At 43.3% G+C, this 132,434-nt stretch overlaps 6 protein-coding genes, 1 long non-coding RNA gene and 2 pseudogenes across 14 annotated transcripts; 4 read left to right on the top strand and 5 right to left on the bottom strand.

Moving 5' to 3' along the window:
* Positions 1-6,323: 6,323 nt before the first annotated feature.
* LOC139556303 (uncharacterized) lies at positions 6,324-14,840 on the bottom strand. Its single transcript, XR_011671100.1, has 2 exons — positions 7,346-14,840; positions 6,324-7,145 (listed from the first exon to the last, which is right to left on the bottom strand). It is a non-coding gene; the product is annotated as an uncharacterized lncRNA (long non-coding RNA).
* Positions 14,841-14,889: 49 nt separating this feature from the next.
* On the bottom strand, positions 14,890-38,479 carry ttc13 (tetratricopeptide repeat domain 13). 4 transcript variants are annotated; one of them, XM_071370114.1, is made up of 23 exons: positions 38,299-38,479; positions 37,510-37,604; positions 37,281-37,356; positions 37,112-37,182; positions 36,800-36,865; positions 36,438-36,530; positions 35,971-36,087; positions 35,766-35,876; positions 35,571-35,653; positions 35,283-35,424; positions 29,187-29,361; positions 28,901-29,057; positions 28,582-28,712; positions 28,154-28,286; positions 27,890-27,982; positions 27,671-27,754; positions 27,512-27,596; positions 27,144-27,253; positions 20,135-20,270; positions 17,307-17,386; positions 17,052-17,130; positions 16,852-16,931; positions 14,890-16,761 (listed from the first exon to the last, which is right to left on the bottom strand). In XM_071370114.1, exons 1-23 carry the CDS (start codon positions 38,477-38,479, stop codon positions 16,647-16,649), a joined length of 2,493 nt encoding a protein of 830 aa, XP_071226215.1. In that variant the 3' UTR covers positions 14,890-16,646. The 4 variants fall into 4 exon arrangements, with proteins under 4 accessions (XP_071226215.1, XP_071226218.1, XP_071226217.1 ...); XM_071370117.1 differs by having other exon boundaries at positions 27,144-27,250; positions 27,512-27,581; positions 38,299-38,478; XM_071370116.1 differs by having other exon boundaries at positions 27,512-27,581; positions 38,299-38,478.
* On the top strand, positions 38,478-44,117 carry LOC139556302 (protein ARV1-like; annotated as a pseudogene).
* A 7,393-nt stretch (positions 44,118-51,510) lies between these two features.
* Positions 51,511-54,766, bottom strand: fam89a (family with sequence similarity 89 member A). The gene is made up of 2 exons (XM_071370119.1): positions 54,318-54,766; positions 51,511-53,682 (listed from the first exon to the last, which is right to left on the bottom strand). Exons 1-2 carry the CDS (start codon positions 54,567-54,569, stop codon positions 53,422-53,424), a joined length of 513 nt encoding a protein of 170 aa, XP_071226220.1. The 5' UTR covers positions 54,570-54,766; the 3' UTR covers positions 51,511-53,421.
* Positions 54,767-54,924: 158 nt separating this feature from the next.
* Positions 54,925-61,993, bottom strand: LOC139556304 (DNA-dependent metalloprotease SPRTN-like; annotated as a pseudogene).
* A 709-nt stretch (positions 61,994-62,702) lies between these two features.
* On the top strand, positions 62,703-65,326 carry exoc8 (exocyst complex component 8). Its single transcript, XM_071370125.1, has one exon. It carries the CDS (start codon positions 62,875-62,877, stop codon positions 64,942-64,944), a length of 2,070 nt encoding a protein of 689 aa, XP_071226226.1. The 5' UTR covers positions 62,703-62,874; the 3' UTR covers positions 64,945-65,326.
* Positions 65,327-66,615: 1,289 nt separating this feature from the next.
* LOC139556306 (E3 ubiquitin-protein ligase TRIM9-like) lies at positions 66,616-93,749 on the top strand. Of its 4 annotated transcripts, none has more exons than XM_071370123.1 (11): positions 66,616-67,490; positions 79,115-79,210; positions 80,269-80,391; positions 82,410-82,520; positions 83,559-83,712; positions 86,074-86,142; positions 86,406-86,566; positions 86,937-87,075; positions 88,860-89,163; positions 89,602-89,661; positions 90,350-90,481. In XM_071370123.1, the coding sequence occupies exons 1-10, from the start codon at positions 66,732-66,734 to the stop codon at positions 89,651-89,653; spliced, it is 1,968 nt and encodes a 655-aa protein (XP_071226224.1). In that variant the 5' UTR covers positions 66,616-66,731; the 3' UTR covers positions 89,654-89,661; positions 90,350-90,481. The 4 variants fall into 4 exon arrangements, with proteins under 4 accessions (XP_071226224.1, XP_071226223.1, XP_071226221.1 ...); XM_071370122.1 differs by having other exon boundaries at positions 66,617-67,490; positions 89,602-89,678; positions 90,350-90,480; XM_071370120.1 differs by lacking the exon at positions 89,602-89,661 and adding an exon at positions 90,819-93,749 and having other exon boundaries at positions 66,622-67,490; positions 90,350-90,512.
* Positions 93,272-95,961, bottom strand: fsaf1 (40S small subunit processome assembly factor 1). Its single transcript, XM_071370128.1, has 7 exons — positions 95,824-95,961; positions 95,049-95,335; positions 94,894-94,950; positions 94,680-94,775; positions 94,381-94,467; positions 94,262-94,293; positions 93,272-94,042 (listed from the first exon to the last, which is right to left on the bottom strand). The coding sequence occupies exons 1-7, from the start codon at positions 95,903-95,905 to the stop codon at positions 93,916-93,918; spliced, it is 768 nt and encodes a 255-aa protein (XP_071226229.1). The 5' UTR covers positions 95,906-95,961; the 3' UTR covers positions 93,272-93,915.
* Positions 95,962-96,089: 128 nt separating this feature from the next.
* On the top strand, positions 96,090-106,331 carry gnpat (glyceronephosphate O-acyltransferase). 2 transcript variants are annotated; one of them, XM_071370126.1, is made up of 16 exons: positions 96,090-96,229; positions 96,345-96,533; positions 96,913-97,089; positions 97,276-97,405; positions 97,549-97,676; positions 97,796-97,871; positions 98,242-98,393; positions 98,667-98,797; positions 99,430-99,653; positions 102,606-102,854; positions 103,116-103,195; positions 103,291-103,431; positions 103,889-103,988; positions 104,426-104,519; positions 104,619-104,680; positions 105,031-106,331. In XM_071370126.1, exons 1-16 carry the CDS (start codon positions 96,206-96,208, stop codon positions 105,072-105,074), a joined length of 2,001 nt encoding a protein of 666 aa, XP_071226227.1. In that variant the 5' UTR covers positions 96,090-96,205; the 3' UTR covers positions 105,075-106,331. The 2 variants fall into 2 exon arrangements, with proteins under 2 accessions (XP_071226227.1, XP_071226228.1); XM_071370127.1 differs by lacking the exons at positions 103,889-103,988; positions 104,426-104,519; positions 104,619-104,680; positions 105,031-106,331 and adding an exon at positions 103,686-103,881.
* Positions 106,332-132,434: the final 26,103 nt, after the last annotated feature.

Genomic DNA, 132,434 nt, shown 5'->3' on the forward strand with positions numbered 1-132,434 from the left:
AGCCTTTTATCTACTTCCCCAGAGTCGGATGAAGAGGAACAGCTAGCATGCTAACGTTCCAGTAGACTTCCAGTCATTGCGCTAACGCTAGAGACATACAAATTATATTCTGTTGCAGGTGGCGATATAGAGTTGAAGTCGGAAGTTTACATACACTTAGGTTGGAGTCATTAAAACTTGTTTTTCAACCACTCCACAAATTTCTTGTTAACAAACTATAGTTTTTGCAAGTCAGTTAGGACATCTACTTTGTGCATGACACAAGTAATTTTTCCAACAATTGTTTACAGACAGATTATTTCACTTATAATTCACTGTATCACAATTCCAGTGGGTCAGAAGTTTACATACACTAAGTTGACTGTGCCGTTAAACAGCTTGGAAAATCCCAGAAAATGATGTCATTGCTTAAGAAGCTTCTGATAGGCTAATTGACATCATTTGAGTCAATTGGAGGTGTACCTGTGGATGTATTTTAAGGCCTACCTTCAAACACAGTGCCTCTTTGCTTGACATCATGGGAAAATCTAAAGAAATCAGCCAAGACCGAAGAAAGAAAATTGTAGACCTCCACAAGTCTGGTTCATCCTTGGGAGCAATTTCCAAATGCTTGAAGGTACCACGTTCATCTGTAGAAACAATAGTACGCAAGTATAAACACCATGGGACCACGCAGCCGTCATACCGCTCAGGAAGGAGACGCGTTCTGTCTCTTAGAGATTAACTTACTTTGGTGCGAAAAGTGCAAATCAATCCCAGAACAACAGCAAAGGACCTTGTGAAGATGCTGGAGAAAACAGGTAAAAAAATATCGACATCCACAGTAAAGCGAGTCCTATATCAACATAACCTGAAAGGCCGCTCAGCAAGGAAGAAGCCACTGCTCCAAAACCTCCATAAAAAAGCCAGACTACGGTTTGCAACTGCATGGGGACAAAGATCGTACTTTTTGGAGAAATGTCCTCTGGTCTGATGAAACAAAAATATAACTGCTTGGCCATAATGACCATCGTTATGTTTGGAGGAAAAAGTGGTAGTGTCAATGGTGGGTGTAGCTGGTGCATGGAAGTCAGGCGCAGGAGAGCAGAGATGAATGGACAAAGTACTTTACTTAGGCAATCATAATACAGAACGCAACCGCGTCACAAAAACAAATGCCCACAGAACAATTGAGGCAGCAAAAGTACAAAGTACAAAGTACCGGCTGCCACAAAGCACGGGTAAAACAAAACCCGGCGCAAACCAGTCGAAAGCGTGCCAACCTTGACAATAAACAAAACCCCACACAGACATGGAGGGAACAGAGGGTTAAATACACATGTTAATTAGTAGGAGATGTAAACCAGGTGTGCAGGAAGACAAGACAAAACAAATGGAAAATGAAAGGTGGATCGGCGATGGCTAGAAGACCGGCGACGTCGACCGAACAAGGAGAGGAACCGACGTCGTGACAGTACCCCCCCCCCCTGTACGCGCAACTCCAGCAGCGTGCCGACACCGGCCTCGGGGACGAACCGGAGGGCGAGGTGCAGGGCGATCCGGACGGAGACGGTGGATCTCCCGCAGCATTGAAGTGTCCAACACATCCTCCACCGGAACCCAGCATCTCTCCTCCGGACCGTACATCTCCCAGTCCACGAGGTACTGAAGGCCCCTCGCCCGATGCCTCGAATCCAGTATGGAGCGAACGGAGTACGCCGGGGCCCCCTCGATGTCCAGAACCTCCCGCACCTCAGACTCCTGGAGCGGGCCAGCCACCACCGGCCTGAGGAGAGACACATGGAACGAGGGGTTAATAAGGTAATCGGGGGGAGGCTGTAACCTGTAACTCACCTCGTTCAGTCTCCTCAGGACTTTAAATGGCCACACAAACCGCGGACCCAGCTTCCGGCAGGGCAGGCGGAGGGGCAGGTTTCGGCTGGCTTTCTGGCGCAGCACGGCGCGCTGATGGTGAACATGGGCGGCGTCCCATGTCTCCTCCGCGCGCCGGAACCAGTTGTCCACCGCAGGAGCCTCGGTCTGACTCTGATTACAAGGAGTCAGAACCGGCTGATACCCCAGTACGCACTGGAAGGGGGAGAGGTTAGTGGAGGAGTGGCGGAGCGAGTTCTGGGCCATCTCTGCCCAGGGCACGAACGCCGCCCACTCCCCCGGCCGGTCCTGGCAATAAGACCTCAGAAACCTACCCACATCCTGGTTCACTCTCTCCACCTGCCCGTTACTCTCGGGGGCAAAACCTGAGGTAAGGCTAATCGAGACCCCCAGACGCTCCATGAACGCCCTCCAGACCCTTGAGGTGAACTGGGGACCCCGATCAGACACTATGTCCTCAGGCACCCCGTAGTGCCGGAAGACGTGTGTAAACAAGGCCTCCACAGTCTGTAGGGCCGTAGGGAGACCGGGCAGAGGGAGGAGACGGCAGGACTTAGAAAAACGGTCCACAACGACCACGATCGTGGTGTTATCCTGTGAGGGAGGCAGATCGGTAAGGAAATCCACCGACAGGTGCAACCAAGGCCGTTGTGGAACGGGTAAGGGGTGTAGCTTACCTCTGGGCAGGTGCCTAGGAGCCTTACACTGGGCACACACTGAGCAGGAGGAAACAAAAACCCTCACGTCCTTAGCCAAAGTGGGCCACCAGTACTTCCCACTCAGACAGCGCACCGTCCGACCGATGCCTGGATGACCAGAGGAGGGTGACGTGTGGGCCCAATAGATCAGCCGGTCACGGACAGCAGACGGAACGTACAGACGCCCAGCGGGACACTGGAGGGGAGTGGGCTCTGCTCGTAGCGCCTGCTCAATGTCCACGTCCAGCTCCCACACTACCGGCGCCACCAGGCAGGAGGCCGGGAGTATGGGGGTGGGATCCATGGGCCGCTCCTCTGTGTCATACAGCCGGGACAGTGCGTCTGCCTTCACGTTCTGAGAACCTGGTCTGTAAGAAAGGGTGAAAACGAAACGGGTGAGAAAGATGGCCCACATTGCCTGGCGAGGGTTCAGTCTCCTTGCTGCCCGGATGTACTCCAGATTGCGGTGGTCAGTCCAGATGAGAAAAGCGTTTTTAGCCCCCTCAAGCCAATGTCTCCACGCCTTCAAAGCCACGACGACAGCCAACAGCTCCCGCTCCCCCACTTCATAGTTTCGCTCCAGCCTTGGACGCGTCCACCTCCACTATGAACGCCAAAGAGGGATCCGGATGGGCCAGCACGGGAGCCGAGGTAAACAGAGCCCTCAGGTGACCAAAAGCCCTGTCCGCCTCAGCCGACCACTGCAAACGTACCGGTCCCCCCTTCAGCAGTGAGGTAATGGGAGCCGCTACCTGACCAAAACCCCAGAAAACCTCCTTAGCAATTGGCAAACCCTAGAAACCGCTGCACCTCCTTTACCGTGGTGGGAGTTGGCCAATTACGCACGGCTGAAATGCGGTCACTCTCCATCTCCACCCCTGAGGTGGAAATGCGGTACCCTAGGAAGGAGATGGACTGTTGGAAGAACAGGCATTTCTCAGCCTTGACGTACAGGTCATGCTCCAACAGACGACCAAGCACCCTGCGCACCAGGGACACATGCTCGGCGCGTGTAGCGGAGTATATCAGAATGTCATCAATATACACCCGTGCAGGTCTCTGAAAATCTTGTCTACAAAGGCTTGGAAGACTAATGGAGCATTCATCAACCCGTACGGCATGACGAGGTACTCATAATGCCCGAGGTAGTACTGAAAGCCGTCTTCCACTCGTCTCCCTCCCGGATACGCACCAGGTTGTAAGCGCTCCTGAGATCTAGTTTGGTGAAAAAGCGTGCCCCGTGCATTGACTCAATCGCTGTGGCTATGAGAGGCAGCTGGTAACTGTACCTCACAGTGATCTGGTTTAGACCTCGATAGTCAATACACGGGCGCAGACCTCCCTCCTTCTTCTTCACAAAAAAGAAACTTGAGGAGGCAGGTGAAGTGGAGGACCGAATGTACCCCTGACGCAGGTATTCGGAGACATGTTTCCATAGCCGCCGTCTCCGCCTGCGGCGTCTACCAGGAGATTTATCGCACAATCCCCCCGTCGATGGGGCGGTAATTGAGTCGCCTTCTTTTTGGAGAAGGCGAGAGCCAAATCGGCATATTCAGGGGAAATGCGCACGGTGGAGACCTGGTCTGGACTTTCCACCGTAGTAGCACCAACGGAAACCCCTAAACACCTCCCCGAGCACTCTCGTGACCACCACATGAGAGCACTCCGTTGCCATGAAACAGTGGGGTCATGACAGGCTAACCAGGGTAGGCCTAGCGCCACGGGAAACGCAGGAGAGTCAATGAGAAAGAGACTGAGTCTCTCCTTGTGACCCCCTGCGTCACCATGCCCAGGGAAGCGGTGGCCTCCCTAATCAACCCTGACTCCAATGGTCGACTGTCTAAGGCGTGAACTGGGAAGGGCACAACCACTGGAACAATGGGGATCCCTAAACTATGAGCGAATGCTCTGTCTATAAAATTCCCAGCCGTGCCTGAATCGACGAGCGCCTTATGCTGGGAATGCGGGGAAAACTCAGGAAACATGACATGCAAAAACAGGTGTGCAACCGAGGGCTCTGGGTGAGAATGGTGCCGACTCACCTGGAGTGACGCTACAGTGCCCTGCCTGCTGCCTCGACCCCCAGAGGAACCAACTCGACACCAACCGGCAGTGTGCCCTCTACGGCCACAGATGGTGCACGCGAAGGCCCCTCCTCCGGCCTCCCTAAGCGCAGCACCTCCCAGCTTCATAGGTATTGGAGCGGTGGTGCTGGGGGATGGAACCAACAGAGCCCGATCTGGATGTCCGCGGGTGGCCAGCAGGTTATCCAGCCGGATGGATAGGTCCACCAGTTGGTCAAACGTGAGGGTGGTGTCCCTGCAGGCCAACTCCCGACGGACATCCTCGCTCAAGCTGCAGCGATAGTGGTCGATCAGGGCCCTGTCGTTCCATCCTGCTGCGGCGGCCAGGGTCCGAAAGTCCAAAGCGAACACCTGTGCGCTCCTCGTCCCCTGCCGCAGGTGGAAAAGATGTTCACCCGCCGCTCTACCCTCGGGCGGGTGGTCGAAGACTGCCCGGAAACGACAGGTGAACTCCTCAAAGTGGTCCAGCACCGCATCTCCTTCCTTCCACATGGCGTTGGCCCACTCCAGGGTTTTCCCCGAGAGGCATGAGACGAGGGCGGACACCCTCTCACGGCCCGAAGGAGCCGGGTGGACGGTCGCCAGGTATAACTCCAACTGCAACAGGAGTCAACAGCCGTCCCATCGTACAGTTCCCACTGGAACTGGGTGCAGGGGGAGCGAGTAGTGGAGGTCCCTGTTGTGCTGGTGGAGGTGCTGGAGGAACTCCCTGTCTCTCCCAGCGGTCCATTGTTTGGACGACGCGGTCAATGGCGGCGCCGAGATGGTGGAGCATCGCTGCGTGTTCCTGGACACGCTCCTCTACCCCAATAACAGGGGCACCTGCTCCTGCTGACTTCATCAAAAGGTAAGGTATTCTGTCAATGGTGGGTGTAGCTGGTGTATGGAAGCCAGGCGCAGGAGAGCAGAGATGAATGGACAAAGCACTTTACTTAGGCAATCATAATACAGAACGCAACCGCGTCACAAAAACAAATGCCCACAGAACAAGTGAGGCAGCAAAAGTACAAAACCCAAGTACAAAGTACCGGCTGCCACAAAGCACGGGTAAACCAAAACCCGGCGCAAACCAGCCGGAAGCGTGCCAACCTTGACAACAAACAATACCCCACACAGACATGGAGGGAACAGAGCGTTAAATACACATGTTAATTAGTAGGAGATGTAAACCAGGTGTGCAGGAAGACAAGACAAAACAAATGGAAAATGAAAGGTGGATCGGCGATGGCTAGAAGACCGGCGACGTCGACCGCCGAACGAACAAGGAGAGGAACCGACTTCGGCAGAAGTCGTGACAGGTAGGCTACCTCCGTCCCAGTTTGAAAAGCCTACTGTAGGCTACAGCACATGCAATTCACTCTAGGGTTTACAGATCACAGTCAATATTATTTTAATATTCATTGGTATTCCCTGTCTATTGCTATTTTTGTGAGCCGGCTCGTTTGGCTCAGCTCATCAAAAAGAGCCGGCTCTTTTGGCTCCAAAACGGCCCTTCAAAAAATATATGTTTTGTATTTTTTCAAGTCAAACAGTCTGCGATAGTTTGACCTGAATTGGTGTTAAAACAATTCTAATTAATTTATTAAATGAAATCATACTCTACCTTAACCACAATGTGTTTAAAAATGCATTGGTTGGTTATGGAAAAGAATGCTATTACACATGTTCATTTAAAGGCTAACATTTTAATGTATATAAACAAAGTGCATATAAATGTAACCATTCAAAACGAATACAATCTGAACAACATAATAATAGAATATTGCACCATATCAAAGAAAAATAAATAACAATGTGCAAAACTGCAGCATCCCACTTAAAACATTAAATTGGTCCCTTTTTTCGCTCTCTTCTTTATTGCCATGTTATAACCAGCAGCACACAGCAATGCTGACCATATTTTGCTTTTATGAGAGATTTGCATTAAGAAATGCAAGCTGCCTCACTTTCGAGGGGCTGATGCGGTTTCTTCTCTCAGTAATTATTTGTCCCGTTTTCGAGAAAACCCTCTCAGAGGGAACGGATGTGGCCACTATGTAGAGTCTATGGAGAGAGGGGCTCCTCCAAATAGGATTGGACCTCCATTATGGCATCTGCTGAGGGATTCCTTCGTGCTACAACCCCAGTTGCTCTCTCGTCAAACAGCAGACATTTGTGGCACTACTGCTGGTGCTTCTGCTCCATCTGATCACTCTTCTTCCTGTTGCCCTGGTGCCTGAGCCAGCTCCCTGCTGCTGAGATTATTATTTGAAAAGCATCAATCGCTCTGGCATCACTGAAGGCTAACTTCTTAAACCGGTGGTCAAGTGCAGCGGTTTCTGACAGCACGTGATTATATTCCATTCTGTGGAACTTTCTGTCCATTGATGAACATAGGGTGTCCATCAACTCTGTCACATGTCCTGTTGTTACATTTGCTTCTCTCTGGTGGCTGGCTGTGATTCGCTGCAGACCCTTACACAAGAGTATAATTTTTGAGGGTGACTCATAGCTGAAAAGAGAGAACAGTAACTTATTAGTTCAGGTTCATGTTTTGTCTACTGATGTCTGAGGCCTTTTGCTCAGGATTCACAAACCTGCCACCTATTTTTGTTCTTAAAAACATGTATTTTAAAAACCCTACATTCTTATCTTCTGCTCATATTCATATATAATACTGGATGAAATAATGATGTAGTAATAACTGCTTACTGCTCTCTCCACTGATCTCCACAGTGACCTGCTCAAAGGGTTCCAGGACTCTGCACACCTCCTCCACCACCTCCCATTGCTCTTGGGTCAGAGCATCAACAGGTGCATTGACAATGGTCAGGGTAGAGATGATGGCATCCTTTGACTCAAGAAACCGCTTCAACATATAAAATGTTGAATTCCATCTTGTAGTGCAGTCTTGTTTAGGCCTCAGCTCAGGCATCCCCATCTGGCGTTGTGTAGACTTTAGTTTTTCAGCACCTAGTGTGCTCCTGTGGAAGTATTCCACAGCTGCTTTCACTTTGTTCACAGTGGGCTTCATCACCTTCAGAGCATCTCTTACAATCAGGTTGATTGTGTGGGCAAGACATGGATGATGGATCCATTTTAACATTTTAATGGCTTTGGTTATGTTAGCTGCATTGTCGCTAACACAACATACCACTTTTCCATCTACTTGCCATTCTCTGGCCACTCTCAACAGTTCCTCTGCCAAGTTCTCTGAGGTGTGTCTGTCGCTGAACTCAAAGCAGTCCAGAAGACAGCTAGACATAGAAAAATCTTCAATGAAGTGACATGTAATCGACATGTAAGAAGTGGTTACCCTTGATGTCCAGCAGGCAAACTGCAGTAGCTTTTTGGACTCTTTTTTGGACTCTCATTTTGGACTCTCTTTTTGGACTCTCATTGAAGCCTGTGTGCTCTCGTACAGTTGTGGAATAAGTGATTTTGAAAGTGTTTTCCTGCTTGGAATTGTGTACATTCAAATCAAATCAAATGTATTTATATAGCCCTTCTTACATCAGCTGATATCTCAAAGTGCTGTACAGAAACCCAGCCTAAAACCCCAAACAGCAAGCAATGCAGGTGTAGAAGCACGGTGGCTAGGAAAAACTCCCTAGAAAGGCCAAAACCTAGGAAGAAACCTAGAGAGGAACCAGGCTTTGAGGGGTGGCCAGTCCTCTTCTGGCTGTGCCGGGTGGAGATTATAACAGAACATGGCCAAGATGTTCAAATGTTCATAAATGACCAGCATGGTCAAATAATAATAATCACAGTAGTTGTCGAGGGTGCAACAAGTCAGCACCTCAGGAGTAAATGTCAGTTGGCTTTTCATAGCCGATCATTAAGAGTATCTCTACCGCTCCTGCTGTCTCTAGAGAGTTGAAAACAGCAGGTCTGGGACAGGTAGCACGTCCGGTGAACAGGTCAAGGTTCCATAGCCGCAGGTAGAACAGTTGAAACTGGAGCAGCAGCACGGCCAGGTGGACTGGGGACAGCAAGGAGTCATCATGCCAGGTAGTCCTGAGGCATGGTCCTAGGGCTCAGGTCCTCCGAGAGAGAGAAAGAAAAAGAGAAAGAGAGAATTAGAGAGAGCATACTTAAATTCACACAGGACACCGGATAAGACAGGAGAAGTAATCCAGATATAACAGACTGACCCTAGCCCCCCGACACATAAACTACTGCAGCATAAATACTGGAGGCTGAGACAGGAGGGGTCAGGAGACACTGTGGCCCCATCCGATGATACCCCCGGACAGGGCCAAACAGGCAGGATATAACCCCACCCACTTTGCCAAAGCACAGCCCCCACGCCACTAGAGGGATATCTTCAACCACCAACTTACCATCCTGAGACAAGGCCGAGTATAGCCCACAAAGATCTCCGCCACGGCACAACCCAAGGTGGGGCGCCAACCCAGACAGGAAGATCACGTCAGTGACTCAACCCACTCAAGTGACGCACCCCTCCTAGGGACGGCATGGAAGAGCACCAATAAGCCAGTGACTCAGCCCCTGTAAAAGGGTTAGAGGCAGAGAATCCCAGTGGAGAGAGGGGAACCGGCCAGGCAGAGACAGAAAGGGCGGTTCGTTGCTCCAGAGCCTTTCAGTTCACCTTCACACTCCTGGGCCAGACTACACTCAATCATATGACGCACTGAAAAGATGAGTCTTCAGTAAAGACTTAAAGGTTGAGACCGAGTCTGCGTCTCTCACATGGGTAGGTAGACCATTCCATAAAAATGGAGCTCTATAGGAGAAAGCCCTGCCTCCAGCTGTTTGCTTAGAAATTCTAGGGACAATTAGAAGGCCTGCGTCTTGTGACCGCAGCGTACGTGTAGGTATGTACGGCAGGACCAAATCGGAAAGATAGGTAGGAGCAAGCCCATGTAATGCTTTGTAGGTTAGCAGTAAAACCTTGAAATCAGCCCTTGCCTTAACAGGAAGCCAGTGTAGGGAGGCTAGCACTGGAGTAATATGATCAATTGTTTTGGTTCTAGTCAGGATTCTAGCAGCCGTATTTAGCACTAACTGAAGTTTATTTAGTGCCTTATCCGGGTAGCCGGAAAGTAGAGCATTGCAGTAGTCTAACCTAGAAATAACAAAAGCATGGATACATTTTTCTGCATAATTTTTGGACAGAAAGTTTTAGATTTTTGCAATGTTACGTAGATGGAAAACAGCTGTCCTTGAAACAGTCTTGATATGTTCGTCAAAAGAGAGATCAGGGTCCAGAGTGACGCCGAGGTCCTTCACAGTTTTATTTGAGATGACTGTACAACCATCAAGATTATTTGTCAGATTCAACAGAAGATCTCTTTGTTTCTTGGGACCTAGAACAAGCATCTCTGTTTTGTCCGAGTTTTAAAGTAGAAAGTTTGCAGCCATCCACTTCCTTATGTCTGAAACACAGGCTTCTAGCGAGGGCAATTTTGGGGCTTCACCATGTTTCATTGAAATGTACAGCTGTGTGTCATCTGCATAGCAGTGAAAGTTAACATTATGTTTTCGATTGACATCCCCAAGAGGTAAAATATATAGTGAAAACAATAGCGGTCCTAAAACGGAACCTTGAGGAACTCCAAAATGTACAGTTGATTTGTCAGAGGACAAAACATTTACAGAGACAAATTGATATCTTTCCGACAGATAAGATCTAAACCAGGCCAGAACTTGTCCGTGTAGACCAATTTGGGTTTCCAATCTCTCCAAAAGAATGTGGTGATCGATGGTATCAAAAGCAGCACTAAGGTCTAGGAGCACGAGGACAGATGCAGATCCTCGGTCTGACGCCATTAAAAGGTCATTTACCACCTTCACAAGTGCAGTCTCAGTGCTATGATGGGTTCTAAAACCAGACCGAAGCATTTCGTATACATTGTTTGTCTTCAGGAAGGCAGTGAGTTGCTGCGCAACAGTTTTTATGTTTTTTTTTGAGAGGAATGGAAGATTCGATATAGGCCAATAGTTTTTTATATTTCCTGGTCAAGGTTTGGCTTTTTCAAGAGAGGCTTTATTACTGCCACTTTTAGTGAGTTTGGTACACATCCGGTGGATAGAGAGCCGTTTATTATGTTCAACATAGGAGGGCCAAGCACAGGAAGCAGCTCTTTCAGTAGTTTAGTTGGAATAGGGTCCAGTATGCAGCTTGAAGGTTTAGAGGCCATGATTATTTTCATCATTGTGTCAAGAGATATAGTACTAAAACACTTGAGTGTCTCCCTTGATCCTAGGTCCTGGCAGAGTTGTGTAGACTCAGGACAACTGAGCTTTGGAGGAATACGCAGATTTAAAGAGGAGTCCGTAATTTTCTGTATACCAAGAAGCTAGTTTCTTATGACAAATGTTTTTAGTTTTTAGGGGTGCAACTGCATCTAGGGTATTGCGCAAGGTTAAATTGAGTTCCTCAGTTAGGTGGTTAACTGATTTTTGTCCTCTGACGTCCTTGGGTAGGCAGAGGGAGTCTGGAAGGGCATCAAGGAATCTTTGGGTTGTCTGAGAATTTATAGCATGACTTTTGATGCTCCTTGGTTGGAGTCTGAGCAGATTATTTGTTGCGATTGCAAACGTAATAAATGGTGGTCCGATAGTCCAGGATTATGAGGAAAAACATTAAGATCCACAACATTTATTCCATGGGACAAAACTAGGTCCAGAGTATGACTGTGACAGTGAGTAGGTCCAGAGACATGTTGGACAAAACCCACTGAGTCGATGATGGCTCTGAAAGCCTTTTGGAGTGGGTCTGTGGACTTTTCCATGTGAATATTAAAATCACCAAAAATGTGAATATTATCTGCTATGACTACAAGGTTCGATAGGAATTCAGGGAACTCAGTGAGGAACGTTGTATATGGCCCAGGAGGCCTGTACACAGTAGCTATAAAAAGTGATTGAGTAGGCTGCATAGATTTCATGACTAGAAGCTCAAAAGACAAAAACAGCGTTTATTTTTTTTATTTGCTATCGTAAATGTTAGCAACACCTCCGCCTTTACGGGATGCACGGGGGATATAGTCACTAGTGTAACCAGGAGGTGAGGCCTCATTTAACACAGTAAATTCATCAGGTTTAAGCCATGTTTCAGTCAGGCCAATCACATCAAGATTATGATCAGTGATTAGTTCATTGACTATAACTGCCTTTGAAGTGAGGGATCTAACATTAAGTAGCCCTATTTTGAGATGTGAGGTATCACAATCTCTTTCAATAATGGCAGGAATGGAGAAGGTCTTTATTCTAGTGAGATTGCTAAAGCGAACACCGCCATGTTTAGTTTTGCCCAACCTAGGTCGAGGCATTGGATTTAGACTATTGTTATAATTTCTAAAACCTCTGTCCTCCATGATCGAAAATGGCTGGAAATCGGTGGCAATTATTTTAGCCAAAGCAATATCAATTTGGCCTTGTTTTGCTACAGACATAGACCTTGGCATAAATTGGTCCATAGAAGACTGCGTTGCTGTGGGTCGCGGAGTAGGCCTACTTGACTGAGTGGATACGCTGGCTCCACCACTATCACTAGCAGGCCCGCTAGTTTCTCGATGCTCCACTACAGCTAGCTTCACAGTTCTCATATGCCGCTGTAGGTTGTGCTTAGAACCGACTTTATATATATACACTTTGCTCTACCATTGTCTACGTTATTAAAATGCATCCAAATGCTACTGTGCTTCCGACTCATTTTCCAGCTGTTTTCACAGCTGTCCTTCCTCTCTCTCCTAGGCTGCTAAGTGTGTGACTGTGAGTGAGTGAGTTTGCTCGGCCCTCCCTCAGGCATCTTTGGTTCATTGGTTGACACTGCGTGTCTGATTGACAGGAACATCGGGAGATGCTCTTTTTAATTTTTTTGGGGGGGGGATCATGCCAATGTGCTATGTTTTTAAAAGCTTTTTTTTTATTTTTTATTAACAACAAATCAATACAGAAAGTACATGAGGGAACACAAGTATATATATACACTGCTCAAAAAAATAAAGGGAACACTAAAATAACACATCCTAGATCTGAATGAATGAAATATTCTTATTAAATACTTTTTTCTTTACATAGTTGAATGTGCTAACAACAAAATCACACAAAAATGATCAATGGAAATCAAATTTATCAACCCATGGAGGTCTGGATTTGGAGTCACACTCAAAATTAAAGTGGAAAACCACACTACAGGCTGATCCAACTTTGATGTAATGTCCTTAAAACAAGTCAAAATGAGGCTCAGTAATGTGTGTGGCCTCCACGTGCCTGTATGACCTCCCTACAACGCCTGGGCATGCTCCTGATGAGGTGGCGGATGGTCTCCTGAGGGATCTCCTCCCAGACCTGGACTAAAGCATCCGCCAACTCCTGGACAGTCTGTGGTGCAACGTGGCGTTGGTGGATGGAGCGAGACATGATGTCCCAGATGTGCTCAATTGGATTCAGGTCTGGGGAACGGGCGGGCCAGTCCATAGCATCAATGCCTTCCTCTTGCAGGAACTGCTGACACACTCCAGCCACATGAGGTCTAGCATTGTCTTGCATTAGGAGGAACCCAGGGCCAACCGCACCAGCATATGGTCTCACAAGGGGTCTGAGGATCTCATCTCGGTACCTAATGGCAGTCAGGCTACCTCTGGCGAGCACATGGAGGGCTGTGCGGCCCCCCAAAGAAATGCCACCCCACACCATGACTGACCCACCGTCAAACCGGTCATGCTGGAGGATGTTGCAGGCAGCAGAACGTTCTCCACGGCGTCTCCAGACTCTGTCACGTCTGTCACATGTGCTCATGTGCTCAGTGTGAACCTGCTTTCATCTGTGAAGAGCACAGGGCGCCAGTGGCGAATTTGCCAATCTTGGTGTTCTCTGGCAAATGCCAAACGTCCTGCACGGTGTTGGGCTGTAAGCACAACCCCCACCTGTGGACGTCGGGCACTCATACCACCCTCATGGAGTCTGTTTCTGACCGTTTGAGCAGACACATGCACATTTGTGGCCTGCTGGAGGTCATTTTGCAGGGCTCTGGCAGTGCTCCTCCTAGCACAAAGGCGGAGGTAGCGGTCCTGCTGCTGGGTTGTTGCCCTCCTACGGCCTCCTCCACGTCTCCTGATGTACTGGCCTGTCTCCTGGTAGCGCCTCCATGCTCTGGACACTACGCTGACAGACACAGCAAACCTTCTTGCCACAGCTCGCATTGATGTGCCATCCTGGATGAGCTGCACTACCTGAGCCACTTGTGTGGGTTGTAGACTCCGTCTCATGCTACCACTAGAGTGAAAGCACCGCCAGCATTCAAAAGTGACCAAAACATCAGCCAGGAAGCATAGGAACTGAGAAGTGGTCTGTGGTCACCACCTGCAGAACCACTCCTTTATTGGGGGTGTCTTGCTAATTGCCTCTAATTTCCACCTGTTGTCTATTCCATTTGCACAACAGCATGTGAAATTTATTGTCAATCAGTGTTGCTTCCTAAGTGGACAGTTTGATTTCACAGAAGTGTGATTGACTTGGAGTTACATTGTGTTGTTTAAGTGTTCCCTTTATTTTTTTGAGCAGTGTATTATATACAATGGACTAGAGAGGCTGTTAGTCTGAGCAGACAGTCAGAACGAATGTGCGTGCGCTTGAGCATATAGGCCTATATTATTTTATTTCTTTTTTCGTTATTTGAATTAGTTAATTCTATTAATTTAAATCTTTTGATTATTCATAAATTATTTTTTGTATATTTTTATAAATAGTTCGGCACTTCTGATATGCGAGCCTCGTTCGAGAACGACCCATCACTACTGCATAGGTTAAATGTGACAGTAGCTAGCGCCACAAGATAGCTACAGAAATATCGGTAGTATACTGTACCCGCTGCTTCTTTCTTGCCATTTTCGAGTAGATTTCTTCCCATAGTATACAAGCCTGGTAAACCATAAATAAGAGTATCCCCTGCCTCACTGATATCTTCAGCCATCTCTGGGAACTGTCAGCCCCCTCCAGCAAAGCAGAAACAGTAGTGTTAGCTGCAACTGTATTGCAAGCAAACAAACCATATCCTATTCGGCTTATCAGAAACATCACATGATTTGGCTAAAGTCATGGTGGTTTACAGTATTTAGGAGCACTTGTGCGACATCTGCTGACCTAAATGAAAGTACAAGCAAGGTGTGTTTGAAAGGGGTAGCAAGAAAGCTCATGAATGAATGTCTTAGTGGGTGATCTGGTATAACTTTAGATAACTATCAGTATCACTCCTGGTTGAATTGAAATAACAAGAAACAAACAACTCATTTGTCAACCAATTGTATTGACCATTGAACATACCAATTCCCTAAAATCTCCACAGATTTCTTTCCTTCAAGTTTAAACTTCAAGCTGGGACATATGCTTAAAAATCCACCTTAGCGCTTTAATAAACATAGCCAATTCACCCAGTGCAAAAAAAAAAGATTAAAACAAAACTCCCAGCCATTCAGCACTAACATTGATTTGGAAACATTATGATAAAACAGTTCTGACAAAAAATAAAATAGAGGTAAGCAGAGTACTTAAAATTGTTGTTGGTTATTTATTTTGATCCTCTGGAGCTCATTACGTAAGGACTCAGGCAGGCAATGCATAATTTATTCTGTCATTCACAAACTTCTTCAGGATCGGTGGGTCCCCTGCGGGACGTTGAGCTAACGTAGGCTAATGCGATTAGCATGAGGTTGTAAGTAACAAGAACATTTCCCAGGACATAGACATATCTGATATTGTCAGAAAGCTTAAATTCTTGTTAATCTAACTGCACTGTCCAATTTACAGTAGCTATTACAGTGAAAGAATACCATGCTATTGTTTGAGGAGTGTGTACAGTTTTGATCATGAAAAGTTATTAATAAACCAATTAGGCACATTTTGGCAGTCTTGATACAACATTTTTAACAGAAATGCAATGGTTCATTGGATCAATCTAAAACTTTGCACATACACTGCTGCCATCTAGTGGCCAAAACCTACATTGCAGCTGGGCTGGAATAATACATGATGGCCTTTCTCTTGCATTTCATATACAAAGAACGGTTGTTTTTTTATTTGTATTATCTTTTACCAGATCTATTGTGTTATATTCTCCTACATTCATTTCACATTTCCACAAACGTCAAAGTGTTTCCTTTCAAATGGTACCAAGAAAATGCATATCCTTGCTTCAGGGCCTGAGTTACAGGCAGTTAGATTTGGGTATGTCATTTCAGGCGAAAATTTAAGGGAAAAAAGGGTCAGATCCTGAAGAGGTTTTTAATTTTAAGGGTAAGTGGGGAACATACAAACTGAACACCAAAGCTTGTCCTCACATGAAGAGGTTCTTCAGAGCAGTTGAACAAACTCCCCTTAATGTATCCCTGAACATTTGTTCAAATGTTGTGTGTCAGTAAGACCATTATTTTTTCCTTCAAATGTTTTCAAATAATTTGATAAAGAGAGAACAGCAACAAGACAGAAACTGATGTCTCAAAATAAGACCAGAGGACTACTGTTGTGTGCTTTCCCCAAAACAAGTTTGACCTAATCTAAAACCAACCCTGCCTCATGCCCTTTATTGGTCAAGTTAAAAACAATTACTGAAAAAGGCAATGCCACAGAGTGACATTCTCCACAATTGCACCATCGACAAGACTAAATAAAAAGATTGCTTGACTTTTCTAAAATGTTCAAGTATCCCAAGTGGAATAGAATAGCCCTGAAGGAAAGTTTATATCTTAGAATCTCCTCCCCCACTTTCTCTGCTTACAGACAGTTTTAAAAAAGAAAATAGTTCGAATTTTAGAGCCAATCACAATCGAGATTACCTCCCATTCAAATCAATTATGCTTCTTCGCTTTTACATACTAGACCCTACTAGGGTTTTGCTGGTATTGCATACATATCTGAACAACATGTAGTTCCCATAAATCATGTTTAGACAGACGTTGTGCTTTGGGGGTTGAGCTTGGCCAGAGAGACTATGAGCAGAGAGAGTGGACAGGGAGAGTGGCCCTTGTTCTCATCAGGAGACGTGGTGTTAGGACTTCTTTGGACAGTGTGATGTCGAGTCCGTGTTGAGGACCTCTATCATGGTTCTAGTCGTCTGGAACGTTTCTGCTACCGATGGAAGACTCTGGTACCACAATGGTAAGCTGAGGTAAAAAAAAAGGTTATCAATACAATAATTGGCCAACTTATGATGCGATTAAAGTTGATAACAGTGGGCATGCCGAGCTACTCACCTCTTTAAATTCATCCAGTTTTTAGCTGTTTTACTAAAGCTGTCAGGACTGTGTGTTGTCATGGCTTCAAAATCAACCAACTGAAAAATAACAAGAAAAATACTTAAACCAGGCACATTGTTACAACATTGATACCACCACTGGGAAATGTAATGTATTAGAATGAAGTAGTGTAAAGTAGAGCAACACGCCACTATTACCTTCCCTTTTGGGATTCTGCCTATCACCTCCTTTCCACTGGCCATTAGTGCTCCCATGACAACAGAGTAAGCCACAACACTGAAAAGGGAAATGGAGACAACAAAACAAAAACAAAAATTGGGGAAATGGGACTGATTTCATAACTAAAAAACATTTCACAAAATGAAATCACAATTCAGAGAAGACCAACTGAAACACATGCCTTAACATGTATTGATGGTTATAGCAGAAAATATGATTTGGACAAAACTTACCTAGACCCTCTGGAGAGGGGCATAAGGTTACAGAAGTAGTAAACCAGGGAGAGGATTAAATTACACACTGCATCTGCATCCTAAAAGATAGAAACAAAAACAACACAATTCATACTACAGGGTCCACTTACAGAGGTAATATCATTACACAATGATGATGTGGCCATTGACACTTTGCTTCTTGAAAGTCCAATATCTTGAAAACTTGACCGCTGACTTGCAAAACATTTTGGGACTTTATCAACAGTGGAAATAGGGAGAAAAAAATAAAACTCAGAAAAAAAAAAGAAACTGTCAACTGCATATATTTTCAGCAAACTTAACATGTGTAAATATTTGTATGAACATAACAAGATTCAACTGAGACAAACTGAACAAGTTCCACAGACATGTGACTAACAAAAATTGAAAAATGTGTCCCTGAACAAAGGGGGGTAGGGGGTCAAAATCAAAAGTAAGTCAGTATCTGGTGTGGCAACCAGCTGCATTAAGTACTGTAGTGCATCTCCTCCTCATGAACCAGATTTGCCTAATCTTGCTGTGAGATGTTACCCCACTCTTCCACCAAGACATCTGCAAGTTCCCGGACATTTCTGGGGGGAATGGCCCTAGCCCTCACCCTCCGATCCAACAGGTCCCAGACGTGCTCAATGGGATTGAGTTCCAGGCTCTTCGCTGGCTATGGCAGAACACTGACGTTCCTGTCTTGCAGGAAATCGCGCACAGAACGGCTGGTGGCATTGTCATGCTGGAGGGTCATGTCAGGATGAGTCCGCAGGAAGGGTACCACATGAGGGAGGAGGATGTCTTCCCTGTAACGCACAGCGTTGAGATTGCCTGCAATGACAACAAGCTCAGTCCGATGATGCTGTGACACACCGCCCCAGACCATGACGGACCCTCCACCTCCAAATTGATCCCGCTCCAGAGTACAGGCCTCGGTGTAACGCTCATTCCTTCGACGGTGAACGCGAATTCGACCATCCCCCCGGGTGAGACAAAACCGCGACTCGTCAGTGAAGAGCACTTTTTGCCAGTCCTGTCTGGTCCAGCAACGGTGGGTTTGTGCCCATAGGCAACGTTATTGCCGGTGATGTCTGGTGAGGACCTGCCTTACAACAGACCTACAACCCTCAGTCCAGCCTCTCTCAGCCTATTGCGGACCGCCTGAGCACTGATGAAGGGATTATGCGTTCCTGGTGTAACTCAGGCAGTTGTTGTTGCCATCCTGTACCTGTCCTGCAGGTGTGATGTTCGGATGTACCGATCCTGTGCAGGTGTTGTTACACTTGGTCTGCCACTGCGAGGACGATCAGCTGTCCGTCCTGTCTCCCTGTAGCGCTGTCTTAGGACAGTGCAATTTATTGGGCTGGCCACATCTGCAGTCCTCATGCCTCCTTGCAAACATACCCTCGTAAAAAACTGACTATCCTACCGATCCTTGACTTCGGCGATGTCATTTACAAAATAGCCTCCAACACTCTACTCAGCAAATAGGAAGCAGTCTATCACAGTGCCATCCATTTTGTCACCAAAGCCCCATAAATTACTCACCATTGCGACCTGTATGCTCTCGTTGGCTGGCCCTCGCTTCATATTCATCGCCAAACCCACTGGCTCCAGGTCATCTATAAGTCTTTGCTAGGTAAAGCCCCACCATACTGGTCACCATAGCAGCACGCATAGTAGCACGCGCTCCAGCAGATATATTTCACTGGTCACCCCCAAAGTCAATTCCTATCGGCCACCTTTCCTTCCAGTTCTCTGCTGCCAATAACTGGAAGGAACTGCACAAATCACTGAAGTTGGAGACTCATATCTCCCTCACTAGCTTTAAGCACCAGCTGTCAAAGCAGCTCACAGATCACTGCACATAGCCTATCTTTAAATAGCCCATCCAACTACCTCATCCCCATACTGTTATCTATTTTATTTATTTTTCCTCCTTTGCACCCCAGTATCTCTACTTGTACACTCATCTTCTGCACATCTATCACTCCAGTGTTTAATTGCTATATTGTAATTATTTTGCCACTATGGTCTATTTATTGCCTTACATCCGTTATCCTACCTCATTTGCACACACTGTATATAGACTTTTTCTACTGTATGTTTGTTTATTCCATGTGTAACTCTGCTTTGCTTTATCTTTGCCAGGTCGCAGTTGTAAATGAGAACTTGTTCTCAACTAGCCTACCTGGTTAAATAAAGGTGAAAAACAATTATGCCTAAGGCACGTTCACGCAGATGAGCAGGGACCCTGGGCATCTTTCTTTTGGTGTTTTTCAGAGTCACTAGAAAGGCCTCTTTAGTGTCCTAAGTTTTCATAACTGTTACCTTAATTGCCTACCATCTGTAAGCTGTTAGTGTCTTAACGACCGTTCCACAGGTGCATGTTCATTAATTGTTTATGGTTCATTGAACAAGGATGGGAAAACAGTGTTTAAACCCTTTACAATGAAGATCTGTGAAGTTATTTGTATTTTTACGAATTATCTTTGAAAGACAGGGTCCTGAAAAAGGGACGTTTTTTTGTTGTTGCTGAGTTTATATATATGTTTTTGAGTGGATTTTCCCTTTAACAGGTTAGGTAGCCTCATATGAAACAAACTGCTCCACATTTTCAGTGGTAGAGAATACATCTATCAACACGACAATAGAAAATAGAAAAACATGTGCGTTATATCAGATAGGAAAGCAACAGTATGGATCAGATTGTTGAGATGGCATTTAAAAATCGCACAACTGGAAGCCAACACTGACAGTCAGAGAAAAGAAAACAGAGGGAATAGGGAAGAAGAAGAGAGGGGAAGAGAGAGAGAGTATACCCCAAGTTCAGTGGACAGCATGAGAGCCTTGCCTTTGGCAGTCAGGTCTTTGTAGATGGACTCAATCTCAGACTGGTACTGCTGAGTGCGCTCCTCTGTGGTCTGGGTCTCCACTGAGAACAGCATGTTCCCCACTCTAAGGTAACACAAATACACACCGTCTGAACAAACACCTTGGTCTCTATGGACATCAACTGTACATACATCAACATTCATCATGGGACAGATAACAAGGCACACTTTGGTGAAAGCTGTAGGGTTAGAGGTAGAATAACAAGCTGAATCATATTTCAAGCTTTGTATTTCAAGTTTTTTTCAGAAAGTCCGAACTGAATGACAAAGAATGCAATAGGTTCAAATGGGGGGTTGGCTGTTTCAATAGTGAACAAAAATATAAAAACGCAACACGAAAAGTGTCGGTCCCATGTTATGAGCTGAATTGAAAAAAAAAAGAAGACATTTTTCATCCAACAAAAAGCTTATTTCTCTCAAATTTTGTGCACAATTGTCACATCCCTGTTAGTGAGCATTTATCCTTTGCTAAAATAATCCATCCACATAACAGGTGTGGCAAATCAAGAAGTGGATTAAAACGGCATGATCATTACACAGGTGCACCTTGCACTGGGGACAATAAAAAGCCACTCTAAAATGTGAAGTTGTCACACAACACAATGCCACAGATGACTCAAGTTGAGGGAGCGTGCAATTGGCATGCTGACTGCATGAATGTCTACCAGAGCTGTTGCCAGGTAATTTAATGTTAATTTCTCTACCATAAGCCGCCTCCAATGTCATTTTAGATAATTCGGCAGTACGTCCAACCGGCCTCACAACCGCATAGCACGTGTAACCACGCCAGCCCAGGTCCTCCACATTCGGCTTCTTCACCTTCGAGATCGTCTGAGGCCAGCCACCCAGACAGCTGATGAAACTGTGGGTTTGCTGATGTCAACGATGTGAACAGAGTGCCCCACGGGGGCGGTGGGGTTATGGTATGGGCAGGCATAAGCTACAGCCAATGAGCACAATTGCATTTTAGCGATGGCAATTAGGATCTCATCACAGTTTTTCTGTGCATTCAGAGGCCCATTGTCGTGCCATTCATCAGCTGCCATCACCTCATGTTTCAGCTTGATAATGCACAGCTCCATGTCGCAAGGATCTGTACACAATTCCTGGAAGCTGAAAATATCCCAGTTCTTCCATGGTCCGCATACTTACCAGACATGTCAGGCATTGAGCATGTTTGGGATGCTCTGGATCGACGTGTACGATAGCGTGTTCTGGTTCCCGACAATATCCAGCAACTTCACACAGCCATTGAAGAGTAGTGAGAAAACATTCCACAGGCCACAATCAACTTCATGCAAATGAAATGTCACTCTGCATAAGGCAAATGGTGGTCACACCAGATACTGACTGGTTTTCTGATCTATGCCCCTACCTTTTCTTTAAGGTATCTGTGACCAACAGATGCATATCTGTATTCCCAGTCATGTGAAATCCATAGACTAGGGCCTAATGAATTTACTTCAATTGACTGATTTCCTTATATGAACTAAGTCAATAAAATCTTTAAAATTGTTGCATGTGTTTATACAGTATTTTTGTTCAGTGCATTTCATTTCTCAGATGCAACCATTCATTTTAACTAATATTTCACACTTGAGGATATCCATACAGTATGTCACACTGCAGTTCTTGCTTCTGAGTAAATCCACTTTTTGACAACATCCCTTTTGATTTAAACAAAACTTCCCATACATATTTGCCCATGGAAGAAGTGGTCAGAAAATCACTTTTTGGACCTGAATGACAAAACATTCAGGAGATACAAGGTGCTCAAAATTGACCCATTTTGTATTCCCCACCATACCATGAGACATCCATGTCTTCATCACTGAAAAGGATAAACGATTGAGTTTGATATACAGTGCCTTCGGAAAGTATTCAGACCCCTTGACTTTTTTTTGTTAAGTTAGACACTTATTCTAAAACATTTTAAATATTTTTTCTCAGCAATCTACACACAATACCCCATAACAACAACCGGTTTAGACATTTTTGCTAATTTATTCTAAATAAAAAACTGAAATACCTTATTTACATAAGTATTCAGACCCTTTGCTATGAGACTCGAAATTGAGCTCAGGTGCATCCTGTTTCCATTGATCATCCTTGAGATGTTTCTACAAATTGATTGGAGTCCACTTGTGGTAAATTCAACTGATTGGACATGATTTGGAAAGGCACACACCTGTCTATATAAGGTCCCACAGTTGACAGTGCATGTCAGAGCAATAACTAAGCCATGAAGTCGAAGGAATTGCCCACACCTAGATTCCTCCTAGAGCTGGCCGCATGGCCAAACTGAGCAAATCGGTGGAGAAGGGCCTTGGTCAGGGAGGTGACCAAGAACTCGATGGTCACTCTGACAGAGCTCTATAGTTCCTCTGTGTTGATGGGAGAACCTTCCAGAAGGTCAACCATCTCTGCAGCACTCGACCAAAAGCAGGCCTTTATGGTAGAGTGGCCAGACGGAAGCCACTCCTCAGTAAAAGGCACATGACAGCCCGCTTCGAGTTTGCTAAGAGGCACCTAAAGACTCACAGACCATGAGAAACAAGATTCTCTGGTCTGATGAAACCAAGCTTGAACCTTTTGGCCTGAAAGCAAAGCGTCACGTCTGGAGTAAACCTGGCACCATCCCTACGGTGAAGCATGGTGATGGCAGCATCATGCTGTGGGCATGTTTTTCAGCGGCAGGGACTGGGAGACTAGTTAGGACTGAGGCAAAGATGAGTGAAGCAAAGTAAAGAGAGATCCTTGATGAAAACCTGCTCCAGAGCGCTCAGAACTTGAAAGGATCTGCATAGAAAAATGGGAGAATCTCCCCAAATATAGGTGTGCAAAGCTTCATACCCAAGACTCAATGCTGTAATCACTGCCATAGGTGCTTCAACATAGTACTGAGTAAAGGGTCTGAATACTTATGTAAATGTAATATTGTTTTTTGATACATTTGCAAAAATGTCTAAAAAACAATTTTTATTATGTCATTATGGGGCATTGTGTGTAGAGGGGAAAAAAACAATATAATACATTTTTGAATAAGGCTGTAACGTAACAAAATGTGGAAAAAGTCAAGGGGTCTGAATAATTTCCAAAGGCACTGTAATTTAAAAGCTTACAGTGTTGTCAATCTAATGTATATTATATACACACACACATATACATACATTTTTAAACCTTTAACGTAAATTATCTAAAAATGTGTAAACTCCAATTTGTTTCATAGTAGAATATGTTGTAGCTTAGACCCCATTTCATCAGTTTTTTTGTGTTGTGCCTGCCATCAATTGAGACACCACGTCAGTGGCGACCCATCATTCAGGGCAGGTCAGGTAGAGCCCAACCTGTTTTGAGCCCTACCTGTTTAGCATGTTATTTTGGCATTAGTTTGTCACACATATCAGTTTGCAAACAATGTATAAACAAATGTATTGAGTGAATAATGTCGCATACACACATGGTCTCTTTCGGTAGATGAGGCAGCGTAGGTGTTGGTAATCAACTCTAGTTGAGCTGTGATTGGCTCAGTGTTCTGTCACTCATAATCTACATGGAGAGCTAGGCAGTTCAAGCCCCCTTGGGTACTGCCATAGATTTACATTAGAAGAGGTCAAGGTCATTGGTCACAGATAAATGACATCAAATAACGTTACATCTAGCGTAGCTTTGATTGGACTGATGATGTCAACATCATACTAAAAATCTTAGCTAGCAAACTAGACAAGCAATCATCATCAGGAATCACAGACAAACTACTGGCAAATCCTTTTCAATCCTTGTCATATGAAGAGAAATTATAGATCAAATATACTGATGATCATCGGCCATTGGACATAAACATTACACAACCAGTCGGAAATCACAAATTCAACAATGAGTGGTTTGGAAGGCATCAGTGGCTAACTGCAAGCGTTGCGATCACTATTTTGCTTCCCCTGCCTGCTATTCGGTGGAGAGGGTGTGTGGTCCAAGTAAGTGGAAAAAGTCAAGGGGTCGGAATACTTTCCGAAAGCACTGTATACTATAGCTAAGAAAGTAACACTAAGTGTATGTTGCATAGTAAGTTGTTAGTAGCCCATGTGCCTCACCCTAATAATTTGGTCCCTTTCCCCTTAAGAACTTAGCCTACTGTTCTGACTTGGTGGTGCACATGTACCTATAGCCTGTTTCTTTTTGTCGTCATCATCGAATATCGTGAGAGCTTTCATTGTCTGCTTATATGCCACCTTTATTTATCATACGGTTATGACTTGGTGAGCAGGGAGAATACTGTAAGAACGCCCCATGTTCTAAATTCTGTAACTGTACATTTCAAAAGTGCTGAACAAATAGTTATATTGACTACCTCCATCTTAGCTTGCTCATTAATGTCTTAATCGAAATTACAGCTTGCCTCTTATCCACTCATCGTTCCCTTGTGCCATAGTTTGTGCATCTCAATTGTTATAGGCCTATTGCTTATATAGGTCTATCTTTTAGGCAATGTTGGATTGATATAATTGTTTTGCATACTTTGTGTATTATAATTAGCTCATGTGTTTTTCTTGACGAGGAGGAGATACTATATAAATGTTGTTGGGTCTGTAACCATGTTTTCCAGTGACAGTCTCTTCCCATTCAAATATTTGTTTTCAACAAAAAGTTTAGTAATAGACCCATGTAATTTCAGTTGATATTGTGAGGGTTGTTTTGTTTAGCATTGCACTGTCTGTGCATCTGTATAATGTCTATAAAAGTGGAACCTCATGACCACATAGGCCTAATAAAATACTTCAAATGGTAGGCTAATTGAGTCTCTCTCGCTCTCTGTGTGGTGACTTAAAGAAGAGTAAAGTTAAGGTCTCAACATGCAACTTGCTGAATTTATCCGAACTAACATCTGAATTTCAGTGTCCATTTTGAAAGTGCTGAACGAATAGGCCTACCTCGTCGCAGCTTGTTTGCTTGCACTTGTTTATACTTAGATCTAAGCGTTAATGATAAAAATAAACATTATGAATTTACTTTACATAAATGTAATGTTTGTCTATGGTTCAAAAAGTCCAAACTCATTCGTTATTATTCGTTATTATTGAAGGACAATGCGTTATTATTGAAGGACAATGCGGTTCTTATCAAATTACACAAATCCACAAGGAGTCAGTAGTAACCACATTTGTTTAACCTCTACTGGCTTAATATGCGATATTTGACTAGAATGGCGTTGTAAACAGCCAACTTTCCGGGACATAGACATGTCTTATATCGTCAGAAAGCTTAAATGATTGTTAATCTATTTGCAGTGTCCAATTTACAGTAGCTATTACAGCGGAAAAAAATACCATGCTATTGTTTGAGGGTAGTGCACAACAACAAAGCAACTTATCAAGGCAACTGGTTTGATACATTCACCTCTGACAGTAAATAATGCACTTACATTCAGTAATCTTCCTCAGATTGACATCCTGGGGTCCCACGGATAAGATGTAGCCTAGTTTTTTAAATATCCTAACACGATCCATGTTCTATACAGCGTTTCGCATGAATTCCGACTCTTTCAACAAACCAATTTATGAAATCTAAAAAAAAAAAAATTGGCTAAACCTTGTCTAACCCAGTCAAGTTCAGTTTCTGTGCAATCCTCAGACACTCTAGAAGTCAACCAAACCTTGTTTCATCATTCTACATTACATATTGGCTACACAACACATCAATTAGCCCATCAAGGTCAGCCATCATTATGCACCAATGAGACGGATGGTGTTCACTTAATTGACACTGTCTTGGTCCGATGACCACCTATCGTTTTAAAACATAGCTAGCTAGATAGCCAATGAGCTGGGCTTTCCATGAGTATGTGATCGCCCTTTGTAGGACAAACGGCCATTACGCTAGAGATGTGCGTAAAACGATTTATTCTCAATTGAAAAATCAGCACGATGCAGGGAAGTTTACTTTACGCAGCGCTTCGCTTTCTTCTACAAAATGTACTCAAAACTGAAAAAGTACAACATGGCTACTAAGAGTGGAAAAGCTACACCTTAGAGGCTGCTGCCCTATATACAGACATGGAATCACTGGCCACTTTAATAATGGAACACTAGTCACTTTAATAATGTTTACATACTGCTTTACTCATTTCATATGTATATACTGTATTCTATTCTACTGTATTTAGTCAATGCCACTTCGACATTGCTCGTCCTAATATTTATATATTTCTTAATTCCATTATTTTACTTTTAGATTTGTGTATTGTTGTGAACTGTTAGATACTACTGCACTGTTGGAGCTAGGAACACAAGCATTTCACTACACCCGCAATAACATCTCCAATAAAATTTGATTCAATTTTTATGGTGGGGTATGCAAAATGGGTCAACTGAGCTTTATCTCTTGAATGTTTTGGCATTCAGACCCCAAAAAGTAACTTTCTGAGCAAATATGTATGGAAGGTTTTGTTCAAATCAAAACGGGTGCTGTCAAAAAGTGATTTTTTTACTCCTCTGGCAGTTTCTCAGTGTTTTTGTTCTGTACCACCAAACGGACTGGTTGTCTGGTTCTTTCCCTTCAAGGGGCACTTGGAAAAGTTACATTTTATTTCCCTGTTCAACATAGTGTTATACAAGGAAAGGATGAGGTGTTCTAGTATGTACATAAATTGAATGCAACTTCAACAAACAGATCTAGAACATTTGCTAGAAGTTCCCTAACAGAAACCCCTGAGCGCTGAATTCGAATGAACAAGAATATACAATGCATTGAAGTATTTAACTGCTTTCAACTGAGCTGACATAATAAACCGTGATGTTTTTCCACATTAAATGATTTTCAGTTATGAGAAAATGTGTCTCAAATTTCTGTATGATTGGAAAAGCTTAGGCAAACCACTGATGGAAATTATAATGTCAAGAGAGGAGTTTGTTATTAATTTATTAGAACGAAATAAACTGACCTGTCTCCTGTTATGGTGATCGTGAAACCATCATATTCTTTCCCGGGATCTTTTAGACTGGGCACCTTGGAGTTCACTGTGAAGCCATCCCTTGTTTTACTGTTAAACTGCTTCAGGATAAAAATGAAAAGACAGTTGTGAAACTCATGTCAAGTTGATATCTCAATTTGGATGTTTTTGCAATAGACCTTTTAGCACATTATATCGTATCTAGCACACACCACTTAGTAGTTCCTAGGACCTATATGCTATGTCCATGAATATATCAGGCCTCAGAGCTATGCCCCCTGGGTCCAGAATCTGAAAACACTATATCATACTATTTCGAGGAGTCAATATTTTCTTATCTGGTGGTTGTTCCTTATTACCTTCATTATGGGGAGAAGGTCTTCCACCTTGTCCACATTTTCCAGTGCTTGTCTGACTTCCAGTAGGCCTCTTGGGTTGTATGCCCTGAGGACAATGCATAAGTAAGCCAAGATATTTCTCCAATAGAACGCTATCTGTATTTTCTTTAAAAGACCCACCCGTGGTAAACCAATATTCGATCTTTGATGAAGTTGAGTATTTTCTCAAAATACGCCAAGTATCTTATGTTGATGATCTGTCCTCTGTAAGGCAAAAAACAGGAAAACCACATTATCAAAAAGGATTTCTAAAAATACAACTTGACTCTACAGTTTGTTATGTGTTAGATTTACACAGTGACTATCTTTGAGATGATATGTCGTTTTCCTTTAGGTTACCTGATGAGGTTGATATGGTTATTGAACCCTCGGCTGAGACTTCTGGCAGGCATCTGGTCCAGCCAAAGAACAGGCTGGTCTGGATCAGCGATCCTTCACAGGGACAGACCAACAGAATGACTTGACATGAAACATGTATCAACCCTCACAGACTGACAATAAAGAAACTGCAGACAGGGTATTGATCGATACTACAGATGTGCATTGTTGTAATAACGTTATTGTATAGTAACTTTCTCAAACAGTCTCACACCCAAACCTCACCTCCTCCATTTGACAGCTATATCGAACATGTCTCTCCACTGCATCTGCCTGGTTTTGCCATTGACTCGCACCTTTGAGTTGCTCCAGGTGCGCTGCATAGCCTGCATGACCTCTAGTGTCGCCAGACCCATAGCTTTCGAAATGAAACACAGAACATGTTAAATTTCAGAACTTTGAAATATACTGTTATGGAGCTACCGGATTTAAGACATAGGATGGGATCAGAGAATACGTATTCCAGAAAGAAAAGAATAATAATAAAAAAAGAAACTTTCATACCAGCATGCATAGTTTTTTTTCAACAGGTTCAGGGCTGATACTAGTACATTAAAGTTATAGAGTTACTTAATCTGATTTCAGCCGAGAAGGTACACAAGAGGACAACAGATTTTAGTATGAATTCTAATGTGTCTAGGTGACTCACCCACCTCTGTGTATTCTGCGATTTGGAAGAAATCCTGGAGTATTGTATTGCATAAGGGCACCAAGGTGATCAGCTGTGCAAATGAGCTTCTGAACTTCAGTGTTGTAGCTTTCAAAGTTCTGAGGTAGAACATCCCTACAATGACAAGGCATGAAACAAGATCAGTTACAAATGGGTTGAATAGCACAAACACTCAGTAGGTCCATGTCAACTACAGTAAATGAGCCTACTCCATAACCTATCAGTTAGCCTATACTGCAATGCTGGCAGAAGATATTGAACTGTGTTCAGTCAGTAGCAGGTGTATATCCCTTAGAACTCACTTAATATGAGGCTGCAGTCCTGGCTGCTCCTCATAGTCTTCTATAAGAAAAGGGAGGTTTTTTGCCCAGTGGTTTTTGAAGTTTCCTGGAAGATCCTGATCAACATTGTATTCTGCCACAGGTATGTCAAGATGTGAGTGCAAGTAGCGAGAGTATTCTGTGGGGGGGGGGGGGGTTGACATGAGAGATTCAAACCATCAATCTCCAGAGACAAGAAACAATCAAAGATAAAACATTCAGCTTCAGGTTGAAATGTTAGTTGAGAGGTCACGAATGCTGCACTCACCTCTGAGGTATTTCACTTTGAGATACTCCGAGCTTGCTTTCTGGCCCAGCAGAGGGTCGTTCAACATGACTTTCGTCTGAGCCTTGATGCCTTCATAGAACTGCCCCATAGCCACGTGGCTCAGACCCTTCATGTACTGACATACCTCGTTGTAGGGCTCCAGCTGTAGACATCTCTGCAAAACACAATTCAACATGAAGGTGTTGCACATCAAGTCCAATGACGCCAATAGGTGTAATAACTAAAAAAGGGAGGGAACCTCAAATTCACACATACATAATTCTGACTCAAAGTGGATATTACTGCAGATCGCTGATGACTGCGTGAACGGCCTGCGGGTGACGGCTCTAGACTGATTAATCATGACTCCACCAAACCACATTCTCCACAGGTAGTGTGGGAAGCACATGACACGGTCCTGTAAGCTGATGTGTTTTATTTAACTAGGCAAGTCAGTTAAGAACAAATTCTTATTTACAACGACGGTCTATCCCGGCCAAACCCGGACCAATTGTGCGCCGCCATATGGGACTCCCAATCACGGCCGGATGTAATGCAGCCTGTATTCGAACCAGGTACTGCAGTGACGCCTCATTACACACACACACACACACACACAGTTGAAGTCGGAAGTTTACGTACGCTTAGGTTGGAGTCATTAAAAGGCCTACCTTCAAACTCAGTGCCTCTTTGCTTGACATCATGGGAAAATCAAAAGAAATCAGCCAAGACAGAAAAAGAATTGTAGACCTCCACAAGTCTGGTTCATCCTTGGGTGCAATTTCCAAACGCCTGAAGGTACCACGTTCATCTGTACAAACAATAGTACGCAAGTATAAACACCATGGGACCACGCAGCCATCATACCGCTCAGGAAGGAGACGTGTTCTGTCTCCTAGAGGTGAACGTACTTTGGTTCGAAAAGTGCAAATCAATCCCAGAACAGCAAAGGACCTTGTGAAGATGCTGGAGGAAACAGGTACAAAAGTATCTACATCCACTGTAAAAGGAGTCCTATATCGACATAACCTGAAAGACCGCTCAGCAAAGAAGAAGCCACTGCTCCAAAACCGCCATAAAAAAGTCAGACTACGTTTTGCAACTGCACATGGGGACAAAGATTGTACTTTTTGGAGAAATGTCCTCTGGTTTGATGAGACAAAAATAGAACTGTTTGGCCATAATGACCATCGTTATGTTTGGAGGAAAAAGGGAGAGGCTTGCAAGCCGAAGAACACCATCCCAACCGTGAAGCACGGGGGTGGCAGCATCATGTTGTGGGGGTGCTTTGCTGCAGGAGGGACTGGTGCACTTCACAAAATAGATGGCATCATGAGGATGGAAAATTACGTAGATATATTGAAGCAGCATCTCTAGACATCAGTCAGGAAGTTAAAGCTTGGTCGCAAATGGGTCTTCCAAATGGACAATGAACCCAAGCAGACTTCCAAAGTTGTGGCAAAATGGTTTAAGGACAACAAAGTCAAGGTATTGGAGTAGCCATCACAAAGCCCTGACCTCAATCGTATAGACATTTTGTGGGCAGAACTCAAAAAGCGTGTGCGAGCAAGGAGGCCTACAAACCTGACTCAGTTACACCAGCTCTGTGGAGGAATGGGCCAAAATTCACCCAACTTATTGTGGGAAGCTTGTGGAAGGCTACCCGAAACGTTTGACCCAAGTTAAACAATTTAAAGACAATGCTACCAAGTACTAATTGAGTGTATGTAATCTTCTGATCCACTGGGAATGTAATGAAAGAAATAAAAGCTGAAATAAATAATTCTCTCTACTATTATTCTGACATTTCACATTCTTAAAATAAAGTGGTGATCCTAACTGACCTAAGACAGGGAATTTTTACTTCGATTAAATGTCAGGAATTGTGAAAAACTGAGTTTAAATATATTTGGCTAAGGTGTATGTAAACTTCCGACTTCAACTGTATACACACACACACACACACATATATATTTTTACTATTTTCTACATTGTAGAATAATAGTGAAGACATCAAAACTATGAAATGACACATACGGAATCATGTATGTAATCACATCACCAAAAAAAGTATTAAACAAATAAAAGTATTCTTCAAAATAGCCACTTTGCCTTGATGACAGCTTTGCACACTCTTGGCATTCTCTCAACCAGCTTCACCTGGAATGCTTTTCCAAATGTCTTGAAGTGTTCCCACATATACTGAGCACTTGTTGGTTGCTTTTCCATCACTCTGCTGTCCAACACACCCCAAACCATCTCAATTGGGTTGAGGTCGGGTGATTGTGGAGGCCAGATACTCTGATGCAGCACTCCATCACTCTCCTTGGTAAAATAGCTCTTACACAGCCTGGAGGTGTGTTGGGTCATTGTCCTGTTGAAAAACAAATTATAGTTCCACTAAGCGCAAACCAGATGGGATGGCGTATTGCTGCAGAATGCTGTGGTAGCCATGCTGATTAAGTGTGCCTTGAATTCTAAATAAATCACAGGCACCAGCAAAGCACCCCCACACCATAACACCTCCTCCTCTATGCTTCACGGTAGGAACTACACATGCGGAGATCATCCGTTCACGCGTCTCACAAAGACACGGCAGTTGGAACCAAAAATCAAAAATTTGGACTCCAGACCAAAGGACAGATTTCCACCGGTCTAATGTCCATTGCTCGTGTTTCTTTGCCCAAGCAAGTCTCTTCTTCTTAATGGTGTCCTTTAGCAGTTGTTTCTTTGCAGTAATTCGACCATGAAGGCCTGATTCACACAGTCTCCTCTGAACAGTTGATGTTGAGATGTGTGCTACTTGAACTCTGTGAGGCATTTATTTGGGCTGCAATTTCTGAGGCTGGTAACTATAATTAACTTATCCTCTGCAGCAGAGGTAACTCTGGGTCTTCCATTCCTGTGGCGGTCCTCATGAGAGCCAGTTTCATCATAGCGCTTGATGGTTTTTGCGACTACACTTGAAGAAACATTCAAAGTTCTTGAAATGTTCTGTATTGGCTGACCTTCATGTCTAAAAGTAATGATGGACTGTCGGTTCTCTTTGCTTATTTGAGTTCTTGCCATAATATGGACCTGGTCTTTTACCAAATAGGGCTATCTTCTGTATACCACCCCTACCTTGTCACAACACAACTGATTGACTCACATGCATTAAGAAGGAAAGAAATTCCACAAATTAATTTTTAAGAAGGCACAACTGTTAATTTAAATGCATTACAGGTGACTATCTCATGAAGCTGGTTGAAAGAATGCCAAGAGTGTGCAAAGCTGTCATCAAGGCAAAGGGTGGCTACTTTGAAGAATCTAAAATATATTTTAATTTCTTTAACACTTTTTTGGTTACTACATGATTCCATATGTGTCATTTCATAGTTTTGATGTTTTCACTATTATTCTACAAATGTAGAAAATAGTAAAAATAAAGAAAAACCTGTGAATGAGTTGGCGTTCTACATTTTTTGACCGGTAGTGTATACATTTTTGTCATTTAGCAGACACTCTTATCCAGAGCAACTTACAGGAGCAATTAGAGTTAATAATAATATTAATTTGGTGGTTGCCTATATTGGTCCTGCGTACTATACGCATGTGTGAAATGGAAATGTGTTTTTTGCATATCCCAAATCCCCAAGACACCCTCGGAGAGTGGGGTCACAGCCAGGGTCAGCCATTATAAAAAGGGTGAATTAAGGTTAAGTACCTTGCTCAAGGGCATATCGGCAGATTTTTCACCTAGTCAGCTCGGGATTCAAACCAGCGACCTTTCGGTAACTGGCCCAACACTCCTATCCGCTAGGCTACCTGCCATCCTGATAGTAGCCGTCAAAGTAATGCCACATCAATGCATGAGGCCTACGGAGTCACCACAGAGGGGCTGCCGATGGGACAGTAGGCAAATAGGCCATCATGGAGACAGATAAGGGATATGGAAGGTGATGACAGTCAGAGTGTGGCCTACATAACACACATCTGTGCTCAGGGGCACGGCACTGCTGCTCGTTAGCCTGCGTTTCCATCAACCGCCTGAAGCCACAGTGACAACAAACCATCAGGAGAATCACTTGCAGTGTTAATTTCGTCAACAAAGATATTCGGCAAGCACCTATCTTTCAGTGGCAATTGACGAGATGATAACTGACTAGAATAGACCCAGAAGACTATAACTAAACGAAAATGATTTTTCGTTTCAGTTGACGAACACTCTCTGACTAAAACCTTACTCGTAAGTGGACTGGACAAGAGTTTTTGGAGAGATTGAACCATTCTCCAATCTGGCAGCAACACATCATTGATGCAAACATCATTGATGCAAATAAGGCACACGCCATGGCGACTCTCCCGGTGTATGGCACAAGCTCCCGGTAAAAAAAGGGGCAACGTTTGTAGCCACTTTACTTATCGTGTCGATTCAAACAAGAGCGAATGCAACGTTTCCATGGGAGAAGAAAGCGTTTGCACCCGCAATTAAAAGGGGAAAAACACTACCAACCTCAAGAGACATCTGAAAGAGCATCATCTCAATATATACGCTCAGGTAATAACAGATTGATAATGCTAGCTATTTAGACCACTACTTATGACAGAACTTAGCTACAGTAGGGTAGCAGGCTACAACTGCAAAGTTTTTTTAGGACATAAAAATTGCTGTTCGATTAATACATCACCAGTGGTGGAAAAAGTACCCAATTTTAAAAAGTAAAAACACCTTAAAAGAAAATTACGTAAAAGTGAGTCACCCAGTAAAATAATACTTCAGTAAAAGTCTAAAAGTATTTGGTTTTAAATGTACTTCAGTAACAAAAGTAAAAGTATAAATCATTAAAAAATCTTTATATTAAGCAAACGACACCATTATCTTGTTTTTTATTTTATTTACGGATAGCCCCTCAGAGATCATTTACAAACGAAGCATTTGTGTTAAGTGAGTCTGCCAGATCAAAGGCAGTAGGAGATGACATGGGATGTTCTCTTGATAAGTGCGTGAATTAGACAATTATCCTGTCCTGCTAAGCATCCAAATTGTAACGAGTACTTTTGGGTATCAAGAAAATGTAAGGAGTAAAAATTACATTATTTTCTTTAGGAATGTAGTGGAGTAAAAGTAAAAGTTGAGAAAAATATAAAGTACAGATACCCCAAAAAACTACTTAAGTAGTACTTTCAAGTATTTTTACATAAGTGCTTTACACCACTGTACATGACAACTAGTAGTGTGTTTTGAGTTTTCACTTCCTCGTGTGGTGAATTAGCCCCAAAATAAATTAGCCTATGATATTAGTAGACATAAAGATGTAGGCAAATTCATCTCTATTGAACCACAAAATTCAGAATATTGTGGAGCCCTATTTTAACAGTAAAATATAACAATGCCTAATTGTCAACCCACAATTCATGACAATTACTGGATTAGGTTGCACATCAAAATATCTTGAATCATGCATTCCTGCTTGGACATGTTAGATGAAACAACTTTGTTATTGAATAGCCTACCATCTCAGTAGTCTATTACACCGTCTAAAGCACTGTGAATGACTTTATAAGGTGATTAATAATTTGTTCCATTGTGTGATGCCACAGGAAAAAATTGGTGCGACCAAGTCAACTGAAAGAGTTAGGGGCACCAGTGCCACCAGAGGAAAATGCTAATCTGGAGCCCTGTCAAGAGATGTGATTTTTAATCTGCTGCCGAGTAATGTGTTCTGCTGCCAATTCGGCTGTTGGAAAGAGAATCATGCGATAGGATGTTATGCCAAAAAATATGTTGGTAGGACAAGGCTATGTTTGTGCACATGGAAGTCAGTGATTTATGTATACTATAGGTTAATGAGGCAATAAAAATGTGATGTAACTAAAATGTGACTAAAAATGAAAGGGCATTTAGTTGACTAAAATGGCCCACTGTCTTCGTCATTTTGACAATAACTAGACTAAATAATTATTCAAATTACAAAAATGTGACTAAATCTTTATAATATTTTTGTCAAAATGACTAAGACTAAACTACATAAAAACAATTTTTAGTTATCACTTGTAATGTGTGGTCGACTGATTGTGTCAGGAGAAAGAAGCTGTGTGTTACACGGCCATTACCTTGAAGTTGCCGATGGCCTCCTGGAGGCTGCCGTGGTGGTATAGCATCATGCCTCTCAGCTGCAGAGACTGGATGTGGTTCTGGTTGAGCATCAGGGCTTTCTGGAAGCTCTCCATGGCTGCCTCAAAGTCCCCCAGCTCCCTACAGACACACAAAAGGGATCAATTACTGCACTGGCCCATGAGTACTAAGGCCCTGAGTTTTTCCTGACTAGGAAGAACTCAGGGCCCTAACTTTGAGGCACATTGGTTGAAACCAAAGCAGGTCATAGAGCATCCCCACTGTACCTGTAAGCCTGTCCGAGACTTTTGTACGCATCTATGAAGTCAGATTTTAATTTCAGGGCCTCCTTGAATGTTTCAATGGCTTCCTGGATCGGAGACAAAACTGTATCGTAAATGTGCAGGGATATAACCAAAAACGGGTTATACTGGCAGTACTCAAAGTTGAGCAACTATGGTTTTCTACAAAAATGTCTATACCTTGAGCATTCCTCTGTGGAAGAAGGTTAGACCTCTGTATAGCATGGCAATGGGCTGGTTTTTCTTCAGATCCAAAGACTGTTGAAAATCCTCCATAGCTGCCACATAATCCTATTTAGAGAAGAAAAAAGCCTATAAAACCCACTGTGTGAACTGAACTCTCTATCAACACTCATCAGAAACTTTAATACATTGCCAGTCTGACCTCGGAAATGAAGAGCAGAGTTCCTCTGTGTCTGTAGAGGCGGGCGGAGGGCTGGAGCTGGATGGCTTTGGAAAGATCACTCAGAGCCTCACTGATCCTTCCAAGAGGAGAAAGAATCTGCAAGCACATTATACAAGTAAAACTTGAAAATCAGAGGCGAATATACTTTCCCTTCATTTTACTTGTGTGGGGGAGTCCAATGGTCTAGTAACTAGGCTACGTCAAGGCATACCGTTAATACAACAGTGGTTGTCTCCTGTGCAAGATTTTTTTAATGCTTGCTTGAGCGAATACCACCGCCCTCACTCATTTGTAACAATTTTGCATGTGGTGACATAGAAACCTGCTCCATTCAAAGAGACATACAATTCAAGCATGATAGTGAACCCCCAAAAAAGCCAATACCCTAACACAAGGTCTAACACAAAAAGAGGGTTAACCCATAACAGGCTTAGCATTATCCTCACCTCTGCCCGCTGTTCGTACACCTCAGGACGGTTGGGCTCCAGAGTGATGACTCGGCTAAACTCGAACAGCGCCAAGTCTGCATTCTTGATGTCCTTCCATAGAAGAAAAGAAACAGTGTCACCTCCATTGGGCACACTAGGACAAAAAATCACCACTCAGCCTTTATCAAATCACATCCACTGATACGCACACATGCTAACTGCTGAGTAGGGTCCCCAGTGGGGGCACTCTCATAATCAAAAGGCTGAGCAGATTTTATTTTTATTTATGATGAGTCACAATGCAAACATTGGCTAACTGAATAGAACTTCTAGTATCAATATTCTGTGAACTCCAGTATCATGCTAATGTGATCACTTACCTGCAGACTCTTTTTCCCGTATGCTATCCCTCTCCCGTAGATGGCGCTGACCACCTCTGGATCCCCCTACACCAGAGCACAACAAACACTGATAAGAAATGTGTCCTTTATTGCAAATGCAAACCACACAACATATTCAAAGCAAGGAGAAAGAGAAAAGGTAATGTAATGTAAATGAAGTCTGTGTCTCTCTACTATTCATATATTTGACTAAACAAAAGAACATGCATTATTCAAACTGTCAAGTAAGCCAGACCAAGACATATATACAGATGTGTGTTGTAATTCATGCATCTATGAATGTTAACCAACCTGTAGTAACAAGGAGAAGTGTTTGATGGCTTCATCGTAGAGTCCATTGCCAATAAGAACATATCCTATAGCTGCAATGAAAAGAAAATGAGAGTCAAGCAAAAAGGCATTGATAGCAGAAATGTATAGCATGCACTCCACATACCAAACTCTTACAAGATTAACTCACCAAGCTCCTCATTTGTGTTGTGGTTGTCCACTGCAAACGGGAATCTTTTCTGCTCTATGAACAACTTGGCTTGGCTCTGATTGAAAGAAGATAAGATCATTGTAGTTAGCTACACATTCAGTCTCCACTGTGAAAACAAAAGTGTCATATTCCACTACAATGATGAGTCAGTCAAACAAAAATTACAAGGCAAAAGCATTGAGATCTTATTGAATTATGTGCATTTCACCAGGATTTTCTCTGCGTTGAGAGAGAAGACAGACTCGCATGGCGGGTTGCTTCCTTCCTCACAGTCTGGGCTATCCAACTGTAGAATGGAGGACTCTGTGGGGAAATATATAGCATCAGACACAACACAGCAACCCGACTGCTGCCAACTTGGTCATTATGGGGATAGATAAGGATCACAAACATGTGCAGGCTTCTTACCTGATCTGCAATGAAGGGACTGGTCACATCAAATACTAATATTTGATTGTTGAATGATTCATAAAAGCCTTAACTACAAGCTTTGTGATTGTTCAGTGGGAAAGTAATTCATATTTCATTCATTATCCTAGATCTTTTGATTCAGTCACAGTTTACAATGTAAATAGATTTTATTTGAATACATTGATTGCACATTCCAATACAGAACCTGTGCAAGCAAAACAAGCGCGAGCTTTGAGTTGCGCTCTGGGTTACGTTCACGCGCAGGAAAGACGCGCAGCATGTACTAGCTGACATTGTGTATAAAAATGTATTTAGGTGAAGACATCATAACACTGTATTATTGGGGGAACTGAGGACCTTGTCGAAGTATTATTAGTACTATTAAATCTTGACATATCAGTTGAGGAGCCTCTGATTCTACCCTGACCTTTACCATCAAACCCTAACCTCTACGAGAGAGCGGGTAATATCCATCGCTTGCTAGCTAGGACAGTAGCCAACCTCCTGTCAACGGGTGCGGAAAAAGAGAGCTTTTGCTAGCTAGCTACATTTACACAGCGAGTTACGAGGACGTGGCAAAACTTACCGCAATCACTTGCGTATTCCTCCCACTCTGACGGAGAGCTGCAACCATGTTTATGCAGTTCGCTATTAAAAAAAGTAAGTGTAGAGAAGTATTCAGTGGAAAATATAACACGGAATAAATACAGAAATGAGAGGACTACCACAACAACACCCCGGCCAGCAGGTGCCATGTTGTGTTTCATGTGAGATGAGGAGCGCGGGAGCATTGGTAATGTAGTTCCCGGGTACCTACGCCCCCTTTTGACCCAAACCGCTAGCCAAACTGCAAACGACTACATTTCCCGACCATTCATGCATAAATCTAGGAAGTCAGATTCCTCAAGCTGGTTGCTTATCGTTGCCAAGTTGCCAACATAAAACAGAATGGCAAATGGGTTCTTTAGATGTTTTGAATGCAATAAGGACGCGCACGAGCTTCGCAAAGATTACAGTAATGGGATCTTGAAGATAATAATATGTGTGAGTTAACTAGCTGGCCCATATTCATTAACTGGTTTAGATATTACCTAACTGATGCTAGGCTAGCTAGAAATGAAGGGAGCTCTCACTGCCAGTGGTGTAGTTAGCTGGGGTTTTGTGTTTCTATTCAAGTTATTAGCTGACATTTCTTGTTAGAGGTTGGCACTCTAACCTTATAACAGATAAAACAGTAAGCTGTCTATCTAGTTTAGCCATAGAAGCTAGAGAAATGCTTGGTGTGGAGTGCCTGTTTAATCCCTTTCATACACAGACCAAAATCCCACTAATTTACCATGCCTGCATTTTTATAACAGCCATTTCGTATATCTGAAAGGGGTAGGGGGTAAAAAACGTGGAAAAATAAATGCCACCAAAAGACCTCGACATGATTCCTGGATAGACCATGTAACCAAAATACAGGTGCCGGGTCTGTGTGAATGGTTCTCTGCTTTTTTGCAGGTAAATTCATTGACACTTCCATTGTTTAACACCTCCCAAATTTGAACTGCAAACAGCCCCCATGGTTTAACAACACCCCTACCAATTTGCCAGGTACCCACTGATATGTAAAAGGATTATACCTGCAATTGAATGGTAAATAAGGGACTGTTTGAATGGGGGTCATATAAACATTGCCTTATATTTTTTTTACAGGTAACATACCACATCTTCTGTCTGATATGGGTAAATGTCTCTACTTCTTTCAGGAATCCTTCCAAAGGCCTGTGGACAAGTACATTGTATATGATCAGTCATTATTCTGATTGGTGCCATTTTATGCTAAACTCAAGCCTTCACACACATTCTGTTCAACATTACATTGAACGTAAGTACAGTAAGACACTCAAATAACGATTCACCAGAGTCAGATTACAGTGCATGCTTTCGAAAATTGAGGAGACTTGATGCACGTTGCGTTGCATTTTCATTTTCTCTGCAGAGAGACACAAGACATGATGGTATGTCTTATTGATGGTTTCCTCTACAGATTCACTAGAAGCTGTGTGTGTTTTGCCTGCTGTGTGAGTCCTACCTGAGGTGGTCACAAATTCAGGGATCTGAACAGAACAATGGCCCTGCAGACATCATTAGATACACCAACGAATGGGAATGTTTAGGATGGCAGCTCTTGGTGTATTGCTCATGGGAAAAGCACATTATTACTATAACAACTCATGCACTCATCAACAAACATGCATATGACAATGTTAATATCAATGTTATAACAATGTTTCCAAGTGTGGTTGAAGTGACAAATTCTGCTTTCTTTTCACAATGATTCCATACAAATGACAGTCTTCTGCTGGTTGGTACTGATTTCCTGTTTATTTGTCCACAGAATTGGGTGCGTTCTCTGTCGGAGTGCTGTGGTTCCTTTAGCTGGTTTAGATGCTGCTTGGCTAGGACTTTGAACTGAGCTTAATGCTGAAAGAAATCCTGCTGTCCAGCTATGGCAACATTCTGCTCATCCCTATAGTCATATGGGAGCATGACTATTCCCCGCTCTGTTTCAGCCTCATCAAGCTGTTTGTGCTCACGTCCAACTCTCAGGCTATCAGAGGTATATTAGCCAACTCCTCCCTCAGTGTACCAACGCTCCCATTAGAGTCACTCACATTTAGCGCCATCTCTGTTCCTGTCAATTCAGCGAATGAATTGGAGTGAAAATGGATTGAAAAGTTCTCATAACTCATTATTGATACTAGTAAATAACCTACTTCACACATCGAGCCCCATATCTATCTACTTTTCACATCAGTCATGTTCTATTAAAATAGAAACCATCAGCTCACAGGGTAATGATTAGGAGCAGGAGCATTGATGTGCACCAGCAGATGGCAGCTCTTACTCCTAGCTTGAAAATCCATGTTCGAACATGAATTCTGTTATTCCCTAGAGTTACTAAATAGTTATAAATGGTCCCAAAATTGTCCAAAACGAATCCATTCATTCACTAAAACTGCATTACCATTATGCGTTATGTTTTTTTCACCCAACAATCAGGCCCACAAAGCAAGCACTAGTCTCTGTGTGGCCCCTGTGGTTTTTCACAATACACAGGGTAATGGCCCTTGTGTGCTGCTGGTCCAGTTTTTGCATTCCTGCCTGCGGCTATGGAACCCTGACCTCTTCAACAGTTGTGCTACCTTGTCCCGGACCTGCGGTTTCCACCCCTCTCCCCCTCTCTATCTCTCTCTAATGCACATACTGTCTCGACCTCTAAATGCTCGGCTATGGAAAGCCAACTGACATTTACTCATGAGGTGCTGATCTGTTGCACCCTCTATAACCGCCATGATTATTATTTGACCCTGTTGGTCATCTATGAATGTTTGAACATCTTGAAGAACGATCTGGCTTTAATGGCCACGTACTATATTCTCCACCCGGCACAGCCAGAAGAGGACTGGCCACCCCTCAGAGCCTGGTTCCTCTCAAGGTTTTTTCCTAGGTTCCTGCCTTTCTAGAGAGTTTTTCCTTGCCACTGTGCTTCTACATCTGCATTGTTTGCTCTTTGGGTTTTAGGCTGGGTTTCTGTTTAAGCACGTTGTGACAACTGCTGATGTAAAAAGGGCTTAATGAATACATTTGATTGATATTGGATTTCTGTAGAATTCATAGTTTATTGTACTGATGGCAGTATTTCTCAATTCTACAGCAAGTAGGAGATTAACATGATGTGAAGTTGTTCAAAACAAGTACTTTTCCTGCATATTGTCATTTTTGTGTTCTGATCATTTCCTCTCTTCTCCAGTCATTCTATACTGCAGCAGAAGGCTCTCCCTGCTGGCTGTGTGTGTGGGTCTGCTATTGGAGACGTGCATAGCCCAGGCATTTCAGACACTTCCATGGAGCATACAGGACATCCTGCCATTCCAGTGACCTGTTTCAGGCCGGTCCTAAAGAACACACTGTTACAATGGCGCCTATTATACCCGGGACCAGAGAGCGGTGAGGGGAAACTATCAGTGCTGTGTGGAGTGTGCCTAGTCATATAGTCAAACACTGACAAAAACCTCTCTGTTGGTATTGGAGTTAATAAGGATACTGGGCATTCCTGAGGCTATTTGTGAAATACCTACCACGTTAGAAAGGACATATTGAACATATTCTTTATTCTGTGCAATGCCAAAAACCACAGGCTGTGTAAAAGCAACAAATATTTTGATATGGAACAGATGTAAGATTGGTGTGTGTGTCACAGAGAGAGAGAGAGAGAGAGAGAGGGAGAGAGAGAGAACTTGCAGTGAGTAATCATACGTATTGCCTTGAATGCTTTATTTCATTGAAGCTGTACAGTAAAAGAGAGCAATATTCTCTTGGTGTTGCAGCCTATATGATTAAGTATAGGAGCTGTGGAATAATAAGCATTTGACACACATGTTCACATAGGGTGGCTTTACAGTGCCTTCAGAAAGTATTCACACCCCTGGACTTTTTCCACATTTTCTTGTGTTACAGCCTGAATTTAAAATGGATTAAATGAAGATGTTTTTGTCACTGACCTACACATAATACCTCATAATGTCAAAGTGGAATTCATAAAAAATGAAAATCTGAATATCTAGAGTTAGTAAGTATTCAACCACTTTGTTATGGCAAGCCTAAATAAGTTCAGGACTCTGTGTTAAATAATAGTGTTAAACATGATTTTTGAATGACTACCTCATCTCTGTACCCCACACATACAATTATCTATAAGGTCCCTCAGTCGAGCAGAGAATTTCAAGCACAAATTCAACCACAAAGACCAGGGAGGTTTTCCAAAAGAAGGGCACCTATTGGTAGATGGGCACAATTTTTAAAAAGCACACATTGAATATCTCTGAGCATGGTGAAGTTATTAATTACACTTTTGATAGTATATCAATACACCCAGTCACTACAAAGATACAGGCTTTCTTCCTAAATCAGTTGCCGGAGAGAAAGAAAACCGCTCAGGGATTTCACCATGAAGCCAATTGTCACGTTCTGACCTTTATTTTCCCTTGTTTTGTCTTTATTTAGTATGGTCAGGGCGTGAGTTGGGGTGGGCAGTCTATGTTATTTGTTTATATGTTTAGGTTTGTTCATTTAGCCTGATATGGTTCTCAATCAGAGGCAGGTGTTTTGCATTGTCTCTGATTGGGAGCCATATTTAGGTTGCCTGTTTTCACTGTTGGTTTGTGGGTGTTTGTTTTCCGTGTCAGTGTTTGTCGCCACACGGTACTGTTTCGGTTCGTTCACATTTGTTATTTTGTTATTTGTGTAGTGTTCAGTTTATATTATTAAAACATGGACACTTACCACTCTGCGTATTGGTCCTCCGATCCTTCTCGCCTCTCCTCGTCAGATGAGGAGGTAGAGATAGACAGCCGTTACACCAATGGTGACTTTAAAACTGTTACAGGGTTTAATGGCTGTGATATTAGAAAACTGAGGATGGATCAACAAAATTGTAGCTACTCCACAATACTAACTTAATTGACAGAGTGAAAAAAAGGAAGCCTGAACAGAATACAAATATTCCAAGACATGCATCCTGTTTGCAACAAGGCATTAAAGTAATACTGCAAAAAATGTGGCAAAGAAATTCATTTTTTGTCCTGAATACAAATTGTTATGTTTGGGACAAATCCAATACAACACGTTACAGAGTATCACTCTCCATATTTTCAAGCATAGTGGTGGCTGCATCAGGTTATGGGTATGCTTGTAATTGTTAAGGATTGGGGAATTTTTCAGTATAAAAAATAAATGGAATGGAGCTAAGCACAGGCAAATCCTAGAGGAAAACCTGGTTCTGTCTGCGTTCCACCAGACACTGGGAGATAAATGTACCTTTCAGCAGGACAATAACCTGAAACAAATGGCCAAAACTATACTGGAATAGCTTACCAAGAAGACAGTGAATGTTCCTGAGTGGCCGAGTTACAGTTTTGACTTAATACATCTGCTTGAAAATCTATGACAAGACCTGAGAATGGTTGTGCTTCTGCAGAGTATTGATTAAGGGGTTTGAATACTTATGTAAATTATATATTTCTGTATTTAATTTTCAATGAATTAGCAAACATTTCTAAAAACTTGTTTTCAGTTTGTCATTATGGTGTATTGTGTGTAAATGGCTGAAAAACAACAAAACATGGAAGAAGTCAAGGGGTATATTGTCTGAAGGCAATGTATGTGCTATGGCCCCTTGAGACCTTATTGGTTAAGTAGTGCATACACAGAGCCTTTATATTTTTTCTGACCAAAGCCAGTTGCTTTGTTGGTATTTCTTAACTGTATGAAGCACACTAATGTCCTCCGAAAATGCTATTATTGTATGCAGACAGAGCCTGAAGTCAGTGTGAATAAAATCCTATTTTTGATTACTCACTGTTTTGTCCTTAGAGATTTTTCGAACTGATCTTATTTTTTGTTTCTCCTTTTTGTACAGTGATAAAATGTTTAATGTTTCATTTTTGTCATTCCTGCCATAACTCGGTTCAGGATTCATGTTGTGCTCACAAGTTGTAACAAGCCTTTACATCGTTGAGTGAACTATGCTTTGAAATGTTTTGTTTGGTATCCTTACAAGGATACCTCAAGTGGATCTGAGCATCTGTCCGTGAATGGTCCAGGATGACAAATAGTCATTGTTTTTAGACTGCTTGCCTTGCAAGCACATGGAATAAGGGGAGAAAATTGTAAGAGGAATATCTTGAATGAATAGTGAGTATCGGTACCTTATCCAAACAACAAGGCATGTCAAGTGGATGGAAATGTAAACAACAATGCTAGAACAGAGATTAAACACCACATGTTCCTCGGACTCATACTGTACGCTAATGTATCAAGTAAATTGGCGATGTGTATTCTAAAGAGCAGTGGCGGTCACTTACGGGAAATGTGTAATCTCAAATAAATAATCTCTAATGCCTGACGTGCTGACCCAGCCCGGTGCCTTCAAACAGGGGGAACGTGTTATGAAAGGCCTCAGGTGGTCGCGAGTAATTGTAGATCCATGTTTTGAAAGACATTCCACTGCTTGTGAAATCAAACTGGTTTCAAGCCTTGTAGTAAGCCTTGAAGCACACATGCTAAACGTCCCCAGCTCAGTGTTGGTAATGGAGAAAGGCTGAAAGTGTTCCAGCAAGCGTGTAGTGAGTGCAGCATTATTCAACCTGATGTAGTGGTAGATCATGAGTCTGGATAATCAGTTTAGTATAACAAGAATCACATCAGAGGCATTAGAATGTTGAGACCAGTGCATGAATGTACTGTTAAAGGGAAACAACATTTTAGTCATTGGGACAAAAGATGTCATGAAGAATAGAGAATTTGTGGTTGTAATTCTCTATGTCAGTGAAGGAGATGAAGAGGAGCTCAGTGTAAGCTCATGAGGATAGTGCCAGCCAAGTCCAGGGCTCAGAGAGTAAAAGTCAGACAGGATCACTGAAGGAGAGCTGACTGTTCTGTGCCAAAGCTGGGCTGTAAACTCTCAATCAGCTTTTCGAAACCCTCTGGACAAGTTAACCAAGGTTTCAGACAGCACATCTGTTGACACAATAAAGGTAAAATAAAATATGTGCTTCTAATCACACCATATTTGATTGCCAGTAATGTAAGTGTTCATCAACAATTTTTTGATGGTTTTAATTTTGTGTTCATCATATTTCTGAATAAAACCAAACTTCAAGGATACATCTGAAAACTCCTGAGCTGTATTGTTTTTTTGGCGTTAGTAGAACCAAGGGAATTTATTGGTGTTCTTTCCCATTAATTGCTAAAGCTTTGTGGTGAGCAGTGTGTTTGTGGTCTGTGAATGTTGGCACAGCCCAGTTGTGCATAGCCCATTGCTTGTGTTGTAAACTGTCCCATCCCAGCGGCAGAATTACACATACCTTGGATTTGCAGTCAATCAAGATTATGTTAATCTACCACAATCTCTTAAACAGGTGCTCAACCCAGCACAGAGGCATGTTCACTACAGGCTGCATTCCAAAAGGCAGTGGTGTAAACTACTTAGGTAAAAAATACTTGAAAGTATTACTTATTAAGTAGTTTTTGGGGGTATCTGTACTTTACTATTTATATTTTTGACAACTTTTACTTTCACTTCACTACATTCCTAAAGAAAATTATCAACTTTCTACTCCATACATTTCCCTGAAACCCATAAGTACTTGATACATTTTGAATGCTTAGCAGGACAGGAAAATTGTTTAATTCACACACTTATCAAGAGAACATACTGCCTCTGATCTGGCGGACTCACTAAACAAAATTGCTTATTTTGTAAATTATGTCTGAGTGTTGGAGCGTGCCCCTGGCTATCCGTAACTTAAGAAATGGCACCGTCTGGTTTCCTTAATATAAGGAATTTGAAATTATTTATACTTTTAATACTTAAGTATATTTCAGTAATTACATTTACTTTTGATACTTAAGTATATTTAAAACCAAATACTTTAAAACTTTTACTCAAGTAGGATTTTACTGGGTGACTTTCACTTTTACTTGAGTCATTTTCAATTAGGGTATCTTTACTTTTACTCAAGTAAGAAAATTGGGTACTTTTTCCACCACTGCCAAAAGGGCACTTGATGCTAGTCAATATTTACCCCCACTTCTCCTTTAAATACAAGTAGCTCATATTGTACTCCAAGGGACACACGCTGGTGTATGAAGTTTGAGTGTGTGAAGAGGGGATTCATTCAGATCTGCCTTAATTTTAGCTGCCCAGTCGGGTTGGTTGCTATATACAGTGGGGCAAAAAAGTATTTAGTCAGCCACCAATTGTGCAAGTTCTCCCACTTAAATATATGAGAGAGGCCTATAATTTCCATCATAGGTACACTTCAACTATGACAGACAAAATTAGAAGAAAAAAAATCCAGAAAATCACATTGTAGGATTTTTTATTAATTTATTTGCAAATTATGGTGGAAAATAAGTATTTGGTCAATAACAAAAGTTTCTCAATACTTTGTTATATACCCTTTGTTGGCAATGACAGAGGTCAAACGTTTTCTGTAAGTCTTCACAAGGTTTTCATACACTGTTGCTGGTATTTTGGCCCATTCCTCCATGCAGATCTCCTCTAGAGCAGTGATGTTTTGGGGCTGTTGCTGGGCAACACGGACTTTCAACTCCCTCCAAAGATTTTCTATGGGGTTGAGATCTGGAGACTGGCCATGCCACTCCAGGACCTTGAAATGCTTCTTACGAAGCCACTCCTTCGTTGCCCGGGCGGTGTGTTTGGGATCATTGTCATGCTGAAAGACCCAGCCACGTTTCATCTTCAATGCCCTTGCTGATGGAAGGAGGTTTTCAATCAAAATCTCACGATACATGGCCCCATTCATTCTTTCCTTTACACGGATCAGTCGTCCTGGTCCCTTTGCAGAAAAACAGCCCCAAGGCATGATGTTTCCACCCCCCATGCTTCACAGTAGGTATGGTGTTCTTTGGATGCAACTCAGCATTCTTTGTCCTCCAAACACGACGAGTTGAGTTTTTACCAAAAAGTTATATTTTGGTTTCATCTGACCATATGACATTCTCCCAATCTTCTTCTGGATCATCCAAATGCTCTCTAGCAAACTTCAGACGGGCCTGGACATGTACTGGCTTAAGCAGGGGGACACGTCTGGCACTGCAGGATTTGAGTCCCTGGCGGCGTAGTGTGTTACTGATGGTAGGCTTTGTTACTTTGGTCCCAGCTCTCTGCAGGTCATTCACTAGGTCCCCCCGTGTGGTTCTGGGATTTTTGCTCACCGTTCTTGTGATCATTTTGACCCCACGGGGTGAGATCTTGCGTGGAGCCCCAGATCGAGGGAGATTATCAGTGGTCTTGTACAGTGGGGAGAACAAGTATTTGATACACTGCCGATTTTGCAGGTTTTCCTACTTACAAAGCATGTAGAGGTCTGTAATTTTTATCATAGGTACACTTCAACTGTGAGAGACGGAATCTAAAACAAAAATCCAGAAAATCACATTGTATGATTTTTAAGTAATTCATTTGCATTTTATTGCATGACATAAGTATTTGATCACCTACCAACCAGTAAGAATTCCGGCTCTCACAGACCTGTTAGTTTTTCTTTAAGAAGCCCTCCTGTTCTTCACTCATTACCTGTATTAACTGCACCTGTTTGAACTCGTTACCTGTATAAAAGACACCTGTCCACACACTCAATCAAACAGACTCCAACCTCTCCACAATGGCCAAGACCAGAGAGCTGTGTAAGGACATCAGGGATACAATTGTAGACCTGCACAAGGCTGGGATGGGCTACAGGACAATAGGCAAGCAGCTTGGTGAGAAGGCAACAACTGTTGGCGCAATTATTAGAAAATGGAAGAAGTTCAAGATGACGGTCAATCACCCTCGGTCTGGGGCTCCATGCAAGATATCACCTCGTGGGGCATCAATGATCATGAGGAAGGTGAGGGATCAGCCCAGAACTACACGGCAGGACCTGGTCAATGACCTGAAGAGAGCTGGGACCACAGTCTCAAAGAAAACCATTAGTAACACACCATGCCGTCATGGATTAAAATCCTGCAGCGCACGCAAGATCCCCCTGCTCAAGCCAGCACATGTCCAGGCCCGTCTGAAGTTTGCCAATGACCATCTGGATGATCCAGAGGAGGAATGGGAGAAGGTCATGTGGTCTGATGAGACAAAAATAGAGCTTTTTGGTCTAAACTCCACTCGCCGTGTTTGGAGGAAGAAGAAGGATGAGTACAACCCCAAGAACACCATCCCAACCGTGAAGCATGGAGGTGGAAACATCATTCTTTGGGGATGCTTTTCTGCAAAGGGGACAGGACGACTGCACCGTATTGAGGGGAGGATGGATGGGGCCATGTATCGCGAGATCTTGGCCAACAACCTCCTTCCCCCAGTAAGAGCATTGAAGATGGGTCGTGGCTGGTTCTTCCAGCATGACAACGACCCGAAACACACAGCCAGGGCAACTAAGGAGTGGCTCCGTAAGAAGCATCTCAAGGTCCTGGAGTGGCCTAGCCAGTCTCCAGACCTGAACCCAATAGAACATCTTTGGAGGGAGCTGAAAGTCCGTATTGCCCAGCGACAGCCCCGAAACCTGAAGGATCTGGAGAAGGTCTGTATGGAGGAGTGGGCCAAAATCCCTGCTGCAGTGTGTGCAAACCTGGTCAAGAACTACAGGAAACGTATGATCTCTGTAATTGCACACAAAAGGTTTCTGTACCAAATATTAAGTTCTGCTTTTCTGATGTATCAAATACTTATGTCATGCAATAAAATGCAAATTATTTACTTAAAAATCATACAATGTGATTTTCTGGATTTTTGTTTTAGATTCCGTCTCTCACAGTTGAAGTGTACCTATGATAAAAATTACAGACCTCTACATGCTTTGTAAGTAGGAAAACCTGCAAAATCGGCAGTGTATCAAATACTTGTTCTCCCCACTGTATGTCTTCCATTTCCTAATAATTGCTCCCACAGTTGATTTCTTCAAACCAAGCTGCTTACCTATTGCAGATTCAGTCTTCCCAGCCTGGTGCAGGTCTACAATTTTGTTTCTGGTGTCCTTTGACAGCTCTTTGGTCTTGGCCATAGTGGAGTTTTGAGTGTGACTGTTTGAGGTTGTGGACAGGTGTCTTTTATACTGATAACAAGTTCAAACAGGTGCCATTAATACAGGTGACGATTGGAGGACAGAGGAGCCTCTTAAAGAAGAAGTTACAGGTCTGTGAGAGCCAGAAATCTTGCTTGTTTGTAGGTGACCAAATACTTATTTTCCACCATAATTTGCAAATAAATTCATAAAAAATCCTACAATGTGATTTTCTGGATTTTTTTTCTCATTTTGTCTGTCATGGTTGAAGTGTACCTATGATGAAAATTACAGGCCTCTCTCATCTTTTTAAGTGGGAGAACTTGCACAATTGGTGGCTGACTAAATACTTTTTTGCCCCACTGTAACGATCGTTGACCGTTGCTGTCTGTCTGTGAGAAGATACAGTAACAGGGTAACTGTCAGCAAACTTAACATGTGTAAATATTTGTATGAACATAACAAGATTCAACAACTGAGACATAAACTGAACAAGTTCCACAGACATGTGACTAACAAAAATTGAATAATGTGTCCCTGAACAAAGGGGGGGTCAAAATCAAAAGTAACAGTCAGTATCTGGTGTGGCCACCAGCATTAAGTACTGCAGTGCATCTCCTCCTCATGGACTGCACCAGATTTGCCTAATCTTGCTGTGAGATGTTACCCCACTCTTCCACCAAGGCACCTGCAAGTTCCTGGACATTTTGGGGGGAAATGGCCTTAGCCCTCACTCTCTGATCCAACAGGTCCCAGATGTGCTCAATGGGATTGAGATCCGGGCTCTTCGCTGGCCATGGCAGAACACTGACATTCTTGTCTTGCAGGAAATCACGCACAGAACGAGCAGTATGGCTGGTGGCATTATCATGCTGGAGGGTCATGTCAGGATGAGCCTGCAGGAAGGGTACCACATGAGGGAGGAAGATGTCTTCCCTGTAATGCACAGCGTTGAGATTGCCTGCAATGACAACAAGCTCAGTCCGATGATGCTGTGACACACCACTCCAGACCATGACGGACCCTCCACCTCCAAATCGATCCCGCTCCAGAGTACAGGCCTCGGTGTAACGCTCATTCCTTCGACGATAAACGCAAATCCGACCATCACCCCTGGTGAGACAAAACCGCGACTCGTCAGTGAAGAGCACTTTTTGCCAGTCCTGTCTGGTCCAGCGACGGTGGGTTTGTGCCCATAGGCGACGTTGTTGCCGGTGATGTCTGGTGAGGACTTGCCTTACAACAGGCCTACAAGCACTCAGTCCAGCCTCTTTCAGCCTATTGCGGACAGTCTGAGCACTGATGAAGGGATTATGCGTTCCTGGTGTAACTTGGGCAGTTGTTGTTGCCATCCTGTACCTGTCCCGCAGGTGTGATGTTCGGATGTACCGATCCTGTGCAGGTGTTGTTACACGTGGTCTGCCACTGCGAGGACGATCAGCTGTCCGTCCTGTCTCCCTGTAGCGCTGTCTTAGGCATCTCACAGTACGGACATTGCAATTTATTGCCCTGGCCACATCTGCAGTCCTCATGTCTCCTTGCATCATGCCTAAGGCACGTTCACGCAGATGAGCAGGGTCCCTGGGCATATTTCTTTGGTATTTTTCAGAGTCAGTAGAAAGGCCTCTTTAGTGTCCTAAGTTTTCATAACTGTGACTTTAATTGCCTACCATCTGTAACCTGTTAGTGTCTTAACGACCGTTCCACAGGTGCATGTTCATTAATTGTTTATGGTTCATTGAACAAGTATGGGAAACAGTGTTTAAACTCTTTACAATGAAGATCTGTGAAGTTATTTGGATTTTTACAAATTATCTTTGAAAGACAGGGTCCTGAAAAAGAGACACTTTTTTTGCTGAGTTTAGATCTCTAGTTAAATGTAAGTTATATAGCAACTTCAGGGATGCCTCTTTTGAATAAGAGATTAATTTTTAAAATGAACAGCATACATTGTAGTGAACAATCTTCAAAACACAAAGGATGTCTCTATGGCAGCTATAAAACTAAACTATTTAAATTCACTCTCAAGAAGTGCAATGATCTAAGGGTGATCAATACACTATAAAAGTGGTGAGTGCTGACCTGTAAAGCCAAAGCTAATTTTAGAGCTACAAAGTAGACAGTTGTGTTCAGTTGCCTCATTGAATGAGTTTCATGCAGGAATAACACACATATCAGAGTATCAAGTCATTTTATTAAATCCATAAGTATAGCTATCACATGAGAGCATAATAACAATCCTCCAAAAACAGTAGTATGGTCATTCGCTGAAAAATAACAAACATGAGGAATGGATTGATACAAAACACACCCTTCAAATACACTGAGTTTTGCATCTGAGGGAACACAATATATTTTTCAATCCTCCACAGATTCTTAGATGAAATTAATATATTATTCATTTGATGACAGATTCATCCACCTTGACACCAGACTGAAATCAATGTTTAATTTTCTTGGCTTGAGGCCTATATTGACTCCTTTAGGTCTGTAGATTTGCATTCAGGGGCAACAACTTGAGATGAACTGTGGTACAAGAACACAGCTTTCTGATTGGATGAAATCAAGACGATATCCATTGCCACATGAAAAAGTGTACATTTCATATTTGGATTATTGACACTGGTGAACATAAGGTTTCCTTTTAGGTGGGAATTGAACAAGTAACTGGAGTTACAGTATGCTGTATGCAGTGCACAACATGTTTGCCATGAGACTGTCAAAAAGACATGACCAGGTTGAGAAAAGTGCTGTGAGTTGAAGGGACAGACAATAGCCAAGGTCTGAGACCTAAAAAGGCACTAAATGGAGATTTTTTTTTTTTAAGTATTCTGTTTAAATACAGATTTTCAATTTGCGGCTGGTGGCGGTAATATACATTTACAGTTTAGCTGGAGGTAGAAAATTCAGTACATGATCACTCACATTGAGGCATAGAAGGTACCGTTAACATTTTCTTTCAACTCCCCATTTTGAAAGCATGCTGTTTATGACCTCCAATCATCCTCTGGTGTGTATATTGTTCAATTGCATTAAATCAGTGAAGAAAACATACATAACAGATCAACCACCAGTATTACAAAACATTCTTGATATATTGTTCAGAGAGTAAACAGACTAGATGCATCAGGAAGAGCATTGCATTTTACAGTATCATTCCTAAAACCCAATACATTTCAGCAAACGAGCATCAAATATACTCTTTGGTTTACGTACCACAAGCACATGAATTGTGGACCAGTTTACACACAAAATTGTCAAAGTTAAAGAATGCATTTCTAGCTTAAATAATTTTGATGCGGTCTATGGAACTAAATGTTGAGTGCGCATAGAAACTCAAGATAGGGTCAGTTGGCTATGGGAGACTATAGTCAACATTGCCATACGTGCACTAAATGCATGTCCTAGTGGGGTCAACATACTTTGACTTCGTAATGGGTACCCTGTATTGAGTTAATTGAAAACAAGGTTTATGGAAGCAACTGTACTTAATTCAACAATGCAGACTTCCCAGTCTCATCGAAGAACTATTAACTGAAAAAGTATGGAGCCACAGCACATTATGAAAGGAAGCACAGTCTGGCGTCTGCACACCATAGACAGGGCTTCTGAGAAGCACATGCTTACTTACCCCTGGTTTTTTAAACCCTTCCAGAAGTAAGCAATTTCCAGCATTTTATACTTTTCTCCAGCCTTGGCAACACAAACCAGTCACAGCTGCCACTACATGCCATCTAAAAGTTGATTTCCTCCCCTGATTGCAAGGACAGGAATCCCATCCATTTTGTTTATCAAGACTGTCCCAGTGTCTGGGATTTCAATCCTGTAAACATTGTGAAGATGACAAGGAGCTTGGAAGTACACACAACCCAATCATAGAAAACTCTAAATGTCCATAGTAATAAGGGAAAAAACATTTATAATAAATAATGAACTTTTGTATATATTTATATGGAAAAAAAGTCTGCTGAAAAAGGACTATAAGCCAGCAAAACTCAATGCATGGCACAGCTCTTTATAAAAAGCGTATTGCCTCAAACGTGTAGAGTCAAGCTTAGGAGCAAACAGCTCAGCTCTTGGGTCACTCAAATGGTGATGTGGAAAGAGTCTTGTAGCCAGGAGTCCTTGCTTGTCCCATTTTTGGGAGATGTCGCCTCACTTCCCTCCGGTTGGTCAGTTGGTGTTGTGCTGGTCTCCTGGTAGTATTCATCATCTTCGTCAAAGTAGCCGTTCTCTATCCCATGCCCGGCGCTGAGATCCTGGCAACTGCCTTTGTACTCTTGGATTGACTCATGGAGGGACCAGAGCTGACACAGCAACGACATATCCTGCTGACGCAATCCCACCTGGAAAGATAAAAATGACCTGAATTATTTTAAGATCTCCCAAACAGGTGCTTGATACTACACTTATGCCTAACCGTTAGCAATTAGACAAACATTGGCAGAGGTGCTTCATGCCTTTAACTAGAATTTTTTCTCTCCAATTAAGCAGAAATATTTTATGGGTTCAAATATTAATCCCATTGGAGGATAGGCCTACAGTGAGGCTGAAAGAGTTTGATTTGTAAGCTTTCAAAGAGATACTCCTACTGCAACATCTTCACACAAGTCAATGGAGTATAGATTGTGTAGGCTTTCAAATGAAACCAAACTGGCAGAGCTTGCATGGTATGAATGTAGGCTATGAAATTCTACAAGCAACAATGTATAAATGTTTCATTGTTGTTGTGGCACCGTTACTAGCTAACGTTGCAAATGTTATCACACATACATTGGAAACTGCCAGTGTAAAGTTGTTGGTTTACATGTTAACGCCGACCATAAGAGCTAGGATACTAATTAGACCATGAAGTAATTAACAGTAACGGAGTGATTTCTTGATTCTGTCAGAACAGCTGTTACTCTCATTTCACCTCATAAAAAGGAACCCCCCCCACGATTCTGTTTGCGATCATAAATTGTTCACCTCCCCTTCTTACCATTTCTTTTCGGAGGAGTGCTAAAGCCGCATCGAGGTTGGCCGGTTTATTTGCAAGCAGATTGTCGGAATTGTTTCGCCCACGGCTAAGGTCGTCTTGGATCATGGTTTTCTTTGCATACATCCTCTCCATCTCTCTCCAAGACCCGCCGCTTGAATTCAGCAAGCCGCTTAGGCTCTTTGGCAGTGGGGGTAGCCCCTCAATGGAGGCCAGTGTTCCGCCCGCTGTGCCATTCGCAGATTTACCGTTCATCGTTAAACCTTTTTTTACTCAAACAAATATAATACTTTCAGTTTTAATACGTTTTAGTCGTTATAAATCACCACATTCGGGAATGAAAAGCACATCTCCGACAAACAACATACAACAGTCGTTGACACCAGACAGCAGTAATCTTCTCCTTTCGAGCTCTGGCTAACTCGCACTTCCTGTCCCTTTAACACAGTTCGAGGCTGATTGGGCGTTACCCGCAGTGACGGACAGGAAAGGGAGGTTGAATATTCATAACCTAATACCAGAGTGTTTTTCGTTCGTTCGAGTGACCCTCCTATCTAATCCATGCGGTGTATGCCGCGTTCAAGTGCTACTCGGAAACTAGGAAACCTGGAAAAGTACGATTTACAAGGTGGTTGTAGTTACACGTGCCGCATTCAACCAGTTAGCAAGTCGGAAATGTTCGACTTTCCTAGTTCCGACTAGCGCATGAACGCAGCATTATTCCTGAAGTAAATCACAGCTCTACATTATGTGGAATGATTTATTATGAAGACAGTTTTAATGAGCCACCACCAAATAGCCATCATTCAACATTTTATCAAATTAAAGTTCTCAAGCTTATTTTCTTTAGGATAAAGGAACACTTGGAAAAGAAACAAACTTGACATGTGCAACATGAATACCATTGACTGAGAATAGTACAACACGCAAACTGAGGGTGGGTGAGGTCATCATGACAAGTATGTGTCTGCAGAACAAAGGTGTCAGTATGAAGGACAGATGGTGGTCTTTCCATCCATGGTCCTTCTTCACTAACAACAGACCCTCAACAAAGAGATGAAGCCCAACCCACAGAGGCACATGTGGCCTAAAAAATGGCAGATGTCATTGAAAAAGCAAGGTCTCAACAACTGACATAAGTCATTTTAAATGTGAAAAACAAACAAATGCATGTATTCCCTCACTTAAAACATATTATTTTATATGAATTGGCATTGCATCAATATGAGTTGAAATGAACTCAAAATGAGTTTTTAAATTGTGTAGTCAAGACAAGGACAGTTAGTGACTACCCCATACAGCCTTCATAATCAACATGAGTGCTGGTGCCTTTTCACGGCACTCAAGCTGAAAGGATTGTCAGTTTACCACTGAGGAAACATTAAATACAGGCTAGAGATAACAGGGTGCAACTAATTTTAGCACTGCTCTTTTGTCTGTTTTCTTCCTAAAATCCATAATATGCTACATATTTGTCATTGTGCTAATTGTCTGGGTTGTTCTCAGTATCTTGCAGGTCAGGAGGAGCAGAAGTTGTGACACAGCTGCCAGTCTTATTGTTGGTCTTTGACTCCTTGAACTCTGCTGCCTTCCTCTCTTCTATGACATTTAGCTCACCCCACTGCCCCTGCACTTTCCTTCCCTAAATAACATATTCCTTGGTTTTATTCTAGGATAAACATTCCTTGATGCATGTGAGACCACAGACTCAAATAGTACTGTACTTGAAAAGAGCACTATCGGTATTAAATTGCACAATAAGTTTGTCTTTACGGAAACTGTCATTGCTCTCTTGGCCCGTCTAGTTACGTCCTCATAAAACCATCCTGCACTCTTTGAAAGTGAATCAACAGACATTTCTCGTCGTTGGTCTACACCCTTGGGGAGGCAGGAAATCTATTCAAACGCATCTGAGCATGTATGGGTATTGAAGTATATGTGTCCGAGAATGATGTAATTTTTCAGTCAATTGAATTAGTTTAGTGATATGATGAAATGGTACTTGAGACTCTTATTGGTTTCCATTAGTCTGCCATTGTAGTCAGACATTGAGGAGGACTATGAAAAGGCACATTCAGCCAGAAGATACTTAGGGTATTGTAAGAACATTTGATTGTTTAAATAAAATTCATACCAGTGAATAGCAAGCATGTGTGAAATGTTATAATGCCAGATCAGCATACCAGACAGACATATTCCAAATTCAAGACCGCAGCAACTATATAAATTGCCTATGTCATAGCAACATCAAACCATCAAGTAGAAGTGGTACCAATGAAATCAATTCTTCCTAAGAGAGGACATTTCCAACGCTAAAACATTTGGATAGTTTGAGGTAGAATTTCACAATTGAACAATGGGCTACAAGACATAGTAGATGCAAGCAAAAGTCAAACTGGAAAACTTCAAACCTGTATCTCTTACAGCAGTCCTACATGAGATAGAAATTACATTTAAACTTATAAGCAAAATCAGCTTTGAATTCAAGGAAACAAACTCTAAAACTTCACCTATGCTGAGACTTGTTAAAAGTTTTGCGATATAAAATGGTTGCTGGGCTTTCAGCTCACGTTTCCGTTCTCACGAGAGACAGGAATCTAAATGTGCATTGATTATTGACTCTTGCACCTTGGCTTGGCATACTGGGCCACTGACGGTCACATTAAGGCTTGCAGAGCTGGCAGTGCTGTTCTGAACTGCAGAAGGGGCTGCTTTGTCCTCTGTTGTACACCTAGACATTGATGGTCAAAGATGTGAGCAGAAGTGCAGTCTTCCCAAGGCCTCTTCCTAGAAACTGGAATGTTGACTCTACTAGACTTTTCAGGGCCTTCGAAATAGCTGGAATGGTGAGGCTCGGGGGACCCAGGTTTTGATGCGGCCGGAACACCAGAGCGATGGCTCTCCAGTTGTCTGGTATCTGAGGAAATGGCCGTTTTTGGCTTGTTTTCCAAAGTTCAAACCACCCACAGATGAAGATGCACTTTTGGTCTCAGCTGCTGGTTTTGAGACAGTGGAGGTACTAGTTCTAGCTGCACTTCCAGACTTCCAGCCACTGGCGTTAACAAGGCCTTGGACAAAACTTTGTTTGGTCTTTAAAGCATCTGAGGAGTCACTATGTGGCTTGGTCACAGTGCTGTTGGGTTTGTAAACCCTAGCATGTGAAACATTGATGTTTAAAAATGCCTTGGATTTGCTGACATTTTTAGTGGTTTCTGTCCTCTGAAGGGACCATGGGCTCCCCCTGCTATGTAGGTTGTGGTGCTTCCCTTCTTCTGTGGGATAATCAGACCTGGCCGTTCAGGCGAGTTGATCCCTTTAGCTGTTGCCTGAGCTGGAGGAGACAGTACAAGTCTGGGAGACAAAGGAGTAGTGAGAGGTTTTGTGGGACTGTTGACAAGAGGTTTTTGAGTTGATGATGGTGGCTGTGAACTCCCTCCAAGCAAAAAACCTTTGTCACTGAATGGAATGATATTCCTTATATCCTGTAATCCAGAGCCTGAGACCAAAACATAGGGTTCATAGATTCACGAAGACACATTCACAAAGCCATATGTTGAATTGCAAATAATATTACTGCTCTCAGCACTCATTAGACGATTAAAATACATGTATTACCTGCAGTAGATGTGCTGGAAGCCTTGCACTTGCTTGTGGGCTTGTCTGTAGGCTTCTTGTCTTTGCTGATGTCTGTCTTGCCTTGGCTGTTGTCTGTCTTTTTTAGTTTCTTTCCATAACCCTCTGGCTCCTTGACCTTTGTATAGGTGCCCCCACAGGAGCGTAGGTGATCCCCCCACAATGCGTCTTGGGCTGAGGGGGCACGGTTCATTACCCTCTTCACATATCCAAAGTAGGGCTTACGAGTCTGACAGGGCCCATCACACCGCCACCAGTACTGACAGTAGAGATCCACTTCATCATGGAAAGTGTGATAGACCTGGTGGAACACAGTTGATTCAGAGACATATTAACACAAAGTACACTGACAGTTGACATTGATGGGACACCGAGCATAACTTACTGTGCTTTTAGTTCCAGCGGCTTGGTTGATTCTTTCCATGTGCTTGCAGAACTCAGGTCCATGCCCATCATGACCTCTGTTGTTCTGAGTCACGAAGAGGATGGATCATCTCATGCAGAAGTGTCTGGAATAACAGGGTATTTCCATGTTATGCTATACTGAAGAAATTACATCAGCTACTTTGCTTACGTTATACAGTTGAAGTCGGAAGTTTACATAGACCTTAGCCAAATACATTTAAACTCAGTTTTTCACAATTCCTGACATTTAATCTAAGTAAAAATTCCCTGTCTTAGGTCAGTTAGGATCACCACTTTATTTTAAGAATGTGAAATGTCAGAATAATAGTAGAGAGAATTATTAATTTCAGCTTTAATTTATTTTATCACATTCCCAGTGGGACAGAAGTTCACATAAACTCAATTAGTATTTGGTAGCATTGCCTGTAAATTGTTTAACTTGGGTCAAACATTTCGGGTAGCCTTCCACAAGCTTCCCACAATAAGTTGGATGAATTTTGGCTCATTCATCCTGACAGAGCTGGTGTAACTGAGTCAGGTTTGTAGGCCTCCTTGCTCGCACACGCTTTTTCCGTTATGCCCACAAAATTTCTATACGATTGAGGTCAGGGCTTTGTGATGGCCATTCCAATACCTTGACTTTGTTGTCCTTAAGCCATTTTGCAACAACTTTGGAAGTCTGCTTGGGGTCATTGTCCATTTGGAAGACCCATTTGCGACCAAGCTTTAAATTCCTGACTGATGTCTGGAGATGTTGCTTCAATATATCCACAAAATTTTCCTCCGTCATGATGCCACCTATTTTGTGAAGTGCAACAGTCCCTCCTGCAGCAAAGCACCCCCACAACATGATGCTGCCACCCCCATGCTTCACGGTTGGGATGGTGTTCTTCAGCTTGCAAGCATCCCCCTTTTCCCTCCAAACATAACGATGGTCATTATGGCCAAACAGTTCTATTTTTGTTTCATCAGACCAGAGGACATTTCTCCAAAAAGTACGATCTTTGTCCCTATGTGCAGTTGCAAACTGTAGTCTGACTTTTATATGGTGGATTTGGAGCAGTGGCTTCTTCCTTGCTGAGCGGCCTTTCAGGTTATATCAAAATAGGACTTGTTTTAATGTGGATATAGATACTTTTGTACCTGTTTCTACCAGCATCTTCACAAGGTCCTTTGCTGTTGTTCTGGGATTGATATGCACTTTTCACACCAAAGTACGTTCATCTCTAGGAGACAGAACGCGTCTGTACTATTTGCGTACTATTGTTTGTACAGATGAATGTGGTACCTTCAAGCGTTTGGAAATTGCTCCCAAGGATGAACCAGACTTGTGGAGGTCTACAATTGTTTTCTGAGGTCTTGTCTGATTTCTTTTGACTTTCCCATGATGTCAAGCAAAGAGGCACTGAGTTTGAAGGTAGGCCTTGAAATACATCCAGGTACAATTGACTCCAATTGACTCAAATTATGTCAATTAGACTATCAGAAGCTTCTAAAGCCATGACATAATTTTCTGGAATTTTCCAAGCTGTTTAAAGGCACAGTCAACTTAGTGCATGTAAACTTCTGACCCACTGGAACTGTGATACAGTGAAATAATCTTTCTGTAAACAATTGTTTGAAAAATTACTTGTGTCATGCACGAAGTAGATGTCCTAACCGACTTGCCAAAACTATAGTTTGTTAACAAGAAATTTGTGAAGAGGTTGAAAAACAAGTTTTAATGACTCCAACCTAAGTGTATGTAAACTTCCGACTTCAACTGTATCTTATACAATTGCCAGCAATCTGAAAAGGTTCAGGTTCGTTAGTCAAAGTACCTGTGCAAGATTTCAACGGGGTCTAAGTTTCAGTAAAGGCTCACTGAGTCGAATAGAACACAGTCCACCTCGCCCTTCGTAAGAACACACACCTGCATACCTACAATTGAAGATTGTATAAAGAGACAGGTATTGAATAATGGAAAATTAACCACAGGAAAACATTCACATGGACCAGTTATAGCCATGACAGCCAAAGTTCCCACATGCTTTAAATTCTGACAGTTGATGGGTAGCCATTATTCTAATGTATGAGATATAATCATAGACATATTTATCATATCAGATGATTGATACAACAATGTGAATCGTTCAGACTTACAGTGTCATTCAAGGGCTCCATTTGACTTCCACACCACTGTGCTTTCCCCCAAAGAACGTGTCATCGAACTCCAGAAGCATTGCCCTCACATCTGGACTTGGGTCAAGATGGACGTAAATAGGGAATGACATCGTTGCTGCTAGACTCAACTTTCATTTCTTTGCTGGTTTGGCCACAGTTATCATCAGTTGGTGTGTATGAGGATGCCTCGAAGTCAAACTGCTCCTGCAGCTGAATGGCAAGCACAACATCTTTGTCCATGTTCAACTAGCTAGCTACTGGTGTTGAAAAGATAATTCAAGTTAGATGGATAGCTACAATGAACAAAACTTAACACAACATGCAACAAATTCAAAGATTTTACTGAGTTAGAGTTCATAAAAGGAAATCAGTCAATTGAAATAAATAAATTAGGCCCTAATCTATGGATTTCACATGACTGGGAATTACAGAAATGTATCTGTTGGTCACAGATACCCTAAAAAAAAGAGTCGGGGGTGTGGATCAGAAAACCAGTCCGTACCTGGTATTGACCACCATTTGCATCATGCAGCGCGAAACATCTCCTTCGCATAGAGTTGATCAGGCTGTTGATTGTGGCCTGTGGAATGTTGTCCCACTCCTCTTCAATGGCTGTGTGAAGTTGCTGGATATTATATAGATTTTTTAAACCTTTATTTAACTAGGTAAGTCAGTTAAGAACAAATTCTTATTTACAATGACGGCCTACCCCGGCCAAACCTGGACGATGCTGGGCCAATTGTGTGCCGCCCTATGGAACTCCCAATCACGGCCGGATGTGATACAGCCTGGAATCGAACCAGGGACTGTAGTGACGCCTCTTGCACTGAGATGCAGTGCCTTAGACCGCTGCACCACTCGGGAGTCCAGTTGACATATTGTTGGGAATTGGGACACGCTGTTGTACACGTCAATCCAGAGCATCCTAAACATGCTCAATGACATGCTCTCCTTCTCACTATCACGCATTAGTTTCGCTTCCCCACCCGCCATTTAAAAAAAAGACCTGACGAGGCTCATTGCCTGCTTGAATTATGCAGAAACGGGCAGCGTTTAGGTCATGTAATTGATAATGTTGGAAAGGGGAGAAATTGTGCTTTACAATGATATTGACATTACAGTTCATCTGGAAGTATTTGGGGCGCTAAAATAAAGGCAAATGTACGGACCAAGGCGATGTACGAGTTTACGTTACTGACTATAATATCGTTGCCCTATAACGTTAACTAGCTAATGAATGCGCTTTACTTTAACTTTCCCAACCCTCAGATGACTGTCATCATGGTCTGATAAATATTATTGTTATATCTACGTAAGCTTACCTCAATATCCAGCTTAAGTTAAATATAGATTCATGTTGGTTATTTTTAGGTAGATAACAGTACAAACTATATAAAATTCTCGCCTGTTCAAAATACGTGTAATTTTAGTCTATGGTGCTTTTGGGAATTCTGGGATACGTTGTTCCTACACGGCGATTTCCCTAGTTACCACAGCCACAAAGTCAAAATGGCTATATTGTAAAACGTTTTTTTTTACAGACATTAATTTAAGGTTAGGCATAAGGTTAGCAGTGTGGCTGAGGTTATGTTTAGGTTTAAAATCAAATTTTAAGAAAAATAAATTGTAGAAATAGGCGGGGTTTATGACATTGTGGCTGAAGTAACTAGTGATGACACTCTACAGTAGCACTCGCGAATAAATGTTGTCCAACTAAACATTTACTCGGGATTTTGCATAACACTTACACTGAAATAAAATAAAACGTTCAAACTAATATTGACTGTCATTTTGATCTCTCAATATCAATACAACTTCGATGACTGAGCACACCATGTATTTTATGATTCAATGCATTTATTTTTTAAACCATACCAGAGAGGAAAAGGAGAAGCGGGAGGGTTTACTCTGCCCTAAATCTGTCCACAAAAATAAGACCAAGTGAGGAATTTTTGTATGGAGGTCAAAGAGAGTGTCGAATTTATATCGGGTTGTGCCTGTTGTACACGTGAGTATCTGCCCTCTTATCGGCTATAATGGTCACACTTGATCTCACAACCTTCTGTCTGCCTTCCATCTTTAACGACATGTGTTTCGATTGTTAGCGCGGTCACTCGACTATCTTGCCATTATAATCGAAAGTCTTTGACCATAATACACATTTTGTTGGCCACCTAGTCGCCGGACGTCTCGTGACGTTTTGGGTGTTAACCTATTTCCCCCTTCCTGACTGTTAGTACTGTGCAGCTAAAATAAAAAAAGAACAAGCCGGTCAGCAGTCGTTCTCACCTATTTCTGTATATTATTATTGTTCTAGCACATGTTTGTAATCTGAAGAATATACCTTAAAACGTTGGAGATGACAGACCAGGCGAACAGACTGCGCAAGCAATTGGAATCAGCTAATTTCGACCCCCAAAATTATGTCAAGCATCTCTCACAACAGTCTGATGGAGACAGAGATTTGCAGGAACATCGTCAAAAAATACAGACCCTAGCAGATGAAACGGCTCAAAACCTGAAGAAAAATGTCTACAAGAATTACAGACAGTTCATCGAAACTGCCAAAGAGATTTCGTACCTGGAGAGTGAGATGTACCAACTGAGTCATATTTTGACAGAGCAGAAGAGTATCATGGAGAGTATTACCCAGTCATTGCTCTCAACAGATAAGGATGAAACGGCAAAGGAGATGCTGGCAGCATTCCCCAAAGAGACAGAGGAAGTGAAACAGAGAACACTGACTACACTGCTTGAGAAAGTAGAGGGGTGCAAAAACATTATGGACACCCCAGGCAGGTATTTAGTGTACAATGGCGACCTGGTTGAATATGATGTGGACAACATGGCACAACTTCAAAAAGTGCATGCCTTCCTGATGAATGATTGCCTTCTCATTGCCACCTGGTTAGCGAATCGCCACGGTACAGTGAAGTACAAATACAATGCACTGTATGATCTGGAGAGCTTTGCAATCGTCAACGTGAAAGACCATCCCCCAATGAAGGACATGTTTAAAATCCTGATGTTCCCCGAAAGCCGCATATTTCAGGCAGAGAACAGCAAGATTAAAAAGGAGTGGCTGGAGATCCTTGATGAGACAAAGAAAAATAAAGTGACTCAGGAAAAACATAAGACGGAAGAGGTAGAGTTGCCCAATTCACCTGTGAGACCAGAGGCCTTGGTCTCGACCAACCCTTTTGATGACGAAGAGACCAACCCTTTTGACTCAGAGGAGGCAGTGGATCTGGGATTGGAGTGGATCCAGGAGCTTCCCGAGGACCTGGACGTGTGCATTGCCCAACGGGACTTTGAAGGTGCTGTGGACCTCCTGGACAAGCTGAACGAGTACCTGAAGGACCAGCCTGTCAATACGAGGGTGAAGGATCTCAGGGTGAAGGTGGATGAGCGTGTCCGACAGCTGACGGAGGTGCTGGTGTTTGAGCTCTCTCCTGACCGTTCCCTCCGTGGGGGACCCAAAGCAACCCGTCGGGCAGTGTCTCAGTTAATCCGGCTGGGGCAGTCCACCAAGGCCTGTGAGCTCTTCCTGAAGAACCGAGCCGCTGCTGTGCAGACCGCCATCCGCCAGCTGCGCATTGAGGGGGCTACTCTGCTCTACATACACAAGCTTTGCAACATCTTCTTCACTAGCCTGCTGGAGACGGCCAAAGAGTTTGAGATGGACTTTGCCGGTAACACAGGCTGCTATTCGGCATTTGTGGTCTGGTCGCGCTCATCCATGAAGACGTTTGTGGATGCCTTCAGTGGGCAGGTGTTTGACAGCAAGGAGAACCTCTCCACTGCTGCTGAGTGTGTCAAGGTGGCCAAGGAGCACTGCAAGCAGCTCAGTGAAATCGGCCTGGACCTCACCTTCACGCTGCAGTCCCTCCTGGTCAAAGACATCAAGGCAGCCCTGCAGAGCTACAAGGAGATCATCATTGAGGCCACCAAGCACCGAAACTCTGAGGAGATGTGGAGGAAGATGAACCTAATGACTCCAGAGGCTCTGACCAAGCTGAAGGAGGAAATGCGCAGCTGTGGCATGAGCAGCTTCAATCAGTATACAGGAGACGACTGCTGGGTCAACCTCAGCTACACCATCGTGGCCTTCACCAAACAGATGATGGCTTTCCTGGAGGAGGGGCTGAAGCTCTACTTCCCAGAGTTGCACATGGTCCTGCTGGAGAGCTTGAGGGAGATCATCCTTGTGGCTGTGCAGCACGTCGATTACAGCCTGCGGTGTGAACAGGAGGCAGAGAAGAAAGCCTTCATTCTCCAAAATGCCTCCTTCCTGCACGATACTGTCCTCCCTGTGGTGGAGAAGAGGTTTGAGGAAGGAGTGGGGAAACCTGCTAAGCAATTACAGGACTTGAGAAAAAGTGCACGGCCCATTCGTGTCAATCCTGATAGCACTATGTCTCAGGTCTAGTGGGTGGATGATAACCTGTTGTGAACAGCACTTTTTGTTGTATTGATGCCACTGTTGAACTTCAAATCTTTGGCCACAACTGATGAAATCTTTATTCTGCTATGTCGTACAGGCTATTCCGTTATGATTCTTTCTGTTGAATGTGATGTTGAAGACATTGACATCGATATAGTTTGTGATTTTAGAATTTCACTTATTTTTCCTATGCTTGATGATATAGCATTACGAATAGTAGGCTATCTGGAATAAGGTGACTGATTCATAAAGCCATGTATTAACTTAATGCACTTAGGAATGTTATTGATTTGTATGAATGCGCTTCTGAAAAACGCTATGGTATCCCCCAAATTATCTCTCAAAATAAAAAGTGTATGCATTATAACAATTTTGTCCAATTAATGAAAAAACTATTTGTTAATATACTGTTTGATTAACTTTCTGCAAGACAATGGACATTCGAAGGATTACTGAACCAAATGGTGAAAAAGGATTTTGACCCTACGATTGAGTGTTATGATGGGAAAAAAAGATCAAGAGGGCAGGGGATTTTTTTGACACTATAATCTTCTTATACAATCTTTTTCATATCCCTAGTGAAGATTTTCAGAACAAAGCCTCAAAAAGACCTTTTGTTATTTCTGGATAAAATAGGGGTTTTATGTTCAATGTTTTCCATCATAACTGATTATAGTCTTCTAACATGGCATCAAAATTCACATAGTAAGTCTCAGGATTTTCTAAATGGATAATGGATTGGATATTCAAAATATTTCAATTATTGTTGTAACAAACTCAATTCACATACTAAAGACATAACAGAGGGTACAATTTTGGGGAGAAAGAAATTCTGGCATACAGTCTTGACAGCTACCATATTATCATTGGAATCAAAAATGTATCTTAAAATCATTCAATCAAAGATAGCCTATAGTACATTTTTTTGATAGTCTAATTTGGGATTGTGTCATACAAAGCATGAGTTATCAATTGTTCATGTTGTGGCGTTTTTCCCATTGTATGGAGCAATTATACTCTTGAAATGACAGCCCCTTGACTGGAGCTCAGATCATCTGAGACCAATTGATTTATAAACTGCCACAATGGATGTAAATTATTCCAAGCCTGCTGCATTGCACACATCAGGGCCAGGGAACACATTGTCCTGACTAGTTAATTATGCCTGACAGGACATTTCAATGACAGTGTGCTCACAGGGATGCCAACCAATTTGGCAAGGACAATGGGTGCATATGCAAAACATGTGAATCATGGATAGATATAGCTTGACCTACATATCAGTAGGATAAGGGAAACGTTCTGGGAAAATGTGCCACGTTTTCAGAATATGCATCCAGCATTTCATTAAATGGTTAGGTTGAAAATCTAAATGAAATTAAATCACCACCAACATGCATTGCACATTCAATAGCCTATTAAATGCGCAGGCAGGTGTGTCTGCTACCCATATGGTTTAAGATAGCCTACTGGTTAATAACACATTTAGTATCACCGAGGTGTAAATAGCCTACAATTACCATATTTTTCACAAACGTTGGGGCTTCTCACTGTGATTAAGGGGGTTGTAGTTTTTTGTTGTTGATAAACGTGAAATTCTTATTGTGAAGCTGCAGTTGCAGAACTGATCCACTCGGACTACAACGCCAACAATTCCCACTCGCGCGCGCCTGCGTAAAATGGGCAAGGGAGCTGTCAGTATCAAATAGTGCTGGTCTGTTTTCATAGATTGCTGCTCTTGCATTCTGTGTGAGGAGCGTTGTATAGAAGACATGATGGATGAAGAATTAAAATGCCCCGTTTGCGGTTCTCTTTTCAAGGATCCTATTCTTTTACCTTGCTCGCACAATGTGTGTTTGGCGTGCGCCCGAAATATCATTGTACAGACCCCAGAAGGCGAAACACCACCGCATAGCCGTGCCTCCAACTCGGACTACGATTATTTGGATATGGACAAAATGAGCATGTATAGTGAAACGGACAGCGGCTATGGATCATACACGCCGTGCCTCAAGTCTCCAAATGGGGTGAGGGTGTTTCCTCCGACTCTGGTGCACCGCCACTGCTCCATAACGTGTCCTCTCTGTCACCGTAGTGTCTCTCTGGATGAGCGGGGGCTGAGGGGCTTTCCACGTAACAGGCTACTGGAGGCGATCGTGTCTCGGTATCAACAGAGCCGCTCTGTCAACGTGAAATGTCAGCTATGTGACCGCAACCCTGTCGATGCCACTGTGATGTGCGAGCAGTGTGACGTGTTTTACTGCACACCTTGCCAGCAGCGATGCCACCCTTCCCGTGGACCGCTGGCCAAACATCGATTAGTGCCACCGACCCAATCGCCAGTTGCAGGAGGACAGCAGATGCCCGCCGCCACCTTACGCAAACAGGGAACATGTGCAGACCATGACACGATGAACTTTAGCATGTACTGCGTCAACTGCAAGACTCCAGTGTGCATGAAGTGTCTGGAGGGTGGCAAGCATGGGAGTCACGATGTAAAACCTTTAGCGGCCATGTGGAAACAGCACAAGGTAAGGATGGAGGCGGTGGGGATGGCTTGGCCATAATCCGCTGCTCTGTGCAGCATCACATCACCGATGTCATCAGTGCCATTTAAATCATACCAACAATTTACTGTAAGGGACAATTCATCCGTGGTAACCTATAGTAGGTTCACTCACAGATGAATAAATAATTGGAACCCACAAGTCTGACTCACTAGTGTCAGTTTACCAAACTCCAGTTTCTAGGCCAGATTTTCCCTGCCTACAGTACAGCTCTGGGTTTGTGAAAAGGTCACCAGCGCTGTGTAACATGCCCCATGGTTTTCTCAGCTCCCACTACATGGTGAAGAGGAGTAGGATGCTGTGACTCAGAGCTGGGCTCTGCTCCTCCCAGGCATAGCATTTCTATAGGCAGAATGTGGACTGAGAGATAGTAGAGTAGTACCCAATCACACACACATTACATTGAGCTATTACACAGCTATCACAAATGAAATTAAAAGCCTTTATCACCCACAGAGCAAACTGGGTCACTGATCTCACATTTTGCATGATTGGGACTGTATGCCCCACGACCTTCCTTCCATCCATCATTTATCAAACAGCATGCATCCGTCTTCCCACTCACCCTCACTGATTAGAAGGGTTGCTCTGAGTTCAGTTCACTTTTATCACACTAGCCTACTGTCCCACAAAAGGACTGTGAAAATCACATAAGTGTGAAGCAGCATGTATAAGTAATGAGCCCTATAAATAAAAGATGCAGAAGCGCTTAGTTCATATATTTCCTGGGGTTGAGTGAGCTCAATTACACACCAGTACATCGTCCATTTAGTGTTTTTATGGCCAACATTCTGTATTGAGAACAATGGGATGGTCAAGTGAGCTCTTCTCAGGTTGGAAGTGTGTGTGTGTGTGTGTGTGTGTGTGTGAGCGAACGAGAGAGAGAGATGGAATGGGAGTATGTGTTTATGAAGAGGGGGAGGACATGAATCTATTGGTCTGCTATTGTGGCAAATTATCTCTGTACTGTTGAAGTTACACTATCACTCTTCCCACCTATTCTTGAATGAGTCCACTGCACCAGACAGCTCCCCATGTCACTGTACATTTACATTTTAGTAATTTAGCATATGCTGTCATGCAGAGCAACATACTTTAGTGAGTGCATACATTTTCATACTGGTCCCTCATGGGAATTGAACCCACAGCCTTGGCATTGCAAGCACCATGCTCTACCAACTGAGCCCAAATATAAACGAGACCAAATGTATGAATGAGTCCACTACACCAGGCAGCCCTTCATGTCACTGTCACTAGGATGTAATTCTGTTGTGACATAGGGGACTAATTCACATCTGTTACTCACATTCTCATCCACAGCTCCAGATCCACCCTCAGGCTCTGACATGCTTTATCATTTGTCCTCCTCTAGGAGCTGACAGAAAACTCAATTGAACAGACTCAACAACCAGTCTGTTAGTTAGGGTAGGAAGGCCTGGAGATTGCAGTGTTGATAGGAGAGAGAGAGAAAGGCTGCTCGTCCAATGTTTCTTTTATGACCACAGATGAATTATGGCATGTGGCCCAGAGGCAGTTGTCATCCTCCATGCTGCAGAGATCCAGAGTGCTGATAATGGAGAGGCATGTGTGTGCTGACCGTCTGTGGACTGTGGAGAACATAATCAGCACTGAAAGCCCAACTACACACACACACACACACACACACACACACACACACACACACACACACACACACACACACACACACACACACACACACACACACACACACACACACACACACACACACACACACTCCTCCTCTGCCGGACTGCTGCTGTCTCACTCCTCAAATCTGACCCACGTCCACTGGGAATGAGAGACTGTGTGTGTGTGTGTGAGTGTGTGCGCTCTTGTGTGGTGGGGTGTGTGGGTGTGTCTCTTATTACAGTGCTCAAGCTGTTGTATTGCACTTGGCTTGCTAGTGGGAATAACAATAAACCCCCATTAGTTTTTGTTGGACCTTCAGTTGTCAATCTTATCTTTCTGTATGGGGATGCTTTTACAAACATGATTTGAAAGTAATGTAAAGAAGGACATCGTTATGTTTATGTTATTTACAGTATGTCAAATTAAACAACGGCACACAAGGGACTGCCTTAGGGTATCAATGATATTTTTCTCTCCGTTTACAGTGCCACTGTGAGTTAGTGAAAAAAAATATTACCAGGAATACATCATGAATATGTATTTACTAGTGGATAAACCACAGATGAGGGATTGGATGGTAAGTCACAGTGGTGTAGTTTCCTATGAATGTCCTGTGGGCAGCCAAGCAGAAGCACCCAAAGTCAGTGTCTATTTAAAGCCCCCCCCCCCCCCACACACACACACACACACTACACACTGGTCCCAAACTCTGTACCTGCATGCACAAGTCCAGGGCATTGCTCACTAGGCGCCAGCAGACATGCGCAATCGGGCCCTGCCAAGTCCAGAAGGGCAGCTCGCCGATTGTTACAACCAACTTTGTTTTGTCCTGAATTCCCAAATACTGCACATTATAAATGGCCACAAAGACTCTTTTAGGAGATTAGAGAAACCATGGTTCCTCTTTGTAGATACAGATGATACTGCAGCTGAAGACATCTTGCTATGCTATCTCAGGCATACAGAAAAAGGGAGCCCCTCTCCCAGACCCAGCAATGGCGTTGGCTCCAGAATGTAGTTAATGTAAATTACAGTATCTCCTATCCCATTGAATATGTGTGCTGTGCCTTACTCTAGCTGCATAGTTCCTGATACACTAGACTTGGTAAATGCTGTGATGAATAAACGTTTGGTGATGGGGGAGCCAGGGATAAAAGGATGAGTGCGTATACTTTATGTGTGCAACTACTGTAACCAAAGGCATAGGAGCAGGAGAATTTTTGAGCTATTTTTAGAGGAGAGAATGAGTGCTTGGGCAAGACCTTTATGAAGTGTGTGGACAGAGATTGTAGTGCTGTGCGCAAATACTGCAAGTGTTACCATGGCTACACAGTGGCAAGTTACCAGAATCTTGGAAAAAAATTGGGATTAATATATTCTAACTTTGTATGTAACAGGTTTTACAATATGTGTAATATCTCAAATAGCAGGAATAATTTATGATCAATGCTTTTCGATGTATTTAGCTACACAGCTGAAAGCTGACTGTCCCATAGTATGAAGAAATAATTAATTAATTATTCCTTGCAAATGTAATTTGAACTGGGTTTTATGTAATGGAAATTGTCCATATTCTGCATGTTCATACATATATTAATGTAGCAAATCCTATCAATATTTGATATCTTGTTAAGGCGCTTCCTTTTAAGTATATAACATAACGTTATTACTATAACTACTGTTCACTGAAGGAGGGAAATTAGGTAAAAAATAGTATGGGGAGTCACACTCTTGCGACTTCTGTTGAAGGATCTACAATCACAACTGACAAGGCCAATGAAATCCGCACCTCGCTGGAAGTCCGGCTTTCTACGGTGATAAGCGTGAGGCTCGAATTCATTCCTTCAATTTAATACCGCTCTTCACCGAGCCCAGGAACAGACGCTGTGGGGCCAAACAGGTGTTGTACCTCCTTCAGGGAACAGTAGTTATAGTCATAACGTTACTTTCCCTTTGTCAGTCAACTTCGGTAGAACATACTATGGGGAAATATAATCGCAACCCAAGCCGACCCCAACAGATACTAAATGAAACGGCCCATGGCAGACCACCCAGACCTGACCCCACCAAATGCGGCAGTCTAGGTATTGCGCACACGGCACACTGCCTGGTGACTTTTCCCTGTCCCAGGCATTAGCACACTGTGTGTTATACTGGGAGCAGTGAGATCCAAGCGATAAAACCTCACAAAAGTGTGTGGTGATGCCCAACTTCCCGCAGCACAAATATCTCCTATAGTCAACCCTTTAAACAACGCTCAAGACGCTGCCAGAGCCCTGATGGAGTGGGCGTGTACACCTTTATGTAAACCTTGCTCCTTGCTGGTATATGCCAGGGAGATCCAGAAAATCCAGTGGGAGAGACGCTGCATAGAGAGCGCCCTGCCCCGCGAGCTGGATTAGCAAAACAGACAAAAAGTTGGTCACATAAGCGGATATCCCAGTTCCGTTCAATGTACGTGCATAAAGCTCACACCGGACACAGGGCATGCAACCTCTGTTGCTCTTCAGAAGCATACCGGGAAATAGCTCAAAAGCTAAGGACCTGTAGGACATAGCCATGACTTTCAGGGCGAAGGACGCATTTGGACACAACGGCAACTTAGAGTTGCCCGAGGCGAACTGAGTACAGGAAGGGTGTACGGATAACGCATGGAGGTCCCCAACACGTTTAGCCAAAGCCATGAGCATGGAGGTTTTGTAGGAGAGGATTTTCAGATCCACCAATTTCAGAGGCTCAAAGGGGATGCACACAGTGCCTCCAAAACCAGCGCCAAGTCCCATGTGGGCGCAATAGATTTAGAGACCGGTCTTTAGAGATCGGTTCTCTCTTTCAGGAACTGCACCACCAGGGGGTGAGTTCCCGGTGAGGTTCCGTCAATTCCCACATGACACGCTGAGACAGCGGCCATGTACACTTTTAAAGTGGAGAATGCTTGAAAAGCTCCTGTAGGAACATTAGGATGTCCCTAAAAGAGCACTGAAAAGGAACAAGTCCTTTATCTTGGCACCAGAGCTCAAATGCTTGCCACTTATACGCATACAGCCCTCTCGTGGAGGGCGCCCTTGCAGACTGAATGGTAACAATAACATTCTGAGGTAATTCTCTAGCCATCAAATTGGCCCTCTTAGGGGCCAGGCCCATAGGAACCAAATCTCTGGTCTTGCTTGCCAAAACTGCCCTTGTGCCTTGGACAACTGGTCCCTGTGCTACGCGAGTTTCCACGGGTCCCCGCCTAAAAGGCGAATGTCTCCGCAAACCAAGGCTGCCTGGGCCACTGGAGAGCCACAAGAATCAATGGTAAGCACTCCTGGTGCACACACTCCAACGTGAGGTGAATCAGAACCACTGGCGGAAACGTGTAAAGGAGGTTCCAAGGCCACTGGTGCATCAGACTGTCCGTTCCCAATGGGGCACTCGGGTCCTTCATCGAGAAAAATATTGAAAATGTCCCATACCTGGGAGAGAGGGTCCCACCTAGATAAAATATCTGCACCCGAGTAAAGGCAACTGGGGACATGCGTCACCCAAAGCAAAAGCATGTGTACACTGCTCCCCAGCAATAGGGAGTGAGTAAAGGTTAGGCGGGAGAGAGACAGTCTCTTCACATCTGTTGATGCACGCCACCGCTGAGATATTGTCGGTTCTGACCAGCACAAGCCAGCCCAACAAAAACTGGGGGAATCGCCTGAGTGCCAGATACTCTGGGTAATTGACATGCAGTGCGCTCTGCACAAGTGTCCATGCCCCCCGAATCGAGTTTCCTTCGTACAGCTCACCCCACCTTCTGGGGAATCCATCTGTCGTGATCAACTTTTGGGATACAACTCAGCCCAACTCAGCCCATGGGAGCCCCCTGACAATAGCTGAGGGTTGCGTCCAGGTGAGTGGCTAGCACTCAGCACTGGAAGGGCCGCATCAACAATAGCCCCACGGAAACAACTTCCATCACAAAAGCCATCAACCCCAGTAGGCATAGGCACTGGCGAAAATTCACTGTGTGGGCCAGCCGGTATTTGGCTAAGCAGAGTCGAAAGCCGGACACCATCCGTGGGGATAGAAAGGTGTGATACGCGAGTGAGTCTAGCTCTAGACCCAGAAACGGAATGCGCTGAGAGGGACTCAGACAGCTCTTTTTCTGGTTTCTTATGAAGCCTAGAGCTGAATACGGGACAGTAGCATGGATGTGTGTAACACTGCTTGTCCCCTCAACTCTGCCGCCACCAGCCAATTGCTGTGATATCTGGTTGCTTGTGAGCATTCTGAGTTTGTAGACTCTGAGGTGCTTGCTGAGGACATGTAGGTCTACAATGGGACCAAAAGTCCTATCCCTTTTCGTAACCAGGAATACAGGCTGTACGGACATAGGACCCACTCGGATTGCCTGCTTCTGGAGATGGGAAGAGCTTTCCTCCCTCAAAACGGGCGCTGAGGCCTCGGGAACAGTCGATGTGATGACGTTGCAGAAGCGTGGGGGACGCACAACAAATTGTAGCCTGATGTCACTGTTCGCATGATCCAGGGCGACACTACACATGCGCGACATTGGTCGACACAGATTGGACTCCACCTCGTAGCCTTGGAGAAATTGGTTCTTCTTCCATTTACACCACTCTTGACAACCGTATGTCTGAACATGGAGAAGGAACACATTTCATTAAACTCACATACGGGAGACAACACTTTTAACACCCGTGAATAGTGGAACTCGGTTGAAAAAACATTGTTTATGTGCCATGGTTTACCTAAAGCCCAGCCTACTCTGGGTACATGGGCTCTGGCGACCAGTGACATACCCCGATTGGCCGTGCCACTTGGGTACTGTTGTCACAACGAGCCTCACTGATTTAGGCAGTAAGATGCATTCCGGTGACCGGCTGGCACCCAGCGGTGGACTGCACGCATTAAAAATTGATCCAGGGAAAAAACATTATCATGAAGGTTAGCAAAGTCATAGGCACCCGGTAGACAAAGTGCCTTGTAACCTAGCTGGGAATGGGACAGACAGCTCTGAAAAACAGACCCCTTTTGTTGTGACAGACGGGTGTGTTTCGTAATTTAATCTAATTCCCAGACAGCTTGGTCGTGTCCAACCCTGCTTATTCCCTTGACTCCGCTACCAACAAATAATCGCCTACAGAGACCATAACCTGTATCACTAGACACCTCATAGGGACTAGTGAGCTACAGGCAGGAATCAACACTGAATCCCAGTAATGAGCCACCTATGGGGAGGGACGCTCCCATGAGGACAGTGACCCAACTTGTCACTGTCATCCTGGGGAGATTGATATACCCTTTGAACCCTGTGAACACTGTGGAACGCGGGTAACGGAGGTGGCAGCATTAAATATGGACAAGCTTCCAACATACGTTGTGCTTCCGTGAGTTTTTATTTTATTTTTATTTAACCTTTATTTAACTAGGTAAGTTGGTAAAGAACAAATTCTTATTTACAATGACGGTCTACCCCGGCCAAACCCTAACTCGGACGACATTGGGACTACCAATCACGGCCGGTTGTGATACAGCCTGGAATTTAACCAAGGTCTGTAGTGACAACCCTCTAGCACCATGAAGCAGTGCCTTAGACCGCTGCGCCACTCGGGAGCTCGAAAGACTGTTTGCCAAGCGTGGGGGCATTGTTGTCACAGTAATGTTTTTGCTGAGGGGCGCACTGGTCATGGCCCCTTGCTCCGGGGGTTACCCCAGCCAAGTGCTCAGGGGGCTACTTTTTCATTTGAGGTGCGCGCAAAACTGGTTTCCTTCACTCCTTCCAACTCTAGGACCTGAAAATAGGAATGGGGTTGCCATAACGCTGGGGAAAGCTAGTAAATTTGACTCGCCGGAAGTTAAGCATGCTTGCCGACTTTAGCCAGGAGGCTTTTTAGCATAAGCTAGGCTAGCTAGCGTCTTTGACCGCAGCACGGTCCGTTTAGAATAACCAAGCAATTTAACGCTACATACTGTATACTAAACAAGAGCGCTAATCCAGCAACACCACTGTGGCGAGGCAGGAATAGTTAGTAATAGCTAGCTCGCCTCAGAGAGTTAGCCAACCTGGCTAGCACGCTATGCAGGGCTCATTTAGCTAGTCCAGTCTTGAAAGTTCACGTAGGACCGTATCACTGAGGTGGGACCGGACCCTTCATCAACAAGTCTGGGAAGAGAAGCAAGCAGTGCTTGACCGAGGCAGACACAGGTGGCGGGGGGTACACACCAAACCTGGCTGCCCTCTCTTTTTCGAGTAGCCTCCCATAACTGGCATCAGAGCGCACAAGAGCCAGGTTGGGACGACACATTTGCTCCCACCACCCAATCCATCTCTGCTTCCTGTACCTCGGTCCAAGCCGAGGTACTCGCTTTCGGGAAAGGAAAGTCACTATCAGTAATTCCAAGCTTCCTCAAGAATGATACATGTCTTTCCAGGGAGTTTGTACACAGTACGTGGCAATGCAAACACAAACTGTGTGCATTCTCTGTGATGCTGTACTGAGCTGGCTGTGCTGTGCAGCACTGTGCTGTGCTGGCTGTCGTGGACATGCTGTTGAGCGTTAGTCGGTCGTGGAGCAGCAGTGTGCCATACGGCCAGAGGATTTGTGTGAGGCTGAGCCGGAGAGGGAGAATGGTTCTGCTCTCATCCAGATGTGGAGCGCTAATGACACAGCTGCTGAGAGAGGGAGAAAAGGGAGGAGGTGGAGACAAAAAGAGAGGGGAAACAAAAATGGAGATGGAGGCGATAAGAATCTAAGCTATTCCTCCAGGAGTGTCCCTAAAGACCCATTTGAAATCATGGTCAACACCACAGATGAGCACTGCAGCTTTGCATCGTCTTACCCAGATCCCCAAACACTGGGCTGGAAATGAATAGCTATGCTCCTCCACTGTTGAAAGCCTCTGCTCTTGAATGTCATGCATATTACTTAAGAGTTCTCTCTCTAATGACATTACTGGGTCTCTTCGTTGCATTCATTGCATCAGATAATAAGAGAGGAAGGATGCTGCTGACAGGGAAAAGGATGCCTCTCCCCCCTTTTTTTCTGGAGGAAATACACTGCTCAAAAAAATAAAGGGAACACTAAAATAACACATCCTAGATCTGAATGAATAAATACTTTTTTCTTTACATAGTTGAATGTGCTGACAACAAAATCACACAAAAATGATCAATGGAAATCAAATTTATCAACCCATGGAGGTCTGGATTTGGAGTCACACTCAAAATTAAAGTGGAAAACCACATTACAGGCTGATCCAACTTTGATGTAATGTCCTTAAAACAAGTCAAAATGAGGCTCAGTAGTGTGTGTAGCCTCCACGTGCCTGTATGACCTCCCTACAACGCCTGGGCATGCTCCTGATGAGGTGGCGGATGGTCTCCTGAGGGATCTCCTCTCAGACCTGGACTAAAGCATCTGCCAACTCCTGGACAGTCTGTGGTGCAACGTGGCGTTGGGGGATGGAGCGAGACATGATGTCCCAGATGTGCTCAATTGGATTCAGGTCTGGGGAACGGGCGGGCCAGTCCATAGCATCAATGCCTTCCTCTTGCAGGAACTGCTGACAAACTCCAGCCACATGAGGTCTAGCATTGTTTTGCATTAGGAGGAACCCAGGGCCAACCGCACCAGCATATGGTCTCACAAGGGGTCTGAGGATCTCATCTCGGTACCTAATGGCAGTCAGGCTACCTCTGGCGAGCACATGGAGGGCTGTGCGGCCCCCCAAAGAAATGCCACCCCACACCATGACTGACGCACCGCCAAACCGGTCATGCTGGAGGATGTTGCAGGCAGCAGAACGTTCTCCACGGCGTCTCCAGACTCTGTCACGTCTGTCACATGTGCTCATGTGCTCAGTGTGAACCTGCTTTCATCTGTGAAGAGCACAGGGCGCCAATGGCGAATTTGCCAATCTTGGTGTTCTCTGGCAAATGCCAAACGTCCTGCACGGTGTTGGGCTGTAAGCACAACCCCCACCTGTGGACGTCGGGCCCTCATACCACCCTCATGGAGTCTGTTTCTGACCGTTTGAGCAGACACATGCACATTTGTGGCCTGCTGGAGGTCATTTTGCAGGGCTCTGGCAGTGCTCCACCTGCTCCTCCTTGCACAAAGGCGGAGGTAGCGGTCCTGCTGCTGGGTTGTTGCCCTCCTACGGCCTCCTCCACGTCTCCTGATGTACTGGCCTGTCTCCTGGTAGCACCTTCATGCTCTGGACACTACGCTGACAGACACAGCAAACCTTCTTGCCACAGCTCGCATTGATGTGCCATCCTGGATGAGCTGCACTACCTGAGCCACTTGTGTGGGTTGTAGACTCCGTCTCATGCTACCACGAGAGTGAAACCACCGCCAGCATTCAAAAGTGACCAAAACATCAGCCAGGAAGCATAGGAACTGAGAAGTGGTCTGTGGTCACCACCTGCAGAACCACTCCTTTATTGGGGGTGTCTTGCTAATTGCCTATAATTTCCACCTTTTGTCTATTCCATTTGCACAACAGCATGTGAAATGTTTTGTCAATCAGTGTTGCTTCCTAAGTGGACAGTTTGATTTCACAGAAGTGTGATTGACTTGGAGTTACATTGTGTTGTTTAAGTGTTCCCTTTATTTTTTTGAGCAGTGTACATTACGATTAAGGGTATATTTGTAAAATTATTAATTGGATTCCTCTTTGAAGAATAGAGCCTCACCTTTCATCTTATGACCCGTATTACTCATTACTTCACAACAGGTGTTTCTTCCTGCCACAGCTCACCTGTCATCCTTAGTGACAGTGAAGGGGTTATGTAGGTCGTCTACCACTGTTGCTGTAATCCATCTCTACAAATGAGATCGCTACCACTTTTGAGCCACATGAGGACAATATCCAGAACTTAATTATAACATGAAGTTTAGTATTAGCTCATAAAGAAAAACTGGATCTTACAATGGGGGCTCATGACAAGACCGATAAAACCTTGAAGATATGGCTCCCTTGATAATTTCTTAATGTTGAGCAGTAGCATCCTTCCTTACCATATTGAATCCAACTCTCCCATACAACACTGTCAGGATAAACAAGCACAACCCAGTGAAAGGACATTAATTGGTGTTGTGCAGGAGGTTGCCGTGTGGCAGGCTCTCTCCCCATAGGAGGGCCCCCGGACCCCTCCCCCTGACCCCTGGAGGTCACCCTGACACAGTGTCACAGTATAGAGAGAAAGGGCTTAGCAGACATACACTGGCCTGGCAATGCCCTCTTGTCTTGTCCTATCTGTCTGGGGCTGTGACTCGGGCCCTGGTGGAAAGAAACAGCAAAGAGGAGGGGAATCACTCATCCCCTTGTTAGCGGTGCAGACAGCCAGCTTGTTTTGCCAGATGGCTTGATTTGCAGCCCTCTTGAACCTACGCACATAGCCCACAGGCCCAGCCCCAGAGAAGCCCTACAGAGAGGCCCAGAGGAAGAGGAGCAGGTGGGAGGAGCAGGTGGGAGGAGCGGGAGGGAGGTGGGAGGTTTGGATCCTGGCCAGATTTATCACAGCAGGGTTGGTTTACACCATGATTACCTATCACTCATGGGCCATGAGCCTCAGTACAGAGCAGATCTGGTGAAATATAGAGAAATAAATGATTATAGGACTACAAGGTGAGGGCTTGACTTCTACACATGGCTTTGAGGTGCTCGTTTGAATCTCCTTGATTATTATGACCAAAGAGGTCATGTGGGTGGGCTTGAGTGAAGTGTTTATTAGTTGTTTGCATCATCGCTGGTACTGTACTGAATATTTCGTCACTGGTACTGCCCCAGGCTTTAATCTTAACATGTTAGAGAAGTGACATGGAGAGTTATTGCTCAGAAGTGGCTGCATTCCCAAACTCATTCAATTGAAATGTCTGCATAGATTGTGTTTTTTATTTATTTTGGATGATTAATTGTGTGTTTTTGATTCACAGTGTCAACTGTCCCAAGCCTTGAATGGTGTGTCAGATAAAGCCAAGGATGCCAAGGAATTTCTGGTGCAGTTGAAGAACATGCTTCAGCAGATACAGGTAACATTGTGTCTTGCAGATCCAATTGAAATATCCACATGTTATTTCTGTCCTATATCAATTTAACTTGTATTCCCCATAAACTACTTACCTGTAGTCAGCTTTGTAGATCAAGGGTATACAGATGCTCAACAAATACTAAAAAGAAAGAAGAAATAAGCTCCAGATTCATACAATGTCACTTTCTAGAATCTTTTTATTATGCAGGAAACTTGTGGGGATTATAAAAGTTATTCTTGTCGCTCAGCGGGTACAAAGGTATCTGTTTGTGACCACGCTCACAGCTGAAGCAGGAGAGGGCTGCTGTGCCACTCTAATCAGCACGGCAACACTGTCCACAGGGACTGCCCCAGACAATCACAGCTTTTAGACTGCACTTCCATGTCTTATCAGTCGCAGCAATGCTGTGTATTGTCAAAAACACCCCCTTGTTTTCACACTGCTGCTACTTGCTGTTTATTATCTATGCATAGTCACTTCACCCCTACCTACATGTTAAAATTACCTCAACTAACCTGTACCCTGCACACTGACTCAATACCGGTACCCCCTGTATATAGCCTTGTTATTGTTATTTTATTGTGTTACTTTTTATAATTTTTTACTTTAGTTTATTTAGTAAATATTTTCTTAACTCTATTTCTTGAACTACATTGTTGGTTAAGGGCTTGTAAGGAAGCATTTCACGGTAGGATCTACACCTATGTGGTGCATGTGGCATGTATTTGGTGCATGTGACAAATAAAATTTGATTCGATTTATTAAGAATCTTATTCTCAGTTTGAGAGGATTCTATTTGAGTAAAATCCCAGCTCTGCTCATCCTTGAACTGAGTGCAAAGTGTTTCTAGATCAGAATTCACTATCTCAGGCCTCATCTACTCTCACATAAATTATTGATATACAGTGTCGATGATGGAAGATTTAACAGGAATCAGCGTGGTGTCAGAATATGCAGTCCGGTGGTGTCCTTGCCCCCTGTCTCTCTGTGTCTCGCCCTAGCGCCCTGTACCTCCCTGTTCTGTCAGTAAGCGATGTGTTGTGTTGTGTCCCTGGCAGGAGAACGGGGTGGAGTTCGAGGCCTGCCTGGTGGCTCAGTGTGACGCCCTTATTGAGGCTCTGACGCGGCAGAAAGCCAAGCTCCTCACCAAGGTTACCAAAGAGAGGGAGTACAAGCTCAAGGTGGGTCAGCGGGTCTGATCTGATGGACGCTCCAACAGCTTGATGGTTGGGAACGTCATGTTGACTGCAGTCTCACACACCAGACCAAGCTTGGATTGTACTGTGCACAATTAGCCTGGGGACCAGGTTATGTTGGCTGTAATGTACAGATGGCATCATTCAGTTCGGTGAATGGTTTATGGTTTATTGATAACAATAATCACAGTACTCTCTCTGCATCAAATATGTTAACATGACTTTGCACACTTAAAAAATATGAGCAATAGATAACTGTTATTCATAATACAACTCTGAGTAGTGATAGACTCAGCTGTCAGCTCTCTCTAGCAACAAAGGGCATCCAGGGTTGTGCACTTGTTTTGGCCTAGGTCGAGGTGCATCTGGACCCAGGTCTCTCTCCTCTCCTCCCCCCTGTCCTCTCCTTCTGAAACCCCAGCTGAGTGGTGGGCCTTGGCCTGCAGGCTGGCTGGCGTTAAGCTCTCAGTGGGTCATATGGATCCATGCCCAGGCTCAACGTGCCCGGCTGGAGGATTGGGGCTTCAGAGGACAGCTGTTGTGTTTATCAGGGCTGGAGCTGAAGAGCAGCTAGGACTGCTGCAGCATCACACAGCAGAAAAGGGGTCTTTTCATTTCACTTTGATTAAGGCCATCACACTAATGTACCCTTTTCAGAAGATTACAAAAAAAGAGTTTTATGGACTTTAGTTCCGGCCATATGGTAAAATCAGTAACTGGACTGTAAAAAGCAGTTGTTGGGCTTTTACCAAACTACTGTCGTGACAGCATTTGGTGTCCATTACATTTGATCTTCTACAGTGTGGTGGAGATAGATGGTTGGTGATTAGCGGTAAGCTATTTTATATCAGCTACAAGACAATGATCCCCGACTGAAAATATTTCAGCTATCACACAGCTGTTTCTATCATCAAAGGCACAAATATCTTATTTTTTATCATGTAATCCCAACATCAGGGCATTTGTTTCCCCCTGTTCAATCGTCAAGTGTTGTGTTAGTTTGTGTCAGTGAATGTCATTTTCTACTCTAATTCATTTCTTCCGAGCCAGTAGTCTGTCGGCGGTGTTTTTATCAGTGGCCTCTTTCGCCACACTACACATTCCCAAGGAGAGAGTCATTTCATGTCATTCGTGACAGTCTAGTCCAGGCATAATCCATAGAGCGCTGGATTGTTATTGTTTTAATGTTGCGTGATGTGAGGATTATACAGTCAATTCAATCTGAGTTGTTACAATTATTTACCTTACTGCTCATTCATTATCATTGGATAGATATGACAGTTCCTGACTGTCCTCTGGTGTGTTTATATTTGTGTGATATTTTATTCAATCTAACCTTTAGGAATGTTAATTTTATGCTTATTTTATTCAATTAAGATCCAGTTGAATAGTTTATGAGCATTTAATTAATTATTGGTTTATTGCCTGAATGTGTCAGTGACTTAATCAAATTATTTATTGGATAAGTTTGGAATTGTAAGGCTTATTTGATAAAGAGGGATTAACTGCTTTGAAATTAATCTACCTTGTATGACCTTTTCATTTATAATCTGATAGTCATATTTTTTTCATGAAAATGCAAAGATGAGTTGAACACATGAGCAGGTATAAGTGGTCTACCCAAACAATGGCTCATAAAATGGTGACAGTCCACTGAATTTCAATTAGCTGTGAATGAATGGCTTTGACAGTCACCCAAATCCCTTTTCCCCAGTGCTCTGTGGAGAGGAGGAAGCACACAGAGTCAAACATGTGGTTTCCATATGTTTGATGTGTTTGATACCGCTCCATATATTCTATTCCAGACATTACAATGAGCCTGCGCTCCTATAGCTCCTCCCACCAGCCTCTCCATTAGCTGTTGCTGAAGCAGCAGCTACTCTTCCTGGGGTCCACTTGTGTGCGTGCGTGTGTGTGTGTGAAATGCCTGCTCAGTGTTAATATGACATTAAAGGGTGCCTGTCTGTGTCCTTCTGGCTTCTCATGTGTTGTGTTGTGTTCAGGTGGTGCGTGACCAGATCACTCACTGCACTATGAAGCTACGTCAGACTACAGGCATGATGGAGTACTGTCTGGAGGTGATCAAAGAGAACGACCCCAGCGGCTTCCTGCAGGTACAGTAGTGATGTATGGAAGGATAGATGAATGGGTCAGGAGCTCTGCTAGTAGAAGGTTATGGATGAGGCTATCCTTGCTGCCTGCCGGTCTGCCTCTCATGCAGAGAAAACTTCCCTCAGATGTCCCTGTCTCCTACTGGGCTCTAAATGCTAAGACCAAATAGAGGAGACCTTTGAAGAACCGCTTATATCTTTTACTATACTAATAAATATTGATTGAATACATATGATAAGCTTGTAGAAAGATGTGGATACATGTTTTTGTTGTTGGCTAAGTGTGGATGAAGATATTGATACTTGACAGGTCATTCCAAACCATTTCTCATTGGCTTGCACTAATAAAGATTAACGTGATACTGAACATTGGTATGTGACACCCTCATCAAGGTGACTTGTCATATTTAGTTCCCCACACCATTAGCCGGAAGCCATTGATTCTCCTGGTCTTTTGATAGGAGCGGTCTGAATCAGATGAAATAGAGTGGAAAGACTATCTTCTGGGAATCAATGCTTATCTCCTCCCTTCAAATTTGAATGAAGTGTTGATTGTATAGTTTCTTATACCCCTTGGAACAAAATCGGTGCTCTGTACATAAAAGCTTGTATAAATTCTCACAAAAGCTCTGCAGGTAGCATGAAAGCTGGTACCCTACAGCAGTGGTTCCCAACCAGGTGTACTAGAACCCCAGGGGGCACTTGGCCCATCCACAGGGGGTACTTGAGAAGACTCCTGAGTCCATTGGGCTACTGGTAAAATGCACATGAGGGGGTACTTCAGGGGTACTTCGGGCAGAGCCAAATTCAGTTGTTGGTGTAGTAACTGAAAAAGGTTGGGAACCACTGCCCTACAGGGTTATTCCTAAATTCAGCACATTTCCTGCTGGCATTTTTCCAGAAGCACAAAGCCTCAGAGAAATCATAAAAAGCCAACCATATTGCACTCTGTAATAGTATATTTACTATGAGGATTAATGTTTTAGGGGAGTTGTATCTGCTTTGATGCTGATCCCTCCTGCTGTGTGTGTCTCTGTGTAGATCTCCGATGCGCTGATCAAACGTGTGACATCGTCTCAGGACCAGTGGGTCAAAGGGGCTCTGGAGCCCAAGGTGGGCCCTGAGTTTGACCTAACCCTGAACACCGACCCCCTGCTTCAGACCTTAATACAGCTGGACTTTGTCCAGAGCAAAGGTACCCAATCTATGTAATGTTTTAATCTGTTTTATAAGTCATATTCATATACTTGCTACTGTTTGTATAGTGTGAGTCTATTCATACACATTTAATATATTGTTACATTGTTAAGGACCTTTTGAAATTTACTGGGGGGGGGGGGGGGGGGGGGGCTGGTCCAACTCAAGTTGTCATGAAAAACAAATGCACCCCCTCCCCAAAGTTTTCACATGACCCTCCCCTTGTACTGTAAAATAAATTGAACACCCTCCCCCCTCATAGAATTAACTCAAAATAATGTTTAAGACCACAAATAACAATAACTGTAGCGACCATGTGTATATAAACGTGGATATGGACTTTACCACTTCAGCGTGCTTTTGTGGAACAGTCGATGCCACGCAGGGCTACGGGCCAGAATGTTGAGGGTTCGCCGACCACCACAGACGAGCTCCCTCTCCCTGTCTGTTTCATTACACAATGATCAGAGCCTGGTGCAGACAATGATCAGCTAGGGGGAAATCTGATTTCCAACATTTTGATGCCATATCTATAATTATATAAAATATAAGCAACAAATTTCAGGTTTCTGTGCCAATGCACCACACAACCAATAAGCAAAGCATACAGACTTCGGGCACTTCAATATCATGGTTTCTGTTTTCAACACCACAATAAATAGACTATATCAATCTCGACAAACAGAAAATACATCCCTCCCTATCTTGTAGGCTTACCCTGTATTAAAGGCCTGGCTTGGCAATCGCCGAATGTCATTAAACATTTTGGTGTTTTGTAACAGATGTCTCTTTCCATTCATCAATTGGCCGCTACAGTTTGGATTGATTGACTGATAGATTTTGTCAGTTAAAAAAATACATATATACTGTACACAAAGATTTTTTTAAAGTGACCAGGATTTCACTATAAAGTCGACAACTTATTTCCATTGTGGTCCCTATTTGTTTACATAAATACTATACAATTACATAAATACAGACACATTACAGAGATAGACAAAAAAATGCTCAACCTCCAGATGAGTGTGAAGGGGGAGTTTAAGTACAATTTTCACAAGCTATTCCTTGTGTTTCGATGAAATCACATCGGTGTTGTAGCACCGGCATCCTTCTCTCTCTGAGAGAGCATATAGCATATGCAAAACTTTAAAGCCTATTTTTTTGAGGGGGGTTTAGGCTACTTTCCTAAAAAAAATCCTTGTCCACCTCACGGTTCAGCTGTCAGAGATTTTAGTGCAAAATGTATCAGGGCATTGCGTGTCCACTGTATTATATTCATATTTAAATAAATAAGCTTAGGCCTAACCCCAGGGAGAGAGATATGCCGATGCTACGACACCGATGTGATTTCTTTATGTCAGATGGTTACTGCGTCTGCTATACAGATATAGACCTACATAAGGAGGGTAATTAGTAAAAAATGTATCCATAAATGTTGTATAAAGATAAGCATTATATTGTTATATTATAGGAGTAGCTCTGGTAGGGCTGAAACAGTCTTCCTCACCTCAAGTTCAGCTTTCGGAGTCAGTTGGAGAGCTTAAAAGCCACACCATACTAAACCTTCACAAACGTTTCTAAACTTTATTAGGGTAGTATCAAAAGTAAGTCAAGCCATTCTTTATAGGGAAAATATGAGCAGAAGAGTGAATGTAAACCAGGGACTAAAGGCACTACCCTCCCCTACGCCCCCCAAAAAACACACAACCCTCCCCAAAGCAAAAAAAAAAAGTTTGATAACCCTCTCCTATTTTGGACCACCCCTCCCCCCAGTGAATTTCAATCTGTCCCTTAGATTTCAGTGGACTCATCTTTTAAGTGTGCCTGACTGTACTGTGTTTTTGTATGGCTGTTCATCAGTTGAGCAGATACTCTTGTCTCTTGTGATATGCATAATCTGTACTCATTCTGTGCTTAATTGCTTGGTGTAGTGGTAGAAACGTTTTTGCAAAACTGACCAGAAAGGTGTCCAATATTCTGAGTATACTATGTGTCCACAGCTATTTTGCCATTAGTCTATTTAACCATGCAACCAAATATTATGCTTGAGTAAATCTGAGGAAGATTTGTAGTGTATATCCCCTGGCAATGTCCTAGAATACCAGGATATATTTTTTTTACAAAACGAATATGTATTTCAGTTCGCTTCAACACTTACTGAAGCAGACAAGATTTTCCCTTACCCAGTTGCCAACTCAGTCTGGCCCAAATAAAACGTAATGTAAAACAAATGTGATTTTTAACCCATGGGGAGTTGAACCAGCATTCTCTTGAGAAAGCACTGCAGTTGATCAGTTCCACTATGTTGCAAAATAACTCAAGCATCACACATGAACAAATGTCCAATATCGTGTTTCAGATATTCAGGAGACTCCATTATTGAAACAAATGCATGCAGGTGGACTGAAAGACACGGAGAGATCAGGAGGTATTTCAGAGCTGCTATATGATCATCCAAATCCAAGTTGTCCCCTTTTCCTCCTTGAGACCTGCCAGCCCACACCAGGCCACCACGTTAAGGGGCATAGAGTGGTCCCGACAGTGCTCTCCTCCCATGCATGTTTTACCCTTTACACTCTTCCCTTTTAATATTGACACCTGCCTGACAACAACCACTATCACCGCTACTTATCCATGCAGTGATAGATGTTAACTCCTCTGTGGTGTTCCTGCCATCCGTTTCTATTCCAGTGGAGTCTGCCACGGTGCCCCCGGCCCCCCTGCTGCAGCTAGAGAAGTGCTGCACCCGCAACAACAGTGCCACCCTGGCCTGGAGGGTCAGTGTGTTCCCTAGCAACCCCATCGAAGGCTACGTCCTGGAGCTGGACGACGGAAATGGGGGTCAATACAGGGTCAGATAATCCTTCATATATTAGAGATGGTGTGTGTCGTCATGTCCGACGCTCCATGTAGTCTGACACTAGGATGGAGCACTTCACGCTCTGCTGTTTTAACAGTAGATTTAGTCAAAGAATTTTAAACTTTAATCAAAGAAAGTTGATGCTCATTATGCAATGCAAGGAATCTATGGGAAATATTTTATTTAGCCAAGATTATTTCAATATGTGTAATACATTTCCACTGTAATTATACGTGGAGTAAATTTCACCTATAGACAACAGTTGTCACCTCTACGGAATATTTTATTATTCATAGTGCTTATGCTGGAGTCAGAGCTCTAACTAACGCCAGATGGTCCTGTGCTGTACTGTATATCTGCAGGAGGTGTATGTCGGGAAGGAGACCGTGTGCACCGTGGACGGCCTCCACTTCAACAGTTCCTACAACGCCAGAGTCAAGGCCTACAACTCCACTGGGGTGGGGCCCTATAGCAAAACTGTGGTGCTGAAGACATCTGACGGTGGGTTTTCTTTCTGTCTTCTCTCTCTGTGGACCTAACTGTAGACATGAAAGGGATGGAAGGGAAGACCTTTCTCTTACTGGGTTCCAGGGGACGGCAGGCTTAATTAGTACCCGGGGTACAGTATGATACTCTGTATTCAGTGCTGCTGAGCCAAGCTAGTCCTCTGGGACATCCAGGCCTGCTGTTTGCCTGCAGAGCCTCTCCCTTCCATCAACCAGCAACACTCTTGTTTGTGTCCTTAACGGCAATGGCATCCCGATCCCACTTTAATGGAAGGCGACTCTGAGGAATGGCAACTGCTCGGCATCTGACCGTAAGGCGCTACAGAGGGTAGTGTGTACGGCCCAGTACATCACTGGGGCCAAGCTTCCTGCCATCCAGGACCTATATAATAGGCAGTGTCAGAGGAAAGCCCATAAAATTGTCAGAGACTCAGGTTATAGGCAGGTTATAGGCTGTTTTTTCTGCTACCGCACAGCAAGCGGTACCAGAGGGCCAAGTCAAGGATCGAAAGGCTTCTTAACAGCTTCTACCCCCAAGCCATAAGACTGCTGAACAATTAATCAAATGGCCACCCAGACTATTTACATTGTTTTGTACACTGCTGCTTCTCGCTGTTAATTATCTATGCATAGTCACTTCACTCCTACCTACATGTACAAATTACCTCAACTAACCTGTACCCCCGCACACTGACTCAATACCGGTACCCCCTGTATATAGCCTTGTTATTGTCCTTTTATTGTGTTACTTTTTATTATTTCTTACTTTAGATTATTTGGTAAATATTTTCTTAACTCTTCTTGAACTGCACTGTTGGTTAAGGGCTTGTAAGTACGCATTTCACAGTAAGGTCTACACTTGTTGTATTCGTTGCATGTGACACATAAAGTTTGATTTGACTTGTGCAATCTGTCACTGTCCTGGCTGGGTGTGGTGGTGCTAGCCGGGACCGAGTCCCCAGAATCCTCCTGGTTTATCTGCCTCAAAGCTGAGAGCAGTAAACACCAGGTAGCGCCATGCCAGAACCAGAGCTGAAGGAGCTCCACTAAAGAGGTGTCCAGTCCTGATATAGTGCTGGCAGACAGTGGAAGTGGTCTTGCAGTTTAGCAAAGCATGACAGCGAGCGCGTGCCAGACTGTGATTACTCTAGCATGTCAGTTCTGGAGGGAAGACAGAGAGAGAGAGCAGGGAGAGAGAATAGGTTGTCGATGCCATTGATTGAATGTAAGGCTGAGATTGGGAGGCAAAGCATGGCAATGTGCTGACGGCTGACAGAGCGGTGAGACAGGGAGAGAGTTTAGACTTAGAGTGCAGGCGGCTCCAGCTATGGCTCTGCCAATTGCAATAACAATGGATCTCTGTCATGTGGAGGCCTTAGTGAGTGCCTGTCGTGTGCCAGATAACTGTTTATTCCAACATAGCAGTGTCTCTCTGAGGAATGGGGCTAATTAAAGCAATACATTGCAATGATTTGATACAGCGCCTTATGGGCAAAGTGCTGCGGAATGAGAATTAATCCAGTGCTTGACATTTAAATGAGAACATCAAGTTGAATTTTTCATTGTGGCGCTTTGTGAATATTTCATGTGTCATCTCCCGGTATGCAGCCCACCATAGGGTCCTAGCTGATCGTGCTGTTCTATAATAGCATCATGTTTCATTCTTTCCTGCTCTCCATCTTCCACTAAGGTTCACTCAGGCAGCCATGGCCTAGAGACCTGGAAATGTTCTCGTTTCTCTCTGACTCATCCTACTGCTCTACTTTGTCTCTCCTGCAGTGGCCTGGTTCACCTTCGACCCCGCCTCGGCTCACAGGGACATTGTGTTGACCAATGAGAACCAGACGGTGAGCTGCAACAGCTATGATGACCGTGTGGTGCTGGGGACTGCCGCCTTCTCCAAGGGGGTACATTACTGGGAGCTCATGGTGGATCGCTATGACAACCACCCGGACCCTGCGTTCGGGGTGGCGAGGATCAACACGATGAAGGACATGATGCTGGGGAAGGATGATAAGGCCTGGGCCATGTACGTGGACAACAACCGCAGCTGGTTCATGCACAACAACTCCCACACCAACAGGTAGGTGGGACATCTCTCAGGGGTGGAAGGCTGACTCCTGCTCCTCCACAGCTTCCAAGTTTAGAAATAATCATCATCCTCATTGTGTGTCATACTGTCAGAAATAGCCCACTTACGCACGTACAATATTGGCAGGCAGTTAGTTGTAAATGGAAGAGATAATTTGTAGGGCAGTGATCTTATTCTTTTGTGATAATCCATTTTTACTTAATCTTATACTGTATACTTACTGAGTAGCATAGAGTAATGAAATACATAGATTCAAATTCCACAGGCTTAGCAATCTACATCCAGAGACAAGAATACACAAAGCACAATCCTCCTTCCCCCTTAATTAACAATAATGCAGTAGTAGTTACCATTTTCAGTAGCTGATTCAAAGGTTTCCCTGTGATCATCTTCGTGTTTGTTCACCCTCATTATTTATCTTCCTGTCAGCTGTCACGTTGGAGCCTATCACCCACAAAGACACACTCATTTCCCTCATTAAAGTGCCAGGTATACATGAATGTCAGGTAATCATCAAAGGCAGATTTTTGCTTGCAATTCTGCTTGTTTGTTTCTTTCGCCTAGTGGATTTCTCTGGAAATCCACTAGGAAGTCCTGTAGCTTTGTGACATAGCTGTTTGACAACGGTGATGCTTTCACACTTCCACCATTTTGTTGTTTGAGCTGCTCACTCTCAAAAACCAAAAATCTGCTGGCTTTTTGGGTGAGTTGACTGGATTGAGTTTAACTATTTACATACAGCTTTGCATTGCCAAAGTATTTAAGATGTTTGGATACTGATGTATTTATTTGACTTTGTGCCATTGGAATGGAGAAAGCTACACACCCTGAAGGAGAAGCTCAAGAGGCGGTTTTCATATATTTGGTGAACCACAAGTAATCTGGATTTACTGTACATCAATTCACACACAGCCTACATACAAAACACACATTATTTTGCAATTAGGTCAAATCTAATGTTTTGAATAGAGGAAACTGCTGAAAGCCATTTGCTGCAAACTGTGTTTGGAGTCATTGGCAACCCTCTATCCCTCTGAGATCCCATACCACTCTCAAAGGGCCTGTTTGATCTGTTTTGATATGGTCCATTAGGCGTGTGTGAATTGAATTAGGCGTGTGTGTGTGTGTGTGTGTGTGTGTGTGTGCGTGCGCGTGTGCGTGTGTGTGTGTTCTGCAGGGCCGAGGGGGGCATCAGCAAGGGTGCCACTGTGGGCATCCTGCTGGACCTGAACAAGCACACTGTAACATTCTTTATCAACAAACAGCAGCATGGCCCCGTGGCCTTCGAGAACCTGGAGGGAGTCTTCATGCCTGCTGTCAGCATCAACAGGAATGTCCAGGTGAGCAGACAGTCAGACAGAGTTGCTTAGATGGGAAAACTCTGGAGAACATTGTTTTTTTGTACAAATTTGGGTAGTTTTGTCTCGAAATTCAAGGATTATGGCCTTAATTTAGAAATGAAATTCATTTCAAATTAGGGATATGTTAAACTGCATATGCACATATTTTTATTCCATTCTTACATACCAGCAAATATACATTATGTTGAGTTAGTAAGCTCTGTGGCTCCTGAAAGTCAAATCCTGGATCTCGAGTCAGCAGCTTAGTCTGTCATGATCTCATTTTGTAATGTTTGTCCTTCACAGGTTACCCTACTAACAGGAATGGAGGTGCCAAAGAATTTTAAGCAGCAGTAGCCTCCTAAGGTGTCCTGGCACAGTCCCACCAATGTCAAAATGTACTCCTCCTGCTCCATCCCCATCTGTTCTTGCTACTACAGCATATCTTATGCTGTTTAATGCCTACGATCAAATATCACCCTTGTAGGGAGTCTTATATACGAGGGACTTTTGTATATAAAATATTCTGTTGTTTTTGTAATTTTCCAGGTCCTAATTGCATCTCAAGCCGTACAATCAGATTCTGTGTTTACAGTCAAAATGCCACAGGGTGCTTTAATGAAGTGCATCACTAGAACGAAATCCCATATGAGGGTAGAGTCATGAGATGTCCTACAGTACAATTTCTCTACTTCTCTTCTCTCAGGTTCCTTCATAGAGACTTTGTATACTCTGATTTCTTTATAGGAAATCCCTGGTTGGGTTAAATGCGGAAGACACATTTCAGTTGAATGCATTCAGTTGTACAACTGACTAGGTATCCCTCTTTCCCTTCCCTTCTCATTCAAAAGTTGAGAATAATACAGCTTTTCTTAGACACATTATTGGTGAAATACTGTCTTTGCAACTTTACAAAGCCTTTGCATACCATAATTGGAATAAATTCATCTGGAAATCTGCTCAATTTAAAATTACCTATGGGGATTTTATACACTATACATTTCATTTAAGGAAATTGAATTCACCCCAGCATAGATCGTCAGATCTGTGTAAAGGACAAATCAGAGTACAAACGGTACCTACAATTCTGTCACTAGATGACAAATCTTGGTTCAAAGTGAAGCCAAACCACTGTGACATTGAGATGTAACATTGCCATGTATATTTTGTCAAACTATTTAAAATACAAATATGTATCTTTTTTCAAACGATTTACTGTTTATGCATTGGGTTTTACTACACTATTGAAATATTTATTAAGAGGGTGTATGCTCATGTGAATAAACAAGTATTGTTAAAGGTATTGTAAAGCAGTTAGAAATATTGTATTGACAGACCACTAGAGGGTCAAGATAGCATGATACTGTATGTAAGGAAATTGTAAATATGACTAATGTGTCCTAAGCATGCATTCTAAGCAAACTAGTTTACTTAACTCCATCTGTACATAGTAAAACTATTCCTAAAACAGTGATATGCAGAAGCCTTTCAAACTACCTAGTACAGTACAATACATTTGCCCCCTAGAGTTTGAAGTCAAAATTACAGCATCACTTTAATTTCCCCATAACAAAAAAAAAAAGTGTTTAACCATTTATGTGACAATTTAATATCTTATGGGGCTCAAGCATATTAACATACAATGTCAGATGACAACTTTAATTTAGAGGGTTAAGCAGTGCGTTTGTGATTTGTCCGAGGGGTCCTTAATGGAATTGTAGATACTAGGCAGGCTTATTATCCCACATTTACATTTGACCATGTCCTCATAAAGTTCACATACTGGTATATCATTAATCACGATTAGATGCAGTTAGGAGTTGTTTTGTATCATATTCTGTAATTCTAATTTTTTAAACATTTTGATCTCCGACTGCTACTAAAAGTGTTGCTTCAAAGTGATGTGCCCTTAATCCAAAATGGTAATAGGTTTTTGGATTAAGAATAATAAAGCTATTGTTATTAGAATACAAATTCTGCTCAGTCTGTGTTGAAGCATGGTGGTACAACCTTGGTGAAAATGATTTGTACTGTTCTTGTATCCTCGCTTTGTAAAACACCAAATATAGTCATGCATTTTTGAATGGTCTTAAAATCTAATGTTGGGTTTATTTAGCTGTGTTTAATGTTCTCTGAACAGAGCCAATGCCTTGTACATTAAACATGTTGATATGATGTAGAGCAGACTGTCTGATCACAGAACTACAGTATGTCCAAAGCTAAAATGTGGAGGTGACCATTCCCAGGGTAAATAAATGATATTGACTAAAGCCATTTTGTATAGACAAGCCAATGCATCAGGTTGCAGCATGTACAGTTGGTTATTGAGTGTCTCCAAGTGAATGTTGTCAATGAGAGAATCATCCCTGTTATGAAGATATTCTTATAAAACTCAATAAGTGCTTGTGTTGGCAACTACAGTATAGTGAAGTGTCATGTACCCAAAAGGGATGACTGCAGAGGCCTACAAACAAAATTGGCTCCATGTAGCCTCTCAACAATCACCATGGAAATGGTGTTCACAAACACACTGCCGGTACAGACCATAATATCAAAGGAATCTTTGTAGTAAATTCACATAGTAGCTTATCGTCTCGAAGTGTCATATTGTAGTGTTTGGCATGCATTTCCCAGCCTGCTTCTGAATGTGAACACCCCACCCCCCCAAAAAGAAAATGGTGCTAGAAACAGTCACGACTGTCAGATTACAATTGGGTTTGAATCTTTGACTCTGCCTCAAGAGACTGACAGTAGACACATTTATTTCATATATTTATTTATAAATGTATAATACATTTCAGAGATTTATTTTGCCCACATTTACTGTCCCCACCCTCAGTATGCCATGTGGGGAAGGTTTTTGCAGTGTCTGGGAGGCATCTCTCTTCTAAACACAGGCTTGCAACTCATGCCCTGGGGTCGTGGCTAGTGCCCTCTCACTGCCAACCTACCAGAGAACTAGGCAGGGTGCACCACCAAACCTCATAGGGAATGTCAACTGGTCCATTAGGACACTGGCATCCGTGTCCAGAGTGTGTTCACAAAAAGCTGTGCTTTATTTTATAGAATTCTGTTACGTATGTTTAGTTCTCATACGATGTAAACGTTTCGTACTTCTAAGTGGTTTGTATATGAAATGCGTTGTACTTGGCATTGTTTTCATATTATACAGCTTAAAAGAAGAAAAAGAATGCTCTCTTTCCTTTATATAATGAATAAACTGTGATGGAATATGAATGTGCTCTTCACATCTTTTCTGTAGTCTTTCTGGGGTTATGTTAATTGTGGCTTGGACATCAATTGTCCGTTACTGCATCTTCATGTGAAAAGTCTCCTAACTCCCAAAAATGCAACTCTTAATCATTGTTTTCACTTCATCACTTTTGTGGCATTTATTTTAAACTTATTTTTTTTTGATGGAGGCTTTTATTTTCTGAATTTCTTTGGTGCTCAGGACCAGCATTCCATTTTTAAAGCGTCCCACCTGGCCTGTAGGAGCTTTACTGGAGAATGACTTCCTCTTCTCATCCCTAGTAAATGGTACAGCATGAAACATTCAGTGAACACAGAGTATGAAACATGGAGATTTAACACTTAAGGGAGGCAGAAATTCATAATAAGTAGAGGCATGGAGCAAACATGTACTACATAACAGTTACTGACAGTGGTTCATACCTATTCAATTGTGGCAAAATGTCCACATATTTGGAAATCTATTTTAAAGCTAAACTTAGAATAACATCACTAACCTTGGTTTAGTCATCTTCTTTTTCTTTAAGTTCTAGAATGGAAAAGAATTGGTATACAAATTCAGAACTGAGATGACATCACACTCAATGCGAAATGATGGGGATATCATTCAATTTACCGTCTGAATTTCTTCCTTTGCCTTTTGCTTCTTGTCCTTAACCCTTTGCTGCAACACTTTGTAGTTTACATACTCCTTCTTAGGGGGCTGTGATAAAAAAATTAAGTTTGTCAGACTATTTACTCTGCTTCATCATAACCAACGCCAACTTTACACAACTTTGTCCGAGCATCATGTTTGTATATTACAAGGGAGGGAAATTATATGGTAAACTCTGTTGGTGTGCAAATAGCAGGAGAGATTACACTTTCTGGAATGTGCATAAAATATCATGTTTACTTTATGTAACCACAGTTTACCCTTGCTCCAAGCATGATGGCTCGCTCCTGTTCAAAAACCCTCTGCTGCACTTTCTGGTATCCAGTGATTCCAAATCTATGAACTTCTAACCGAGCCTAACAAACAAAATAAAACAGGAAGACATTGTAATTCAACAAAATAATTGGATCATTGGTATAAGATTGTATCATAATTGGGTAGAATTTCAATATCCTACAACATTCACTTTGTTACCTTTTCTAGACTGAATTCATCTGGGTCCACCTTCTTTTTCTCTTTTGTTTGAGGAGGCTGGAAGAAAAATGTATGAGATGCAATGATTCTGACAAGAGGCTCAGGTTGAGGTGAAATCGTAATATGCCATTTACAGATGCCGTTAGGCATAGTACCTTGTCCTTGACCTCGGGCACTGGTGGCTTTCTGGCTTGTCTCAGTCTTTTTGTAGGATCCTGGAATGTGACCACCTCTACTGGTGGTGCCTGTTTAGTGGTTGAACTTGTGTTTCCAACTTCAGAAGCACCAGGAAGGTCAATCGCTGAGATATCTGAATGTCTGACTTCCAGACTGTCTTTAGTATCACTGCAATCGTCTGCAGCGGTGTCCTCGTCCTCCACCTCACTCCTTTGGGATCTCTTCTTCTGTGACTTTTGTTCTCTCTTTGACACTGTTCGATCACCTGTAACAACATGCTGTTAGAAAAATCTTCAAGACCACCCGAACCAAGCCACACAAATGAGCAACTAGCTAGCCTCCTCCTTGAACTGGGGTGGCCATGGAGAGCTGCTAGTTGCGTGGGCTTTTGCGCCAACCCTGCTCAAATAAACTGGATTATGCTAATCACGTTTCTAAAAAGCAGCTCATTAGTATAACAAATGTTAATGCAGTACTGGAGCAAAAGCCTGCACACCCAATTACTCTCCAGGAAGAGGTTGGCCCTGTTTCAACACGTCACAGACACAGCTAGCTAACGTTAGCTTTTCTGCTAGCTAGCTAAATTAATGGCTAGCAAGTATAAAAAACAGAGCTAAACTGGTAAATAAAGGATGACGTCCAACCACTACTAGTAAGACAACCATCTCTGGATAGCTAATGCTAGCTAAATTCCAACACGCTAGCTTTGCTTTGTTTGCTAACTAGCAAGCTAAATTGCTAACTTTTGCTTACCGAAATCATACAACGTATTCAGGACATGGTCAAGAAAAAACTGATCCGTGTCTTCTTCCTTTCCATTTTCGTTGTTGTCCATTTCAAGCAGTGACTAAACTAATATCATGTAAATACGAAATAAAATAGGGAAACAAAGAAAAAACACGATTGTGGATGACTGATAACAAACCAATGTACACACGTGTGCGTACTATGCAAGTGAAAAGCAACAGGATCAGGATGTCGTTTCTTGGCCACCGTAGTTTAATGTACAAACAAGGAAGTAGCCATTCATAGCAGGCAATTATCCAGCGAGTCAAACATATATATCTAGCTTAAATCTCTGTCGACGATTCTTCAGCCAAAGCAGCATCTATGTTTTTATAATACCTGCTAAGGAATGGCATCAAAAACTCTTTATTCGGTACGTAGGCTATACATTGCTAGCTTGCCCCACCCACCAACATGTTTGACACTTGAGCTAAATGTCAACTGTTTGTGCCAGCTGTCTTAACATTCTTGTGTTTGTAACGTTACAGCAAAGGGACCCCATGCTAAAGAGAGATGGCTTTGAAGACATTTTAGAAGAGAGGAGGAACTCCAGCGACTTGAAGTACGCGTTGAGGTGCTATGCACCGGTTCTTTACAAGGGAGTCACTCCCTGCAAAGCAAACATGCTCAAGAATATCGTTCTCCAATCTGATCAGCTACACTATGTCATTAATAAAGTAGGTAATCAGTGCCATAGCCCGCATGTGCAAAGTTTGTCATTGGTTGTTATAGGTTGTCAAGTGTTACATCTCAGCTCTTCTATTGTGCCTCACACCACAGTGACATCGCAACCCCTCTGATCCACAATTTTAGGCTACATGTAGATTACAAAATGTGTTGATACAATGTGTACATGAATGTAACTGACATTGCTTTGCATGCATGCAGAGTTATCCTTGACTTTGTCTAACGGGTTAATTCCATCCCTTCAGTGTTTAAACTGGTTTGACTACCAATGACGAATGTATTGACAACATACTCTGAAACTGTCTTTGGGGATATGGCAATACATGTATTATTCATAACCCCTGCCTTCTGGTTGATGATCATGCCCAGGTGTCACAAGAGTCTGGCAAGGCCCCTGACATCATCCAAGAAGAGGCCTCTGTCATTCTGGAGGAGATGGCCCACCGGCTCCAGATCAGCACCGTCCGCTTCTTTGCCTTCGCCCTTACCAAGGCCTTCAAAACCCTCTTCCAACATGTCTGTGTCAACGAGGAGGGCATCCAGAGAGTGAGTGTCCTGAGTCTGACAATAAAAAACGGTAGCTCACTTCCTCATCAAATAGCATTCTGATTCTGAGTTATGTTGGAAATGTAATGCAAAGTAGTAGATTAAGGAGCATGGGACATATGGGATATTAACTATTTGTCCTATTAACAAAGTTAATTCATATCCACACATTCTTAATTTCTCCAGCTCCAACAGGCCATCCAGGAGCATCCAGTGGTGCTGCTCCCGAGTCACCGTAGTTACATGGACTTTCTGTTGATGTCCTACATCCTATACACCTATGACCTCGCCCTGCCTGTCATCGCTGCAGGCATGGGTAAGCATCTGCTCCAATGTCTCTCTGAACACCTTAATGTTCACTCTGTGTAAAAACACTCTCCTTTGTTCTTTTATCTTTTGTTTGGCCGTTTATGTTGTTGTTGCTCGCCTTAGTATTGAGGATATTATTGTGTGATCTAGATTTCATGGGGATGAAGTTTGTTGGTGAGATGCTCCGGATGTCAGGAGCGTTCTTTATCCGGCGCTCGTTTGGAGGAGACAAGCTGTACTGGGCTGTGTTCTCAGAGTATGTGAAGACCATGCTGAGGGTATGCACAATGACCTACTGTTCTGTTCCGCTGTCCTTTTATTGTGCTTTGTTGCTGTAACAGAGCAAGTGCAGAGTGTTTAATTTGTATGTCTGTCTATCTCTGAATTTGTTTTTTAGAATGGATTTGCACCTATTGAGTTCTTCTTAGAGGGTACAAGAAGCCGAACATGCAAGTCCCTCACCCCTAAATTAGGTAAACATCCATGTTGTTTTGATTGGAGACTTGACCAAAATCCTTATATTCATATATCTGACTTGGCTCCTTGCTTTTGATTGAGCTTATTGCTGAGCTCTGCATTTGTTGTGCAGTATGTAGCATTTAAGTGTTTTGTTTTATGACATTGTCTTCTTTCAGCAAAAAACTCTAGGTGACAGGAAATAGCTTTTCTGCTACCATTGCCAGATTTTCTGTTATATACCCAGGGAGAGGTGCCAGAATTGACCCCAATAAATGTCATTTTTTGCAGTGGCATTATTTCAAAACAATTCAATGCTCTTGTCTGTAGATGTATGAGAAACCAATCCACTGTAATCATTTTGGACCATGGCTCTCATCATTTCAGGGCTACTGAATATCGTGATTGAACCATTCTTCAAAGGAGAAGTGTTTGATGTCAACCTAGTGCCTGTCAGCATCAGTTATGAGAGGATACTAGAGGAATCTCTCTATGCCAGGGAGCTCCTGGGAGTGCCCAAGCCTAAGGAGTCCACCTCTGTGAGTCTCTACTATGTGCCTAGCCCTGTACTGTACTGATGGAAATAGATTTACAACCAAGAGAGGTGTTGTCTGGAGAAAGTAGACATTCACTTGATTTCATCGGTTTTTCAGTATTGATTGAAATTAACTTACTTCCTGCGTACATTGATATCTCACCTCACTTAGTTGATATCCTGCACCTGTGTTTACACAGCACAATGCCAGGCAATTGCATATTGACACTCAATTGCATATTGACACTCAAACATAGGCTGCTATTTTGCCTTTCAGGGACTGTTGAAAGCCAGGAGAATCCTCAGTGAAGACTATGGCAGCATTCATGTGTACTTTGGCCAACCAGTGTCAGTACGGAGTCTGGCCCAGGGCAAGGTCAACCGCTCTAAGTACAACCTTTTCCCAAGGTACACTGTGCTGTCTATTTATGGTAAACCTTACACTCATAACTTACAATAGCTCACACGGATTGACATTAAGTGTTGCCTTAATCCCTGGGGAATAAATTGAGCCTGCTTTTATGTTGCCCCATTGGGTAGGTGTTAAAAAAACAACCAAACTGCAAAGAATTCCACTAAAACGTATATTTCTGGTTCGTCCCCATTGTTATGTTAAAAACATTAAATTTGTGTAATTTCAGGCAGTCGAACATGTTGAGACTGCTCTGATAAAAAATAAAATAATAATAATAGTATTTTTTTTTATAACAACAAAAGTACAAAGAACTCCAGTACTGCTCTTTCTGATGTGTAGGTGAAAGGCAGGCCATATATGGCACTTTTACATGTAAATAGCAAATTTACTTTTTTGACCAAGTAATCTTCAGACAACCCAAAAATATTCCTGACATGCCTGATGGGCAAGTGCCTTTCAGACTTCAATGTTAATCCCTGACTCATAACTCTCCCCACTAGCTAATACTTCAATGGCTTTTTTTTCCTGAGATTAAAAAATTAATACAATTCAGTTGAGACCCTGTTTTAATTTGAGATGGTTAGTCATGTTCTTCAGTAATCACTGGAGTCTTATCCTGTTACAGACACATCCCTAGGAAGCCCATGGAGGAGACCCAGTCATTTGTGAATGACACTGCCTACAGGATAGTGCGTCTGCAGGAGGACAACATGGTGCTGAAGCCCTGGGTCCTGATGGCCTCCCTCCTCCTGCAGAACCTGGAGGGCCTGGAACTGTCTGTGCTGACAGAGCAGACCGTCTGGCTCCGAGGCCTAGCCCTGTCTTATGCTGCCTTCCTGGACTGGCCTGGTAGGATCCACACCAGGCATAGGCAATGCACATTGATCCCAGTGTAACTCTTACTTTTAACTTTAACACACCATTGATTGTGCTTTAACTCTCCTGTTGACCTCAAATGATACAGTAAGCTCTTTGATGCTGTTGCTTAGTGTTTTTTTGTAGCCTCAGCACAACTTGGCCTAAATATTTGTTTATTTAAACCTTATTTTACCAGGTAAATTGACTGAGAACACATTCTCATTTACAGCAACGACCTGGGGAATAGTTACAGGGGAGAAGAATGAGCCAATTGGAAGCTGGCGATGATTAAGTGGCCAGATTGGGAATATAGCCAGGACTCCAGGGTTAACACCGCTACTCACGAGACCCATTTAACAGCACCTTACACCGGGCAATGTCCCCAATCACTGCCCTGGGGCATTGGATATATAAACTCAGCAAAAAAAGAAACGTCCCTTTTTCAGGACCCTGTCTTTCAAAGATAATTTGTAAAAATCCAAATAACATCACAGATCTACATTGTAAAGGGTTTAAACACTGTTTCCCATGCTTGCTCAATGAACCATAATCAATGAATGAACATGCACATGAGAAACGGTCGTTAAGACACTAACAGCTTACAGACGGTAGGCAATTAAGGTCACAGTTATGAAAACTTAGGACACTAAAGAGGCCTTTCTACTGACTCTGAAAAACACCAAAAGAAAGATGCCCAGGGTCCCTGCTCATCTGCGTGAATGTGCCTTAGGCATGCTGCAAGGAGGCATGAGGACTGCAGATGTGGCCAGGGCAATAATTGCAATGTCCGTACTGTGAGACGCCTAAGACAGCGCTACAGGGAGACAGGACGGACAGCTGATCGTCCTCGCAGTGGCAGACCACGTGTAACAACACCTGCACAGGATCGGTACATCCGAACATCACACCTGCGGGACAGGTACAGGATGGCAACAACAACTGCCTGAGTTACACCAGGAACGCACAATCCCTCCATCAGTGCTCAGACTGTCCGCAATAGGCTGAGAGAGGCTGGACTGAGGGTTGTAGGCCTGTTGTAAGGCAGGTCCTCATCAGACATCATGGGCACTAACCCACCGTCGCTGGACTAGACCGGACTGGCAAAAAGTGCTCTTCACTGACGACTTGCGGTTTTGTCTCACCAGGGGTGATCGTCTGATTTGCATTTATCGTCGAAGGAATGAGCGTTACACCAAGGCCTGTACTCTGGAGCGGGATCAATTTGGAGGTGGAGGTGGCGGGTCCGTCATGGTCAGGGGCGGTGTGTCACAGCATCATCGGACTGAGCTTGTTGTCATTACAGGCAATCTCAACGCTGTGCGTTACAGGGAAGACATCCTCCTCCCTCATGTGGTACCCTTCCCGCAGGCTCAGCCTGACATGACCCTCCAGCATGACAATGCCACCAGCCATATTGCTCGTTCTGTGAGTGATTTCCTGCAAGACAGGAATGTCAGTGTTCTGCCATGGCAGCGAAGAGCCCGCATCTCAATCCCATTGAGCACGTCTGGGACCTGTTGGATCGGAGGGTGAGGGCTAGGGCCATTCCCCCCAGAAATGTCCGGGAACTTGCAGGTGTCTTGGTGGAAGAGTGGGTTAACATCTCACATCAAGAACTGGTAAATCTGGTGCAATCCACGTGGAGGAGATGCACTGCAGTACTTAATGCAGCTGGTGGCCACACCAGATACTGACTGTTACTTTTGATTTTGACCCCCCCTTTGTTCAGGGACACATTATTCCATTTCTATTAGTCACATGTCTGTGGAACTTGTTCAGTTTGTCTCAGTTGTTGAATCTTGTTATGTTCATACAAATATTTACACATGTTAAGTTTGCTGAAAATAAACGCACTTGACAGTGAGAGGATGTTTCTTTTTTTGCAGAGTTTTTTTTTTTGGCCCAGAGGAAAGAGTGCTTCCTAGTGTTTCTTGTAGGGGCGGCAGGTAGCCTAGTGGTTAGAGTGTTTGGCCAGTAACCGAAAGGTTGCAGGATCAAATCCCCGAGCTGACAAGGTTAACATCTGTCGTTCTGCCCATGAACAAGGCAGTTAACTCACTGTTCCTAGGCCGTCATTGTAAATAAGAATTTGTTCTTAACTGATTTGCCTAGTTAAATAAAGTTTACATAAAAAACAACCCCCCTCCAAAAATCCTACTGGCCCTCCAACACCACTTCCAGCAGCATCTGATATCCCATCCAGGGACCGATCCTGCTTAGCTTCAAAGGCAAGCCAGCAGTGGGATGCACAGTGGTATGTTGCTGGCCAAATATAAATGCAGCACATTTGGTTCACCTCCAGGCAACAAGTGAATGTCATACATATTGCATTAGAATTTAATCAAAGGCAAAGTTATTCTATTTTTTTAAGTTGTTTTATTTACTGCCCCACACATGTAATCGGGGGTTGATTGCGGTATGGTCGTATTGGAATTGACCCAGTGAAAAAAAACGTAATTTCCTCGCCAAGGTCTTTCTTGGACAAAAGTGTTTCATGAGCCCTAAAAACATTCTCTACCTGAATCTGTTCACTCACTGACTTTGACTGGCCCTATATTATTTATCAGACCCACTGCTCCTGATGCGATATGATGTTTGATATCCAGTTCCCTTTGATGTCAGAAGAATACATGTTTGAGTATGAGCGACTGATCTAGCTTTATAATTAGCTCTGTGTGAACCTCTGGGCTTGCTAACCACACCCAGATGATGCTCTCATGGCCCTTCCAGGCCTCAGACATCAGTCCCTTGTCACTGCTCTGGGGATTTCCCCTGCCATCCTTAATGAGTCACTGATGTTGTGACAGGATCTGAAGGATCATCTGAGACACCCTGCGTGTGCCGTCTAGACAGAACTCACTGCTGGGCCTCGTCACCTTGTTACTTCCTTCTCTTTTCTCTGTCTCACTCTTTGTTTCTGTCTCTTTTCTCTCGCTCCTCCAGACCATGCTCCCACAGCGAAGGTGGTGTCGTCCAGCCTGGCTCTCCACAGGGGCTTGGCGTGTGTCTCAGGGGGCCGGGTTAGTCTGGTGGTAGGGGAGCCCCTGGGCCCGGTGACCCCAGAGGAGGCTCTCTTTAACAGAGCCGTCAGCGTGCTCTCCTGTGCCTCCTACAGGAACCAGGTCCTTCACGTGTTCCTCCGGCCCGCCATGCTGGCTGTGGCCATGCACACTGCAGCCTCCTCTAAGAAGAGTGAGTGGCCTGGCAGTAGGCCAACTCTGATCTCATTTAATATTAATAGTACATTCATGGGTTTTATATAGTGCTTCATGGACTCAAAGATGCTTATTAGAACAAATGTATTAGGTTTGAAATATAGTATATAGCCCCAGTTTAAGTTTCCACTCAATATACCTGCTTTTATGTCGTCCCAATAGGGTGCTAGCTAGTATACATGGCTGAGGTTTTTGAATGTGTTTTTCCACTTATTTAAACAAAGGCTGCATCTTTCAGATGACGTGTACAACTGCTTCAGCTTCCTTTGGGACATGTTCTCCAATGACTTCATCCTCTGTCCTGGGGACACTGTCCAGGTAATACTTACATGCACAGTGACATAATTTTAAGGGATTTAAAATCGTAATAAGCTCTTAGTATGCACTTATTCCTATGGTGAATATCCATACAGGACTTTGAGGAGGCGTGTTACCTGCTGGTGAAGACTGGTGCTGTTCAGATGCCGCAGCAGGACATAGTGATGACAGACATAGGTCAGCCCACCCTCTCCTTCTTCAATGGCCTGCTGGAACCATTCCTACAAGGCTACCAGGTACACTGGCCCTCAGTCTAGCACTAATGTAAAGTGCTAGACTGTGCCCTCAGTCTAGCACTTTTATCTGAGCATGATACTTCCTGATGGCTTTATAATAGCTTTATTACTTTATCATAACTTAAAACACTTTTCTTACATTTTACTCAAAGAGCTCAAGAGCCTTTTATAGTGGCCTGATGATTTAGCAGTATTGTGTACATTGGAGTTCCCAAAAGTTGTCAATTCATTTTACAGTGGCAACTGTCTTGCAGGAGAATCCTCAGTGAAATATGAATTTTCATGACCGGTCTCCAGTAGAGGGAGCTCTATAACCAGAGCACTGTCACGTTAGGGTGTTACATGATGGGTGTCCACAAATCAGCATTGCACATTTCTTTGGATAGTGCCACTCCGTGGTCTTCAGTGGCTGTGTGTGAGTTGACTGGTGTTGAATTCTTGTGTGTGGCTCTTCTAGGTGGTGTGTCGGTACCTCTGTGAGGAGGCCAGTGAGGGCCTGACAGAGAAGCAGTACATCCCTGCTGTCCGCAGCTTCGCTGTCAAACTCATCCTAGCAGGTGCCTTCACTTCACTCTCTGAAATGTTTTGAGTGTGGTCTGGGTTCAGTCAGCAGCATAACAACTTTAGTTTATAGCCAAGTGGAACAGTATACATTTATTTGGATAGTCCCATGGTTTGTAGATGTTCAGCTGTCTGTCAACAACATTTTAACTTACTATCCACTAACACTATGCCATAACCATAGCTTTATGTCCACGTCTGTGCCCAGCGGGTAGGTTTAGCTGGACATCTGTCTATTCCACATTGGTTCAATGTAATTTCATTGAAATGCCGTGGTAACGACGTTGATTCAACCAGTGTGTGCCCAGTGGGCAGCTTCATGTCTACACCCTTGCTCTTGGTTTATATGACACAATGAAAACTGCCATCTAGTGGCTTTAGATGCTACTGCCAACTCTCAGAAGTGAGCATTCTGTGTTGTGTGTTTTCACAGGAAACCTGAGGTGCTATGAGGTGCTATCGTCAGACATGCAGAAGAATGCTCTTGCCGCTTTGCTGCGTATGGATGCTGTAACAAAGGTCAAAGTGTAAGTCCAGTTCAACTACTCCTATATCTGGGTTGTGAAGTTCCATTTTGCTGTGGGAATGTTTGTTCTGACTGTGAATACTTTGTTCTTTAATTTCAGAGCTGATCAAGTCACTCTCATAGTGAACAAGATGGCTGTGAACTCTATAGACAATATACTGGGTAAGAGTAGAATGATCAGTCATATCAATCAGACTCAGATCAGCCCAAGTCTCTCTTGTTGCTGTAGCAGAAGATCTGTATAGAGATGGGTTGACACAAAGTTATATAAGATGATTGTATATTTAATTCTATTTGAGTCACACAGGCTTGTGCAGTGCTGTTTCATTTCAAATGGCTGCATCAGGTACTGAGGGCTGGCCTACTTACACTTTTTGTTACAGCAGTTGTCATGACCCACTTTGGATGATGTGGCACTGACACATGCATGACAGCTAGCCTATAGTGGATTTTCCATTACACAACACAAGTGTGTGAGTCCTGATGGTTGATTTTGTTTTTACTCTCTTCAGGAGGCAAACTTCCCACTCAGAAAGCTGTCCTCGCTCGACTGTAGTTCACTCACTTCGCGGGCCAATGAAAACTCTGGAGAGTAAACTCTGCCTTCATTACCATAATGCCACATTTTCCAGGAGAGCACAGCTTTGCTGACTACAAAGGTTGTTTGTCATAGTTTTTTAAAGGGAACTTCACAGGGATGCCATCTGGGACACCGTTTTCACACACACACACACACTCTTCAAATTTTTTACATGACAAATAACACCGAAATACTTCTTTAGATCTTCGCTCACACTAACTACGTTTCTGTCTAGAGACGTTTTACATTTCCGAGGTTGCCAAAGTAATTTAAATAGTAACCATTTTAATTAACACGTTTTGTGCAATCCCGTTTGTTTTCTAACACTGCTTGGACTCATTAATATATTCTTCATTTGTTATTTTGATGTTATAGCGCCTCATGTGGTATTGCTACTTATGTATGTTGTTAGTGTTTGCATTGTGTTGGTGTGGACCTCTCCCTTTCTCCTCTGCTGGGATCGTTGCCTTTGTGTGTTTTTCAGAGAAATCATTGTTACAAAAATGGGGTCGCATCATGTTGTTTACAGACCCAATTGAGGATACCAGCCTATTTATGCAACGTTAACACTGGGTAGATAAGAAATTGTATTTACTATATTTTATTATATCATAAAAACAGATTTGGAGTAGAAACACCCCCTCTCATGATCAAAGCCAAAGAGTTTGTGATTTCATCAGATATGCTGATGGTATAATATCCAAACATGAGAGCCATATGTTGTTTACATCTGTTTTATACACATGTGCAGTGCTACATATCCAACTGCATCATTGTTACTCTGATATATGATGACTATTGTGGAATACTCCGTTTCACAAAGGTAACCTGACCACTGAGGATGTGCCATAATCTCTCCTTTCCTATAGTTCCTGGATTGTTTAGTGTGACCGAAGTATGTTTCTGAACTGCTTTGATATGACTGTGTTTACAATGCGGATTTGACAAACACATGAAGAATGTGACCATGATCTCTGTTACCAAGTGCAGCAGATGCATTGACTGCTGGTCTCCTGCCAAAGTATACATGTCTATGTTACCCTACCATTCTGTCATGTGCAGTAGGGTGCAATGTGTATGTGTTTTTGATGTGGAATTAATGTTGTTCTAACATTAATGACTACTGTTGCTGTACAGTAACATTTAACTATGTGACAGTGTGTGGCAGTTAACTGTGATCAATGATGCTTTTTGAAGTAAATCTACAGGAAGAATAAAGCATTTGAAATATAATGGTAGATGGTGTGACTGTTCTGAGGACTAGGGGAATGTTGTGGTTATCTATAGGCAGAAATGTTTATGACCTTCCCATAGATGGCAGGCTTGCTCCTCTTCTATGAAATGCTGTAGGTTGTCAATTTCCAGGGAAGTAATGTGGATGGACGTGTCATATCAGGGAAGTATTTTCCATCATGTTGTTTTGTGGTCATGCTGCTGAGTAAGATAATACAGCCAGCAAATCCCCTAGCTTCCATCAATTTTTCTCTGACATACTGTTGAGTTCTCTAAAGTCACCACACTCTATTTACCTTCTCAATCCAGGCCTCTGAGCTCTTTTAACAGCTATATCAGCACTTATATTTTTTTCTCATGACATGCTTTATTTAAGGGGCATGAACCAGATTAACTCTGTTCAACTGAAGTGCTGCTGCTGGGGCTCTGTGGAAAACAGGTTAGGCCAGTCAGGTGGGTTTTCCCATCTATGGAAGTGCAGTTAAAAAATAAAAAAATGTTTTTAACACCAATCTTTGCTTTTCCTATTACTCTGCTACTGGGAGTTGTGGCCTCATCATGAATGTGTGATATAGTCACAAATGGGTTGATGCCTAGTAGTTAACCTTGAAAAGTCTAATTTCATTAATTTCCTTGAATACATCCTGCCTAAATACAAACACCATTAGCCTTGGCAATTTGCATAGTGGCGTAATATCCATCTGAACATATACAGTGCATTCGGAAAGTATTCAGACCCCTTCAATTTTTCATTGTTTTGTTATGTTACAGCCTTAATATAAAATGTATTGAATTGTTTTCCCCCCTCATCAATCTACACACAATACCCCATAATGACAAAGCAAAAACAGGTTTTTATAAATTTTTGAAAATGTATGAAAAATAAAAGCAGAAATATCAAATTTTACAAGTATTCAGACTCTTTACTCAGTACTTTGTTGAAGCACCTTGGCAGGGATTACAGCTGTGAGTCTTCTTGGGTATGATGCTGTAAGCTTGGCACACCTGTATTTGGGGTATTTCTCCCATTCTTCTATGCAGATCCTCTCAAACTCTGTCAGGTTGGATGGGGGGTGTCGCTGCACAGCTAATTTCAGGTCTCCAGAGATGTGAGATCGGGCTCTGGCTGGGCCACTCAAGGACGTTCAGAGACTTGTCCCGAAGCCACTCCTTCGTTGTCTTGGCTGTGTGCTTAGGGTCGTGGTCCTGTTGGAAGGTGAACCTTCGCCCCATTTTGAGGTCCTGACCACTCTGGAGAAGGTTTTCATCAAGGATCTCTGTACTCTGCTCCGTTCATCTTTCCCTCGATCCTGACTAGTCTCCCAGTCCATGCCGCTGAAAAGCATCCCCACAGCATGATGCTGCCACCATCATGCTTCACCGTAGGGATGGTGCCAGGCTTCCTCCAGATATGACGCTTGGCATTCATGCCAAAGAGTTCAATCTTGGTTTCATCAGACCAAAGAATCTTGTTTCTCATGGTCTGGGAGTCCTTTAGGTGTCTTTTGGCAAACTCCAAGCGGGCTGTCGTGTGACTTTTACTGAGGAGTGGCTTCCGTCTGGCCTTTCTACTATAGAGGCCTGAATGGTTGAGTGCTGCAGAGATGGTTGTCCTTCTGAAAGGTTCTCCCATCTCCACAGAGGAACTCTGGAGCTCTGTCAGAATGACCATCAGGTTCTTGGTAACCTACCTGACTAAGGCTCTTCTACCCCAATTGCTCAGTTTTGCCGGGCGGCCAGCTCTAGGAAGAGTCTTGGTGTTTCCAAACTTCTTCCATTTAAGAATGATGGAGGCCACTGTGCTCTTGAGGACCTTTAATGGTGCAGAAATGTTTTGGTACCCTTCCCTAGATCTGTGCCTCAACACAATCCTGTCTCTGAGCTCTATGGACAATTCCTTCGACCTCATGGCTTGGTTTTTGATCTGACATCCACTGTCAACTGTGGGACCTTATATAGACAGGTGTGTACCTTTCCAAATCATGTCCAGTCAATTGAGTTTACAACAGGTGCATTTCAATTAAGTTTTAGAAACATCTCAAGGATGACCAATAGAAACGGAATGCACCTGAGCTCAATTTCGAGTCTCATAGCAAAGGGTGTGAATACTGTTTTCGCTTTGCCATTATGGGATATTGTGTGTAGATTGAGTTTTTAATTTTTATTTAATACATTTTAGAATAAGGTTGTAACGTAACAAAATGTGGAAAAAGGGAAGGGGTCTGAATACTTTCCGAATGCACTGTATGACAATGATATAATGCTTTGCAGTTCAGAAAAATATTTGATTCAGCCTTCCTATGTTATGATATCTCATACCTTGTTTGGAGCAGCAGAGACTGGGAGTAGTTGTTTGAAGACTCAAAAGACAAAACATGTTGTTTCATGACACACAGTCAGTGATATCATTAAGTAGAGAGAGGAGTTCTTGACATGGCAGAGAGACATGCCACTCCCCACGCTCCTCTGAGAGCCAGCCCCCTACCCCTGCGTGTTAGGAGTCTAATTCGAAATGTCTGCCAAGTGAGAATGTCCCACGTTGTTGAACACATTGTTTTCTTTCACCAGGGAGTGGATCCATTAGATTTCTGGAGATGCAAGTTTGACAGGAAAATAAATAATAATCCTCAGATGGCGACCGCAATGAAGTGACAGCCTGGAGAAAATGTAATACAATTCAATACAATCTAATTGAAGTGGTGAGCCAGAACCCCCCAGAGAGCAATCAAGCTCTCTTTATTTTTGTCATGATCCTCGAAGTACACATTATAAAGAAAAAAAAGTATTTGGTAAACTAATGGATCTGGCATATTGTGTTCCTGCAACACCTTCACACCCACCTGGGCCTGATGCAGATGAGTTAAACAAAGTTGTACTCAAAGTATAAAGCATCTGCTGTGAATATGTGGGGAATGATGGCATAGAGAATGTTTATCCATTCTATGTTTTTGTAATGCTATAATATTTGTATATTGTATTTAAACTAAGTGTTGTCTTTAGATATTTTCCTTTCATATGCCACATTTCATATAAATATAAGGCCTTATATGCATCGGGTTGCATTTATCAGGTCCATTCAATATGCAGTGAAAGTAGGCCATTATCTACACTTCATTAGAAAGTGCCGCCTTCTCCGTGTCGTGTCTGTGGGCTTGTATTGTTCTCTGTACCCCCTGGATGTCATTATTGTCAAAGAACATCCTCTCAATTTGTTATTTCTTTTGCAGTACTGAGAGACATCGATAAAGGTACAAGATGTGGAAAAGTAATGTGACATCTATTCATTGGGGCGGGGATCTAATCCCCGAGCTGACAAGGTAAAAATCTGTCGTTCTGCCCCTGAACAAGGCAGTTAACCAACTGTTCCTAGGCCGTCATTGAAAATAAGAATTTGTTCTTAACTGACTTGCCTAGTTAAATAGAGTCAAATAATTGTAAAGGCCCAGCATTTAGCTGTGTGCTCCTTAACTCATTCCTCCCAATATAATAGAGTATATTCATTCTAACCTATGGATTAATAAGCTCTCAGTATAGAAAAAGCCCATAATTATACTATTTCCTGCTTTGGAAAATGCAGATTGCTGGGCCCAATGGGGAGTTATATACTGTATGTTAAGTGCATAAGCCACAGAAAGGAAATTACATCTAATGCTCTTTTGTATTCAATATGTCTCAGAAGGAAAGGAAGCAACTTTCTAAACTGAGATTATGTCAATTGGTTGGTAATGCTCAGATTGTTTAGTTTATATAACAAGTCTTCTCTCCAATGCCTGCACAATGATTGTAGGCTACATGCAGCACATTACTGGAGTTAACTTCTGCTGGATTTCCTCCTCCCACCTCCTATATACCCTCGCTATATTTAATCAAAGTCGGTTCATGATGCATTGCCTAGCCGTACCCTCAGGCAAGTGCATTTCTGCATTACAGGAAATGTAATTATGAAATTACAAAGCAGCAGGCTGATCAGCACAATTCAAATTAGTGGGTACACAGCATTAGGCTTGCTGGCTGTGGCCTTCCCAATTAGCATGACAAAATGAGTTCCATTGGGTCTCAATGAGCCCTTTCATTAAGTGAATAGCAAACCTTTAGTTAATTAAAATTAGTGGATAGGTAAACTTCCCTTCTTGTTTTATGAGTGCACTCGGCTGCCAAAATAGTTTTCATAATTACAATTACACTGATCCTCTCTTTTTCTGTCTCCAGAGACCTGTATGAGTGTATAGGGAGGAGAATAGCAGTCTGATGCTATGGTAAATGAGAGTGATTATACATCAAATATGGATATCAGCCTTCTGAGCTGCACTGTCATAGTGGTTTGATCAACTCTCATTTGAAACATCCTATGTCATAAATTGGATCAGTGTTCTATTAGGTTCTGATGAGAGAGACATGAGGATGGGTGATATTTGAATTGTTTGATTGAATAGGGCATGCATGTTTCTCCTTGTTTGTACATCCATCCACCAACAACCTCTGGCTGTTTTAATTGACTTTGCTGTCATCCTGCCAGCAAAACACAGGTGCATATAGCCCTTCTATTTCTGCTCCAGTGAACACAGGCTAAACAAATACCACACAGAAACTTTAGTGATGCATTCTAGCAGTAGACTGTGGTAAATAGTGAAGTCTTCTCACTGCAGACAATTGTCCTTCTCCCATTCCAACTTGACGTTGCATCGCGTCTGCAGAGGAATACATATGAAGTTGACAACATCAGTGTTCAGATGGCCTGAGGGGTACACTGCTGGCTGATGGGTGCTGGCTGATGGGGAGTGACTCACATGGATTCCGTTCTCCCTCCCAGACAACGACTGGGAATGTATGTGGGAGAGAAAGAAAGCCAGTTAGAATAGGGCTTGGTGTTCCCCACTGGATATCTCCATTTGTCTTTTTTGCATTGCAAATAAGTAATATTTACAATGTTTTAAAAACAATTCTATATAACTAATCCACTGAAATTATGAATGTACAGTTCAGTAGAGAGTGTTTGTAACACTCACATCTGTAGCCATGAAATGCTTTGAAGGGCTAGTCATGGCTCATATCAACACCACCATTATAATAATATATGCCATTTAGCAGATGCTTTTACACAAAGCGACTTAGTCAGCGTGCGTACAATTTACATATGGTTTGTCGTGGGAATCGAACTCACTATCCTGGCATTGCAAGCACCATACGCTACCAACTGAGCTACAGAGGACCCCATCTCGAGACACCCTGGATCCACTTCCATTCGCATACCACCCCAACAGATCCACAGATGACACAATCTCTATTGCACTCCACACTGCCCTTTCCCAGTTGGGAAAAAAATAAACACCTATGTGAAAATACTGTTCATTGACTACAGCTCAGCATTCAACACCATAGTCCTCTCGAAGCTCATCACTGAGATAAGGTCCCTGGGACTGAACATCTCCCTCTGCAACTGGATCCTGGACTTCTTGACGGCCTGACCTCAGGTGGTGAAGGTAGGCAACTTCACCTCCGCCACGCAGATCCACAACACGGGGGCCCCACTGAAGTGCGTGCTCAGCCTCCTCCTGTACTCCCTCTTCACCCATGACTGCGTGGCCACACACGTCTCCAACAATCATCAAGTGTGCTGACGACACAACAGTGGTAGGCCTGATTACCAACAACAACGAGACAGCCTACAGGGAGGAGGTCAGAGAATTGGCAGTGTGGTGCCAGGACAACAATCCCTCCTTCAGCATCAAAAAAACGAAGGCGCTGATTGTGGACTCCAGGAGACAGCAGAGAGCACGCCCCCATCCATACCGACGGGGCCGTAGTGGAGAGGGTGAAAAGCTTCAAGTTCCTCTGCGTGCACATCACTGACGACATGAAATGGTCCATTCACACAGGCAGTGTGGTGAAGAAGGCGCAACAGCACCTCTTCAACCTCAGGAAGCTGAAGAAATTCGGCTTGGCCCTTAACACCCTCACAAACTTCTACAGATGCGCCATTGAGGGCATCCTGTCTGGCTATATCACCGCCTGGTAGGCTATTGCACCGTCTGCAACCGCAGGGCTCTCCAGAGTGTGGTGCAAGCAGCCCAACGCATCACCCGGGGGCACACTGCCCGGTTTCACAAGAAGGCCAAGAAGATCATCAAGGACCTCAGTCACTTGAGCCTGTTCATCCCGATACCATGTAGATTTTATTTTATTTGTTTAGATTTGATTTGCTGTTCTTTTACTAAATAAAATGCATCATTATTCCCATACCATTATTAGAGAATCAGACAAATTATGCTACCCTCTGCCTATTGGCTACTTAGCCTGTCTCAAAATACAACACTGCCCCTTTAGACAAAAAAAAAGCTCTTTACCTGTCTAGCTTTTCAAAGATGTCTAGAAATGTACACGTTTTGTGCTCTTGTAGGAAGCAATCACTCCACTATTGCTGACTAAAAATTATCTATAACTGGGCTAATAACTCACTAACTAGCAAAGTTATGAACAAATATGCACACATCGCAACATGTAGGGAGACATCTACTCACGACTGCTCATGTAAAAACAGTCCAGTTCAAAGGGAATGGCACAGATCCATATATGGCAATGGTCTATTTGCATATAGGCCTACTGCACCTCTGATTGGTTATGGTGCACCGGTCTGTGAAGTATGGGCCTGAGTCATACCTGTCAAAGCAATAGAATCCTACTCCGATTGCCTACAACAAAATCTCTTGCATAGTTTGTTTTGCATACTAAGTCTTGCATAGTTCGTTTTGCATTACTAAGTCTTGCATAGTTAGTTTTGCATACTAAGTCATGCATAGGTCGTTTTGTTTCTGTATGTTGCATTGAAAGTGTCTAATATTTAATTGATTTGATCACAATTCCCACAGTAAAGGGAAACGTTGATAATGTTAAATTAGTTCATGTTAAAACTAGAAAGGTAGAAATCTAGAAATCTTTCACCACACAACCATTGAACAAAAATATATGTTTACTGTGAAATATAAGTACATTGGTTTAATCACCAAAACAGAACATGATATCTACTCATTTAGTTATTTTAACAACCAGTTAATCCAAAAAGCAAAAAATGTCAGATACATGTTTCCCTTTACATTACACCGTTTTCACATTAGGCAATACACTTGCACTCGACATTAAAATTGATTGAACATCACATTGACATAATTTCTATCCTATGTGTGATCATTGAAGACATCTTTCACAATGTAATTTAATAAAATAAATGAAAGCAGCATAATGTTTAGCAGGCACTCGTTTGCATAAAGCCTGTCTTGAGCATTTGGCTATAGGTTCTCATCGAATTGCAGTAAATATCATGCACCTGGGGTAGAAATCCAACATACGTATTACTGGATTGAAATCATTGCATGCCTCATCCATGGCCTGAAGGAGTGTGGTACGCTCATGGAGATGGCAATACATTTTCCACCTGTATTGTAATCGTATTGTATTTTACAATATAGTAGTGGTCTTGTACGTTGCTCAGTTCATAAGAGCATGGTACTAGTACTAGAGCATGGTACTAGTACTAGAGCATGGTACTAGTACTAGAGCATGGTACTAGTACTAGAGCATGGTACTAGTACTAGAGCATGGTACTAGTACTAGTTGTTGGTTTGATTCCCACTGGTGTCAGATACCAAAATGTGTGGATTTTTGTCAGTTTGGATAATAGTATCTGCTACATAAATGTCAGATACTATGGTATTATAGTAGTGTATTGGCCAATGCAATATTAGTAAAGCAGTGTCCCCCCCCCCCCCCCAAAAAAAAGACCCCAGCAACTTAATTCTGGATTGTTTGCGTGTTGGTAATGTATTGTATTGATATTGTATTACTGCACTGTAGGAACTAGAAACATAAGCATGTCACTGCACCTGCTGTAACATCTGCTAATCTGTGTACGCGATCAATTCACTTACTGTGATGTAAAATCATAGTAGTCATCATCATAGTAGTACATTCAAGTATTTATCATACTTTTTATGTTTCTACTTTAGACATCCATTTTCATGATGTAGTTCTCATAATCTGTACTAGACAAGCCAGTTTACATGTTAAATCTACAGGTTTGCCAAACTGTTAGGTGATCATCAATTAAGAGCAATTGGGTTAAGTAAAGCATGTATTTCTAGATGAATCACTGATTTAATTTTAGTGAAAAAGTGATTTTGTGTGTTGTATTTGTCAATAAAAAAATTAAACAACTGCCTTTTTGATGATCGGTTTTGAGTTTTGGACTAAGAGTTATGAAGATTTAAAAAAAACGAATACTGGTACGGTTCAAGTCCCTCTTAAAGATGTCAGATCAAACCTCCAGATTGCCTGTGGTGGATTTGAAGCAGGCACCCAGGAGAGCTTGGGAAATTGCATTTGCTGCTGCTAAAAGATTCTGATAAGAGGAGAATGCAATGACAGGGCAAGGTTATCTGAACGCTGCAGTGGAGCAGCGCGCTGGGCGCCTCACCTCCCAGAGAGGTCAGCCTCTGTCATCAGTGAAGTGAGGGGCAGCAGTAGAAATACAGGCTACTAAAGACGCATGGGTAGTACAGGGACACTGTACTGGATGGGTTTGAGTCCCTGAGCTAAGCCTCACATCAAATCAAATGTACTTGTCACATACCTGTATCTCGTCGTCTCATTTTGCTACAGTGCATTCAGAAAGTATTCTAAAATGCATTACATTGTTTTTCCCCCCTCATCAATCTACACACAATACCCCATAATAACAAAGCATAAACAGTTTTTATAAATATCACATTTACATAAGTATTCCGACCCTTTACTCAGTACTTTGTTGAAGCACCTTTGGCAGCGATTACAGTCTCGAGTCTTCTTGAGTATGACGCTACAAGCTTGGCACACCTGTATTTGGGGAGTTTCTCCCATTCTTCTCTGCAGATCCTCTCAAGCTCTGTCAGGTTGGATGGGGAGTGTCGCTGCACAGCTATTTTAAGGTCTCTCCAGAGATGTTCGATCGAGTTCGGACTCTGAGTGGGCCACTCAAGGACATTCAGAGACTTGTCCCAAAGCCGCTCTTGCGTTGTCTTGGCTGTGTGCTTAGGGTTGTTGTCCTCTTGGAAGGTGAACCTTTCATCAAGGATCTCTCTGTACTTTGCTCTGTTCAACTTTCCCTCGATCCGGACTAGTCTCCCAGTAACTGCTGCTAAAAAACATCCCCACTGCATGATGCTGCCATCACCATGCTTCAATGTAGGGATGGTGCCAAGTTTCCTCCAGAAGTGACTCTTGTCATTTAGACCAAAGAGTTCAATCTTTGTTTCATCAGACCAGACAATCTTGTTTCTCATTTTCTGAGAGTCTTTATTGTCTGTGTGCCTTTTACTGAGGAGTGGGTTCCGTCTGGCCACTCTACCATAAAGGCCTGATTTGATGGTTGTTCTTCTGGAAGGTTCTCCCATCTCCACAGAGGAACTCTGGAGCTCTTTCAGAGTGACCATCGGGTACTTGGTCACCTCCCTAACCATGGCCCTTCTCCCTTGATTGCTCAGTTTAGCTGGGCGGCCAGCTCTAGGAAGAGTCTTGGTGGTTCCAAACTTCTTCCATTTAAGAATGATGGAGGCCACTGTGTTCTCGGGGACCTTCAATGCTGCAGAAATGTTTTGGTACCCTTCCCCAGATCTGAGTCTTGACACAAACTTGTCTAGGAGCTCTACGGACAATTCTTTCGACCTCATGGCTTGGTTTTTGATCTGACATGCACTGTCAACTGTGGGACATTATATAGACAGGTGTGTACCTTTCCAAATCATGTCCAATCAATTGACTTCAGCACACTTAACCTTATTTTCCAAGATGGCGTAGCAGTGCAGATGTGTTTCATTGTCCCGTGTCAATTTGGTATTTTTTCGTCTTTTTTTCTCTATATATTTCAATCTCTTTTTCCATTTTCAAATTAAATATAACTTCCGGCAACCTGCCTCACCCAATGTGATATGGATCTGCTATTTTTTAGACCTTATAGCTCCATCAGAAGCTAGCCATCAGATGCTAACCAGCTAATTAGCTACTAGCTATTTAGTCATTGTTAGCCACTGCTAGCGGCCTTTACCTCTAGCTCAGACACCAGCCGCTTTTACCCTGGATAATACCCGCCAATCTGCACACCGAATATCGGACTGCTTTTCTCCACCATTACTCCAGATTACTCCATTATTGGACCATTACTCCAGATCATCGCAGCTAGCTAGCTGCTACCGAGTGGCCCAGCCCCGAAGCTAGCCTTTGAGCCAGGCCCATCTCCCGGCCAGCTCAGTGGACCCTATGATCTCTCGGCTACACAGCTGATGCCTCCCGGACTCTTCACTAACACAACTAGAAGCCACTACATTGCCGGATTCCTGCCGTAAGCTCTGGACCTTTGCATCGGATCATTGCAACTAGCTAGCTGCTACCGAGTGGCTATAGTGGCTAACGCCCTTGCCCCGAAGCCAGCACCAGTTAGCCTCGAGCCAGGCGCATCTCCCAGCTAGCAAACTAAATTACTCCAATTACAATACCTCTTTTGCCAATTGGCCTGGACCCTTTGTCAACACGGACCCCGGCTGATCCATTACGTCTGGTCTGCCGATGTAATTCCGTCTGATGTGCCCTCAACCGGCCTTTGTCGGACGTCGGTGAAGACGCTTCTGCTAGCCCCGGCCTGCTAACTTTATGAACGCCGTGTCTCCCGCTTGCTAGCGTTGTAACGACTTCCCTGTTTCATCTATTGCTGTTCACTGGACCCTATGATCACCTGGCTACATAGCTGATGCCTGCTGGACTGTTCATTAATCACGGTATTCCATTTTGTTTATCTGTCGGCCCCAGCCTTCGAACTCAGGCCCTGTGTGTAGTTAACTGACCCTCTTTGCCCATTCATCGCCATTTTACCTGTTGTTGTTGTTGTCTTAGCTGATTAGCTGTTGCTGTCTTACCCGTTGTTGTCTTAGCTAGCTCTCCCAATCAACACCTGTGATTGCTTTATGCCTCGCTTTATGTCTCTCTCTAATGTCAGTATGCCTTGTATACTGTTGTTTAGGGTAGTTATCATTGTTTTATTTTACTGCGGAGCCCCTAGCCCTACTCAACATGCCTCAGATACCCCTCTTGTCCCACCTCCCACACATGGGGTGACCTCACCAAGCATAACTAGTGCCTCCAGAGATGCAACCTCTCTTATCGTCACTCAATGCCTAGGTTTACCTCCACTGTACCCGCACCCTACCATACCCCTGTCTGTACATTATGCCCTGAATCTATTCTACCACGCCCAGAAATCTGCTCCTTTTATTCTCTGTCCCTAACGCACTAGACGACCAGTTTTGATAGCCTTTAGCCATATCCTCATCCTACTCCTCCTCTGTTCCTAAGGTGATGTGGAGGTTAACCCAGGCCCTGTGTGTCCCCAGTCGCTCTCATTTGTTGACTTCTGTAACCGTTAAAGCCTTGGTTTCATGCATGTTAACATCAGAAGCCTCCTCCCTAAGTTTGTTTTACTCACTGCTTTAGCACACTCCGCCAACCCTGATGTCCTTGCCGTGTCTGAATCCGGGCTTAGGAAGGCCACCAAAAATTTTGAGATTTCCATCCCCAACTACAACATTTTCCGTCAAGATAGAACTGCCAAAGGGGGAGGAGTTGCAATCTACTGCAGAGATAGCCTGCAAAGTTCTGTCATACTTTCCAGGTCTATGCCCAAACAGTTCGAGCTTCTAATTTAAAAAATGTATCTCTCCAGAAATAAGTCTCTCACTGTTGCCACCTGTTATAGACCCCCCTCAGCTCCCAGCTGTGCCCTGGACACCATATGTGAATTTATTGCCCCCCATCTATCTTCAGAGTTCGTTCTGTTAGGTGACCTAAACTGGGATATGCTTAATATATGCTTACCCCGGCTGTCCTACAATCTAAGCTAGATGCCCTCAATCTCACACAAATCATCAAGGAACCCACCAGGTACAACCCTAAATCCGTAAACATGGGCACCCTCATAGATATTATCCTGACCAACTTGCCCTCCAAATACACCTCTGCTGTTTTCAATCAGGATCTCAGCGATCACTGCCTCATTGCCTGCATCCGTTATGGGTCCGTGGTCAAACAACCACCCCTCATCACTGTCAAACACTCCCTAAAACACTTCTGCGAGCAGGCCTTTCTAATTGACCTGGCCCAGGTATCCTGGAAGGATATTGACCTCATCCCGTCAGTAGAGGGTGCCTGGTTGTTCTTTGAAAGTAATTTCCTCACCATCTTAAATAAGCATGCCCCTTTCAAAAAATGTAGAACTAAGAACAGATATAGCCCTTGGTTCACTCCAGACCTGACTGCCCTCGACCAGCACAAAAGCATCCTGTGGTGGACTGCACTAGCATAGAATAGTCCCCGCGATATGCAACTTTTCACGGAAGTCAGTAACCAATACACACAGTCAGTTAGGAAAGCAAAGTCTAGCTTTTTCAAACAGAAATTTGCACCCTGTAGCTCTAACTCCAAAAAGTTATGGGACATTGTAAAGTCCATGGAGAATAAGAGCACCTCCTCCCAGCTGCCCACTGCACTGAGGCTAGGAAACACTGTCACCACAGATAAATCCACGATAATCGAGGATTTCAATAAGCATTACTCTACGGCTGGCCATGCTTTCCTCCTGGCTACCCCAACCCCGGCCAACAGCTCCGCACCCCCGCAGCTACTTGCCCAAGCCTCCCCAGCTTCTCCTTCACCCAAATCCAGATAGCAGATGTTCTGAAATAGCTGCAAAACCTGGACCCGTACAAATCAGCTGGGCTAGACAATCTGGACCCTCTTTTTCTAAAATTATCTGCCGCCATTGTTGCAACCCCTATTACTAGTCTGTTCAACCTCTCTTTCGTATTGTCCGAGATTCCTAAGGATTGGAAAGCTGCCGCGGTCATCCCCCTCTTCAAAGGGTGTGACACTCTAGATCCAAACTGTTACAGACCTACCGTTGAAGTCGGAAGTTTACATACACTTTGGTTGGAGTCATTAAAACTAGTTTTTCAACCACTCCACAAATTTCTTGTTAACAAACTATAGTTTTGGCAAGTCGGTTAGGACATCTACTTTATGCATGAGACAAGTAATTTTTCCAACATTTGTTTACAGACAGATTATTTCACTTATAATTCACTGTATCACAATTCCAGTGGGTCAGAAGTTTACATACACTAAGTTGACTGTGCCTTTAAAAAGCTTGGAAAATTCCAGAAAATGATGTCATGGCTTTAGAAGCTTCTGATAGGCTAACTGACATAATTTGAGTCACTTGGAGGTGTGCCTCTTTGCTTGACATCATGGGAAAATCTCAGTGCCTCTTTGCTTGACATCATGGGAAAATCAAAAGAAATCAGACAAGACCTCAGAAAACAATTGTAGACCTCCACAAGTCTGGTTCATCCTTGGGAGCAATTTCCAAATGCCTGAAGGTACCACGTTCATCTGACCAAACAATAGTACGCAAGTATAAATACCATGGCACCACGCAGCCATCATACCGCTCAGGAAGAAGACGCGTTCTGTCTCCTAGAGATGAAAGTACTTTGGTGCAAGAAGTGCAAATAAATCCCAGAACAACAGCAAAGGACCTTGTGAAGATGCTGGAGGAAACAGGTACAAATGTATCTACACTGCTCAAAAAAATAAAGGGAACACTAAAATAACACATCCTAGATCTGAATGAATGAAATATTCTTATTAAATACTTTATTCTTTACATAGTTGAATGTGCTGACAACAAAATCACACAAAAATTATCAATGGAAATCAAATTTATCAACCCATGGAGGTCTGGATTTGGAGTCACACTCAAAATTAAAGTGGAAAACCACACTACAGGCTGATCCAACTTTGATGTAATGTCCTTAAAACAAGTCAAAATGAGGCTCAGTAGTGTGTGTGGCCTCCACGTGCCTCTATGACCTCCCTACAACGCCTGGGCATGCTCCTGATGAGGTGGCGGATGGTCTCCTGAGGGATCTCCTCCCAGACCTGGACTAAAGCATCCGCCAACTCCTGGACAGTCTGTGGTGCAACGTGGCGTTGGTGGATGGAGCGAGACATGATGTCCCAGATGTGCTCAATTGGATTATTATATGAGGTCTAGCATTGTCTTGCATTAGGAGGAACCCAGGGCCAACCGCACCAGCATATGGTCTCACAAGGGGTCTGAGGATCTCATCTCCGTACCTAATGGCAGTCAGGCTACCTCTGGCGAGCACATGGAGGGCTGTGCGGCCCCCCAAAGAAATGCTACCCCACACCATGACTGACCCACCGCCAAACCGGTCATGCTGGAGGATGTTGCAGGCAGCAGAACGTTCTCCACGGCGTCTCCAGACTCTGTCACGTCTGTCACATGTGCTCATGTGCTCAGTGTGAACCTGCTTTCATCTGTGAAGAGCACAGGGCGCCAGTGGCGAATTTGCCAATCTTGGTGTTCTCTGGCAAATGCCAAACGTCCTGCACGGTGTTGGGCTGTAAGCACAACCCCCACCTGTGGACGTCGGGCCCTCATACCACCCTCATGGAGTCTGTTTCTGACCGTTTGAGCAGACACATGCACATTTGTGGCCTGCTGGAGGTCATTTTGCAGGGCTCTGGCAGTGCTCCTCCTGCTCCTCCTTGCACAAAGGCGGAGGTAGCGGTCCTGCTGCTGGGTTGTTGCCCTCCTACGGCCTCCTCCACGTCTCCTGATGTACTGGCCTGTCTCCTGGTAGCGCCTCCATGCTCTGGACACTACGCTGACAGACACAGCAAACCTTCTTGCCACAGCTCGCATTGATGTGCCATCCTGGATGAGCTGCACTACCTGAGCCACTTGTGTGGGTTGTAGACTCCGTCTCATGCTACCACTAGAGTGAAAGCACCACCAGCATTCAAAAGTGACCAAAACATCAGCCAGGAAGCATAGGAACTGAGAAGAGGTCTGTGGTCACCACCTGCAGAACCACTCCTTTATTGGGGGTGTCTTGCTAATTGCCTATAATTTCCACCTGTTGTCTATTCCATTTGCACAACAGCATGTGAAATTTATTGTCAATCAGTGTTGCTTCCTAAGTGGACAGTTTGATTTCACAGAAGTGTGATTGACTTGGAGTTACATTGTGTTGTTTAAGTGTTCCCTTTATTTTTTTGAGCAGTGTATATCCACAGTATAACAAGTCCTATATTTACAAAACCTGAAAGGCCGCTCAGCAAGGAAGAAGCCACTGCTCCAAAACCGCCATAAAAAAGCCAGGCTACAGTTTGCAACTGCACATGGGGACAAAGATTGTACTTTTTGGAGAAATGTCCTCTGGTCTGATGAAACAAAAATAGAACTCTTTGGCCACAATGACCATCATTATGTTTGGAGGAAAAGGGGAGGCTTGGAAGCCGAAGAACACCATCCCAACCGTGAAGCACGGGGGTGACAGCATCATGTTGTGGGGGTGCTTTGCTGCAGGAGGGACTGGTGCACTTCACAAAATAGATGGCATCATGAGGTAGGAAAATTATGTGGATATACTGAAGCAACATCTCAAGACATCAGTCGGGAAGTTAAAGCTTGGTCGCAAATGGACAATGACTCCAAGCAGACTTCCAAAGTTGGGGTCAAAATGGCTTAAGGACAACAAAGTCAAGGTATTGGAGTGGCCATAACAAAGCCCTGACCTCAATCCTAGAGAAAATATGTGGGCAGAACTGAAAAAGCATGTGCGAGCAAGGAGAACTACAAACCAGATTCAGTTACACCAGCTCTGTCAGGAGGAATGGGACAAAATTCACCAAACTTGTTGTGGGAAGCTTGTGGAAGGCTACCTGAAATGTCTGACCCAAGTTAAACAATGTAAAGGCAATGCTACCAAATACTAATTGAGTGTATGTAAATTTATGTCCCACTGGGAATGTGATGAAAGAAATAAAAGCTGAAATAAATAATTCTCTCTACTATTATTCTGACATTTCATATTCTTAAAATAAAGTGGTGATCCTAACTGACCTAAGACAGGGAATTTTTACTAGGATTAAATGTCAGGAATTGTGAAAAACTGAGTTTAAATGTATTTGGTTTAACTGTATATCCATCCTGCCCTGCCTTTCTAAAGTCTTCGAAAGCCAAGTTTACAAACAGATCACGAACCATTTTGAATCCCACCATACCTTCTCCGCTGTGCAATCCGGTTTCCGAGCTGGTCACGGGTGCACCTCAGCCACGCTCAAGGTACTAAACGATATCATAACCGCCATCGATAAAAGACAGTACTGTGCAGCCGTCTTCATCGACCTGGCCAAGGCTTTCGACCCTGTCAATCACCGTATTCTTATCGGCAGACTCAACAGCCTTGGTTTCTCAAATGACTTTCTCGCCTGGTTCACCAACTATTTCTCAGATAGAGTTCAGTGTGTCAAATCGGAGGGCCTGTTGTCCAGACCTCTGGCAGTCTCTATGGGGGTGCCACAGGGTTCAATTCTCGGGCCGACTCTTTTCTCTGTATATATCAATGATGTCGCTCTCGGGTGATTCCTTGATCCACCTCTACGCAGACGACACCATTCTGTATACATCTGGCCCTTCTTTGGACACTGTGTTAACAAACCTTCAGACGAGCTTCAATGCCACACAACACGCCTTCCGTGGCCTCCAATTGCTCTTAGACGCTAGTAAAACTAAATGCATGCTCTTCAACCAATCGCTGCCCGCACCCGCCCGCCCGACTAGCATCACTCCTCTGGAAGTTTCTGACTTAGGCAGCGTGAGTGAAGGAGGCCTTGTTGCGAAATAGTTGTTGTTGGCTAGTTTTTCCTAGCCACCGTGCTTCTACACCTGCATTGCTTGCTGTTTGGGGTTTTAGGCTGGGTTTCTGTACAGCACTTCGAGATATTAGCTGATGTACGAAGGGCTATATAAAATAAACTTGATTGATTGATTGTTGTGGACAACTATAAATACCTAGGTGTCTGGTTAGACTGTAAACTCTCCTTCCAGACTCATATTAAGCATCTCCAATCCAAAATTACATCTAGAATCGGCTTCCTATTTCGCAACAAGGCCTCCTTCACTCACGCTGCCAAACATACCCTCGTAACACTGACTATCCTACCGATCCTCGACTTCGGCAATGTCATTTACAAAATAGCCTCCAACACTCTACTCAGCAAACTGGATGCAGTCTATCACAGTGCCATCCATTTTGTCACCAAAGCCCCATATACCACCCACCATTGCGACCTGTATGCTCTCGTTGGCTGGCCCTCACTACATATTCGTCGCCAGACCCACTGGCTCCAGGTCATCTATAAGTCTTTGCTAGGTAAAGCTCCGCCTTATCTCAGCCCACTGGTCACCATAACAAAACCCACCCGTAGCACGCGCTCCAGCAGGTATAGCTCACTGGTCATCCCCAAAGCCAACACCTATTTTGGCCGCCTTTCCTTCCAGTTCTCTGCTGCCAATGACTGAAACGAATTGCAAAAATCGCTGAAGTTGGAGACTTTTATCTCCCTCACTAACTTTTAAGCACCAGCTGTCTGAGCAGCTTACCGATCGCTGCAGCTGTACATAGCCCATCGGTAAATTGCCCATCCAACTACCTACACCATCCCCATATTGTTTTTATGTACTTTTTTGCTCTTTTGCACACCAGTATTTCTACTTGCACATCATCATCTGCACATCTATCACTCCAGTGTTAATTTGCTAAATTGTAATTACTTCGCTACTATGGCCTATTTATTGCCTTACCTCCTTACTCCATTTGCACACACTGTATATAGATTTTTCTGTTGTGTTATTGACTGCACTTTTGTTTATCCCATGTGTTACTCTGTGTTGTTGTTTTTTGTTGCACTGCTTTGCTTTATCTTGGCCAGGTCGCAGTTGTTAATGCTAACTTTTTCTCAACTGGCCTACCTGGTTAAATAAAGGTGAAATAAAAAATAAATAAATAAAAACAGGTGGACTCCAATCAAGTTGTAGAAACATCTCAAAGATGACCAATGGAAACAGTATGCACCTGAGCTAAATTCGAGTCATAGTAAAGGGTGTGAATACTTATGTAAATAACATATTTCCGTTTTTTATTTTGAATACATCTGCAAAAATGTCTAAAAAACGTAATATTTTTGTATAGATTGATGAGTGTTTTTTTTATTTAATCGATTTTTAGAATAAGGTAATATGCATAGTAATAAAACGGATATGTACACTTTTAATTACATTATACATTATGCATGTGCTATGTCAAGGATGACAGTGTTAACAACATAAAGTTGTGCAGTTGAATAAATAGTATATACTAGAAAAGCAGTGTTGACTCTCTCTCTCTCTCTGTGTGTGTGTGTAACCTAACATAGCAGGCATAAACGAAACGCCTGTAACTAGATCCCCCACATTCTGGTCCTAACAATATTTATTTTTAACTGTCAGGGGAGGTTATCTTCTGCACTGTTCAACCATTCCAGTAAATGTGGAGGAGTTAAGATGGAATGTCGCCTTGTTAGTGTCTGAAAGCGGAAGTCAAGTCACAGGCTCTCTTCCATTTCCTCTGAAAACCGTCTCTCTTCCATTTCCCCTGAAAACCGGAACATCCGTTTAATTACGACCCCACTGAGGCTAGTGTGTGTGTGAAAGTATGTGGAAGTATGTGTGCTTGTTTATATATGGTTGATTATCTCTCTCTCTGTGTGTGTGTGTGTGTGTGTGTGTGTGTGTGTGTGTGTGTGTGTGTGTGTGTGTGTGTGTGTGTGTGTGTGTGTGTGTGTGTGTGTGTGTGTGTGTGTGTGTGTGTGTGTGTGTGTGTGTGTGTGTGTGTGTGTGTGTGTGTGTGTGTGTGTGTGTGTGTGTGTGTGTGTGTGCGCGCGCGCGCGCAGATAGTCTCTGGGTGTTTCTCAAAATGCATTCTACCGTGCTCTGAGCATGCAAATTGGAGCACGGGAGTGTCCGAGAATGAGTCCAAATCAAGGTATGCGAAACGGAGCACGGAGGGCATTTCTCAAATGCGTACTCTGTTTGTACATATCTGAAGCATGCATTGATGCAAGCTTCAACGGAAAGTATGCAAAGAAATATGACGCAATCGTGTAAAAAATGGTGCAACATTTCTTCAAATCAATGGTGGCCATTATTTCAGCTGAAGCGACAGAAAATACACTCCGACTTTGGGATGACATGTTGCCTATTCACATCTCATATGTTGCCTGACTACAATATTTTATCTTGATACATTAATAAATACATGCTGTGTTATTTTGGACATGTTTACCTGTCTACGTACCATAGATCGCAAGCCCATAATAAGTCAATAGGGCTAACTGGCTAGCTACTAGTACTGTTAGCTAGCCAGATAGCCATGAAGAATTGTTCGCTAGCTACCCACAAAGAATTGACATCTATCTTGTATAATATTAGTTTTAGGTCTTTTTTTCCTGTTAAACTATCTGGTTAGCTACATTATTACAATTCATATATAGCTAGCTGATAGTTATTTAGTAAAATGGTTGCTTTGTGTACACACACGTGTGGCTCAGTTGGTAGAGCATGGCGCTTGCAACGCCAGGGTTGTGGGTTCATTCCCCACGGGGGGACCAGGATGAATATGTATGAACTTTCCAATTTGTAAGTCGCTCTGGATAAGAGCGTCTGCTAAATGACTTAAATGTAAATTTTGTTTAGTCTCTTGCCATTGTTGTCCTGTCTGGAAGACGGTTCAGTGAATGGGTAAATCCATAGTATGTCAATAGGGCTAGCTAGCTAGCCATGAAGAATGTACATCTATCTTGCGCAACATTAGTTTTAGGTCATTTTTGCCTGTTTAACTAGCTGGCTAGCTAGATTATTACCATTCATATCTCTAGCTGATAATTATGAGGTTAAACGTTTGCTTTGTGTACAGTGTATGTCTTGTTTCATCTATTGTTGCCATTGTCCTTTCTGGAAGACAGTTCAGTGAATGGGGATGTGAAGCATGAGGTAATACAGTAGGGTGAGTGCAAGTGCTTCTCAAATGTATTGTTTTATGGGTTCTCAACACTCTCGTCCTCAGAAGGACGTAGTCAAGAAAATCTGGTCGGAGAATGCACTCAGAGCATGAGAGTGTGGAGCACTGTAGTATGCATATTGAGAAACACCCTCTGAGGTGAGCAGGTAGACAGCTAGGGTTAGCTGTTCAACAATCTGATGGTATGGTAGTAGAAGCTGTCTCTGTTACCATTTGCCAGACGGTAACAGAATGAACTGTCTGTGGCTCGGTGACTGGAGTCCTTGACGATCTTCCCTGGCTTTCCTCAGACACCTGTAAAGCCATGAGTAGATGGCTAGAGGGTCACAGCTGCACTCTCGTTCCATATCCTCCAACTTCACTTTATGCTATTATTATAGGACTCAATGGCCAAGAGTGTCTAAGGGCAATTTCTGGTTAATAGTACATCATGTTCCTGTATGTATACTCAGTGTTCCAGGAAGTTATATCTGCTGGCTTCTATGTGTTGTCATGTTTCTAGCTGTGACAGTTCAAAGAACACTAGCTGAGTCACAGTTGCTACATGTCACAAGAACCAATTTTAATCAATCCACAAATGCATAAACGTTGAAGTTTGGAAATGTGTCATTGTAAATCTTTCCTAATCTGACCCAGAATAAAACTCAGACTCGCTCGGCAGGAATTTCCTCAAAAGCAGCATGCAAACAAGATCGTGTCATTGTTTTTGGCCTTGTTGAACGCTTTAGCTTGGCGGGGTGATGGTTCCCAGATAATGGTGCTCCCGGGGGAGGGCAGAGCGACAGCTCGAACAGGTGTCAGTGCTGCCTGTCAGCGCCCTCAGTTCAGAAGTGACAGTTTGAAAGTGTTGTGTCTGACAGTGTGTCCCTCAGCCAGGGTGTCTCCTCATTGTTCATCCAGGTCAGAGGAACCAAAAAATATTAAACAGTAGGGGAGGTAGAGAGGTAAAGAGGTAGCTTACAGTAGGTACAGGAAAAGAAATACCCAAGTTGTAGAGGATGAGGGGATGGTATGAGTCTGTCTGTGAATCACTGGTGTTGTGTGTTTACAATGTTAACAGGTGGCAGTAGTTCAGGCTCATTTCAAAGGGGGTGTGTTTCTTACTGCAGGGAATGGTACTATGTTTATTCTGCATGACTTCACTGACATTGAAGGATGCCAGGTGAGAGGCGAGGATAAATTACTGCTAAATGTTGGGGAAGCTTGACTCACATTGAGAGTCATCCCTCTGGCTGCAGTGAATTAGTGAGGAAATCTATACTCTTTCGGGCCGTTAGACTAGAGCTGGGCAATATGGACAAAAATCCATATCACGATAAATTGACAATTACCTTGATAGAGATAAATAGAATGATATGTTTATAACAATGTGCACCAGTTATTTTTTTATATTACCCTTAAAACTACTACTAGTACTTTGAATGTTGTAGCCATCAATTGTCCATTAACAATCACCCATATTAGCAAATGTATTTAATTTCAAACTTCACATTTCTCTAGTAGGGCCCTATAGGTTATTTATTGTAATAAAAGATATCAGCAAAATGTCCACGATAAGTGGTCGGTTTGGTCTGTGTCGATAATTTTCGGTTTATCATCCCAGTTCTGTGCTAGACAGACATATGAATACTGTATTGTTCTTCACAGGAAGAGCGGAATGAACACATTTGGCGCACACATGGTTCAGACATCTGCAGGCATGCACTGGGCACGTTGACTCGTATCGTTAATGTCAGGGTGTGTTTATTAGGATTTTTCCCTTCATGCATCATTACCATTAGGCTCTATGCTGGCATGGTCCAATACACACAGCCTCCTTATTAAATACTAGGATTAAAGGCCTCAGAAGTTCAATACCTGCTTCTTAAACAGTCCACAGCATCAGATACATTCCCTATGCTTTTACCTTTATACTTTTCCTCTCTCTTTAAAGGAGTGAGCCTCATATAAATCTGTCTTGTTTGCATTGCAGGAGATAGTAGCATGGTGCTAAATATTTCACATCACTGATCCCGCTGCATAGGCAATGCAGGAACTTTGATTTACTGCCTGGTGGAGTAAATTAAATCATTTCTCAAGGCCTCCCGAGTCTGGCTTGTCCAATAAAAAGATGCATTGTCCAAGCAAGTCCTCCAAAAAACAAATCCAGCTGGGGGAAGGAACTAAACAACTTTTCAGGAGAAAATAGACTATGCTACACAGGAGGCAAGGCGGCGGTGCATCCCTGGTATGAGAATATGGTCTGACTGAGGCATGAGATGAGGCATGCAAATCCCTGGACTTTTTAAATACTACCTTTTACCTTGTGATGGGTTTTCCTTTTAGTCCAGGATAACCAAGCAGAAATCCATTGATAGATGGAATATTGCCATCCAACAAATCATTCACTTAATACACCTTGGGGTTTGTGTGTGAATAGCAAGACTTCCCTCATAAGACAATGTTTTTTTAATTTGAATGTTTAATACTTTCCCTCAAGTTATTGACTTACATCTTTGCAGTAACTAGAACCTGTTGCAAACCAAGTGAATGAATCTGTTATTACTATTACAAGGAGACCAGTGTCTGTACACAGACGGCTGTAGTTCAGGTAAAATGGATACCTCCCAGTTCAGGTGTTTGTGAGTGTGACCCAACTCCCCACTGTTATGTTACAGCCCCACTATTGCATGATTGATGGCATTAAATTGCTTTTATCAGGATTTACAGGGCTCCCTTACCACAGGGTTCCACCGCCACTCTTTTAATAAATCATCGCAACACCTCCCCATTCCACTGCAAGGCTGCGTCTGGATACTGAAGATTGATGACCTGACTGGCACCGTGTGCCAAAATCAACTGCACCCGACACACTGATGGACGAACATATGTACATTTTTTCTTTGTAATGGAAAATGTCAATCTTGGTGGCTGGGGCCAGGAAACAGTTTTTCTCATTATTGGGAAATGCCACCTCATTTCCCATATACAAGCCCTTGATTAATTTCAAAAGGAGACAGACATGGGATACGTCAAGACTGTCGATTTTGTTTTTGTCTCTCTGAGCGGTGAACAATTACGGTTTGTAAAAATGGTCTAGCGGAACTTTGGCCTTTCACTCTGGAGAGGCTTGGCCCCGTGTTGGCACTGGCCAGTTAATTTAGTAAGGCTGTCGCTGCAGAGACAGAGACAGCACCGTAATGTCTGGGCCTCTATCAGGACTGAGAGAGGCGACAAGTGTTTTACATAGATAAATAATTAGAATTAGATACAACACCAGCTTGGCTGTCGAAAAGGGATAATCCAAACTAATGACTCTTAAATTGAATGTTGAGGCAGAACATACTCTCTCCAGCGGCTGGCTGAGCCACATACCTTTGGTCTTAATAGTATCAGATAGAATCTCCACACAAATTGCTCTGTGATGACAACATGATTTTTTCAATTTGAATACTGATTAATTTCCTATTGCTTTCTCTCCTCAGCGGGCGGCCGTAGTCAAGCCAGCATGTCAGATATTCTATGTTCTGTTGCTAAAATGTCTAATAAACCTCAAGGCCTGGTCTTGAGTATAATGGATCTAAAAGGTGTTGCTAATGTAAAAGCTATTGTAGCTGGAGGGTTGATGGGGATACATAACTCATCACTTAAGAGGTGGTGAATGAGTTTAAATGTACCATTGTATGTACATGTCTGAAATATCAGTGCCCATTGTTACAACCAACCATGGAGGTGTCAGTGTTATTTCTACCCTAAAAGCAATACCCGTTAGCCAAAGACCAATGGATTTCAATTATCATACCTCTTGGTTATTGGCTGAAGTTTTATCCTCTGTATTAGTTTTAACACCATTATTGCATTTACTGAACCTATGTGGGCATAAGGAAATTCTGCTACATTCAGATAGGCAACAGCACCTATAATATCATTCAGTAGAATACTGTACATAGGAGACTGACCTTGGCTTCAACCTAATAACATTAGGTTACTCACTATAATCCTGGTTGACTAAATAATCTGTTCATTTCAGGGAGGACTGTCCCAGATGATCTAACCGTCTGATGACACTAGGTTTTACATTTACGTCATTATCCAGCATGACTTACATTAGAGTGCATACATTTTCATATTTGTTTGTACTGGTCCCCCATGGGAATCAAACCCACAACCCTGGTGTTGCAAGTGCCAGGCTCTACCAACTGAGCCACACAGAAATCACGTAGACTCCACCAGGTGTGGGCATAGTATGCTCCCAGGGATAGAGTCTATGAGCAAGCAACATAATACAAAGAGAACAATTATTTTCAAAAATTCAGGCTAAGAAATCCAGGTGTTTTGTGCATACACATGAAATATGCAATGTTTGACTGGAAATGGAACCATCCGTGGATGACAGAACTGATACAGACGATGACAGCTCTGTATTTGTAGGAAAACCGTTAATAGTTACTTAGCTGCCACTTGTGGGAAAAAGTCTAGTGGTCTTTCTAATTGTTACCTCCTCATTCATCATCCAAGCATGACTCCAACATGGCAGGACATCAGACAGAGTCTAGGATGGAAATACTTCTGGCCTTGGGTGGATACATGCACTTTTATTTCATTTCTGGTTTAATAAAACCTCTGTTTGCTAATCTACCATGCCCAACTGCACAGCCAATGTACTTTTTCTATAGGTATTACACCCCAGATGAACTGTACCTCTCCGACTTCCCTGTCATTTCTCTCTCTTTCTGTCTCCCACCAGGTAACTAAACTCAGCAAAAAAAGAAACGTCCCTTTTTCAGGACCTGTCTTTCAAAGATAATTCGTAAAAATCCAAATAACTTCACAGATCTTCATTGTAAAGGGTTTAAACACTGTTTCCCATGCTTGTTCAATGAACCATAAACAATGAATGAACATGCACCTGTAGAACGGTCGTTAAGACACTAAGAGCTTACAGACGGTAGGCAATTAAGGTCACAGTTATGAAAACTTAGGACACTAAAGAGGCCTTTCTACTGACTCTGAAAAACACCAAAAGAAAGATGCCCAGGGTTCCTGCTCATCTGCGTGAACGTGCCTTGGGGATGCTGCTAGGAGGCATGAGAACTGCAGATGTTGCCAGGGCAATAAATTGCAATGTCTGTACTGTGAGACGCCTAAGACTGTGCTATAAGGAGACAGGACGGACAGCTGATCGTCCTCGCAGTGGCAGACCACGTGTAACAACACCTGCACAGGATCGGTACATCCAAACATCACACCTGCGGGACAGGTACAGGATGGCAACAACAACTGCCTGAGTTACACCAGGAACGCACAATCCCTCCATCAGTGCTCAGACTGTCCGCAATAGACTGAGAGAGGCTGGACTGAGGGCTTGTAGACCTGTTGTAAGGCAGGTCCTCACCTGACATCACAGGCAACAACGTCGCCTATGGGCACAAACCCACCGTCGCTGGACCAGACAGGACTGGCAAAAAGTGCTATTTAGCTCGATGCCGATGTTGCCTGTAATCCATGGGTTCTGGTTGGGATATGTAAGTACATTCACTGTGGGGACGTCGTCGTCGATGCACTCAATGCCATTGGATGAATCCCGGAACATATCCCAGTCTGTGCTAGCAAAACAGTCCTGTAGCATAGCATCTGCATCATCTGACCACCTCCGTATTGAGCGAGTCACTGGTACTGCCTGCTTTAGTTTTTGCTTGTAAGCAGGAATCAGTAGGATAGAATTATGGTCAGATTTGCCAAATGGAGGGCGGGGGAGAGCTTTGTATGCATCTCTGTGTGTAGAGTAAAGGTGGTCTATAGTTTTTTTCCCTCTGGTTGCACATGTGACATGCTGGTAAAAATGTGGTATTTTAAGTTTGCCTGCATTGAAGTCCCCGGCCACTAGGAGCACCGCTTCTGGATGAGCATTTTCTTGTTTGCCTATGGCCTTATAGAGTTGGTTGAGTGCCGTCTTAGTGGCAGCATTGGTCTGTGGTGGTAAATAGACGGCTACGAATAATATAGATGAGAACTCTCTTGGTAGATAGTGTGGTCTACAGCTTATCATAAGGTACTCTACCTCAGGCGAGCAATACCTCGAGACTTCTTTAATATTAGACATCGCGCACCAGCTGTTATT

Source organism: Salvelinus alpinus, chromosome 27, assembly GCF_045679555.1.
Source record: "Salvelinus alpinus chromosome 27, SLU_Salpinus.1, whole genome shotgun sequence".
Classification (NCBI taxonomy): Eukaryota; Metazoa; Chordata; class Actinopteri; order Salmoniformes; family Salmonidae; genus Salvelinus; species Salvelinus alpinus.

Excerpts from the sequence above, each read along its gene's own strand:
- LOC139556306 (XM_071370120.1), top strand. The coding sequence starts at position 66,732 with ATGATGGATGAAGAATTAAAATGCCCCGTTTGCGGTTCTCTTTTCAAG. Across the intron at positions 67,491-79,114 it reads CCATGTGGAAACAGCACAAG|TGTCAACTGTCCCAAGCCTT; the intron begins GTAAGGATGGAG and ends TTTGATTCACAG. Across the intron at positions 83,713-86,073 it reads GGACTTTGTCCAGAGCAAAG|ATATTCAGGAGACTCCATTA; the intron begins GTACCCAATCTA and ends ATCGTGTTTCAG.
- gnpat (XM_071370126.1), top strand. The coding sequence starts at position 96,206 with ATGGCATCAAAAACTCTTTATTCG. Across the intron at positions 97,677-97,795 it reads ATGTGAAGACCATGCTGAGG|AATGGATTTGCACCTATTGA; the intron begins GTATGCACAATG and ends TTTGTTTTTTAG. Across the intron at positions 103,432-103,888 it reads CATTCCTACAAGGCTACCAG|GTGGTGTGTCGGTACCTCTG; the intron begins GTACACTGGCCC and ends TGGCTCTTCTAG.
- ttc13 (XM_071370114.1), bottom strand. The coding sequence starts at position 38,479 with ATGAAACACAACATGGCACCTGCTGGCCGGGGTGTTGTTGTGGTAGTC. Across the intron at positions 29,058-29,186 it reads CAAAGTGAAATACCTCAGAG|AATACTCTCGCTACTTGCAC; the intron begins GTGAGTGCAGCA and ends CCCCCCCCACAG. Across the intron at positions 28,713-28,900 it reads GGACTGCAGCCTCATATTAA|GGATGTTCTACCTCAGAACT; the intron begins GTGAGTTCTAAG and ends TTGTCATTGTAG.
- fam89a (XM_071370119.1), bottom strand. The coding sequence starts at position 54,569 with ATGAACGGTAAATCTGCGAATGGCACAGCGGGCGGAACACTGGCCTCC. Across the intron at positions 53,683-54,317 it reads CACTCCTCCGAAAAGAAATG|GTGGGATTGCGTCAGCAGGA; the intron begins GTAAGAAGGGGA and ends TTATCTTTCCAG.
- exoc8 (XM_071370125.1), top strand. The coding sequence starts at position 62,875 with ATGACAGACCAGGCGAACAGACTGCGCAAGCAATTGGAATCAGCTAAT.
- fsaf1 (XM_071370128.1), bottom strand. The coding sequence starts at position 95,905 with ATGGACAACAACGAAAATGGAAAGGAAGAAGACACGGATCAGTTTTTT. Across the intron at positions 94,951-95,048 it reads TGCCCGAGGTCAAGGACAAG|CCTCCTCAAACAAAAGAGAA; the intron begins GTACTATGCCTA and ends TTTTTCTTCCAG. Across the intron at positions 94,294-94,380 it reads CAAAGGAAGAAATTCAGACG|AACTTAAAGAAAAAGAAGAT; the intron begins GTAAATTGAATG and ends TTTCCATTCTAG.